We start from the raw sequence: 144,179 nt of genomic DNA, 5'->3' as shown, positions 1-144,179 counted from the left end.
TTTGAACTTTCTCTCGCATATTCATGCCTCTTTCTATCTTTTCTAATTCTTCTTTCCAATCCTCTGCATGTGGTTATCATTCCACTGGTTTTCTAGTATCAAATGTCGGCTATCTTTCTTCTCATTCGGTCTCACAATTTTTAATATTTTCTTCTTTACATGGCGACTTCCCTTTCTTTTTTACATTCATCTACTTTTTATTTTCAATATATCGCCATGTGTGATCTTTCGAAAACATCTTTTCCTCTTCTTCCGCCCCTTTTCTTCTCCACTTTCGGCACTTCGCCCACCTCGGCGCGCAGTGTAAGTGCTCTCGTAAGCGAATAAGTGAAATTTAGTTTAGTATTTGTTTGTTTGTTGGTTGCTTACGAGTTTCTAAAGTTGCAATGTTTAAGTGGCATGTGGCTACTGACATTTGCTGCGGCCGGCAATTCTTGACGCATGTGCCCACACACACCCACACACACCCACACGCATAGATTACATATAAATAAATATGTTTGCAGATACGGTCCTGCATTGCATTTGTGACTGGTCATCAATGCCGTCAATGCCACACATTTGTTGCAAATTATGGCAGATGTTACCATTCAAGTTCTTGTTGTTGCTATTGTTCACTCTTCTTCATCTTCTGGTTTGTCTGCTCTTGACAGTTCTTGTGAGTAGCCAACTTTGTTGGTTTTTATTATTACTATTTGCGTACTTTACGTTGACGAGTTTGCCAGTGAAGAGCTGCTTTGGTTTTAGCTTTGGACTTTCTTGTTTTCCTAGGCCTCGAGTGTTGTTGTATGGGCTTGTAAGATGGTAGTTGGGAGAACATCTTTTGCTATTTACTTTGTTGTCAGAAAAGTTCGTCGTCGATTTGGTGTTTGCTCTTATTTTTTTAATTTGCGACAGATATCAAGCATCAAAAAGTTTGTTCGAAAGCCATTGGCGCTTTTGATATTCGTACAGGAAGATTTCGTTATTTAAGAAATATATTTATGAAAAAGAAATTTTTCGGTAGATAATATTTTGTTTGATAAAACTGGTCAATGGGATTTTCGAAAAAGAATAGTAGGCATATAATCTTCAAAGGTCATCACAAGGCAGCCCTCTTTTGCAGAGCAAGTCCAATTTTTTCCTTTACAGAGGTCGAAGTTGCCTTGTGTTTGCCATATAGATCTTTCTCGTGCGTGAAACAAGTGGCTCAAGTTGATTTCAGAAGAACCAAAAGCACAAACGCCGTCAATGCAAGTATTTACTTGCAGTTGACAGAAGTACTAAAAATAGGTCTTTGAAGAAAAAGGTTTTTTAGCTTTTTTTCAGAAGTAGACTAATTAATTATGTATACTAGGGCGGGTCGATTTAAAAATCGCTAATTGCTCTGTAAAAATCGTATTCTAGGGATCAAAATAAGAAACTTTGCCGAAGGAACCATACCTCTAAAAGGAATTCTGATGTCCCCCAATTTGGGTCGAACGAAAAATCCCACTTTGACCCATTTAGAGTGCTCCAATCGAGCCCAAATGTATGACCGGCCCCCACTAACTTTGGATGGCCGATCCACACATGCCAGTGGCACACCCCCTGGAACTCCCCTGGGGGCTTCCCCATACAATCATTTCAAAATATCACCATTTTTGGCCTTTGCATGAGAAAAGAAACTAAAAAGTTCGACCCAAATTGGGGGACATCAGAATTCGTTTTAGAGGTATGGTTCCTTCGGCAAAGTTTCTTATTTTGATCACTAGAATATGATTTTCTCAGAGCAATGGGCGGTTTTTTTGCCTCCCCACAAATCGGCCTGGCCTAATGTATACTTTAGGGAAACTGTATGAAGACAGACATTTTATAGATCACAGAATTGTATGATGGATCACAAACATAAAGAGAATTTTGCTTTCCAATTTTCAAAAATACAACTTTAAAGTTATTATATCAGCAGTTAATAAGAAGAAAAGTGTGATGAAGAAGAAGCGCTTAGAGTTCTTCGGAGTTTTAAAAGCTCTCAAAGACACACAGATAGTTTTGAGATGGCCGAGGGAGATGTGAAGACCGTACAAGTTTGCGATCATAAAAACTGAGATTTTAAGGGGGAACGTCTCTGCGGTGGGTAAAAAAATAGTCGATTTTTGGGAAATTTTTGTTTGTAATATAAGTAGGAATGATTATTCGAGAATCGGCAAGAAGCAGTTTATTATATATGCATTGAACTATGTTGGTGTAAAGTTTTATTAAAAAATATTGAAAATTGACAAATTTATGTAAATAAACGTAACGAGTTAAAAAAAACAAATTACGTCATCTGGTGGCAGCGATACAGCAATGAATAATCATCTGTAATCGAAATACCAAAAATTTTATTAATCTGCACAATAGTGGCTAACGTTGTAGCCGTTTTTGTTTTTTTTTTTTGTTTTGTTTGAGAAAATGGTGGTGATTTGAATTTCACCATTTTTTTTATTTCCAACTGACCCAAAAAAATTGTTATTTTCAAAATTTTGAAAATCGGCTACGTACAACGATAGCCAATGTGATAACAAAACATTTGAAAAAAAGAAAATTAAAATCGGTTCATTAGTCTTCGAGAAATCGTTGCGACCATATCAAAGAAAATCGTTTCGAGAAAAACGCGTTTGAAATAAAGCATCGTATCGTAAGCGCTACGGGGCCGAACCGATGGGCGCTCAAGTAAGTGCACATAGAATCGATAATAAACACACATTACCACATTTTCTTGAATAGTTATACTACCAATTTATGCAACAAAGGAAATTCATTTGTTTTAATTTTCACAGTGGCGTTCCCCCTTAACCGAATACTGCTTCGAGTGGCATTCGTGCGCTAGTCTTATAACATAACTTCGAGTTCTCTCTGCGACGGCTCTCTGAAGAAGTATGAAGTGGAATTATCTCAGCTTCAACGCTCTGACTTTTCGTGGAATCAGCTCAGCATATATTCACCACTGCAATTGCCTGTCATTTATGCCACTTTGGCTCTTCCGAAATTTCTAATTGGCATTTAGAGAGTATCTACTTTGCCCTTTTGCGCTTTTGTCCCTTCTGTCTTCGCTTTTAATTATATTTGCATTAGTGAGCTCCCATACTTCGAGGCAACCATCTAACTTTACCGAGCCTCTTTGGTACAGACCAAGTAGAGTTATTTTTATTTTATAAATTCACTTCTACTTCTACCATAAACCCATTTAACCGCTTCTGCTTGCTTTCCTGCTTTCTCTCTCTATCTTCAATTTTTTTTTTTTCATTACTATTTGTTAAGCATTTTGCAGTTAAGCTAATTTTCGTCTGCTTATTCGCTGCTATCGTCCTTTAACCTTAACAACTTCATTTATGCGATCTGTTGCCTAGAAAGAAACATATAATAATAAAATCAATTGAATAATCGAGTGAGTAAAGGTTGTCGATAAACAAATTACTGGCTACCTTTTCCTAAGTCCCCTCAAACAATTCCATTCAAACGTTTTCCGACCTTGATAAGAATGACATAATTCAGCTCGCAAATACACGCATAAATCGTAATGTCTAATCAACTACATCTTGCAATAGCTAAAGTTCACTAATGATAAACAAACTTCGCTTATCATACGCTTCCTTGCACGCTAAATCTACGAGCATCTCTGCCCTGTCTGCCCTGTCCAAAACTTGGCATTGTTTCTTAATCAAATATTTGTTATTGCTACTACATACAATATCTACTTAGTATAAAGGGATCAATTCAGAAAAAGTAAAGTAATAATCAAAGTGAAGAAAAAACTATTGCGGCGGAAAATAATTGCGCAAAGTAAGAAAACAATTTCCATAAGAACTTCAGACGCCTTCAGACATACGCACACACATGTCTCATATGTTCTCGCATATGTGCGCCGTTTATTGGCAAACATTATCAAAGTTGGCTGCCCAGTAATCTGTATATAAGCACTGCCGCACGTTCAACTATTGACTTACATATATGTATGTGTGTATGAATTCTCTGCCTTTAGCATATACCCCAAAGGTAAGTTGTATGCATATATGTACTATATATATAAGTATTTGCTACATACTGAGCCTTGGTGCGTATGAAAATCTATCTACGAAAGTACATGCGCTCGTATGGCTGGCCATATAAGTGGAATTCTATGTCAATGCATTAAGTGGGCGCCACAAATTGACATTTCGTTAAATTAATAAATGAACAACGTAACATATTGTGTGGCGTTCATACATGTACAGACACACACACACGCAGTTACTTCGCGAAAGGCAGAGTCCAGTCTTGTGCAAACGAAGCTTACGAGTCGCCAGTAAATATATAATAAGTAGTAAACTTTTATAGTTATTCCCAATCGTGCAGTGAAGTGCTTATTACAAGTACTCGTATTAGTATTTGCTACCGTGCATTGTAAGTTTGTGCGATTACTTACTTGGCTATCAGGCAGATGAATTGGCTTTTTAAGGCGCCTACGGAATTAACTAGCCCCACAAAGTTTGGATTTTTGTGTCAAATGTGTTTTCATACCTTGATTTTTAGAGTAAACTGTGGCTATATATTATAATTATAGGAGTCCTTTTTTAATAGTTTGGAAATTGTCTAGATGCACTGTACTTGGATTTTTTTGTGGAATGTATTAATGAAATCTCTAGCTTTAGGTCGCGTGACACTTGAGTTATTTAGCGAATTTTTTGGTCCAAGTAGGAACGAAACAAATGTGGAACCTATTATATAATAAGAGGGAATTGTGTGTAACAAAGAAAACAGTGTGGAACGTGTTAGATAATAGCATCCACATTTTTTTCGCATAAAGAAGGAATTGCTTGTCACAATTGGGAAAGAAAACAGTGTGGAACGTATTACATAATAGCATTCACATTTTTTCGCATAAACAAGGAATTGCTTGTCACAATTGGGAAAGAAAACAGTGTGGAACGTATTACATAATAGCATCCACATCTTTTTCGTATAAAGAACAAATTGCTTGTCACAATTGGGAAAGAAAACAGTGTGGAACGTATTACATAATAGGATCCACAACGTGTTTTTTTATTTAATAATGCTAGTTTTATTGTCACATTTTTAGAATGCATTTATTTTTGTTTTAATTGTTATTAGATGTGTATTGGTGCAAAAAATTTGTGCTTTTTTATTTATTTGAGTAAAATTTAAATGCAAATAACTATAACAAGTAACTAATAACTTACATCAACGGCCTAATTTCCAATTTATAAGACTTTTTAATACACGCAGCACCTTTGCACTGGTGGAACGTAAGTAAGCTGGTACGCGGCTGAACACTTCTCTAAGCTTATTAATTTTGGCACGCTGATTGTGTAAAGTTGACAATTCATTACCTTTATAGCTGCCCCAAATAAACTTGCGGAATTCATTCAAAGACGGATATGTGCGCATTTCTGCTACTTAAAATGCCTTCGTATATTTTCTTTACTTGGCGAGAGAATTATAACAGCCAAGGCAAAGTTTCCAATAAAACTTTAAATGGCAAATGCTTGGGAAATGTTAGAGTATCACACCAATGAAAAATAATGAAATAAAAAATGTAAATGAAGAGAAACGACAATAATGACACTCCAGCAAACATTATTACAAAAGTTCTGCATGTAAGTGCGTTACGGAATGCAATTTTTACGGATTTTTCAACGTTTTTTTTTCGATAATTTCCTAGCAGTTCGTAAGTTGCGGCGGACAGCGCTGTTTGCAACTTTAAGAAGCGAATTGGTGGGCGATGTCTTTGTAAAGAAAAATGATCATACGCAATGCGCATATTCGCCAAAAGTTTCTTACTTCACTTTTCCTCTTTACTGTAGACCTTTTTTCCGACTCCACCACTGCCATTTGCGCTACTATTGCGCTTGAGGGTATGCAATTTGTGCGCTTTTTTATTTGCCTTCTCCAAAGCAATTCTTTTTTCTTACATTCGCTTTTGCTTTAAGTACCGCTACTTGTGAGAATTGCCGTATGCAAGATGCTAGATGAGGGCGAAAGTTACAAGAAATCAGCAATTTTCAAAGTCGTAGGAGCACAAAATGACAGTGAAAAAATTTGAATGCATTGAACGCAATTGAATGGGTCTCCATTCTCAGCCCTACCATTTCTTATGCAAATGCGAAAAGTTTGACGACAGTAAAGGAAAGAAAAGAGAGAAAATTATAGTAAAAATACATAGTTCCCGGTTGGTGAGGAAAATATAAAAAAGAAAATGTGATGCGGTACGTGTGTTGGCATTTTTTATGAACAAATTCCACTTCAATGCAACCATGCGCAGACATGAACTGAACATTCAATATTTTCACTGATAATTTTTACCATTAATGCAAATATTTGCTAAAGCATTTAATGCACAACGAGATAGACAAAAACCAAAAAAAAAGTGAAGTTGTTCAGCATTCCACCCTTGCGTTCCACACTAAACGATCTTGTGCTTTCACTGCACTGTGCTGTTGCTGCTAGGCAGAGAGATGGGTTGGGTGCATTGCATTGTGGCATATTAGAAAATATAAACTCACTGAAATTTTGCGTTCAGTAAAGTTTCAAAAGAAAAAGCAAAAAATGCTGGCAATCATCGAAGGAGTAGTTCTGTTGGAAGGAAGAGGCGAAAAAAATTCTTAAAAGTTCGCGGCGCACATTTGCTGGGGTTAATGGTCATGTTTTTGGGGTTATAGGAAAACATGCAAAATTACGAATAGTTGTAAAAAAATACAACAAATACTTGTAAATAGCCGCAGTAGTTGTGAAGAAAGTGCTCGCGTGTGGAAAGAAGGGTGAAAGGCAGCTTTCAAGTCGTCATCTCTGCAGGCGGACAAAGTTTTTGGCACTTTTTTTGCGGCAAGTTTCCTAATTTTTCATACTTTTAGTCCAGCAGTGCTGCATATTTGCGTGCTTCTAGCCGTTTTCTCTTTCACATTTTTCGCATTTCCACTCTCCCACTGCCACATTTTCTCCTCAAATTCGTATACGCATTCTATGTGTTATCAGAAGTTTGTTAATTTAAAAATATAAAGTTGATTTATTGAAATTACTATTGAAGTAAAAAATCGTCGTATGGCCACTTTTGAAGATGCAAAAAAAAAAAATTGCAGAAAGAAGGAAAGAAAAACATCTCGCTGGAAATGTGTAAGGGTAGAGCGCAGTAATTGCAATAAAGTGCGGTCAAAGTGTCGAAAATGACAAGTGATGCAAGTTGGTGCAGCGGTGGTTTCTTGAGACCACAGAAAGGAAAGAAATAATGTGCACGGCATTGTAAGCTGAAACTATTTGTAATGAAAGTAAAAAATGTTGCTGGCAGTTTTTAAAAGTTGTTGACAAAAATTAAGCGCATCAATAGAATGCTTTAAAGTATTCCAAAAATTTACGAAACAGCAGAGACTCAATGAAAGTAATTGCAAGAAGTTTATCGGAGTACGCAGTATAATGGAATGCTAATGCAATATGCGTGCAGCTTGATGAAATTGAACACTAAGATAATAAGGATTTGAAAAATTGTGTGGAAAGCATACATTAAAGAGATAACGACATAAATAACAGCCTTAATAACTGAGGTGATAAGCAGGTTTTAAAATTATTTTATTGGACATGTGGAACGTATGTGGAATGCATGTGGAACATATTACTTTTAGCTAAAATGTGTGTTCCATGTTGAGATGGAGCTAAAAATAAATATCTTATTACAACAAGATTGTGGAACCTATGTGGAACGTAAAGGTAGTTTTATCTAAAAGAGTGAAACAAATTTTAATTAAGCTTGGATGACCTAAAAGTGCATGTGCACCGGTATGTGTAGTGCAAATTCAATTTAGTAACTTACCCATGCTTAAGCTCTGTTCACAGCAAACTATACACTTTCTATGGTAAACTTCAAGGTATTTGCAAAACGCTTTATTTCATTAATATCGTAAGAAAAAAAGAGTTTATACGACCGCCACCACACAAAGACCTCAACGTAGCCGGTTGTAGCCCCAAAACCACATTTACGCATACAAATGAAAATGGATGCCATGCAAACGTAATGGGGAGTGAGGAAAAAAATGGCAGGAAATTTACCGCACTTGACTACTTCATTACCATGTTTAATCAGATCACAGCTACAAATATGTAGTTAGGAGGTAGGGGAAAGTTTTTGGGTTCGCCAGTAGAGGGGCTGAATTCTGGCAAACAGAGCGTGGCGTGCAGGGGAATGTATGCTAATTTCAATTGACGCGCATGCAGCATTTTGCCGCACAGCAACGACTTGGCAATATGCAAACATAGCCATATGGCTTTGCAAACCTCATATGTACGTCCCTATGTATCTGCTGGTACATATCCATGCACGTGTAAGTATGTACAAGTAAGCCTAAATATCGTGGCATGTGCAAATGTATAGTTAACCAATTGACCGGAGCCTCTGCAGCAAGCCCCGCCACACAAATGCAAAACCGCCAATATGCTGCACTGCAATATGTGTGCGCAAACACAAATACACACACTCGCAAGTATTTGGTTGATTTCAAGCTTGCCGCTAGCTTTTCAGAGTCATAGTCTCGTTGTTGGTTTGGTTAACTGGACTTGGGTTTTTATTGTCTCTCTCTGCAGATTGGCCAGGAATCGATGTGAATATGTATTTTATACTTATATAGGCACATATGTCCGTACGTATAGCTGATATTTATATACTTTGTGGTTGTGCGCGTAATACTCGTAGTATTTGTGTTTGTGCGTGTCCGCATTATTGGCTATCATTGTTGCAACATTGAGCTTTGATGTTGCATGCCACTGACCACTGTGACCACATTACGTACGATTTTATTTACGAATACGTTTGAATGTGCGTATCTGTGAATGTATTACTCGCTGCTGTAACGATTGGTGGAAATAATAAAATAAATATATAAATGCAAGTTGAAAATTTGATGCAATCAACTTTGTGTGGCCGGTGTTTTTCACAAACAAATGTGTTTTTTGTTTAGTGCAGATTCATAAAAGAACAAACAAATTAGGAAACAAAATTGGAATAGGCGCAATGAAATGGTTCTCAAAGTTGTAGTTCAAAGAATTTTGTATTTGGCAGGTTTGCATTTAATATAAAAAGTATACTTTGCCCTTGAGACGAACATCTATAGAAGTAAATTCGAGTGTTTGCTAAAACACACTAAAAGATTTTATCCATTAAATACAGGAAGCTTCGGAAGATATTTTACTGGTGTGGAACGTATGTGGAATGTGTGGAACATATTTCAAAATTTGCTTGTCGGGCTAAAATGTTACTCCCTTTCACCCGAGAACGCGCAATTCTGCTGGTTTTAGTGTGGAACGTAAGTGTTGTTAATGGAACGTAAACAATGATACCAAAGTTTGAGAATAATACGATTTTTTATTTCCTTGGTGGAGCCAGTTGAATTATTTTCTATGTGGAACCTATACACAATTTGTGGAACGTATTTTTTTAATGATAATTATGCAGCTAATACATTTTCACCAGCCCTTGACATTATATTATTTACAAAATTTTACAGCATTTTGACTTCATCTGCAATAAATAGGGTCAAATCGTGCTTTTCCTGAGTTATAGATTGTTTTGTAATACATTTCATTTAATATGTGTGAGCTGAAATATTTTTGAGCTAGAGAATTTGTTGGTTTTTTAATCTTGCTGCCCATTTTTATATGACAATTAGTTTTCTGGAACTTTTGTTAAATGAAACTGCTTGCTTTTGCGTTACCTGTTTTTCCATTAGTATGACTTTGCTTGGAAAATAGTGGTATATATTAAGATGAACTTAACTTTCCACAATCAATATTTTCTGCACACAATTTTATATTGCATATTTGTGTTTTTTCGACAAGCATTCATTGGACGTAAACACTGCTGATATGAATACAATAAAATAAACATAAAAATGTAAATTTTTCGTTTCGAATTTAGTTATATATTCGTACTCTGTACCATGAAGACCCTAAAAACCATATACCACGACTTTAAATCGCATAAAAGCCCATGAAAAGAATTGAACTTAATTAATATCCGCGAAAATAATTTGTGGATCCTATGTGGAACTTATCTCAAATTTACCAAAACGTGCACAGTTTTATATTTAACATGCTATGATACGTAAAAAATTGCATGCATTGCATGTTGTAAGTGAAATTTGTGGAACATATCTGACATTTTCACTTCATTTTAATACAAAAATATTTGTTTGCAATGCCACCCAGCCATATATCGCTTACGTAGAAAACATATAAGCTTCTTTGCATAAATTTTATCGATTTTACCGCAACCGCAGCAAATCTACGATTATTCTGCAAACGTAACTGGTTATTAATTAAGTGATTTAATCCGACACCAGTGCCAACGACGAACAAAACTGACTGACCTACGCTCCATTTACCCAGCACACTCACATATGTTGGCGACAACAAAAGCAATCAAGCAACCAACTACACATGCATGAATATACGCATTGTTGTGTATTTGTGCCTGGTTGAACCGGATGCTTGACCACAACTCATTGGTGACTTATTGACACTAGAACAATTGCATTCAGCATCCAATAAATATTCGTACACTCAAATTGGAGTATGCATATGTAGGCATATGTGGAGTGTATCGTTGTGTGTGTGTGTGTGCAAATTACACACACTTGTGCGCTTTCAATCCTCTTTGGAAAATTCTGAAACTTTTATTAGTGTTGGTTATGAATTTTATATTATCCAGTGCTAGTTCTAAGCAAAAGCTGTGTACGAGGACATGCACCTATATGCATGTTACATATTTTAAGTGCAAAATTGTTTTAGTAGTTAAATTGCATTGGCTTATGTTAATTTGTGTGCGGGCAGCTGTAAGAAAGGTTGTAGCAACTGTTGAGCAAAATGAATATTTGGTAAATTCGAAACATAGACAGTTGCAATGGATATGTGCGGTTGAACAAATGGCAGGCGAGTCATTTGTGGAAGGCTTACAGATGAAATTGCGTATGCCTAGGTATGCATATATGCAAACATATGTATTTTATATTACTTCACATGAGTGGTTGCCATCAGAAGCGAAACTGACAGCTGTTTTGCGTTGCACTAAATTGTATTAGCTTTCCCTAGCCATATAATTTGCTATATCTTGACTCAAATATCATCGCACGAGTATTTGGAAATACCAAGATTTTAAGCCATCTTAATTATGCCCTATGAAATATTCACTTAATTTTGAGGGTATCGGCTGATTGACAGTTTTGTAATTAGTCGATTGGTTTGTGTAGTTAGTGGTTGGAAAATTGGTATTCTACGCAAAGAAATGATGAATAATGTTGAGAAATTCACAAACTGAATGGCTACAATTGACAGTTAAAATTATTCAGAATGTACAAGGTTTTTGGGTATATATTGAGGCTCTTGATCTAGTTCGAGTCAATTTGGTGCAAAAATAAGCAAGGATTGTTTTGTGATTGAGCCTGCACCTGTTTTGAGGCAAAGCGCTTGAGTAAATTCTGTTTAAAATTGTATCAAACACTTTGAGCTCACATTTTGAGCTTAGATTTTGATCAACTTTTTTCACAAATAGTTCTGAAGATCCGGGAACCGGGAATTTTTAGCTACATATAGCCAGGAATATATGAAACTTTCAACAGTTTACTTGCTGCATAATTTACGAACCAGTTGAAAGCCTTCAATAGCATTTTGAGCTGTTTTGAGCCATTTTGAGCTACTAGCACAGATTTTGCAAAATACTTTGCCTCCATAAAATTGTGTATAATGAGAAAAGTCATACCTTCAACTGAGATACATAAGAGCGAGTTTGCTTGCTATAGACGGCAAGCAGACCTAAGCAATCTTAAAGTGCATTATAAACTATTTTGGGTCAGCTACAAATGCACCCGTAATTTTGTTTTTTCGATTGTTCGACCGGGCTGGCAGTTCACTGACATTGGAAAACTAGCTGTGCATGCGCTGCTCTAGCTACGAGTTAGTCTGAAGCTCTTTGAGCCATTTTGAGCCACTTTGTGCCATTGGCAACAGTTTGGGGAGTTTCTGACTTTCATAAAACTTCTTATAGCCATTTCTATTTTTTATTTTGTATTAGGAAGTCTGTATTTTATACATTGCAAACCTATAAGTGGATTGTGAGCCACTTTGAGGCATTTGGACCTTGAATTTCTCATTTCAATAAACTCATAAAAATGTTTACCACTCATAAATTTGTATTTATTTGGCACAGAAAGATCACGCGCTTCCCTGTTGTGGGCAGCAGATAGACCGGGGAAGCCTTTAAGTAGATTTTGAGGCATTTTGAGCTAGCTTTTTATTTTCCATTCAATTTCTGTAACTAACAAAAATTATAACATATTTGCAGTGCTCCCAAACTCCATTTATTTGACATGAAGAAAGAAGAGGCTTATTTGTTGTGGACGTCAAATAGACCTAGGAAGCTTTTCAGCGGATTTTGAGCCTTTTTGAGCTATGTGGATCTTGAATTTCTAATTTTAATTGAATCATAAAAATGTTTACCACTCGTAAATTTGTATTTATTATCTACAAGGAAATCAGGCACTTCCTCGTTGTTGGCAGCAGATAGACCTTGAAAGCCTTTAAGTGGATTTTGAGCCATTTTGAGCTAAGTCTCTATGCATTCCATTCAATTTCTGTTACTGATAAAAACTATAAAATATTTGCAGTGCTATTAAATTCCATTTATTTTACACAAAGAAAAAAGAGGCTTACTTGTTGTGGACAACAGATAAACCGTGGAAGCCTCTAAGTGGATTTTGAGCCATATTCCATTAAATTTTCTAATTATATTATATTAAACTCTAGATTTTGCATTCGCAAGTGCATTACTGTTTATGTCAAAGCTATAAAGAGCCGCTTAAAAATCACTGAGTATACTCTCAGTCTAATTGCAATTCAAATTGCGTTTTGAGCCAGCTTTGTTTTCCTATTCCCTCCAACTCACCACCCGCAGTGATCTTCATGAACAATAAACGCGAATTTAGCACTCACAAAAAATTATAATTCACTTGTGAGCCATTTGCAATTGGCTTAGAAATGCGTAAATATATTTTAAACCGCACTGAGTCACTTTGGGCTGATTTAACATATTTTACTGATTTCAGAGCGTACAGCAATTTGAAAATCTAATTAAATAAGGGAAAATAGCAAATATTTCCTGCTACTACATATTTGAGTGTTTGAGTGCACAAACTAAGCTGCAAATATTTATTGTGGTTTCTATACAGCTGCATAAATTCCCATAACACATTACAGTTAGCTGGCATATTGAGCCACTACCGACCATTATCACTTAACCAAAATTGCAGCGCCGCATTAAAATACGAATAAATAAATAGTTCATTCATGGAGTGAACTAAAATTTAAAGTACTCCAACGGCAAAACTACAGCCAGCGGAGGGAAGTGTTGCAATTGTGGCAAAAGTGCGCTTAAAATGCAATTAAATGCATAAAATGAGGCAATCAGTAATGTGGAGCAAAAGTTGTGGTGCAAATGTGTCGAGTATAAAGATGTGCATATGTATGTGCGCAGGGTGATAGTGAGTGAGTGTGCGTATTTGCTTAAGCGCACGTAAATTGACTTGTACGTTTAATTTATTGTTATTTACCGAACATACAAAAAAGAGGGATATAACTCTGTGATACATGCGGCCAGGCAGTGTGAAAGCGAGAGCGAGAGAGAGCGCGAAAAAGAGAGATAAAGGTAGATAGAATAAGATGGCGAGAGCAGGCAAAGAAGAGTGCACATTAAATGCCATTAATACCACATGCATTGAGTGTCACAATTTAAATTCAGTTGCCACAAATTATTTTGCTGCAAAGGCAAGAGTAAATACAATCGCAGCAACGGAGTGGAGGAACAAGTGAGTTGAGCAAAGTAATACATGCATGCGATTAAAAGCAAGTGTGCGCCATTCTTAGCACATTACAAACAAGTGGATGGTAAAATGTTAGAAATTTGGTGGCTAAGTTAGCGCACGTGCAGGCAGGGAACGGCACAATGAGGCTTTGTTCTATCTTTCATTATCGCGCCACAGCTAGGGGACTCAAGCTTGGCGGCTGAACAAAAACTGAAAGAGCGTTTGCAAATGAAAGCAATGAAAATTACAACACACACGCACATGCACACTCACAAGAGCCATGCATATGCCATGCCAGCATAACTCATACGCCCAGCCCTTGGATGCGCCATTACTCATACGCCCTGTATGCACAGTGCTGTGTATATTTGCGTGTACAGTGGAGAGCCAATAAATTATTAAGTACAAGCAATAAATTTCAAATTAATCGTTGATATTTTATCTGAAATTGTGCGAGTGCATTACGACATAATTATTGTTGCCATTTCGGTGTGAACGTACACAAATTTAAACTGCATTTTTTGCAAGCGCACATACAATGCCACCGTGCATGCAAAGGGACAACTGTATAGTAAGTGCATGCACTGTTCTCGACTGCAACCGCTCATTATTTGCTTCTCAGCAATTTATTTTGTTTTTGTGTTGTAGTAAATGGTTATTTTAAATAAATTATTTGAGCATCATGTGCGTGTGTGTCGGCATAAGTATATGTGAAGGTGTTGTAGCGTAGTGACAATAATAGCAATAATAACGATAACAACAACAAAAACCATGTCAAAGATACAACCAAAAAATACATATAAGCAAAAACAATGACATTACAAAATGATGATGGCAGAAAGCACAAATTTCGCCTGTGGCTAGCAATTATAATGACATCAAGAATGTGTGAACAAACTAAAAAAAAAAAAAAAAATTAAATTAAATTCACTAAAAATTGCTTAGTGAAAAAGTAGTTGTATAAATAGCAAGTGTGAAACCTAAAACGTATTTTGGGAAAACTGAAGCAGAAGTACTTTGAAACAAAAGTGCACCCAGTCTCTAAAAACATTTTTTTTGTTTTGCTGTTTTGCGTTTTCAGTTTAATTTCCAAATCATTAATTTTAAATTGCAATGACAAGGCAATTTTTTTTTAATTTTTTTTTTAATTTTTTTTTAATTTTTTTTTTTTTCAAATATCAAAACAAGTATTTATTCATTAAAAAGTACAAAACGCATAAAATTCAAAAAAACAAAAACATTGACATCACCGCTACTCAACGCCAATTATGCCACCGCAATAATTTTCGTGCGTCTTTAAATTTAATTGTTAATTTATTGCACGCAAACAGCAGCAACACAAATGCCAAAGAGCAACAGCAGCAAACTTGCCATTCACAATGTAGCATCACGTAGCATCTGCATGTACTTTTTTGCGAGTAAGTATCATTTTGCCAGCGTAATTTATGTAATTGCCTACTTAGATGGAAATTAATATCAGCGGAACGTGTGTTGAGGTTTTTTCTACTTTGCTTAAAGGTAACAAAAAATATGTATTGTAATTTATTTTATTTCTGGTTTCGACAGGAAGGTATATAATGGAGAGATTTACTCAATTATGTTATTTATAAAATTCAAAACAAAAAAAAAGAACAAAAATACCGACATTTTTTATACTTTGCACGAAGTGGCTCAATATTATTAAAGTTTAGGCGTATAAGTGGCACGAAAAAATCGAATACTACAGAAATAATATTTTTAGTATGAAATTTTTTTTAGCTAAGGTATAAAACTTAACAAAAAATAAAATAAAATAAAATAAAATAAAATAAAATAAAATAAAATAAAATAAAATAAAATAAAATAAAATAAAATAAAATAAAATAAAATAAAATAAAATAAAATAAAATAAAATAAAATAAAATAAAATAAAATAAAATAAAATAAAAATATATTGGTAAAAAAATAAAAAAAAGTCTTTGTAAAAAAAATAAAATAAAAATATGTTTTGTCTTTTAAGCCGATGTCTTTTGAGCCTACTAAAAGTGGCTCATTATGAGTAAAATGTTTAGCATATTCAACTTATTCGCAGATAATTTTCAATATTTTATAAAAAAAATCAAGAAAGAAAAGTTGCTTTAAATAAAGAAGTCGAGGTGTCCCCTCATCAGAGGCAGTTCACTGTAGGAGCCTTCCTCGACATTGAGGGGGCTTTTAGTAATGTCCTCCCGGAGGCAATCACCAGGTCTCTGGTTAAACTAGGAGTCGGAACCGAACTTATAAGGCTTATCCATATGATGCTTAGCGATAGAAGGGTCGTGGCAGAATGGGGCGACACCTCTCTCCGCCGGCAAGTGAATAGAGGCACCCCGCAAGGCGGTGTTCTCTCACTACTACTCTGGAGTGCCGTACTTAACGATCTGCTGGAGGAGCTGGAGAGGAGGGGCTGCACTTATTGTCAGAGGCAAGTTTCTAGATACTCTGATGGAATTGATGCAGGGTTATCTGAATCCTCTGAAGACGGAGCTCGTCTTATTTACGAGGAAATATAAAATAGCTAGAGTGTTTCTCTAGCTCAAAGTGGCTCAATGTGGGTTTAGTTGTAAGTTTGTAGCAAAAAAGTTCTAGAAAACTTAAGTTACTATATTAAAATATATCTGTAATAGATTCATTGTACTTTATAGAATCAATGTTACTTTCGGACGATCCACACTATGGCACAAGTTTGTTCAAAGTGACTCAATATGAGTTTTATTATAAGTGTATAGGAGGGCACTTTAACAAGATATATTAAACTGTATGTTCCAACAGATGTTTAATATGAAAGTTGCGAAGCTAACTAGTGATCGCTGCCAGAGTCCAAATTTCCTTAAATTGGTTCAACGTGGTTCAATATGAGCAAACCGAAGGATAAGTAGTAAAAAATCTATAGTAAATTAAAACAGATACATTAATTATATGTTGTGATGGATGCATTGTCGAATACACATCTAGAACAACATTTTCTTCTTAACAATGGAAACATACACATTTATAGAAATTTCTGCGTTCTGTACTCCAACGATTAGGTAGGGTTACTTAATATAAAAGAGTCACAATATTTTCCTCAAATACACGAATGGAGAATAAATTATAAAAAAAACGTAGATAGTGGCAAAAAATATTTCATTACTTTTAATTTGATTAGGCCCCAGGATACTATGGCATCTTGGCTAGTTCTCTAAAGTATATTTTTGATTATTATTCAGCGAGAAAGTGGTGCAACACGAAACAAGACCTAGTAGTTTCGTGTTATTTGCTTTATAAAATATTTAGTTATTTGAGAACGAAAAATCTTAACTAATCGCCTTCCCGTCTCGCTGTTGCTCAAAACGGCTCAATACGTATAAAAATGTGTAGCTAAGCCAGAAAAAACACATTTTCTCAATTTCTGCAAAATTTCCGAACACAAAAATCTATTCAAAACCTATCTAATTTTGCGTTTTTTGTTTTCTTCATACTTCCCACCTGCTTGTAGCTTCAGCGCTCAAAATGGCTCAATATGCTTGTCGCCAAGTTTCGCCCCCTTCAAAACCACATTGTCAAGTTTGATATAATTTGATTTTTAGTACTAAGATACTTTCTAACACTTGGAATTTTCGCTTCATTGATTTTGTGGGTTGAATTTCTCAGTTCAATGTTGACATTTTTAGAATTTAGTTATACACAGAAACAGGTATTTCGCCTGTGTATGTGTGCACGCTTTTGCCATTCGACACCAATTAAGTTGCACTAATTAACTGTCAAAGTGTCACAGTTTCAGCATCAACAAAACTCACGCCAAAAATAAACCCAACACTTAAGTTGCCTGGTCGACAGGACACCCCGCCCTTACCTATAAACGTAGTCAACTCTACACTCCACTTTATATGCATAGATGTGTGTGTGTGTGTTGGTGTGTATGAGTGAGTATGCGACACCATTTATTATTGGCATAAATAAAGCTGGTACATTTATTTATTTTCGTTAACACACTCACCACACCTGCACCAAACACACACTCCTCGTACACCCATACGCGTGAAACATCAGCACCTGACTACGAAGCGACCCATTCAGAGATTACTAAGGACGGACAACGTCAATGTCGAAACGATGCAGCGACGAATAACCATCACTCTTAATCATTCGCAGGCGTTGTTGGGTTGGAGACAAGTGAACATATATGTACATATATAATTACATACATACATATATAAGCGCAAGTCTTTTTATATGGATGTAGTCGCTCATGCTGAAGGAGATGAGTGATTCGCATGCATAATGGATAAAGCCAAAAAGGTTTGCTGTTCATTTTCGCTAGCTGAATTTGTTGTAAATATTGTTCGAATAGTTTTTTTTGTTGTGTCGCTTTTTTTGTTGTTCTTTTTTTTTACCAAGGACTGCCGTCAGTTATGGTAGGTATGTATGTGCGCTTGAGGCTGGTTATGTGTGCGTTCGTATTAGCCCATTGTCGGTCGCAGGACGCAGTGAATAATCGAGCGGATACAATCATTTTAATAGACACCCCACTGTGTGTGCGCTTCTGAAAGCATACACTAGACGTAATTTATGCCAGCGCACAGCCGTACAGCAACACAAGCACCGCCACAAAGTTCAAGCACACATGCAAATGTAGCTGTGTAGTGCCGCTAGCGGTCAAATGGTCATGTTTTGTCACGTTGCACAGCCAGACAACCTTTTGTCACAGCATATGAGTGTATCAAGTTGGGGCCCCTGAAAGTATGCGTCCATTTTGCATACAAACCTGCATACTCAGGTGAGTGGTGTGCGTGATAAAAGTGGCAACAATTTTTAAAGGTTATAATTCAAACGCAATAGCGAAGTGGCAAAAACAAAAGATTTTTTTTTTAATTTTAATTTTTATTTTTCTTATTTTTTGAATAAAATAAAGGTAAAATATGGTGAAATAAAAGGCGCTTAAGCTAAAGGATCAGTTGGCGGGAGTGTCATAGATGCCGTGACATAAGTTTGCGCCCGTGACAGCCTCGACATTTAATCCCTGCTGCTTTTGCCTTTTGCGAGCGCACGCACACATACATATATATTTGGGATATACACACATACATACATACGCATTGTGGTCATTGTCATGTTGCCCGCGCATTACATCACACATTTGTTGTAATAGTAGTACAACCAATTGCGCAGCTTGTATAGTGAGCCCTAAAGGCGGTAAATAAGTAAAACAAAATGCAAATAAATTTTACGATAAAAAAATATAAATATAAAAGCGCTAGTCCTCAAAAAAAAAAAAATAGAGATGTATGATTTCATCACATTTTACTCTTTTTTTAACTTTGCGTTCACGGTAGAAAAAGGGCCTTTTATGGCTTACAGTAAATTAGTAGCATAATTTGTCACCGTTTTGTGTTAAGGTAAAAATAAAAAAAATATATAAAAAAATATATAAAAAAACAATAAAAAAAAATTAAAAAAAAAATAAATATAAAAAAAAAACAAAAACAAATATGAAAAACAAACTGAAATGCTATAAAATGAATTCAAAGGTCTATGTACCGCGATGCTTTTGTTGCAAATTTCTATGAAAGAATTTTTATATAGTCGGCGTCAATATGACACACTATGGGTTAAAGGTGAACAAAGCGCTGAACAATTTTAGCTTCTAGAAATAAATTTTCAGAAAAACTTTAGGCAGAAATTTGGCGCAAGTGTAATTACATAAATTTATTTTTAACCGAAAATAAATGGTTTTTCTATTGGCGCGGGTCGATTTTGGCGCCCTGTGGCAGCCATTTTGTTTTGGTGACATCTGTTAAGTCTTTTGTTTATTATTCAGTTGTTTATGCCAAATCATCATGGCAAGTTATACGATTGAACAGCACGTTCAAATGATAAAACTTTATTATCAAAATGAGTGTTCATTAACGCAAACGTTGCGCGCATTGCGCCCATTTTTCGGTAGACGTGGTGGTCCTTCAAAGTCGACTCGTCAACGTTTGGTGGCCAAATTTGAGACGACCGGGTCAGTAAACAATCAGCCAACACCCGTACGTTCAAAGAGCGCAAGATCAGCCGAGAACATTGCCGCGGTCCGTGAAAGTGTACAGCAGAACCCGAGGCAGTCTATTCCTCGCCGTGCACAAGAGCTTGGCCTTTCGCAGACTTCAACTTGGCGAATTTTGCGTCGGGACTTGGGCCTACACCTGTACAAGATCCAACTGACCCAGGAGCTCAAAGTTGATGACCATAGACAACGCCGTTTGTTCGCTGACTGGGTTTCGAATCGTTTGGAAGAGAACCCCAGTTTTTGGCGAAAAATCATCTTTAGTGACGAGGCGCATTTTTGGATGAATGGCTGTGTTAACAAACAAAATTGCCGTATATGGGATGACACTAATCCACACGAGGTTCACCAGGTGATAATGCATCCTCAAAAAGTTACCGTTTGGTGTAGATTTTGGGCCGGCGGCGTCATTGGTCCGTACTTTTTTGAAAACGACGTTGGTGAGGCGGTCACCGTCAACAGCGAGCGCTACACAACGATGATAACCAATTTCTTATGGCCCATATTGAACCATATGGACCTAGATGGCATGTGGTTCCAGCAGGACGGCGCTACGTGCCACACAGCAAACGCCACGATTGACATTCTGCATGAACGATTTGAGGGTAAGGTTATCTCTCGCAGGGGTGATGTGAATTGGCCACCAAGGTCATGCGATTTGAGCCGGCTAGACTTTTTCCTGTGGGGTTTCTTGAAGTCTCAGGTCTATGCAAATAAACCACAACCGATCGATGCTCTAAAGGTGAACATAACACAGGCCGTCGCTCAAATTCAGCCGGATCTATGCGGAAGAGTCATTGAAAATCGGACCACTCGGATCCATTCCACCGTAAGAAGCCGAGGCGGGCATTTGAATGATGTCATATTCCACACTTAATGGCATATATGCGCCTTTCAAACAAAAAAATAATTTTGTCAATAACTCACACACAGCTTGTTTTACTCCATTTCAACGTCTACCCGCCCTTATTGAAAAACCCTTTAGAATACTGAAAATTTGAGTTCCTGCACTTTTACACAAGCCGTGCTCAAAGTGGCTCAAAATGGGTTAAACAGCTAAAATTCTGCACTACTTTGTAAGAAAGTTAATAGGGAAAACTTATTATAGCAGATTCGTACTAAAACGGTTTTATATATTTTTAGCTCCAGGATATTTTAAAATACAAGATTTGAACAACTTCAAAATAGGCCCGATAAATTTTGGGTACCAGGTTTATATTAAAAAAATAGAGCTCATAATTTTTCAACTATAGGTTTAAAATGAACAAATTTTTTTTATACTTTTTCTACAAGTACTTTCGGTTACATTAGCGCTGTTTTTCAGAGAATATCTTTTGCAGCGCAGTTTGTATAATAACTTTCTTTAGTGTCCTTTAATTATTAGTGAAAACTAAAAGCTCAAATTCTAGATGTGCAGTTTTCAGGAACAAGAATTGTTGATAGTCCTAAAAATTTCTAGGTTCATCGGTCATTAGAAATTAGTATATAAAAAGATCTTTTATAATAAACATCCTAAAATAGCAAACTAAATTTTTACAGCTCAAAGTGGCGCATAAAGGGTTAAAACTATGGGTACAGACGAAGCGTTTTAGTCGAAAGTAGTTTGCCGCTTTAAGTGTGAAGGCTCAAAGTGGATCAAAACTGCTTAGGTGTCAAATTAGTGGAAATCAATTCTGCGTGCTCATTGCAGAAATGAACAGCCAGTTGCATAGCTCAAAGTGGCTCAACGTGGCTTGAATATGAAGTTGCTGCTAAGAAACCTACGCTGTGCTATTTTTAAGATATCGTGTCAGTGACACAAATAATTTTAGCGAGGCTCCATATTATTTTCGAGATATTTTTATGCTCGAAATTGCATAACTTTTTATTCTGAGCTACTTACTGTAGCTCAATGTGGTTCATAAAGGGTTAAAACACTTTCAACAAAAGCAGTTTATCGTCTAAAAATGCAAAAACTCATTGGTGCTTAGTATTGATCAGATGCGAAAGGAGTGCATGCCATTTTTGGTCCCTCCTTGAAGAGTGACAACTGACAGTGATAGCTCAAAGTGGCTCAACATGGCTTAAATATGTAACAGTTGCTAAGAATCCCACGCAGTTGTGTTAGTAATACATAATGCTGGTAACTTAAATAGTTTTAGCGAGGTTCCATATAATTTTTAAAATATTTTTACGCTTTTAATTGCATAACTTGTTATTCTGAGCTGTTTATCATAGCTCAAAGTGGCTCAACATGGCTTTAATATGTAACAGGTGCTACAAATCCAACGCTGTTTTATTCCTTATAAATCAAGCTAATTGCATAAATATTTTTAAAAAGTTTGCGCATTGTTGATCAGAGCTTTTTGAGCTCCAAACTGCTCAAAAATAACAAAATGCAAATTAGAATTTAAGTGTACGTTTTTGTAATAAAAACCGTATTAAGGATGCAGAATGAAGGATGCATGCAGTTTTAAATTGTCGAGGCTACACGCATTACTTTGCTTTTATTGAGGTATCAACTGCATTCTTTTTAAAGCTACTCACCACAGCTCAAAGTGGCTCAATATGAGTTAGTGCTAAAGTAGGTGCGCCAAATTCTTCCATGATTTATTGCTAGCATATTTTACTAATGCTTAAACTATTTTTAACTAGCTTACACATTCTTAGTGAGCAGTTTGTGCGCTCTGTATTATAGAGCTGTTTTGGTGTAATAAATGAAGCATGAAAATGGATTGATCTGGACTGTATACTGCGCTTCTCATTAAAGTCATATTTTCTATATTTCTATTTAGTAGTAAAAATATATTTCCTGCAACTCTTTTATTTTTTAACTCTCGCACTTTTTATTAAAAAAATACAAGGCGACTCACTTTTCTCGCACTCAGCTCAAAGTGGCTCAATACGCTTTTGCCCTTTATTCTATTGACAGCAGTTTTAATGAACCAATAGCTAATAAATGTCAAAAAATAAATGGTTGAGTACTCTCGGTATTTACCTTTTAAACTAAATAAAATAGAACCATTTTGTTTTGTGATCAAATTGGAAATTCCTAAAATTTTAATTTACTCAGCAGCTGTCATCGGCAGTTGGGCAAAATATTTAAGTGAAATGCAACAAATTTCTTAGCAGCATACGCACATAGACACAAACATATATTTTAAAGCGAAACATTGTTCAAGTTCTCACATTATTGTCGTACCTTTTACATTAGCTAACATCTCAGCTAAGCAAATATTTTGAGTGGTGAGCCAACCGAGAAGGTGTGAGATGAGACGTGAAAATAGAAGTGGAATGATGTGATTCGGTTACTACTGAAATCCATTAGTATCATTTTGACTGGCCATTCAAGCAGAACAAACTTCGACTGAGGATGAAATGAAGTAAAAGGAGACGGAATAGCTAAAGTAATAACAGCAACAATAAAGACATTGTCTATAAGGACAATACAGACGACGTCAATAAGCTAATATTGCGTCAGCTACAGACAGGCTGGCACTCAGACATAGCGAGCAGGGTTGCCTACTTGAGTTGGCTAAAGATGCAGATACTAAACTGTATGGAGCAGTTGATGAACAGGTAAGTAAACAAGCAAGCAGATTTCCCAAAGTGTCTATGGCATCTCAGGTAACTGAGTAGATATAATGACAAACAAAAACTGAACCAATAATAACAACAATAACAGTTTAGCCGACACTCAGCCATTTCACTGACACAACAGCAACAAATTGTTTTTATAGACCATTTATTTTCTAAATAAACATGACGGCTCTTAAAACCGCACACAACTACAAACATGCAACCCACACCTATGCAACTATAACTTCTTTATTTATATATAGATTTGTTGTGTTGTATTGCATGCGCATAGTAAATGCACACTAATGCAAGCATATGCGCACACTCATACACAAAACAGACATAACTTCAGCCAGGTGACCCGTTACGCGTGTCTGTTGCATTGTGCAACTGCTTTATGTGTCGGCTGCCAAGCAAACGAGGTATATCTACAGGCGGCGCGCTAGCTGCACTTGGGTGGGTGGCGTTGGCATTGTAATGTGTATTGCTGTGCGGCCATAAACAGATGCCGTTGCGCACATTAATCTGCTATAAATGGCTTATATTACGGCCATTGAACGCATTCCACTGGAAAGCTATCATACTGCATACTTTTAGCCGAGCAACACAGGTACGCAAGATATAGCCAACACGTGTGCGTGTACAACGATTGTGTGCATGCAGTTTGTACAGACGTGTTACCCGAGTGTTTTGGTATGCGTGCCTTGTACGGCTATGCGTTGTAAATCCTGCAGTATGCTATCATATATCAGTTACGTAAGTATGTCTATGAATTTTAGCTGCTTAGTTGCATATTTATATGCGCTAGGAAATTCTCAATGGACACCTGTAATGCATTGCGAAACAAATTTCTGTATGTACGTGTGTGTATGTACTGTTATATGCATTTTTAATATTTCATGCATACGTAATTTCTCTTCTTAGAACTGTATACATTGGCATTTAGCTTTATAAATATTTGGTTTGAAGTTATTGTGTATTTCTAACTTTTGTTGCATATTTGCAGGCCGATCTTTTAAATATTAGTAGCATATTCACAGGCTGATGCTGAATTTATTGCGTATTTTATATTTTTGTTGCATATTAACAGGCCGATATTGAAGTTATTGTGTATTTTATATTTTTGTTGCATATTAACAGGCTGATATTGAAGTTATTGTGTGTTTTATGTTTTTGTTAGAAGGTTTAAAGTTACTACCTATTTTTAATTTTCGTTGCATATTTACAGGCTAGAAGGATTGAAGTTTTTGCCATTTTTTTTGTTGCATATTTTCAGGCTAGAAGGATTGAAGTTAGTGCCAATCCCTTATTTTTGTTGCATATCTACAGGCTGATATTAAAGTTACTACCTATTTTTAATTTTTGTTGCATATTTACAGGCTAGAAGGATTGAAGTTTTTGCCATTTTTTTTGTTGCATATTTCCAGGCTAGAAGGATTGAAGTTAGTGCCAATCTCTTATTTTTGTTGCATATCTACAGGCTGATATTAAAGTTACTGCTTATTTTAAATTTTCGTTGCATATTCACAGGCTGATATTGAAGTTATAGCTTCTTTTATATTTTTGTTGTTTATTTACAGGCTGATATTAAGCCGTGAAGTGTGAACGGCTCCTTGTTGCTTGCTGCTCAGTAAAATAGGCTATAAAAAAATTGTTTATATTTTAAAAGTGTCTTTTTAGTTACGAGTAGAAAAATAATCGACGAATTTAATTGCTTCCTTAGGCCTAATAAAAAATTAAAAATCTATTCGTTTAAATGCTAATTTTCTAAGTACTGAAAGGGAGGTGTAAAATTATTCCACTAATTTTGTTACAGACTTGAAAATATAACAACAACGTGAAAGCTACAACGAACAAAGTGAAAGCTGCCTTCGCTCAAAAAATAGCAGAATTTTATTGCAGAAATTATAATTTTATAAATCCAAAATGGCACGAAAAAATGTTCAAAGCTATAGCTTCATCCGTTTGGAAAACAAATTAACTACCCGGAAGTATAGATTTAAGTTTTATAGGAAGTACCTCGCAAATGATTCTACTACTCAATTGATTCAACTACTCAGTTTGACTGAGCGCCATCTCCAAATGTTACACGTCGTCTACTTCTTCCTAGAGGGCATACGAGCGCAGAAGATGTCACTTAGGCTCAACATAGATGTGGACTGATTAGTGTTAGCGGGCGCGAACTCAAAGTTCCTCAGTATTTTGAAAAGCCTTTAATATAAATCGAATCCATAAAACCTGATTACAGAAAAAAGGGCGTGTAGCGCAGTACACATAACAGAAGTGAAACTTTCAAGGCAGGCAAACAAAGAGGAATATATATCTAAATAAATTCACAACATTTGCAGAGAATACAAATAGACAAAATTTACAAAAAACGGAGAAGTGTCGATCGGTGTAGGTAAACGCCGGACACAAACCGTGGCAACAACGCGCACTACTCCGAGCGTTTATCAAACGCAGCGATTCCAAGACCGCAGCAACGGCACAAATTACCGCAAGGCAATAAACAATAAATCCGACGCCGGAATGGATAGCATTTTATAATACGCATAAGCACTAGTCAGGAAACGGAAATAAGCGCCAAAAACTAGGCACCAAAAAACGCCAGAAAAATTGGGACCAAAAAACCCTCCAAACAGTAGGTACCAAGGAAATATAACGCCAAAAAGTAGGCAGCAAAAATATATTTCCTACAAGTTTGCACCAACAAACAAGCGCCAAAAAGTAGGCAGTGTTATTTCTCACTAGAAATTAGCAACCACAAGGAAAAACTCGGGGAAAATAGCCAAAAGTATATATAAGGTATAGCTCTCCCTCTCTCCTTTTCCTCTACGTTATATCGTTTTTCTCTCTTGTGGAACGAAAATGCCCAAAACGTTGCATGGCCTTGAAATTTTCCTCCCCATTCTCGCTCGTCCATCGACGTCTAAGAAATTTCACTTCAAAAATTCTTAAGCTTTGGTATACAAATTTACACTTTCCAGTTAAGATAACTCAATTGCAATTTTTGAAAATTTTTCTTTTACCACACAAACATTTTTTAATTATTTCCATGAAATTTCAATCGCATGCACTTTACAATTGTCTGGCAATTAAGCAAAAATAGTGCCGAAAAGAGCAGGAATCGTTGAAAAAATTTAATTACCCAAGAATTACGCACAAATCCATCAAAATTAACCGCAATTAAGTAAGTTTGGCACTCCGCAGCCAATTTGGCCACAACTGCAAATAACTGCGGCACGGCGCACAACAACTCATGCAAAGGCATTGACACACACAAACACACACACACAGGAGTTGCTAATGAAGAAATGAAGAAGTAAGCTGCAAGGCGGTAGTCGTCACTGTAAAGTTTTTTTTTGCATTTAAATTATACCATTTTACACCTTGTAGCATTTCATTGCCTGGTGTGTGAAGGCAGCATAGCGCGACATAGCATAGCATAGCAGAAGAAAGGCATGGTACAGCACAGCATAGCAGTGGCTTTGCGTAACTGGAAGCGACGCAAGGAAATGGCGTAGACGTAGCGCTTGATGGCAAATAAGCCGAAAAAGTAGGCGAATAGAAAGAGCGCCCGACAGACAGCCAGCAAATAAAATTTCAGAACTTTCCTTTTGTTTGCCGAGTTTTTTCGATTTTTTTTTATTCAAACAATTATTACTTTTTTTTATTTTTTTTTGTCTGTTCTCCACCAACGCCATTTGTGTCGGTTCATTCCTGCGGCTTATGCTTCACTCACACTCGACCGCCTTCCAGAGTGCTTGGCTGAGAGTAAGTGGTAACGACTGTGAGCGGTCGGAGTGGTGGCGCTGGTAGACCGTAGAAAAGCTACTGAGGTTGGTTGGTACACGAACAAAAAAACAAAAAACACAAAGCACCAAAATAAGAAGAATGAAAAGTGCAAAAAATAAAAGTAAAAAATTAAAAAGTGTAATAAAGTAAGGCGTGTCAGAAAAAAAAAACAATATAACTAAAAGAAAAAATGTACAATTCCGAAAGTAACCAAATTAAGTAACAACAATGCAAGTGTAGCAGGAAAAGTTGCTCATTTACGTTTTTAATTTTATTTTCAATTTTTTTTTTGTTCCTGTAAATTGCTCCGACTATGCTTGCTTTTTTTTGTTTTTTGTTGCCCTGCATTTACTTTGCTGTTTACAATTGCCATGCTCAGTTATTTTCATTGTTAGTAGATATGTGGCATGCAACACTTTGCGGCGCCACAACCGAAATCAAAAGTAATTCGCTTAATTCGAATTGTTTTCCAACGTAATTTTCCAATGTGCGGGCGTTTTTCTTGGTGTTTGTTGTTGTTGTCGCTATTACGTTTTCTATACTCACACTGGGTGGTAAATAGAGCAAGCACAACAACAACAACAGCAGACACTACAGAAGCATTTTTCCAAAGGCAGCAAACAAAAAAATGGAGAACTCATAGAATTTTTCTCAGCATTTGCACGCCCAGCAATGTAGTGCGGTCGAGTGTACAGTGGGTCAGGAGTGAGAAAAATTTTATAAAAATTATTATTGCTAATTTTTTTTGGTCAAATTCAAAAATGGAAGAGACTTACACAAGTAAATTTATTTAATTTAAATTAAAAAAAATTTAATTAAATTAAAAACATATTTTTATAAAATTTTTGTAAAAATTTTTTTTATATTATTTTTTTTAATTTTAAACATTTTTTTTTTATAATTCCTCAGTTGTGAAAATTCTTTTAACTGGTTTGAAACCTTTCACACAATTTTGTTTGTTAAATTTCTTAAAAAAATTTAAATCGCCATTTGAAATTTACTTTTGTTAATTTCTTCCATTTTTTAATTTGAACAAAAATTAGCAATAATAATTTTATAAAATTTTCCTCACTCCGGACCCACTGACAATTAAATAAATTGAAATTGAAAAAAAAAATTAATTATAAAAAAAATTTTTTTAACTTTTTAATATTTTTATAATTTTTTTTTTCATTTAAATTAATGTTAATTTTAAGTATTTGTCTTCTAATAAATTTTTTGATTTTTCAATATTAAATTACATAATTTTTTTAATTTTAAATTCTTAAAGTTATTTTTCGTGCTCGTGAGAAACCCATAGTATAAAGTTTTGTTAATAACAATTGACGAATTCGAGTATTTTAAGTTGTTTAATGGATTACGGAAAGTGTTTTATTTGAAATTTATAAAAAATATTTGCAGAGTTAGAAATAAAAATAATAAATATTAAAACTTTCCTAATTAATTTTGAATTAAAAATTTAGGGAAGAAACCTGTGGAAAAAAATTACAGCTGACGTCTCCGGATTTATTCATTTTTTTAACGAAATTAAGAAAAATATTATTTTTTTTAATAAAAAAATGAGTTAAAAACAACAAGATTTAATACAATTTAACACACAAAAAAAGAAATAAAATTTTTTGTGAAAAACACAATTTAACACACAAAAAAATGTATACAAAATTGTTTAAAAACTTTTGTCAAAAAAAAGTTTTATTTAAAATTAAAAAAAAAATTTGTTTGAGGTTTTATTTTTAAATTTCAGGCACGAAACCAAAAAGATGAAATTTTAGTACAGCAAATTACGAGTTTTGGATTCTTTAAATTGTTCTATAAATAAAAATAAAATAAAATCAAACAAAACCCAAAAAAAGAAGAAGTTTATAAAATTTGGAATTTTTTTTTTATATTTCTAAATTTTTAATTCGAGCTAACGAAATTTCGATCCAAATTACTACCTACTGGCTTATCATCAAATTCATTCATTTAATACACAACAGAAAAAAAAACAGATAAAAGGAAAATCCCAATTGGTTGAACAAATTTTGTATCAGGCTGTGGCGGAAATTTTCTGCATTATTAAAAAATGAAGTCCACGTCATTTTTTTTAGCCGTTTTATCCGCTATTTTGTCGGAAAATATTTCATAACTCGAGGAGACGAAAGGAAAATTTTACAAATTCTTTGGAGTTATCGATATGTAATTTTATTCTTAGCGCATAAAATTTTTTTGCGGAAATTTCACCCTGTGCAGAAAAGTTTGTTTGCCAATTTTTTTTTATTTTTTAATTTCATTATCTCGAAAACTAAATGGGATCTCGCATTTTTTTTAATTTTTTCATTTTATACCTTCATTTTATGACACCAGAGACATCAGTATGAAGAAATTAAAAAAGTTAAGATTTTCATATCTCGATTTGTTGTTATTCTCTTTGGTAGTTCCTAGGCTCGGAAAGACTAGTGCCATTATAGTTTAAAAAAATGTATAAACATTTGTATTTTTATATCACAAAAATTAAGTGAAATATAGTTTTGCAATTTTCTGCATACTTGCGTTCATTGTGAAACCAAACTCCCAGAGAGAGAGAGAGAGATAGAGAGAGAGAGAGAGGGAGCGGCATACCTTAAATTAGGATTTTTTAAATCAAACTTGTAGAAAATTTTTTGTAAATTTCGGTATTTTGATTTCGCTGCTGTTTTGTTTTCATGCAGTTATTTGCGTGTTTCCTTTGTACTCAAATAAAGTAAATTCACAAAACAAAAAGCAATATGAATATATTTTGCGCCACTGTTCTCAGCGTCACGCAGTATGCAATGCCATTGGACTCGACGCGAATTGGTTGCATGCCATGAATGCGCGCGAGCACATTTTGCAAAACTTTTTAATTAAAAACTTTTTAAGCAACTTTTTTCTCCGTGCGAAAATGGATGTACATGTGCAGATGTGCGTGCTGCGCTGCTGCCACCAACAACTCACGAAAAAAAAACGATCACGGAAGTAACGCAACTACCCAGCGCGGCTGCAGGCTGCAGTAGTACACAGATGATGAATGGACGTGGTGGCCAATTTCGTTTCGCATTCGCATTCCCATTTCACGCTTTCAAGTTCAACTTCAATTGAAATGAAGCTTTCGCCTTTTCCCGCAAGCAGGCGTGGAGCCAGGCGGGTAGGCTTATGCGGCTGATGCCACGTCGAACAAGAAATAAGTGCAAGAAAATAAAAATAAATATCCAACTTGGTTTGCTGCTCGAGAGATGGGCATGGCTGAAAAGTGGTAGAGAAAAATATGCGTCGTTGGCAAAACATTTAATGTGCCACAGGCAAAAAAAAAAAAAACAATAAAAGCCAAAGCACGGCAAAGCAGCGCCAGCAATTATAGCAACAGCCATGCAGACACCAGTCGGGCGCCTGGGCAGGAATGAACAGGATGTGAAAAGTATACACTACAAATGCCATACCTCAACTTCTGTAAGCGGGGGCAGGTATGCACGTTAAGCTCCTTGATGAAATTGCTGCACGAGGTGGAGGGCCGCAGGCGTTTGCTGTCATTTTTGACAGGACTTTTGCCGCGCATTTTTCGCACCAACTTTTGATTTTCCGTAACATTCATCTTAAGCGTAAGATGCTTTGTTCTTTGTTGCTGTTGTTGGCTTTGCACGCAAATTGTTGTGGCTAATAAAGAAAATATGTTGCATACTTTGAAGCTGGACAACACAGGGCGGCACACGGGAAGATATGCTGCTATTTTGTATTCTTTTCACGTCACTTTCTGCTTTATCTCCTGTAATTATGCAGCAAATGTGCGTGGTAATTGCTGGTGTAGCAAATTTATTACATACTTTGTGGCGCAAACATAAAATTGTAATTAAATACGCTTAGTGAGCACATAAATGCGGTGATTTCTAGATTTTTGTTTTGAATAGTGAGTGGGAAGATTTTGCAATTGAAGGCAATTAAGCACTAAGTTATTTACATTCCAGTAACGCCATACTTAGGGATACAAAGAAGATTATTTAAAATTATGGCAGAAGAGAAATGATTAAGAGCATTTTTGATGAGTTGAAGTCTAAACAAATTAGAGAAAATATTCAGCTAAGCTTGTAAATAGCTTGAATTTGAAAGAGTGTAGCCAAAATATTGCATAAATTTAGGCGGTCGAGCTAAAAAACATAAGAAAAACCATAAAACTTGTACAGCGATTACTACCCAGGTATTTAACGGTTTTATGTAAAAATAAAAAATACTGCAGGAAAAAAGTGCTATGCCACATCACTGCGCTCTCTCTCTCTCTCTTTGTGGAAATGTGCTGAATTGTCATTGTTTGCTTTGAAAAAAGGTAATTGGGGCAGCGTAACCTACTTTTTATTATAATAAAGTATTTTAAAAACTTTTGCACCTAAATGTATGCACCATCATTTTACTAACATACTTTAAGGCGCCAGCACACATTTTGGAATAATTTCTTTTACAATTTTTAATCAAACTTATACAGTTAACTTATGCCATTAACGGCAATTGAGATGCTAAGTAGAAAAAAGTGTGAAAAAATTGCAAACTTAAGAGCGCAAACCAGTTTATTAGTGTTATTGGTACCTGAGCCCCGATGAAAATATAAATATTAGCTAATAAAATATGCGTGATTTGCTGCACTTCATAAAATCTTAAGGCTTTGTTAGGTTTTCAGGTTATAAAAAAATTTAAGCTTGAATGACCAATAATTTTAGGCGCTTTTATAATGCAAATTCTTTCAGACAAATTTCGAATACAATATTAGGTTATGAAGCACTGCTCACAAATCAACGCTTACAACAATAAAAAAATATATATAAAAGTGAAAGTAACAAATTTTGAAGCATACTTTTGGGCGCATTACACAATTTTTTAGTGACTTTAATAACGACACTTAAATAAGAAACAGAAATAGCGCAGCTGGTTCGTTCAACTCTGTGAAACATCCGGCACAGCAAATTCTTCGTGCATACTTCTAGGCGCTAAAGATAGCTTGTAACTACTCTCCACTTATTGGCCACTTATACAAAAATGGCCTGCAACCAATTTTACTCATATGAAATTAAATGGGTAAATTCAATTTTGCTGCTACGCCTAAAAGCAGACTGCAATGAATTTAAACTAATTACACACATGCACGATGCGCACGCCAGCTACAAATACGCAATTGTGTACGCATTACTCGCTGCTTGTCGGACTTTAATTTCCTTTAATGCCGGCCGTATTGCCGCGCTTTTTGTGCTCTTCTCAAATTAACGCGCCCATGTGTGTGTGTATATCTGTATATGTGTGGATGTACATGTAGTTGTGCGTATGCGCCTTCTGTGGCGCTGTGTATTACAAATTGATTTCATTGTACATTGGGTTGGCTCGCTGCTGCAGTTGTCGTTACAATTGTAATTGCAGTTGGGTTGCGGTAAAAATATAGCAACTACGCAAAGCAGATTGCGCAATTATCACCAATTCAATGTAGCAAAAACGAGTGTTACAACAGACATACATACAATCAGCTAAGATTGTGGACAGGGTTGCTCAAATGTAAACATCTTTTTGAATTTTATGCCCTTATGGACCTGAAAGCTTTTCCTCATACTGGCATTCAGTGTCAGATTTCTGGAAATGGGAAGAGTTGCTTTGCCGGCTATGGTGAGGAACAAAATTTTGGCATATTGGGATCAAGAAATCCATACGCGCTGTTCTGGTAGACAAAACATTCACAGAGAGTGTCAGTTTGGGGAGAATTTTGGCGTGTTGGTTATGTAGGTTCATTTTTTTTTTGTGAGTAAAATGCTGCTGGAGATGTCATCTCGGTCAACGGTAAGCTCTACCGAGCCATGACTGCAGACTTTTTATCGAGAATTATTGAGTATATAACATTGGACGATATTTGCTTTCAGCAAAATGACTCATCATGCCACCCAACGTAACAAAAATTTGCAAATTTTGGCATACTAAGTTGAACAATCAGGTATTTAGTTCTCTTAACAATGTCCTGAGGCGACCAGACTAGAGATTTAAACCCTTTAAATTTTTTTTCTGCGGTATTATTACATATTCGCCCTACGCAAGTAATGCAGAAGCGGTCCCGATGCTTAAGGGGGGAGCCTGCTTTAGAGGCTTCAAAAAATCGATTTTTTTTTGCATAAATGCCTTCCCAAACTATCCAAGAATGGGTCCTCAAAATTTCAGAAGCTAATTCTAAATATTTTCGGAGTTACAGAAGAAATTGTGTGCAAGCGTCGAGCAGGTATACGAGCGGATTTTTTATATACAAAAACTTTGACTTGTGATTCCTCGGTTTTTTATTTTTACGATTTTTCCTAATTGGCGGGAAAGATAGGGAAAAAAGTTGAACGTCCTATCGAAACGAGATAACATTGATTGTACTGGAAATTAAATTCTCTTTTAGTTGAACCTAAAAAACCTTAAGAAAGTTATGATTAACCCACTTTTTAAACAATCTAAAGTGAATTTGTTTTTCCAAAAAAAAGATTTTTTTTTAATTAGCGAAAAATTGTTGAATTTCTCACTTTTTGTTTAATTTTCTTGGTTTAACTAGAAGCTATACTATACTAAAACAAAATTTTTTTGGGTTTTTGGCTTCAGATGAAAATTACGGCCTGCATCTTTCCCGCCGCATGACACATGCATATTCTAGGCGCCTCGGCAAAATGCTTGCATCAGGTATAATATGACATATATTTTAATGAAAAAATTTGAGAAGACTGTTGAAATATATAACAATAAAACCTAAAAGTTTCGTTTCAATCGAATATTTCCTTCCTTCCCAAAAAAATTCACGAAAAAGTCAATTTTTTGAAGCCTCTAAAGCAGGCTCCCCCCATAAATGCATATTGTCTGAACAGTTCGTGAGCCAGTAGCAGAAACTTTCAATGGGTTGGCAGGATACGAAACGGCGAGGTCAGGTCAGGCTGAATGAAATCAAATGCAACCTTATTATAAAGGCATTACATACTGACACGTCTCGACTATTTACTTATTTCTTCTTTAATTGCAATTATTTTTTTATAAAAACTTAGTTGTCTTCCATTCGTTGTATGGAAAAAATTAGCAACAACTTCAGCAGAAAAAATTATCAAAAATCAACAAAAATTTGGAGCGACTTCAAACTTTCACTTTGTTAGACTAAAATTTATTTAGCTAAAAAACTGTGCACGTAAAAAAAAAAAATAAAAAAAAATGTTGATTATAAATTTTCAAAATTTTGAAAATTTGTCAAGTTTTTATAAATCGTGTGGCAAGTGTGAAGCTGAGAATATTACAGGTTTTGTTATGGAATGAACTATATTTTCATTAAAAATAATTTAAATCAAAAACTAAACAATTAAATAGTGGAAACCTACCAAAATGTGGTGCCTTTATAATAAATTTGGATGGGTTCATATAAAAAAATTGAGTTTTCCCCATTTTAATTATTTAAAAAAATATACTTGTATATGTACTACCCTGTATATGCATGTTTTTATATATTTATGCAAAAATGCTCACAGCTACAACACTAAAAATCTCAAAGCATTGATGAATGGGGAATGAGTGGATCACAGTGTGATGTGACCAGGCTTTATGGTGAATAGGAATATCTTTACGTTCCAGCAGGTCTTGCCATGCGCCTTTGGTTTATTCGATTCAAATACTAAACGAAATTTAAAGCACTGGAAAAATTTATAGTTTTATCATTCTAGCAGGGTGCTTTTTCTCGCACGAACCACTAAATGCATTGCAGGTAAAACAGTGCCCGAAATCAAAGTGACCGATAATCTAACTTTCTGCATCCCTTGTTGGAAGCGTCGTAGTTTAGAAAATTCGCCATTGAGATCAGTGATGACCATATAACGAATGATGTGTTGTTTATCAAGTCATCTCCTGCAGAGAAAAAAAGCAGTCGATTTGAACGCATGGAACTGCACAGCCTTTGGTTGTAGAAAGATGGCTCGCGTTAATCAGGTTTTCTACTAAGAGAACTACCCGGATGTACGGCTGGCCATTCCAACGAGTCACACTGGCAGCATGCACTAAAAATTTAATTTACTTTTTAATGTTTTGTGCTGTTATCTACGATCAAAAAATCGACTAAAAATTAGTTTCTCGGCAGATATGATTTGATGCCGCTAGACAATTGCCGTGCTGTAGTGGCGCGGTTGGACATGAAACAACGGATGACAGAACAAATACTTTAGCAACGGTTAATATAAAATTTAAAAAAATATTTATTTCAGCTAAGCATATTTATTTAAACATATTTTGAAAAAAAAAAAAAAGTTTTTTTCAATTCGACAAAAAATTGCGCCTTTACCTTCTGTACGCCTCATCTCTCGAACTGCTGTTCATATGAAAATGAATATGACAAAAGAGCTATACTCAATTCACAATGCAATAAACAGTTATTTCGGCGTATTCACTGCGCTGCATAATGGCAAGTTTGTGTGTGACTTATGGAATGTTACGTATACGCACTGGCGGCTCATCTGCGCTGGATAGATGAAGTGAGATAGATAGATGGGCGAATGCGATTGTGTGGCTGAATTGCATAATTAAAATATCGAAATGAATTAATTCTTAGGACAAGCAAACACACACGCACACACACACACCTCTTCACACACACATGTACGAGCGCAGTGCTCGCAGCGAATACAAAGTGCGTTACTATAATCCCCCATTCCCTTTCCCTATGAAATTTGCCCACAAAATGTTATAGTTCCATGCCGTTTATGCCGTAATTGCCGCTAGCGTAGTTGTTGCTTTCGTTGTCGTATAATTTATTTGCAATTATTATGTTAATTTGCGTAAATGAAATTGTAACTTTGGTTTTACAGGCAAGCAGACAATCATTTGTGCACTTTTTTATGCTTTTTTTGTTTTTGCTTTGGGGTTTTTTTTTTTGGTTTTCGCAGAATATCTACTACCGTGCAACCCACATACTCCCCGTCGGCAATTTGTTTTCTATTTCCCTGGTGCTTGAACCTTTCCCTTCATATACACAAAATTTCTGTATTTGTATGCGTTTGTAATTAAATTGAAAGCTCTTGCCTGTTGACCACTCGCTAGCATAGCTCCCTACATCCCCGCTTGACATTCAAAACCTCTACCTCTACGCTCACACAGCTTGGTAATCTCTAGTGTGTATTCGCTGCGGTTGACCAGCGTAATACTAGAACTGTGTACACGCAAATGTTGTTGTTGTTGCTGTTGCTGTTGTTGCTTGTGGAACAGTAGTAGCCAAATTTCAATTAACTAAAAACTTTTATGCGTTTGCATTGATTTTGTGGTCTGATACAATCAATCATATTATTGCAAATGGGAATGTATGTGTGTGCTTGAGCAGATATTTGGCATACTTTTGGGAGCGGCTTAAATAAATTTCAATATTACGTGGAATTGCAGGCGCACAAAGCATCAAATGGGATGTGTTTATAGGGATTTTTATTTTTATTTTTTTATTTAATGTTTTGTGCTTTAAATAAAATGCAATAAAATGGAGATTTTTGTGTGTATTGCAAAGCGAATTGGAGGGAAATTAAATTAATTAATTTTAACTAATGGCTATACTGTGTGCGAATTTGTTGTGAATGAAATAGAGCTACAAAAACATGAATTAATATAATATTGAGACGATTTGGTACACTCCGAGACACACTCAGTCGCGTTGAGCCACATGGAGCAATAATGAGTAAAGGTGTTTTAGGGGGCATCTAATTAGAGGTTAAAAATATTTCAAGCGAGTTTGAGTAATTTCGAATCACTTTGAGTCACAATAATCAGCTGGCGTATTTGAAAGACACATTGAAATAAAGCTAAACATATTTTAAACAACTAAGATCCAGGTTGAGTTGCCTTGACTCACTTTGAGCCACACTGAGCCGCATTGAGGCACATGAATAATATTCAGCTAAAATGTTCTAAAGGGACATTCAAATAAAGCTTAAGTGAGCAGTTTGAGTCGCTCTGAGATATGAACCACTGAGATGTTCTAAGAGTCTTAGAGCCACTGTAAGCCACTGTGAGCCGCATGGAGTAATGTCTATGTGTTTTTTTGAATTCTATTTAAGACACTTAGAGCCACACTAAGCCTACGCGCAAATAATCAGCCAAGGTGTTCTAAAGGGACATTCAATTAGAGCTGAAGTGATCTCAAGCGGTTTCGAATAATTTTGAGTGCATTTGAGGCACTTCAAGTTACAATGAATAATTATGAGATAAATGGTACTGAGCTTAAATGAAGATGGGCGTGATTTTTTAAATTTTATTCTCGTTTTCTATATTTTATTAGATTTATTAGAGATTCAACAAGTTTTGAGTGAATTAACCTAGCTTAGATCTCCGGTCGGTGAAGTAGGCTCAAAACGTCCGAAACAATTTTTAAATGTATCTAAAACCTTCCCTTATAGTAGCATGTTAGCAACAGAGAGGAGCTTCAATAAAATTCGTATCAGTATTTAAATCAGAAAATGCTTTGTTTTGAAACCTTCGAAGTATTTTATTTTGAAGCTCTTTCAGCTATTTTTTATGAAGCTTGAGCGATATTTTTTGCTCAAAAATCAGATATTTGAGCGATATTTTTTGCTTAAAAATCAGATATTTTTAACTTGGAAAGTTCAACGCTTCATATAGAAATAAGTCGTTAGGGTCTTGAAGACCCAAATTGCAAATATTCTACTATTTAGCTGAAGTTTTAGAACAATGAGTTCTTTTCAGCTGCAATGAGCCGCTTAAAAGTGCAATGAGCTGATTTTAGAGTCATTTAGAAATAAGTTATTAGGGTCTTGAAGACCCAATTTGCAAATATTTTACTATTTAGCTGCAATTTTAGAAGCAATTAGTCCTTTTCAGCTGCAATTAGCCGCTTAGAAGTGCAATGAGCTGAGTTTAGAGTTATTTTGAAATAAGTTAATAAGGTCTTGAAGACCCAATTTTCAAATATTTTACTACTTAGCTGCAATTTTAGAAGCAATGAGTCATTTTCAACTGCATAAGTCACTTAGAGCTACAATTAACTATTTTATTCTCATTTAGAAATAAGTTATTAGGGTCTTGAAGACCCAATTTTCAAATATTTTACTATTTAGCTGCAATTTTCGAAGTAGAAGAGTCCTTTTCAGCTGCAATGAGCCACTGAAATTAGCTGATTTTACTCCCATTTTGAAATAAGCTATTAGGGTCTTGAAGACCCAACTGGCAAATATTTTACTATTTAGCTGCAATTTTCGAAGTAGAAGAGTCCTTTTCAGCTGCAATGAGCCTATTAGAGCTACAATTAACTATTTTATTCTCATTTTGAAACAAGTCATTAGGGCCTTGAAGACCCAACTTGCAAATATTTTACTATTTAGCTGCAATTTTCGAAGAAGAAGAGTTCTTTTCAGCTGAAATGAGCCGCTTAAAGGTGCGATGAGCTGATTCGACTCTCATTTAAAAATAAGTTATTAGGGTCTTGAAGACCCAATTTGCACATATTTTACTATTTAGCAATTTGAGAAGCAATTAGTCCTTTTCGGCTGCAATGAGCCACTTAGAGATGCAATGAGCTGCTTTTAATCTCAGTAAAAAATAAGCTATTAGGGTCTTGAAGACCCAATTTGCAAATATTTTTTTATTTGCTTGCAATTTTAGTAGCAATGAGTCATGTTTAACTGCAGTAAGTCACTTAGAGCTACCATGAGCTATTTTATTCTCATTTATTTCATCAATTAGTCTTTTAAAGTTTAATGCAGTTTATTGCTACTTAAACATAATATTGTTTTTTTTTTTTTAAACTATGGAGATGAAGATCACAAAGGATACCAGTGAGCGTTTTAAGCCCCATATATAAACGGGGTAAGCGTGGCTTACCCATTACTTATAGGCACTATTTGAGTGACTCACAGGACACTCCTATCAGAGTCAAGGGAATTTGTGCTACACAAATTGAGCAATCCTACTGCACCCGGACTCTCTTTGAGCACTACTATAAAAATTAAATAATCGTACTTTATAAGTCCATTGAAACACTTTCAGCTACAGCAAACTGATCTCACTCTCACTCCAACTAGGCGCTCTAGGAACTGATGTTGATGAAGCTGAACTCAGTTGTTTGTTTTTTTGCTTTCTTTCCCCTCAATAGCCTATCTTTTTTTTTTTTTTTTTGGGGGGGGGGGGTTTAATTTGCATCTACTGCCCTCATAAACATGCCATAATTAGCAACAACAACGACAACATCGACTACAATGCCAGAATAATCTAATTTGCATGCAAAATGAAATAATTCACGCCTCTCAGTCAACCATACAGCCATAAGATATGCATATTAATACACACACACACACACACACACACGCACACATGCATGTCAGCAAGTTTATTATGACAAACAGTTGAGCGCACTTGTGACAGGCAGCTGACAACTGAAAAGCTGTCTACCTTGAGCTAGAAAGAAAAAAGTGTAAAAATTTGCGCCTTTTAACTCATTAGACTTAGGCAAATAAACACCTACAGAAAGGTGGACGTACACGTGTGCATATGCGCTGGTGTGTATGTATATAAGCTGCCACATGCGACACTTGAGTATCGCACAAGTTGCCACAAATTTAAATTTGCCCCCTTTTTCTTGTGGGTGGCAAACAAACAAAAAAAAAACACAAATTAAATAAAAAACAGAAAAAAAATCGAGGCAGTCTTTCTTGAGCACTGCCACTTGGGTGTTAATGCATGTATGGGTGTGTGCATGTATGCATTCACACACTTGCGGCAATTCCTACGCTGCTTTCTTCTGCCATTTCTGCTACCTTTTCCCCGCTGCCTCACTCACCCATTTGCTGCAGCCGCGTTTACGTTGCTACTTTTATTGCTTCTTATTATCTGTTTGCTTGTCTGCCTCTTGTTGTTGTCTCCTGTCTGTTGGCAACACAAATGCGCACATCCTCACATATGTGTGAGCATTTAATCCTTTAATCCAAACATTCAAGTTGTTTACTTTATTTTTTCCTCTTTGTACTTTTACTTCGTTTTTTTTTTTCTTTTTTTATCTTTGCGCGCAGGTTTTACTCACTCAAGTGTTCGTGCAACATTTCAAGTTTGGTGCCGCAGTCACATTCGCAAATGTCTTTGTCGTTGTTTTTCTTGTTGTTGCATGTGGTTTTTTGCATAATTAATGTGGCTGTTGACTTGAAGAGAAGTGGAAAATTCTTATCCCTTCGTTAACATTTTTTTTTTTTTTCAATTATCTTTTGCTCCTATGAAAACGGGATCAGCAGGAAATTTAGAAGGTGTCAGAGCGTAGGATTTAATAGTAAAAAACTCCAGGCTTGATTTGTAGTCCATGAAATTAGTTTTTGCTTTTTTTAAGCCACGTTGAGTATTTCGATATGAGTCGTGAGGTTTAGCTGCTTAAATCTACGCTGCATTAAAAAACTGGCACTTGCACTTAGTGACCATTTTTGGCCATTTATTTGCTTCTTATTTAATTTTAATAATTTTTAATAAAAAATTATTTTATTTTCCTATAAAATCCATTTCAATCCAAGTTTCAATCTTAGCACAAATTAAAACAAAACAAAACAAAAATTAAATAAGTACAATAAAAATTTCAAAATTTTTAGAAACATTTGTTTCTTTTTTAATTTTAATAATTTTTAGTAAAAGTTTATTTTATGTTCCTATAAAATCTAAATTGATAGAAAAATTTTACATCTTAGCGCAAATAAAAAAAAATTAGAAAAGTTCCATAAAATTTCCAAAATTTTTATTTAAAATTTCTAGCAAAATTTCAAATATGCAGTTTTGTGATCCATTAAATTTTAGACCAATGAAAGCAAATTTCAAGTGTTGATTTTTAACAATTTTTTTTGTTGACGATGTTCTGCATTTTCTCTTTCAATAAATACTCGACAATACTTGGCCGATTGAGCTATCTTTAATCAGGATGCGAGGCTGTGGTCATAAAATCACTCCATCTAGACAGCAACAGTAACTTTCATAGCTTTGAGTCATCAGGAATTATTAGTTTTTTATTTACGATTGAGTAAACTTATATCACCAGGCAGAACTTTAAATGCAACGTAATAACTTTTGAGACACTTCCAGCCGCTAGATGGTAACTTCAAAAGCTAAAAAATCATCAAATAAGAAATTATGTTAGTTCTGCAAAGCTTAAATATGTTTATCTCACTAGGCAGCGCTCTAAGATGGTTTTTGAGCCAACCCAAGCATCTGAGTACTATAAAGACTACTGTGTTGACATTGGGATACTTGGAAAATAAGAAAAAAAACAATTCAATCTAAAGACTAATTTCGAATTTATTATTACAACAAATTTGTTGTAGAGATTTTAAAAGACTTGAAATAGCTTTGAGCCAAGGCCATAGTTATTGGAGGCCGCTATTTTTATTATCAAAAACATCTAAGTACGACGGAAGCAATTCTGAGACTCCTCTTATTGAAGGTCAACTTCATGGAATTCTTTCTTAAAGACACATTGTTGGAAAATGCATACGTTCAAAAGTCAATTATGATGCCAAGCCATATTGAGTGCGATTGAAACTCTCTGATCTAATTTGAGTTATTTTAAGTGAGTTAAGGAAGCCGCGTTGAGCCTCACTTAGCCATATTGAGCTCGTTTGAGTTACCAAAGAGCGATGAAAATCATATTGAAACGCGTTGAGCCACTTTGAGTTGTTTTGAGTCACTCAAAAGCAGACTAAAATCCTGTTGAGCCACATTGACCCCCATTAAGCCAAAATAAGCGCATGTTAGTTATCAAAGAACGACTGAAGTCATGTTGAGCCGCGTTAAGTCAAATTGAGCTGTTTTGAGTCACTGAAGGTGGACTAAAATCGTGTTGAGCCGCACTGAGCCAATTTCAGCTTTTTTGAGCCACTCAAAAGCAGACTAGAATCATGTTGAGCCACATTGACCCCCATCAAGCCAAAATAAGCTCGTTTTAGTTATCAAAGAACGACTGACGTTTTGTTGAGCCGCGTTGAGCCAATTTGAGCTGTTTCGAGCCACTGAAGGTAGACTAAAATCATGTTGAGCCACATTGACTCTCATCAAGCAAAATAAGCTCGTTTGAGTTACCAGAGAACGACTGACGTTATGCTGAGCCGCTTTGAGCCAACTTGAGCTGTTTTGAGCCACTGAAGGTAAACTGAAACCATGTTGAGGTGCGTTAAGCCAATTTGAGCTGTTTCGAGCCACTTATGGTTGACTAAAAACCATGTTGAGCCGCGTTGAGTCAACTTGAGCTGTTTTGAGCCACTTAAGGTTGACTAAAATCATGTTGTGGCGCGTTAAGTTAATTTGAGCTGCTTTGAGTCACTAAAGGTAGACTAAAAACCATGTTGAGCCGCATTGAGCTACATTGAGCCTCGCTGAGACATATCAAGCTGATTTGAGTCCCCAAATGGCGCATAAAACTACCGCAATATATACATATACCTTTAACCGGTCTGAGTCATTCTAAGTTATTTTGTTATCTACATAATACAAAAATTTTATTTAGGAAGACTTCAAAGTCAGCAAAAGCATCTTTGAGCTACTTGATCTGCTTAGAAATCCTCCAACATCAACTGAACCAGTCTTAAGTCGTTTCACACCAGCAAACAGCGTAAACAAATTAGTCTCTTTTAAATTTTTGTAGAACCTTCAAAAAAGGTTGTATTTATCCACACAATCCTTTAATGTTGGCCCCGTAATAGACTTTGCATCGTTTTGAGTATATTTGAGTCACAAAAACCCGGCGATTGCAGTAATGAGTAAATGAAAAGACTTACGGTAGATTTTGTAAATTCAAAAGTTAGGCAGTTTGAAAACAAACAAAAAAAAAAAAAAAAAGGGAAGGCAAATAAGACCTTTAACCGCAAGCGAAACAATGTGGTAAGATAAAAAATACAAAAATCAGCTCTCTAAAAAATGCCATAAGGTATTGCTACAAACTTCAGTTTATCTACTCATTCCCATGCCGCATAAAGTTTGCTATTCTGCCATAAAATTGTGTCATTATTTTGCCAGGTGAATGCGTTTTGTTGACAAATTCGTTGTGACACATCAATGTGGCAAATGGCGACGCTGAAGCGAGGTCAGAGGCAGAAACCAGGTGAAAATGTTTTGCCAACGCAACTAAAAGAATTTCCTTTTTTGCACTGCACTCATTCACTCAAGGGTTACACAACAATTTGTGAGCTTGTATGTGTGAAAAACTTTTTTGTAAAATTTTCAGCTTGCCAAGAAAGGGTATTAAACAATAACAAAAATAACAATGAAAGTGGTGAAAATTGTGGAAAAGGTATAAATGAAAGGAAAATTCTACGTTGTTCTACTACTACGAGTACTACTACGAATGGAGAGAGTGTAAGGGGGTGTGTGGGCGAGATTGTGTGTAGGCAAATAAATGAGTGTTACAAAATTAAGCCTACCCAGCTGTCCAACTCCCCTTTGAATTTCTTCATTTTGTAGGCATGCATTGCCCCTCGCGCATAGCAGTGAGAGTGCGAGTGCGAGTGAGAGTGAGAGTGAGAGTCTGGTAGTGAAATGGCGGTTGAAAGACAACAATTATGTGACAAAGCAAGGAGCCGTCGACATTGTTTGTAACAGCAAAACTTTTTCAGCTCTTCGCTTGCCAACAAAGACAATTAAGCGACATTTGTTGTCGCATTAGCGGCATGAAAAACAAAAGCAACAAAGAACAATAAAAAAAGAAAAAAACACCAATGAATGTGGCAACCAAAATGACAGCAAAAGCGGCAAAAGGTGTGACAGTTAATTTTTTTCCTCTCTCCTCCTTGTTTCTATTATGTAACAACAATAACAATAATATATGTGCACAAATACTCGAATGCAATGCAAGCGAAAATGAAATGAGCATTTGAGCAGCTGAGAAGAGCACTACTGTCATGATTTTTTGTTGCTTCTCACAGCATTGTTGGCAAGTCCCGCTTGTGCCTTGGGAGTGTAAATAGGCAATTCGGCGAGTTCGTATGAATATACGGGGAAAGGCGGCAAGTGTTATTGACATGATGCTGTAAAGCAATTAATTTTTGTGGCTTATCACTTTGGCTGATTGCGCTCTTCCAAGTGTAATTTATTCTTATTACTTTATAATTTTTACTCGCATTACAATTTAAATATACAGATGTAATTTTATTTTAGAAAAAATGGCGTGAGTTTAGCGCATGCCGAGCCTTTATGAGTCATACAGGTTCACTGGGACTGGTTTTTTTAGGTCAACTGTCTACAAGTGCAGCTAAAAACGATTTTAGTATAACATAAATTCTTTAAATGCTGAACATTTTATTAATTTTGAGCTTTGTGAGCCATCAGATGTCATTAACATAGAGACAAAAAACTTTCAGTGCTGCTTTTATGATATCACATATCTACAGTCAATTCCTAATAAGTAGTTTTAATTCGCCAAAAAATATTTCAAGATTTGTTAACTTGACTTTGAGCCATTTTGCGGATCTTTGAACGTTTATTTTTGGGTAGCTCCAGAACAACCGTTTGAGGATGAGCTAATGTGAGAGGGGGAGGCAAGCCAGGATATTTCGTTGTGTGCTGGATTTCGGACTCGCCTCGTAAAAATCCCCCCCAATGAAAAATAAAGCAAAGCCTCAGTTGGAACGAACTAGGGATTGTAATTTGAGGGCACGCACCTGGAATGTTCGGTAAGAGCAAAGGCTGGCATCACTGCCATTCAAGAGATGCAATAAACGGGGCAGGGCAAGAAGAGCATTGAACTCGCACTCGTCTACAACAACCGCCATGTAAAGGAGCGCGAATTCGGTGTTGGATTTATAGTGGGAGAGAGACTTCGGCGCCAAGTACTTTCGTTCACTACGGTGGACGAGCGACTCGAAATAATCTGCATCAAAGCCAGATTGTACAACATCTCGCTCATTTGCGCCCACGCCCCGATGAAAGAGAAGGACGATGCGGCCAAAGATTGCTTTTATGAGTGCTTGGAATGCTCCTATGAGCGCTGCCCACATCACGACATACAAATTATGCTTGATGACTTCAATGTCAGGGTTGGCAAGAAGGGAATTTTTGGTGCTACAGTCGGAAAATTAAGGAACAGAGGCTGATCGACTTCGCCGATGCTTGAAACATTGTAGTCTGCGGCACCAGATTCCAGCATAAAAAATACACCAAGCTACGTAGCTGTCTCCTGATCGAAAAACGCGAAACCAGATCGATCGTGTTGCGATGGATAGAAGACACGCTTCTAGTGTTTTAGATGTACGTACAAACAGAGGACGCAACAACGACGCGGTGCAGCAAAAACACGTACATCTAACTACGCAAAGAATGTACCAGATCGGAAGGCTGCAATTGCAACAGACGGCCAAAAGACTTGCCACCCGACTCCCTTGCTCTCTGAAACTACTGCCCACTGCAATGGAGCAACATTTATCGAAGAAGAAATTGGGCTTCGGCGAGTTCGAACATTGCGATCTGGCATAACGCGAGCCGTGGGATTGCTGCCGGAAGCTGAAAAAGGAAGAGAGACGTATTATCCGAAAGAAGAAACGAGAGGCCGAAATACGTGAGTGCGAGGAGCTTGCGATGCTGGCCAACAAGAACAACGCCCGAAAAGTCTACCAGAAAAATCGACGGTTTCCAGAAAATTCAAGACCGACACGTTTTCTTGTCAGAACAAAGACGCCGATCTGATGACTCACATCCAGAGCGTACTTAAATTATGGAAGGAACACTTTTTGTGCTTGTTAAATAGTGGCAGCTGCGCATGTCGCAGAGAATGTGAAGATCCCGATACCCCAATCGTTAACGACGGAACTGGCGTTCTGCTACCCGACCATGACAAGGTGAGAATAGCGATAACGCGGCTAAAGAACAACAAAGCCGCGTGCGCCGACGGGCTGCCGACTGAGCTATTCAAACAGGGCGGCGAGGAGGTGGTAAGGTACATGCATCAGGTTCTGTGCAAAATATGGTCGGAAAGAATTCCTGTCGATTGGAATTTAAGTGAGCTCTGCCCAATCCATAAGAAGGGTGACTCCGAAAATTACTCAAATCTTTTTGAAAATTACCCAAATCACACTTTGCATCAAATGGAGATCATCTCAGCATGCTTTGAGCAATTTTGAGCTACGCCAAGGGCAAATATGTAATCTTTGAACACTTGAAGCAATTTAATATATTTTGAAACATCGCAATTTTAGAAATCAAGAAGTACACCGTGGTTTTAAGGACTACTTGAGCGACTTTGAGTCACACTAAGCGCAAGCTCCAGTGCTTTGAGAAATTCTATGGAGCCTTAAAAAACTTTGAAGTATATTTTTAAGCATCTTCCATACCCATTGAGTTCCTTTTCCGCAATAAATAAAACAAAAATTCAGAAATCTCAATTTTCACCTAAGTAAAGTCTGCCTCAAAGACGCAGGCAATTCTAAAGGCTTGGATTCAACCCGCACCGTCACGCCAAACAATGATGATGATGATGAATGAAGGCGCTATCTCTCACCCAATAATAACTTTGTGTGCTTTGAAAATTAGTTAATTGATTTTTCTTCAATTTTTCGACCTAATCGATGACCGTTTCTTCACCTTTGTGCTCATTTTCATAGGCATAAAATTCATACAATTGTGTGTGTAGGTATGTGCTAGACCTAAAACGGCATCTGCCTCATTATTAATGAACATGTAGACTGTTCTATGAAATGTTCGCACTTGAGCAATTTTGCTCGCCGTCAATTGGCTCATGGCCAGAGAAATGAATTTTTCAAAACTATAATTGCGAGAATGTTTGTATATTAATTTTTTGGCTTCAATAAGTGTCGGCCTCCGCACACACGCGCCATACTTACAGGCCCCAGCAATGTATGGGAACGCACTAACACTCATGCATACGAGTACATGCATACATACATAAATTTACATAGTGCCAGATTTTTTGAGAAACTTTGCTATTTCCCCACTCGTAGTAGCCAAAAGCTTATTTTGTAGCACAATTTTGCGTATTTTTAGCAAAAATTGCATAAACAATTTTTCATAGTTGTGAATTTCGCATTCTATTTACTGTTAATTTTGTATGTGAGTGCACACACACACGCACACACACACACAGATATTTCATCATATGCACGACGACGAAAAATATTATTATGAAACGCAATAAATTATGAAAATTCTATAGAGGCGTAAATTTTAAGTTGAATAAGAAAAAAATTGAATTTTCAGTATTTCAGTATTTCCGTTCTACCCGTTTCATTCTCGCCCGATTTGAGTTTAACGGATTTGTGTCTTAAAAATAAACTTACGTATGGTTTTTTTTCTTTGAAAATTTGTTTTTGCTTCTGTTATTTGTCCAATTTATTTACGAACACATACCTGCAATGAGAGGATAAATAGTAGAATTTTCAATTAGTGAGATATATTTGAAAGATAAAAAGCAAATTTTTCAATTAAAAAGATTTGCTTAAATTAATTACGTTGCAATAAAATTTAAATGTTGCATGCTGCGTACGAGCCGTTGGCTATGGCATTCATATAAATTAAGAAAATTTGTACCTAATTGGCACTTGAGTGCATATTGAGCCACTTTGAGCGGCATTGAGCCAAAAGCAGATTAATTGTGTAATCAATTAATTCCAAGGAATTAAATTTTTTGTTTATTTTATGAGCACTCAAAATAATTAGTTTACCCAGAAGTTACTGATTTCCAAACGGATTTAGCACAAAGGCTTAATTTTTGACACAGTGGCAGCCATTGAGAAATAAGAGTAGAAGAAGCGCAAACGTCTGTTAGTGAGTCTCTACTTTGGATATGCTGGTGATGAAATTCCGCTAAACTAAAGGGTGAATGATGGATGGATGAAAAATGTATATTGGAACATCTTCTTCAAGCTAATATGCCTGAGGAAAGCTCACCAGCTTCCCATCTTCATCCAGCAACGCTTTTTATATGGCACTCACAAACTTTATAGATCATTTGAAGATGCGTTCCAGACCAAAATCAAGGCATATAACATGGCTGTGAAGCTGAATCTTTAGAATTGTACTTTAGAAAGCATCAAATTCGTTTCAGAATAGTCAATTGTGTTTGAGAATACCGCAAACTGAATTTTAGAGTAGTCAAATGTTCTTCTGGAACTGTAAAATGTCCTTCAAAATATCGTGAAATGTGTTTCAGAATAGTAAACTCCACTTCAAAATAGTTAATTGCATTTAAGAAAACCGTAAACTGTATTTCAGAGTAGTCAAACGTTTTTCAGAAACTGTAAAATGTACTTCAGAATACTGTAAAATATGTTTCAGAATAATCAATTCCACTTCTGAAACTGTAGAATATACCTCAAAATAGTTAAATGTATTTCAGAACCCGTAAACTGTATTTCAGAGTAAGCAAACGTTTTTTCAGAAACTGTGAAATGTTCTTAAAAATACGAAAAATGTATTACAGAATAGTCAATTGTTCTTCTGAAACTGTAAAATGTACTTCAAGGTAGTAAATTGAATTTCAGAAACCGCAAACTGTATTTCAGAGTAGTCAAATATTCTTCAGAAACTGTAAAATACACTTAGAAATACGAAAAATGCATTACAGAATAGTCAATTGTACTTCTGAAACTGTAAAATGTACTTCAAGGTAGTAAATTGAGTTTCAGAAACAGTAAACTGTATTTCAGAAACTGTAAACTGTATTTCAGAGTATTCAGTTGTTCTTCATAAACTGTAAAATGTACTTAAAAATACGAAAAATGTATTACAGAATAGTCAATTGTTCTTCTGAAACTGTAAAATGTACTTCAAGGTAGTAAATTGAATTTCAGAAACAGTAAACTGTATTTCAGAAACTGTAAACTGTATTTCAGAGTATTCAGTTGTTCCTCATAAACTGTAAAATGTACTTAAAAATACGAAATATGTGTTTCAGAATAATCAATTGTTCTTCTGAAACTGTAAAATGTGCTTCAAGGTAGTAAATTCAATTTCAGAAACCGTAAACTGTATTTCAGTGTAAACAAACGTTTTTTCAGAAACTGTAAAATGTACTTAAAAATACGAAAAATGTATTACAGAATAGTCAGCTGTACTTCTGAAACTATAAAATGTACTTCAAAGTAGTAAATTGAATTTCAGAAACCGTAAACTGTATTTCAAAGTAGTCAAACTTTCTTCAGAAACTGCAAAATGTACTTCAGGATACTGTAAAATGTGTTTCAGAGTAATCAATTAGACATCGTTCATGTTGAAAAGCCTGGAACGAGTGGTGGAGAAACATATTCGAGTGGGGGTATTGCCGAGAAGTCCACTTAGTAGAAATCAACACGCTTACCAGAGTGGAAAATCATGTGAAACAGCCTTACACGATCTTGTTAGCAAGATTGAAGCCGGGCTGGAAGCTGACGAATACACAATGGGGGTGTTCGTGGACATTGAGGGGGCTTTTGATAATGCCACTTTCGGCTTGATATGTTATTCTGCCGAACGACATGGAGTTAATCAAACCATTGTAAAATGGATATATTCCTTGCTTTCTGAGAGGCTGTTAGGAGCAGTGACGAACATATCACAGTCAGGGCCAAGCAAGGATGTCCCCAAGGGGGTGTTCTTTCTCCCCGGCTGTGGTGCTTCATCGTAGACTCTCTATTAGTGGAGATGCAGGAACTCGGTTTTCATGTCCAAGCATATGCGGACGACGTCTGTGCGCTAACATCGGATAAATCCTTAAGGAGGCTTTGCACGAAAGTGCAGAGGATTCTTGACAAAATCGATGACTAATGGATGCATGAGACAAGATCTTTCCGTTAATTCGAACAAAACAACCATAGTCTTGTGTACGAGTAAACGGAAATTGGATGGACTCAGTCTTCCAACACTGAAAGGTGTGACACTTGGTCTTTCCAACGAAGTTAAATATCTAGGAGTAATCTTGGATAAGAAGCTGACTTGGGAGACACACGTTTCACTGAAGGTGAATCGTGCATTGAAGATTTTTCAGCAATTCCGTAGAGCCTTTGGCAAAACTTGGGGTCTGAAACTTGCTGTGGTCCTATGGATATACACGGCACTTATCAGACCAATCATCACTTACGCTTCTGTGGTCTGGTGGCGACGGAGCATGGTTAAGTCCACAATCCGGGAACTATACAGGCTGCAAAGAAGTGTATGCTTATGCATCACGGGTGCCATGAGTACAACCTCTGGCGATGCCCTAAATGCTATACTTGATTTGCTCCCCCTGGATCTTAAGATACAACAGGAAGCAATAAAAGCAATGTGTAGACTCCATAAATATGGTTTCTGGCTCGAAAACGCAACTTCGGAACTTTAAATTTGCTATCTGAGCAGTATCCACTGTTTTTGGCACCAAAAAACGACCTGATACCCATAGTTTCATTTGTAAGGAAATTTCATGTCAGATTTGCGTGAGCAATAGAGCAATCCAGAATGCATTCAGAGAGGTTGGACGGATATTTTCTTTACCGATGGGTTCAAGAATGAAATAGGGTCTGGGGCCGGATCGTACTTAAACGATAGTAATAATTATCACCATGCTATGGGGGGAATGGCAACTGTTTTCCAAACAGAAGTTTTTACCATCCTTAAAGTAGCCGAATGGATAATCGAGAGGAGATGGAGCGGGAAACAGATTGCAGTTTTCAGTGGCAGTCAGGCTGCATTGAAGGCCCTGGAGAACTCGAAGCAAACCTCAAAGATTGTTCAAGAATGTAAGAAGAAGCTTAATTTTGTCGCAAGACAAAATAGGCTTGTACTTATATGGGTTCTGGGACACTCCGGTGTTCAAGGAAACGAAATTGCCGACGAATTGACCAACCGTGGATCAGCGGTGCCCCCACAGGGGCCAGAGCCAATAATCGGAATCAGTTCCGCAGGAATCAAGAATTGGATCAGCGATTATGTAGGCAATCTACATAAAGAGCGATGGTCCAGACTAGAACGCTGCAGAACTGCAAAGTGTTTTGTGACAAGTCGGAACAAAAAACTGTCAAACTTTCTACTAAAACTTGAAGGAAAGACACTCGGTTGATGGTCGGCATCATTACAGGACACAACCCATGGGGTCAGCATATGACCACCATTGGAATCATTGGGGACCCGATTTGCCCGATTGTCTTGCTTAGAGGAGGCAGATAGCACTGTGAACTTTCGCTGTGAGTGTCCTGCCTTTGCTAGAGCAAGCCTACGAGTTTTGGGTTCCGATGTCATGAGAATGAGTAATATTCGTTCTCTAAAACTGGAGGATATTTACAGATTTGCCAAAGAATCTGGAAAATTCTCACAGGACTAACTATCTCTATCTCTGTCTCTATTCTTTCCTATCTCTTTCTCTGATACTTTTCTCCTTCCCTCCTTGACTATCTACCCCCTTTCCAGAGCTTTAAATACAATGTGCTCTTTAGCCTGAGTGTTTAGGAGCCACCAAATCTCCTGATGCTCCTTGGCTCGACCTTTTCAAATTTCAAATTTGAATCAATTAGACTTCAAAGTAGTTAATTGCATTTCAGAAACCGTAAACTGTATTTCAGAAATAATTGATTATTTTTTTTTAATTATTATATATGTATTACTAAAATTTAATTAATTAATTTAAATTATGTTGCAACAGTCGCATCTAATAACAGCTGGATGAATGGCTCTATTTCAGTTTACAGTTTCTAAAGTACATTTTACGCTTTCTAAAGAAAGAAGTGCAGAGAGTGAGCCTAACCACAAAGTTCCTGGATTTCAAAGAAAAATAGAAAAGGTTCTTTTCAGAGCGCAAATTCCCTTCTAAACTCGTCTTTAACATTGAATCATTATTCACCAAATTTAATTAACCATATCTTTTTAATAAATATTAGAAAATTCTTGCCAACTAGCATACTTACATAAGTGTGTATGTAGTAATACAAAAAATTAAAAAAAAAAACAGGAGAAGAGAATCACTCACCCACACACATACATATGTGTACATAAATTGCTTCTTCAAACGTTCGGCTCAAAAAGTTCATTGCTCAGAACACAGAGCTAAATGAAAGTCATGGCATGTGTAGGGGAATATGTACAGTACAAACTTAAGACCTTCCTGCATGAGGCCAAGTGGAGCTCTAAGGTGAAGAGCAGTATTTGAATAGGGAGGTGAGGCGGCACATGCATTGCTGCTCCTTTCAGAAGATATCATGTTGTGTGCGTAATTGATGAAACGACGGCAGTGAAGTGATGTTATGTGCGTTGAAAAATGTTAACATGGTTTTTAATTAAATTCTTCGAAGTGCGCATTATTCTAAGCGTTTCACTAGCATCTGCAGCAGGAGCAATGGCAGAAGGTAGTCAGTGTTTTTCAAGTTATTAGGATACACTTGCATGTGCTTGTTTTACAAATCGACATACACATTTGTTGATGCAAGTCTGTAGCTTCACGTATTAGTTGAAAATACAATTTTAAAGGCCTTGAATTAAAAAAAAAAAAATACTATATTAAAAACTAATGATTTCTTAAGCCATTTTGTTCCATTTTTTCTCCTATTGCTCAGTGCAGCTGCCTCTTTGCTCTGTGTGTTTGCTTTGTTCAGTATTTGAAGTATTAGGTTTTCTCTTATTTTGAGCCATTTTGAGCTGAAGCTTAAAATGGAGTTATTTTTTCGGACGTCTTTTTGTGATATTTTTCAAATGTGATACTGCTCTTTGAGTTTATTTAGCTGATATTTGATTAATTTTTGTGTCTTCAAACTTGGTTTTCTCTTATTTTGAGCCATTTTGAGTGGAAGTTTAATATGGAATTATTTTTTTGAACAACTTCTCACACAATTATTGAAATGTGACGTGCCTCAATGGCTTTATCTTGTTTAGTTCTTGAAGTTTTGAACTTTTTTTATTTTGCTTTGTAGCTATCTCGAGGCATTTTGAGCTGAAGCTCAATAAATAATTATTTTTTCGCAAAACTTTTGCTCCAATTTTTGCAAATTCAACCATTGAATGTTGCTGCATGAGTTTACTTTCTTCAATTTTTACTATTTTGCGTCCCTAAGCTAGATTTTATATATTTTGAGCCATTTTGAGCGGAAGCTCAACAATAAATTATTTTTTAGGAAAGCTTTTTCTTACAATTTTTTCAAAGGCCAAACGCGGTGGCGTAGCTGTGTGAGTTCACTTTGCTTAGTGCTTAGGGCTTTGGGAATTAAAACTAGGTTCTTAATTATTTTGAGCCATTTTGAGCCAAATAGCAATTGTTTTGCAGATTTTGTTCAATTTCCTAGTGATTTTAGAGTCCAATTAAAAATCGATAGAAGTTCTGAATTAGTGGAATTTAATTGCCTAAATTTTAGTATTTTTGCACTTAAATTGAATTTATGCACGTCGAGCTTAATATTTTGAGCCGATAGAGTAGTTCGAGCTTCTGCATATGTAGATAGCTTTATAGTGCTACAGTAGGCATTCTCGTAGTTTTGTTTTTACTGCAGTCGCTTCCCCTGAATGTAGCGTCGCAATTGCTTGAAATTTTTAGCTTTTTATTTGACTTTCGAGTTCTGCTGAGCCATTTTGAGCGATTTTGAGCCAATAGTAAAAACTAATTATAAATCTGATATTATATCGGACAACTTATCGGCTATCCTATCAGCTTAAAATCTTACTTGAGCAATCATTTCTTGCGATGTGCGGTTGCTACTTGCACCTACAAAATAAATTGAGGCATTTTGAGCAATTTTGAGCTATTAGCAATGTAAATAATCAACCTGCTGGTAAAGCATTCCAAAGTAATTTAAGTTACAATTACTGCCACAAATTAAATCAAAAAAATATTGTTAATCGGCTTAGGCTGTTCTGAGTAATTAACAAAAACAAAAAAAAGGAAGAAATTTGGCATTAAGTTTTAAGGCAATATTGCGTCGTTTTGCGCCATTTTAAGAACTTTGAAGGAAATTTCAGCCAACGCAGGAATAACTCTTATATGCAGAAGTGCCAAAAGGTTGCCAAGTCTACAAATTTAGAACAAAATACAATACTGAATCATTTAGAGCGCGCCGATGTTGCTATCGATACTTTGTCAAAACTTTTAAAAATGGGTTCCGAGTCATTTTGAAAAATTTACTTCGCACCTTTTTACAAACATTTCTTCTTCTTACCTCTTGCTTCTTACCTCTAGTAGCTTTAGCCACTACCCTTACCCAAAACCTTATTTTGAGCCACTTTGAGCTCAGCCTAAGGGCTCCGCAAATATTTAAAAGTAAAAGTTTGAAATGTTGCCCTACTTGGTACCTTGTTTTATAAAAATGTCTTCTTCTTACCCCCGGCTGCTATTTTTATGAAACTTTTTTACCACTACTTTTACGTAAAACCATATTTTGAGCCACTTTGAGCTCAGCCTAAGGATTCTGCAGTGAAGGCAAGTATTCAAAAGCTTGTATAAAAGCACAAGTTACAAATTCCCCCTCTGTAAAGTCTCTCGATTTCAGAAATGTATCTGTTTTACTCGTAACTCGGCACTAATTTTCCGGTCAAGAAGCCAAAATCTGATATCAGTGCCTTGGTTGGCAGTCAATCAAACGCCGTTTATGCCCTACTCAATTTTCATTCAAGTATTTGTTTACGCTTTGTGGCACGCATTCATATGTATGTATGTTTGTTCCTATACACAAAAGTATGCCTACATACATACATATGCTGCCACTATCTTCTTTATCGCCTTATTTGCTTGAAATTTGAGCCACTTAATTTAATAATTTTCACATTCTATAAAGCAACAACCCTGAACAACTCGTGCATACACTTTTGAATACACAAACAAAGCAAACAAGCGTTTATTTACAAAACATAAATGTATTTGTGAGGGATGCTAGGCGTCCATGCACGACCCTTATGTGGGTGTGCATGGAAGGGCCTCTGTGTCGACTTTATTTGCATGTCGCTTTGCAGCAGCTGTTGCCTCCTACATTCCTTTCGAATTCTCAACTCCTGTTTGTCCTTTAGCTTAGATGTCATCTACTATCATTTCATTTTATTTTTTTTTCATGGTCTCTTTAGATTTATTTTTTATGTATGCAAACATGAGTGAGTATGTGTGTGTGTGTGTGTGTGAATGCATGGAAGGCAAACACTTTAAAAACTCAAATATTTGCTTTATCAAGCATTTGTGTTTGCGATGCAAAGAATGAAATGCACAACGGCAATATAAAGGAAAAATGCAAACAATACAAAAGAAAGGGATTCCTTGGAGATATTAAAATTTGCACAAAACGTGCGAAATATGCGGAGAATGAGTGAGAAAGCGAATGAATGGTGAGCGAGATGAATGGTGAATGGTGAAAATTCCAATGAAAATACGTTAAGTAAATGTATTGCCTATTGTTTACTATATATTAAATATATGGTACATTCTATCTTTTCCAGACTGATTCGTAGAATTCCAAGTTGGAGCATAGGCCCAGAATGGATTTCTTTCATTTGGGTATATTTTGCGCCCAGCTATTAATTCTATTCCAACTAAGGCGCATGGCAGGGGTTTCTGCCTGCAGTAGTCACTTCTAGTTGTTCACTGATTTTCCTCGCCTAGGCTTGCTCGGGTGTTCCAGCCAATCGCAGCCCTTCTTATATCATTCCTTTCCGTGCGCTGCCTTATTTATTCAACTACTATCTATTACCTGTTATCTGTTATCTGTTATCTGTCATCTGTCATCTGTCATCTGTCATTTATTATCTATTATTTATTATCTATTATTATTACCTGTTATCTGCCATCTGTTATTTATAATCTATTATCTATTACCTGTTATCTGTCATCTGCCATCTGTCATCGATTATCTATTATCTATTAGCTGTTATCTGCCATCTGCCATCTGTCATCTATAATCTATTACCTGTTATCTGCCATCTATTATCTATTATCTATTACCTGTTATCTGTCATCTGTCATCTGTCATCTGTTATTTATTATCTATTATCTATTACCTGTTATCTCTCATCTATCATCTATTATCTATTACCTGTTATCTGTTATCTGTCATTTGCTATCTGCCATCTGTCATCTATTATCTGTTATCTGTCATCTGTCATCTATTATCTATTACGTGTAATCTGTCATCTGCCATCTGTCATCTATCATCTGTCATCTATTATCTGTCATCTATTATCTATTGTCTATTATCTCTCATATATCATCTCATACCTGCTATCTATTGCTTTTTACCCATCAGTTTTCCCTGCAAATATCCCTCAACCCATTATTTAACTCAGTTGTGCCTAAATATAGATTTTTTGTTACCTTGCAGCACCATTTTTCCATACTTCTTCCAAATCTTACTAAATATGACCGCAATAAGTAAACGCTGAATAGCGGGCAAATTCATTTGGCTTATTTTTTATATTTATTCGAAATAATCTAACTCACACACACACACACACACACAATACCCAGACGTATTTTATGTGGCTCATTTGCGGTGGGTTATCTAAGTAGGTTACAGACACATCTGCCTTAATGACCACATCCAAATGGCTTTTATCGGGAGCAGCTTTAACAAACCACCAAAAACAGCGCATGAAACGCAAGGAATGCTAGTCATTTTATAGACGAAGTGGTTCAGGCGGACTTCAAAACATTCGAGCTTTATTATCCTTACAAAAATAGAAAATATTCCAATTCATATTTGAAAAATTATTGCAGGCAATTTCATTTCCTTTTGCTCCTCTCGTAAAATCTGAAAAAAGCAGTAATAGAATAACAGCGAGATAGGCAATGGGCGGATTTGGTGGTCAAGAGCTGCTTGCACTCCAGCTGTGTAATTATGAAGCAAACAATATTTCGGCATTATGAGTTAAATGCCATGATATTCACTACGCATATAATGGGCTGGATGAGAATGAGGATCAAGTTTGCGGCGTTGTGTTTGCCGCGCGCTGTTGGTTGCACTCTGGTGGAAAGCTTAAAACTAATTACAGACTCATAAAACGCCAGGCGGGCCAAGCCATTGAAGTAGTGAGAGGAGAGATGAACCGAAGTGGCGGAGTTTGGAATTGAAATGTATGGATGTGGCTATGATGGAAAAAGTGGGATGAGTGAAAATTTTGAATTGTCGAAATAGGCAGGATGAAGGATGCTGGGAGTCTAAAATGATGAGCGCAGAAATATAGAACAATTTTGTGAAAAAAATATTGAGAATGGCTGGCGCATAGGCTTTGGCAACTTGAGGACCATAAACAAGGATTATAATTAAAAACAGCATAATTTCATGCATCAGCAAAAATACTTTGCAGCGTCCAAATTTTACGAAACGAAGGTTAAAGTGAGCTACATTTGTGGCCATTGATTCGCTGATGTGGCGAGGCATTTTGGAGAAACATCAACCTCATTTTAAGTGAATTGTGCGTTTCGTACAGTTTCGAGTACTAAGCAAAGATTCCCCTCGAGCCGTCAGCTTCGATGCCAAGAAATAAGTAATCTTCAAAAAAAAAGTTATACGCAGAAATTTTATTTGTAACTGCCCGCATACAGGATAAAATTTACAAGTCTCATACACACACAAACATATACATAGATATTTTCTAATACATACAGCCATTTAACATAACAATTTATTATATTTAACAATGCCATATAAATTTACACGGGAATCAAGTTTGGATAAATTTATATACAACAAACGAAAAAAATAAAACAGCTATAACGACGTAATTCTCCATGCGACTGCTCTTTCCACACAAATACACTTCAAATTTTTACTAGTAGATAGAGAAAAACTACATAAAAAAAGCTGAATCCACACACATGCACACATGCGCCAACAATTCTCAATCGCGTCGTATCGCCGACGACTTTTGCATTTGGCTTGACGCTGATGTCGGCGCTGGCGTCGTTGCACCAGCCGCTAGGCTGCCCCATCTTTACTCGAACGTCGCCAAGAAACCCAGAAGAAGTTCATGACAAAGAATACAACGGCCGCAAATACCATTACGGGGCTATATACAGTGGGTGGGTTCAACGTGGACGCACCGCCGGGCTTTGGTGTTGCGCCTGCATCATCTCCCATCTTTTTTTGTTGTTGCTGCGACTAAACGGCTAAAATTTGCTACTAGAAATTAAAGCTGCTGATTGGGTGTGTCGATCCTCTTCAATAGTTCACAAGCGCGCACACACACTATTTGGTATATTTATTTTTTTTCGTTAAGCAACGCGTATAAGAAATTATACAATTAAATAATTATTAAATTGAAAATGTTGGCGTCTGTGAAAAAACCGAACGAATGTAAAACTTTTACGTCAATAATATCATAGGTTGTGCTGATGAAATGAATTTTTCGTTACACAATTTTTATTGTCTTTTCGCACAGGTGTAAAATGTTGGCACAGTGGATTTACTGTGCCGAGACGGCAAGTGTGCAATTCGACAAAAAAATGTAGTGGAATAAAAACGTAGCGGGGCAGGAGAAGCTTCATGCAGGATATAAGTCCGATTGTTTGGTATTTAAAAGGAATTGGGCACTGCACAGCACTCAGCTGGGTATTGCACTAAGCAGATTTTTTTAAGGATTGGGGGATAAGTAAAAAAGTGACTTCTCCCGCCTTCGAAGCGAGCTTAAGAAATCGAATTATGGGCCTTCGAAGTTCGAAAAAGGGGTTTTAGTAAAAAATGAGTTAAAATTAATGTGTGTAAATAAATAAATAAAAATATCGTCGTATCCGCTTATTCCATGGATTTAAATAGCATGGCATTTTTTTCGTAAAAAAAAATTATTACAGCTGCTTTCGGGAACAGTTCTACGAAATTTTAAAAAGGAATTGGTATTGTTGTAAAGGTGATTAAACGCTCTTTTGTTTTATGTGCATTATTATATAATATACTTTGTATATGACCAAAAAAAAACAACAAATGTAATGCAAAAAAAAAATTCTTTAATAAAAAAATGTATAATTTTTATAAAAAACACAAAAGAAGAAAAAAAAATCGTTATGCAACAAATTTTTTTTTTTTAATTTTATTAAAAATATATTTAATCAAAAAACAAAAAAAATTTATAAAAATTGTAATGCAAAAAAAAAAAAATTTTTAATAAAAAAATGTATAATTTTTGTAAAAAATATGTTTAACCAAAAAACCGAAAAAATATTAAAATCGTAATGCTAAAAAACAAATTTTTTTTATAAAAAACATAAATATATAACTTTTATTAAAAATAAATTTAATCAGAAAACAAAACACAATTTTAAAAAATTATACTGCAAAAAAAAATTTTTTTAATAAAAAAACGTGTATATACTACTGTGGGCACAAAATAAGGTGAATTTATTTGTCAAAGTTCGCGGGATTAAAATTTCGCTCTATTTATTTTTTTCATGAGTTGGCAGCACTGTTTCATATGAATCTCATTATCAGTAATATATTTACGCTTGTGTTTACCAAACGACCAAGAGTGCATTTTTCGATTTTTACAATGTCTGACTTGATTGAGCAGAGAAGTGCCATCAAATTTTGTTTACGGAATGAAATTTCGGCTGGGGAAACGTTTAGCATGTTGCAGAAGCCATTTGGTGATTCGACCATGTCGCAGAAAAATGTTTATAAGTGGTACAAAGACTTCAAAGAGGGTCGAGAACGTGTTGATGTCTTGGAGCGCTCCGGACGACCATCGACGTCAACAGATGACCAACACGTCAATAAAGTGAAGGAGTTAGTGCTCAAAAATCGTCGGTTGGCTGTAAAAGACCTTACTGATATGATCTGAATATCAGAAGGATCTGTGGAAACCATTTTGAAAGACCATTTGGGCCTATGAAAAGTCAAATCTCGTTTGGTACCGAAAACTCTCAATTTCTTGGAAAAAAGTCGTCGCGTTGATGTGTGTGACACAATGCAAAAATTGGAATGCCAAAAAAACATGTTTGTTTAATAAAAAAACAATGAAAAACCCATATATAATTTTTGCTAAATATGTAAATTTAACAAAAAAATGACAAAATCGTTATTTTGCATGTTCATTAAGCCTCTGTTAATTCCTTTGATCCAAACTATTATACTAAAACAAACTATAAAAACTATTAAAGTAAATTTTAATGCAAAAAAAAAAAAAAAATTCATAAAACTTTTACAAAAAATATAGTTAACGAAAAAAAAAATTAAAAAAAAATTTTATGCAAAAAAAAATGTTCATGCAAAAAAAAATTTTATGCAAAAAGCAAATTTAATGCAAAAAAATTTTTTTTTTTTAATAAAAATATATTGTATATAAATTTTATAAAAACTATATTTAACACAAAATAAATAAAAAATAAAATTTTAATGCAAACAATTTTTTTTTTTTTTTTTTTTTAAATACGTATAGTTTGTATAAAAGATATATTTAACGAGAAAAAAATATTAAAAAAAATGTTTAATGCAAACACAAAACTGTTTTTGTTTTAAAGAAAAAAATATATTGTATATAATTTTTATAAAAACTATATTTAACAAAAACCAAATAATAAATACAATTTTAAGGCAAAAAAAATTTTTTTTATTAAAAAAACTACGCATCATTTGTACAAAATATATATTTAGCAGAACAAAAATTGTACTTCAGACAAAAGAAAAATTGTTATGCAAAAAAATTTTTTTTAATAAAAAATACAATAATATATGTAAAATTTATAAGAAATATATTTAAAAAAAAAAAAGTATAAAACCGTTATTTTACATGTTCATAAAACTTTTGTTGCTTCCTTTGATCCAAATATTATACTAAGACGAACTACTAAACTAAAATTGTATAGAAAAAAAAAACATTGTTTTTTAAACGAAAAAAAGTGCATATAATTTTTATAAAAATTATTTAACAAAAGAAAATGAAGAAAAAAATTGTAAAGCAAAAAAAAAAATCTTTTTTCTTAATAAAAAAAAAACTATAATTTTTGTAAAAACTACAGCGCACGCTCGATAACGTGAACGATCTGAGGCGTGAACACCCCAAAACGTGAACAGACATTTTTGGGCATTGACTACTCTAAAACGTGAACAAACCCAAAAAGCTCTATAACATGAACAATAAACGTTACAATTATTTGAATGTAGTTTACATTGATCTCAAGTAATTCTGAAATTGGGGAATCCCCTAATTATAAAATAGGCATTTTATTCGTAATTGCATGTATGGAGTAAAGTATTTCAGTCGCGGTTTTGGTTTTGCAAAGAGTGTTTCGTCTTATGTTTTCTGGTGAAAATGAGTTCTAAAAAACCCGTGTGCTTGACATTAAAACAAAAGGCTAAAATTCTCGGCTTTTTAAAAAGAGGCTCATCTATCACGATTTTGGCAAAGAAATATAATGTTGCTAAATCAACAATTTGTAACATTAAAGCGAAAAAGCAAGTGATTTTAAAATGCATGAACAACACGTATTGTGGACCTGGAAATAAAAAAACACTGCGTGCTTCAGAGTTGCCCAAAATGGAGAGAGCTCTTTATCGTTGGTTTATCCGAACGCGAGATAAAAACTGGCCAGTAAGTGCTCTAATGTTGAAAGAAAAGGCAAAAACACTGCATGCAAAATTTAAAGAAAATGAAGCAAACTTCTTCGCTAGTGATGGATTGCTCCAAGGATTCAAGAAGAGGTACGGTATTCGTTTTCTTAAAATATCGGGCGAAAAACTGTCTTCGTAACCTCAGCTAGTGGATCTGTTTAAAGAAAAACTTAAAGCTAAAACGGCTGAATTAGAGTTGTGCAACAATCAGTTATATCATGCTGATGAGTCGGGGCTATTCTGGAGACTTTTCCAGAGAAAACGTACGCGTCAAGTTTGGAGAAGAGAACCACAGGGGTAAAGTCCGAGAAGCAGCGAATGACCTTTTTATGCTGTTCAAACGCCACTGGATTCCACAAGCTTAAGCTTTTGGTAATTGGAAAGGCGAAGAATCCACGCTGCTTTAAAAACTTTCAGTGCCCCACCGACTATAAGAGCTCGAAATCCGCCTGGATGACGTCGGCTATTTTCATGCAATGGTTTCATGAGTCATTTGTTCCACAGGTGAAGAATATTCCTTTCAAGTTTTGTCCGATTTTTTAGGTTAACTGGCTGCTTTTTAAGGTTACATCATTCTTAAAGGAGAAAGCCTTACCAGATCTCCTCCTAATCGACAACGCTGCTTCTCACCCAAATGAAGCTAAACTAGAGAAGCGGAACGGAGAATGGGCAAATTTCGGCAATGTTTATGCCACCAAACGTTACTCCCCTCATTCAACCGATGGATCAGAATGCAATAAAAATCACTAAGTTGCATTACAAAAACAGCCTTCTAGCTTGAATGGCAGCGACAAAGCCTGATTTGCTCGAGTCGTTGAAAAAAATTTACTTAAAAACAGCTATAAATCTTTTGGATCCGGCTTGGTTTCGTGTTGGATGGAGAATGCGCGCTGGTCATCCTGAAGTCTTTAACTCCGACGCCTTGCTCGAACTTGTGGAAGCTGATACAAATTTAACAGTCGATATGATAGCTCAGAGGTTCAATTCATCGCGGGGAACTGTTCACAGACACCTGGCTCTGTTGGAAAAGGTTTCAAAGCTGGGAAAATGGGTCTCGCATAGACTTTCCATCGCCAACCTTCAGCAGAGAGTGAATGTGTGTTCTCAGCTGCTGCAACGGCTTGAAAATGAAATTTTTTTGAACCGTATCGTTACTGGTGATGAAAAATGGGTCCTTTACAATAATCCTGTTCGCAAACGCTAATGGTTAGATAAAGATGAAACACCCGAACCGACTCCTAGAGATGGCCTTCACCCCAAGAAGATTCTCCTGTCTATTTGGTGGGATATGGCCGGTATTGTTTATTATGAACTCCTGGAACCAAACCAGACGATAACTGCTGATATTATTCCCATCAGTTATCAAATCTGAATGAGGCACTTAACAAAAATCGACCGTCTTTAGTGAATAGACGCAACGTTTTGTTTCACCACGACAACGCAAGGCCTCATACCGCAAGGCAAACAGTAGGCAAGCTGAACGAGCTCGGATGGGACGCCCATAAAAACATAAAAAATATAAGAAAGGCCTCTAAATTGTCCCTTTAATGATGTACTAGGTTTTGTAAACAGCTCAGCAGTTTTGGAGCTATTCACGTTTTTAAAAAGCGGAAAATTGACTTTCGACCCTTCATTACTCCTCCATTTTTAATTCTCGGGAAATAAATTTTAGTGCCGCAAGTTTTAGTAATAAGAATAAAATTAGTTATCGAATCACGTTTTAAATTTTTTACTAGCGAAATTCTACATATTCTTCACATGCTCCTGCATTTGTATATGCAAAGCAATGGAAATTCAGGTACTTTGAGGCATTTGTAGAAATCTTTTGAGTCACTTTAAGAGGCAGTGAGGCACTTAGAATGATATTGATTTACATTGAACTCTCTTGAGATTTCAGGTGACCATTTTTCTCCATGAGGAAATACATCTAAAGAATGGCTCCGCTTTGCCTTATAACTTTTTAAACTTCCATAGCCGAGGAGCTTCATGTTGAGCCACTAAAAGCATTTTAATTTGCTCTCAATGATTAATAGAGATAATAGAAATTCGCTTGATAAGTGAAGCCTATTTTCGAGAGTCAGTGAATATACACATATATAAATGTACAAATACATATGCAAAAGTGTGCATGTATGTACGTCAACAGCGTCTGCTGGTGAAAAGTAGAACACTTTAAAAATAATATTTTCACAAACATTGCGACGAAGAGTTAGCCTGCAGAGCAAACTACAATTACAAAGGAATCGGCTCACACACATACACACATACATACATGCAAACTTTATAAATGCTCGTAAGTAAATTTAAGGAAGGCCGAAAAATCGTGCGAAAAATGCAGTATCACTGGGAATTAATGCGACCTTGTCGCACTTGCGGGTATGCGGTCTGTACACTGAGAAAAACTGAGCAAATATGACACCAACTGGCGTTATGGTCACTATGGAACAAGGCAGAACAGCAAGACAGGGTGAATTTGATTTTGATACTATGAGCATTCAGCTAAAAGCAAAATAACTGGCGAATTGTCAGAGAATTGAACGAAAGTGAAGTCTCAATGGCGTTTCAAAAAATTTGGAAATGTTAAAGCTGCAAAATTGAGTTTTCTTTATTTTATTATCTATTTAATGCTTAGAAATCCAACACCAAAGCATTTGCAATGAAATGAAATTGAGTTTATTGCACTCACTAAAATTTCTGTACATTTTGAGCAACTTTGAGCCATTTCAGTAATTTAGAATCAATTTCTAAGTATGAGCTAAAAAATTATATTAAAGATGGAAATGCAGTTTTTTTTAGTACAATTGGTGTCTCACTGAGTGCCTCTCGGAAGTATATTATTAAGAAATTTACCACAATTCCGTCATTAGAAAAAAAGGTGTGAATATTGTTTTACAGGTAACCAAAATCCGAGAAACTCGCACTTGAAAACTTACGGAAATTTTTTTTCTGGTTCAATTTCAGTAGATTTTGAGCCACCAGAACCATACGAAGGCTAGATATGCAGTTACCTTTAAAAAGCATAATTTAATTTTTATTAAAAAATGTTTCAAATAAAAAGAAAGAAATCTGCAGCTTGCAAATGTGCGAAATTTTGTTCGAATCAGTTCATGGTAAATAAGTTTTGTGCCACATTGAGCTACTTAACTTAGCTACATGAACCATTTCCTAGCAGCAAACATGTCACTCCACATTTAATAGCTACTTTTCTTTATTTTTATTTGGGTTTTTGTTTTATTGGAAACTCTAAAGCGCCAACTAACAGCAGTACTAAATTTAGTTTAAAGTTCTTGTGGCACAGTTTTCGCCACCTTGAGCACTTTGAGCCATGGCGTCTATTTAAATGGCTGTTAGAAAATTTCAGCTGAACCTTTTAGGGTTCTTGCTTTTCTTTTTTTAATTAAATAACTTGCATGGCTTCAGACGCACTGTATTCACTTTCTAACTGAAGCACTTTCGTTTGCTTGACTTGCTTCTGAGTACATTTTGAGCCGTTTTGAGCCGCTTTATCTATTAAAATTGCAGACAGACAAGTTCAGTTCAACATTTTTGAGTCCTTGCCTTACTTTTTGATTAAAAAATTTGTATTGCTTCAGGTACACTGAATTCACTTACAAATGGAACCACTTTAATTTGACTGTCCTGCCTCTGAGTGCATTTTGAGCCGTTTTGAGCCATGTTACCTAGTTTAAATTGAAGGCAGACAAGTTCAGTTCAGCATTTTTGAGGCTTAATTTCACTTCTTGAGTAAAAAATTTGCAACGAATTTGAAGTATTTTTTGATATAGAAGCATTTTCGTTTGCCTGAGTTTTTTGTGAGTACATTTTGAGCCACTTTGAGGTACACCATCGCAAAACCATGTCAATGATTTTGTAATAGAAAAAATTATATATATATTAATATTTGAAAATCTTAAAATTTTCGCTGGAAGTCAAAGGACTACTAAAATGGGCATGCGTTCAAGTGCATTTTTGACCTTTTTAAACCATGGATAGTCAAATTTGGTTCAACTTTTTGTAATCTATATTTTATTTTTTGTTTAAATAACTTTCATGGCTTCCGGCACATTGTATTAGCTTTCAAATGTAACCAATTTCATTTTACTGAGTTATCTTGGAGTACATTTTGAGCCACTTTGAGCTATATGATCTCTTTAAAACCAGAGATACACAAATTTGGTTCAACTTTTTATAATCTATATTGCATTTTGAGATTAAATAGCATTCATGGCTGCAGGCATATTGTATTCGCTTTCAAATGTAATCACTTTCATTTGACTGAGCGATCACTGAATACATTTTGAGCCACCTTGAGCACGATTATCTAAAAACAGTAGCCATGACTTTGTACTAAAAAAAAATTGCTCAAATATTCAGAAATCAGAATCAAAGTAATTTTAAAGTGAGTCTATAACTGAATCTATTTAATTGGATCTTTTTCCTGTTTTAGATTATTTTTAGCGCTCATTAAGCCACTTTGAGCAACACTCATACATAATTAATTCCGAATGAACACTTGATAAGAAATACAAATTTAGCTGCATTGTTTTCGCAAGTTTCGCCTTGTTCTAGTAAATTCAGCTAATTTTTTCAGTATCACTCGTATTTACATGCCGCAATAGGCAACTCAGCCCACTAAATTTCAACCCACAAAACAGTTCTAAATTAAGAAAATGGGATTAAAAAATGCAAACAAATGCTCATTTGCACACACACACATACAAACATTGCATTTTTTCACTGGCACACATACATAATTTCCTACCTATTTAGGTACATAGCATACATATGCACACACATATACATATACATATTTAGGAGTGCATTATTGCAGACAGCACATACGCCTAGTAGACCACTCGGCCAGCCACTTTGGGGCCACTTACGGTGCAAATAAAGCTGATGAAAGTAAGTAAATGAAAAGTGTAATGGAGGGATAAGTATTCAGGGGGATTGCATAATGACACAAAAGCGAAGCTTAAAAGAGAAACAGAGCAAGAAGTACCATGAACGAGGGTAGAAGGGCAAACAAAGAAAGAGAACGCATACGAGTGTACACAAATGCCAAGTGCACCTACCTACATTCGGTATTTACACACCTGTCCAAGTGAGCTAGTGAGCCACCATAGCCGGTGTGTGAATGTGTAAGTGAATGTGCAACTGATGTTTACACAAAAAGAACGAATTGTATGAAAACGCTTACTGAATAGTTAATTAATAGGATAATACAATTAATTTGTGGGCAATGAATGTCTGCGTTTATTTGAGCGTACAATGAAAAGGGCGAGTATGGGTTTTGTGCGGAATAGTATGCAGGTGGATGTGTATGGGTGTACGGCTTAAAGAGAGACCTAGTGAAATGGCAAAAACGGCTAGAGAAATAGCATTCATTACTCTACCACAGGACACTGAAAGGGAATGATTGGCTGTATATGAGCAACTACTTAAGAGGAGGAGAAAGCTAGTTTTTCCTAAGCTTTTTTTACTTATTTCATTATATTGGCCATAATCGGCTTCCACTTTCAATGGGCAAAGTATTGATTATGCACTTTTTGGATAGCTTCAATTCTATTTCGTTTCAAACGAAAAGCGCGCAGCTTTCCAAATAATTAATTTGCAATTAATTGAATCAATGCCAATACTTATTGAGCCATTTTGAGCACCACCATCATCGAAATATTGACATAACCACAATTGGAGTTTAGCTGACATATTCTCTGCTTAAATTTTAATATAATTTATAGGCAATAAATCAAAATCTGCATCTTTGGCTTTCAATTGTAGTCCATTAAAGGCAATTTGGTCTAACATAAATTCATATTGAGCCACTTTGAGCCACAGTACCCGGTAGCTTTAAAGATAAAAAAATTGCGATATATTTCAAAATTTCTGTTTACCTATAGCAAGCCAATTTTGAGCTTTAAAAAATACTGCAAGTCTATATTGAGCCACTTTGAGCTAAATAATACAATTTGGAGCTTGTTGAACATTTTATTCATAGTGATAAAAAAAGAAATATCAGCTAAAAGTGAAGCTGATGTTTTCAAGAGTACTCCACGTCGATATGGAGTCACTTTAAGCCAAGTCATTGAATTTACGCTGCATCAGGATTTTATATTTATTGAAAAAAAATGTAAGAAAAATTGAATCTCAGGTTGTTTTTAATAATCAACTGGCCAAAGTGAATTTTAAGCTTTCAAAAGCACTTCAAGTCCATAGTGAATCATGTTGAGCCAAACCATCACTTTTCTACTATACAAGGAAATTCGTTTAAATTCATAGCGAATATAATTTAAAAACAAACATTTATGCACACAGCACCGTAATAATCCTCTTTATATAACATTCATCGGCTGAGCAAATCCAATTTCAAGCTGTCCAGAGCACTCCAAATGCATATTGAGCCACTTTGAGCCAAGTCATTAAAACAACTATTCTTGGCTATTCCCTTATAATTTATTGTAACTATAACACTTTAACCACAACCATTTATTTGTACGCCTATTTCAATGCCTCATTTCAAAGTTTAAATGCCTTGCCCCACTTTGAGCCATTCGCAGCCTACAAACCCCGCGTTACTTACATTACAATACCTCCTTACATTCAATACCGAAAAAAGCTTGGCCGCTAATTTTTCCCATTCAAACGCAGAAAAGCGATTTATCAACAATTGCAATTACGCCAAATAAAGACCATAAAAGTCTGCAACCACAAAAAGGTGATCGAACAAAGCTTTTTAACTTGTTGAAAGCGTTTTGAGCCACTTTGTGCCATTCGAGCCGTTATCGAGAATATTCGTCAAGAGGAAGGTATGAAAAAAATTTGCAAAAAATGCTGAAGCAAATAAGTATAGAAATCTGTACTTTTGACACATTCACCAAAAATTAAAATAGCCATTCTGTGGCGTCTCTGTTATGTAGACGTCTGTTAGCACGACCGAAGGAGCAGGCAAAATAAACAATAAAAAAGTACGGAATTGCTACACCAGGTGCGGCAGTGCCACACAAAATGCCGCCATTTAAGTAGCTCAATTAAGTGAGTTTTACTTGACTGTGGTCATAATTTTTAAGTACTAAAGGGGAAAGAAGAAACGTTCAAAAACCCTTTACGAGCAACTGCATGAAGGTGTATCCGTGTAAGGCAGGGTATCGTTGCGGGGCAAACTAAAGCTGGTGTTTTTCTTTAGCCGGTTAGAGAGTTGGTAGAGTTGTTAAATTAACGCTACGAAGGCGCAAACAAAAGCCTACTCAGCAAATACAATGGGCCATACAAGTACGACTGCAAGGCGCGATGGATGCCCTTGCGCCTTGTGGTAGGCAAAAAAATTTGCAAGGGATGTTTGCAAGTGACAGTGGAAATAAGGCAAACACGACCATTGCATGGAAATGCAAAAAAAGTGAGAAACTTAAATAGGCATCTTTTGTTTTCGACTTGAGGGGAAAATGAATTCAAATTCATAACTACGACATAGTTTATTTAAACATTGAATCCTTTGTATTGTATTTATAAGTATTTATTTTGGGAATGAGCAGATCGGAAAAATGCCGTTATTCTGCAATTATATTAAAAAAGTGTTTCTCTGTTACTGTGGTAGTTTATTTTCGAACAAAGACAAAAAAATTAATTAAATTTAAAAAAAATATATATATTTAATAAAGAATTGGGATTAAATTGTTTTCCACTAGTTTTTAAGTTTATCATATGTTTAAATAAAATTGGCAACAAGTTATGAAAATATGTGTTTAAAAGGAAAATGGAAAATTTATTTTGAAATAAGTGTCGTTTCTAATTAGCTGTCAACAGCTGTATATACATATATATACTACACCCTTTTTAGCTGTTTGGCCGAGCTCCTCCTCCTATTTGTGCTGTGCGTCTTGATGTTGTTCCACAAATAGAGGGACCTACAGTTTCAAACCGACTCCGAACGGTAGATATTTTTATGAGGAATAAAAAATATATTTTTTTCAAAAAGGTTATTCAAAGATATTCGCTAAATGACTTTGACAAAGTATAATTGTTTAAAAATATTTCGGAGAAACCTCCGAAAATTTTCGGAGTTATTTAAAATGTTTGCGTTTTAAGGTAACTTAAAAATTCGTGTTTGATAATTTTTAAATATTAAAATGGCTTAAAAATATTTCGGAGAAAATTTCGAAAATTTTCGGAGTTATTTAAACAATTTTTGAAAAAGTTTAGTTAGAAATACATGTCTGATGATTTTGAAGCACTATAATTTTTTACTTATACTTCGGGGACAATTCCAAAAATTTTCGGAGTTATCTAAACAATATTTTTGAAAAAAAATTTGGCTAGAAATACATGACTGATGCTTTTGAAACATTATGAATATTTACGAATATTTCGGTGACAATTCCGAAAATTTTCGGAGTTATTTAAACATCTTTTTGAGAAAAAGTTTAGTAACAAATATTAAAACATTATAATTCTTTAAAAATATTTCGGAGATAACTCCGAAAATTATCGGAGTCATTTAATACATTTTTTTAATTAAGTAGATATACGTTTGATGGTTTTGACAAATTTAAGTTTTGCAAATATTGCGAAGAAAACTACAAACATTTTCGGGTGGAACATTGAAGTGTTGAAGTTATGAAAATAATGTATACATGCTGATTTTCATTTACATATATGTAAATATAGGAATATAGAATATAGAGAATTCGAACATCTCAGTTTCTTATCAGTGTTGCTAATAAGTGTTTACCCAAATATTTTAGAACCCAGTAAATTTTTCGGAGTAACTTTGTTTACTGATTTTACTCATTTAAAAGATTTTTAAGTCTTAAAATACGTAGTCGGCATGTGATTTTTGGAAAAAAACAAGTTTTAAACTGTTTCAAACGATCGAAAATATTTCTAAAAATATTCGAATTTTGATTTTAAAATCAAACAGAAAATTTGCATCTTACGTCACAATTTATAAATTTAATATTGTACATTAAAGTTGAAAAAAAAACAAGTGTAATCAGTATATGATCCATATCTTTCAAGTTGATTATGCCTGCCCACTCGTATTTCAACGCTCTACCTCTTCAAATAAATGTTGTCCTTTCAACGGCTAATTTATTAACGCTTTTTATTTTGCATTTTTCGCTAGTTTACTTGCTTTTTTTACTTTGAAATGAGCGTATTGGAGTACATCACCCTTCCTCCAGCCACTTAAACTGGTATTTCTTCTATTTTACTTTTTTCTGTATTTTCTTTCTTCTATTTTTAATTTTTGCTGTGGACAGCCGCCCTGTCGTCACTTTGTAGCATGAAAACCATCACTTTGTTGACTTTTTTACAAGCTTTTACTACATTTCCGGCTCGTAAAAGGCAGCCAAGCTGTTTAGGACAAGTTTCAGTTTACACAAAGGAAAGGCGTTGATATGGAAAATTGCTGGATTGCAGCAAGCTATTTTGTTTCGTAATAAAAAGGAAGAAGAAGATGATGCAAAGATTTTTCCTTTTTGCTCTGTAAATTCCGATATAATTTACTTAACAAAGGTATGGGATTTTTTGGAATTGAATGGTTTTATAAAGCGCTGAGTAAGTTTTTTTTTATTTCACTTATCGGAATATGAGAGCTTTAAAGCACATTTGGCTAGGATTATAGCACAAACCTACAGACTTGAGCTCATTTAATATTTTCAATTGTGGAATTATGGGCGAAAAAAGGTTCTTATAAAGTTTAACTGAGCAATCAATGAATTTAAAAATAGTTCGTTCGAATTTTGCTCTAAAGCTGAGCCAAAGCTTACAAGTTTTAAAAATTAAACTTAGCTTCGCACTTCAAAAATTATGTGAGAAAAAGTTTCAGTTGTTGGTCAAAAGCCCAAGCTTTCGTAAAGTATGAATTAAAAGGCAGCTTCAAAGACAACGAGTTCTAAACGAAAAGAAAGAGAAACTTTAAATTCTAGCTAAGCAATATTTCTAGTTCTCTGTTGAAAGATACTTTAAAAGTTTGATCCGCACAAGCTCAGGCTTAAGCGTATATTAAGCTTTTCTGCATTTTGTGTGTGTGTATTTTTAACCAAGAATCCTGTAAGAATCAAATTTTTGCCTTCTAAAGGCGATCTCAGAACATAAACCGACAAAATAATAATTGTTGAAGGTTCTAATATCACGGATAACTTTTCAAACGAAGAAACACGTCATAGAAATTTCCATTTCATTAAGTTTTTAAAGCTCATGATGCAACTAAGAAATTCTGACAGCTTTCCGTTTAGATCATAGCGTCTGAATCACTTTGCCCTTGTGAGCGAAACATTCTGTTTTATGCAATAAACTACATAGAAATTTCCATTTCATTGAGCTTTAAAGCTCAGGGTGCAACTAAGAAATTCCTAAAGCATTCCGCTTAGATCACAGCGCCCGAATCACTTTGTCCTTGTAGGCGAAACATTCAGATTTATGCAATAAACAACATAGAAATTTCCATTTCATTGAGCTTTAAAGCTCATGGCGCAACTAAGGAATTCTGAAAGCTTTCCGTTTAGATCATAGTGCTTGAATCACTTTGGCCTTGTAAGCGAAACATTCTGTTTTATGCAATAAACGACATAGAAACTCCCATTTCATTGAGCTTTTAAAGCTCAGGGTGCAACTAAGAAATTCTGAAAGCTTTCCGTTTAGATCGTAGCGCTTAAATAACTTTGCCCTTGTATGCGCAATGTTCTCTCTTATAGAATTAGGGCCATTGCTCACGCCATTCGAGCTTTATAACGGGTAAGGTACATAGTAGGCCATGTCGATTTGTGGGGAGGCAAAAAAATCGCTCATTGCTCTGTGAAAATCATATTCTAGGGATCATAATAAGAGACTTTGCCGAAGGAACCATACCTCTAAAACGAATTCTGATGTCCTCATGTCTCATATAAAGGCCAAAAATGGTAATATTTTGAAATGATTGTATGGGTAACCCCCCAGGGGAGTTCCAGGGGGTGTGCCACTGGCATAGGTGGATCGGCCGTCCAAAGTGAGTGGGGGTCGGTTATACATTTGGACTCGATTGGAGCACTCTAAATGGGTCAAAGTGGGATTTATCGTTCGATGCAAATTGTGGGACATCAGAATTCGTTTTAGAGGTATAGTTCCTTCGGCAAAGTTTCTTATTTTGATCCCTAGAATACGATTTTCACTGAGCAATGAGCGATTTTTAAATCGACCCGCCCTAGTACATAGGCTTGTTTTGATTTTTGTATATCCTAATCCTTCTTTAGTAGCTTAGTCTTTAAAAAATGGCTTCGAAATTCACAAAGCCTACCACAGCTGCAAAATATGAAATGCCATACAAAAAAATTTCGTAAAAATTATAACAAATATTTGTATGTATGTGAGCAGAACCCTCGAAGCTTTTAAAAGCAAATGAGGCTGCGCACGAGTAAGCGTCGCGTATTCACACGTGAATCCTTTCAGCTTCAGCTTACACAGCGCTTGAGAGCTGTTTGCGTATTGTATGAAGAGTTTAAAACAAAGCGTCTAAAAAGCTCTCTTCAGAGATAATAACTAGACACTAAAAATATAGCATAAAGCATACATAAAATGGCTCAAAATGAAAAGCGAGATCTATAAGTAGCAGCAGAAGTGCCCACGGACGATAAACATATGGAATTGGTAAAAAAAAAGCAAAAGCTCTAAAAGCTTAGAAGCAAAAATGAGCTTACAAGCTAAAATAGGATTATCTTCGATCAGTACGCCTCCGCAGAGCTTAAAAGCTGTAAAGGAAAAAGTTACAAGTAAAGCTAAAGCACACGCGTACGCCTACATGGCTCTTACGGCAGAGTATAAGAGAGATACAGAGAGAGAGAGAGAGACAGAGAGCGCGAGATATGTAGTAGCACGCATTAATATACAATGTTTCGGAAAGTAAGCATTATTCTAAGCTTATGTAAATAAAAAATTATAATATCAAAAAAAAAAAACACGAACACCAACAAATGCTACTAACCTTAATGCTGTCATAGCAAGCGGTCACCTTTCCATTCTGCACCTCCACATTGGCGGGCGGATGAGCGAATTTGCATTCGGTATCTTGGCGGGAGCATTTATTCCTCTGAAATTCGCGACACACCTCCAATTGGAGCCAACGTGAATCCTTGCCATTCAACAGGCTATTCACATGGACGACAGCTGCCATTTTTGTAGTTGTTGTTTTGTAAGTGAGTGTCTTGTGTGGTTACTTGGAACGGGATATTATTATTGGTAATAAATTTGATTTGAATCTCAATAAATTTTCTTTTAATTAACTTTTCTATTTATATTTGCAGTTTGTTGATTCGGCTTGAGAGGGGTCACACGCGGGATGGGGAGAAAGTATTTGCTATCACAAATTAATATTTTTGCCGCTGGCACTTTTGCAGTTGTAGTTAGCAGGCTTTGCAGCTTAAAGTGCTTGACTTGTTTGCCTCTTTCACCCTCTCGTCTTCTTCTTTCCTTAGCTCTTTGACGCACACGGATTGCGTAGCTGGCTTATAACTGTCACTTGCGCGCTTTGTTGCACTGGCGAGCTTGCACCTCGAACGTTATTTTTCACTCAACGGCAGGTTGGTTGAATCGTTGTTGGCTTTGTTGTTTTCCTCACTTGCTTGTTTCGTTTGAAGAAAGAAAAGCCTTTGTTCCACGCTACTTGTCAAAAATTTTCGTTTGTTTTGAAATTATTATTGTTTTTGAAAATTCAAAAATTTTATTCGTATGCAAACAAAGCGCACTACGTTTGACGTTTGACGTTGACACTTGCGGCGCGGTTAACTGGCTGACGTAGCTTTTTGCTATTAGCGTTTGGTGCTCGCTCGTTTGCCTCGGCGCTATGACAATGCGAAATAGTCAATGACTAGAATTTAAAAACGCTTTCAACTGATTTCCGCTTGTCAGCTGGCTGCTCTCCGTTGCGCTTGCAAGTAGAGTGTTCGCGTTTGTCCGAGCGCTTTGCTGGAGTAATTGATCTCGTTTTGGCCTGCTTTTTGCAAGAGTTTCGCAACTTTTGGCGGCGGCTTTCAATTTTAGCAACAAAATGGCAAGCTTTACAATACTAGCGCGCAATAATGCTACTGGCTACTACACATATGTACGTATGCATGTATGCGTGGTCTACTATGAGGCGTCAAGGTATCGTTTTGCACAAAATTTGCCAGCGAATTCACCCTAACTGCTGCACGTTATATCCTATATATACTTAAACATATGTGTGTATATGTGTTTGTTTATTGCAGCGGCTATTTGAAGGCGCACAACAATAAATTATCAAAACAATTTTTAAAGAATTTCACACTTTTTGCAGTAAATTATAGCAGCGGGAGCTTTGGGGTTTTAATGATTTCAACTTTTTCGTTACGTTTTGTTTTTTTTTTTTTGTTTTTAATTTTATTTTCTTGTGTATGTGCTACGTACGCAAATAGTCTGTAGGTAAATATGCGGATACAAGCCGAGGGTTATAATTTATGTGGATAGGGGAGCGTGCGGCGAACCGGTATGAAGCTGAAAAGCGCGCGTTTATTTGAGCTTTTTATACAATTCCGTTAAATGGCTTACAGTTTTCTGCAGTCCACTGTTGCCGCGCTTTATTTTCACTTTTGTTTTGCTATATGGCGCTTTCGTCGCTGAGCTTTCACGCACAATTCACAAGCTTTTACACTTTCAACAAATTTTGCTGAAAGTAATTTAATGAAATGTACTGGTTATTTGCGGGTGGTTTGGGGATGTTGTTGCGGGTATAATTATAGAGCGAGAGAGCACTTTTTTTCAAGTTTTGGTTTTGTGAGTGGATTTTGTGTTTATTTGTTTGGTTTTTTGTTTTTGCGCTAAAATTTAATATGCAAATGTTTGTGAGCGAGATAAAGCAAGTTTGAGCATACACGCGCTGTTTTTACATTATCTGAAATGAAATAAAAGAATAGAAATATAAAATTACACACGTGATCGGTAGCCATACAAATGTAGCAGTTAAATACAAAAAAATTTCATAAAGTAGTCAAGTATGTGCGCTGTAGGCTGTAGTTTTAGGAATTTGTGTTAGGATTTTTGTATGCACATATATGGTGTGTATGTATGTAAATTAAGGCTAGAGGATAGAGCACAACTTAGAGGGGATATTTTTATACCAAAATATATCTATGTAGTATAAGAGTATTAAATATGTAGCTGAGCAGCGAGATATATCCTCTAAGATGCTCAATTCAAATAAAAAACAAATGCTACACCGCGAGGCAAATATTAAATATAAACTTTTTAGAGTCGACTCCGAAAATTGTTAAGTGAAATTAGTGTACACAATTCGCAGTCGACTCCGAAAGCTGTTAAGTGAAATTAGTATACACAATTCGGAGTCGACTCCGAAAGCTGTTAAGAGAAATTCGTGTACACAATAATTTTGTGGGAATACTTTGTTTTTGGTAATTAAAAAAATTCGGAGTCTTTCCGAAAATTTTCGGAGCTGCAAATATAACGCCGAACGTGGTTTTTTATTCGGCATAGCAAAAAGTGAAAGCAACTATGAAAAATAATATTTTGTTTTTATTTTATTGCATTATTTCAGTTTTTCCGAAAATTTTCCGACATCAATGAAAACGTAATTAAGCGCAATATGGAGTACGGAATTACGTTTTCAATAAAAGAACACTAAAAAAATTCGGAGTTTTTCCGAAAATTTTTGGAACTACAAATGTAAAGACGACCGCGGTTTTGTATACGGCATAGCAAAAATTTGAAGCAACTATAAGAAATAATACTTTTTTTTACTTTTACTTTTACTTTATTTACTTTACTTTATTTGCTTTTACTTTATTGAATTATTCGAAGTCTTTCGGAAAAGTTCCGGATATCAATGAAAACGTAATTAAGCGCAATATGGAGTACGGAATTACGTTTTCAATAAAATAACACTAAAAAAAATTCAGGGTCTTTCCCAAAATTTTCGGACATCAATGAAAACGTAATTAAGCGCAATATGGAGTGCGGAATTAATTTTTTAATAAAATAACACTAAAAAATATTCGGAGTCTTTCCGAAAAGTTTCGGACATCAACGAAAACGTAATTAAGCGCAATATGGAGTACGGAATATTCGGAGTCTTTCCGAAAAGTTTCGATAATTTTGTGTGAATACTTTGTTTTTGATCATAAAAAAAAATCGGAGTCTTTCCGGAAATTTTCAGAACTACAAATGTAACGCCGAACGTTGTTTTATATGCGGCATAGCAAAATTTGAAAGCAACTATAAAAAATAATATTTTTCTTTACTTTGTTGATTGTTCGGAGTTTTTCCGAAAATTTTCGGATATCAATGAAAACGTAATTAAGCGTAATATGGAGTACGCAAATTAGTTTTTTAATAAAATAACTCTAAAAAAATTCGGAGTCTTTCCGAAAAGTTTCGGATACCAATGAAAGATTAATTTAGCGTAAAATAGAAAACGGAATTATTTTTTTATAAAATAACACTTAAAAAATTCGGAGTCGACTCCGAATATTTTAGGCCAGTAAAAAAGTATTGACTAACGTCAAAATTAATTTCGTTTTATAGTTGCTTTCACTTTTGGCTATTTGGCATACAATAATACATTGTTTGAAATTATTTTTTCACCTTATTGGATTATCCGAAGCATTTCCGAAAATTTTCGGATATCAGTGAATACCCAATTATACTTAGTATAAACTGTGAAAATTATTTTCTTATAATACATACAAAAAAATTTTTCGGAGTCGACTCCGCATTTTTAATTTCAATTTTGACACAGCTTAGAGATTTATTTGAGTGGTTTTGACCTTTCTTCGACAAAACGTATTCGAAGTTGCCGAATGCATTAGAATATCAAAATAATTTTGTAGAACATCGCTACCTGTAGGGCGAAACTATTCCAGTATAAAAAACGCAAGTTTACTCAGAAAAATTTGGAGTTAGTTCTTAAGATTGTTTTGGCTCTTAAACAGTGCGAAATTATTAATTGTAGACAACTCTAATTCTAATCTTTTCGGAGTAAGTTGCTACACTTTTGAAGAGATATGTGAATTATTCAATGAATTATCTGAAAAGAATTTTAATTTGGTTATAGTGTCAACCCTATTTGTATAGTGAAACTTTTTGTTATTTATATTCTGTGGAATTTTGACATAACCACTTATTAGAGGTTGGCAGGTAATTATTTTGGCACCAAAAATCATAATTTTGTACATTTTAATTAACTTCTACTAAGACGGATTGGAGGCTACAGTAATGAGTGATAGTTTAGCGTTTAATATTTTGCCAAAAGTCCACAGATATGCGCACAGTGTGTTAAATTCGAAGAATGAAAAGCCGAGCAACAAAAAAATTATTTTATACTTCATAAAATTAAAATTTATTTAACCCTTGTGTGAGTTCGGCAGTCAGTAGTTAGGTAATCATATATGAACTGCAGTGAGTTGAGAAACCGCTCTGCAGACATTCATGTTCATCAGAATTGGACCAGATATTCCTGTACATCACTAGAAAAAACTGAACTACTAGTACGATACGGACTAGAATTGGACCACAAATTCTTGTTCGTCTCTGGAAAAAACTAAAAAAATCATACTACTACGATGCAGACTAGAATTGGACCAGACATTCTTGTACATCACTGGAAAAAACTGAAAAACATCATACTAGTACGATACGGACTAGAATTGGACCAGTTGCAATATGACCAATTAGAGTTTTATGCATACGGACTAGAATTGGACCAAACATTCTTTTTCATCACTAAACAAAAAACTGAAAAAATCATACTAGTACGATACGGACTAGAATTGGACCAGTTGCAATATCACCAAATAGAGTTTTATACAAAACAAATAGGACTACTACTAATAAGACTACTTCAGCTGTCAAGCAAACTGGTGCTAGGGTAGTTCAGAAAATTTTGCTGGTGGGGACCACACAAGGAAATTCATTTAATGTAAGTATTCTGTGGAGCTATCATGTCAATCAGAGCACGTGTTACGCCGGCTACCTCATCAAAGAGTTTTCGTTTTATGGCCACAAGCAAAAAATAAAATTTCCTTCCATTTCATCGAGGAAGCTGCTAAACATATTAAAGTTTTGATTCCTCCAAATGCCTCTTACATACGTCTTAATCTATTTAAAACCAAAATACATATTTTTATCACAGCACAAGCGCCAACAAATACATAAAAAGCACACAAAATTACATATTTATATAAGTATTGGAAATAATTCATTTCGGAAAAGATTCTCTTCTTCCGCCTTAAGCCCTTCAACCTTAAGCAAAATACGTATTTTATATATTTAAAACAATTTTTTGCATTACATAGCAACCCAAACCACTTGCAAATGGTCTACATGGATAGCGTTATGAAGCGGTACAAGAAGCACTTTCGAATCCATAAAATGGGCGGGGCGGTAGATATTTACGCATATGCACAAAATTTTTAGCATTTCAAAGCAAATATAATTTGTTCTTTTTGATGGGGGTGGGGGGAGGGCGAGGGTAGTAAAAATTCTTTGCAAAAATAACTTACCGCAAAGGTTTCTCGAGAATTTGTCGGCAAGTTGTTGAGATCAGTGCGGGAAATTGAAAACATTCCCACACACACGCACGCATGCGTGAATGTAAGACTGAAAATCGATAAATATGCATGTGAGTTGTATTAAAATTAAAAAAAAAACTTTTGAATGAAAATTGATTTATTAAACACAATAAATAATTTAGTATTACTTTTTGGAATGTAAGCAAATTTTCCTGCATTTTATTTTTTTTTTTGCTGAATTTTGTGAATGAATGAATTTAATGAAAAAAAAAATCCTTTATTTCAAAAATCTTTTAATAACTTTGGGGATTTTTATACTTTTGCCTGAATTTTTTGGTAAATTTTATGCATTCGATTTTTTAGATTTCTTGGTAAATTTTATGCTTTAAAAACTACTGTAAGAAAATTAGTTATTTCCAAAATTTATTAATAATTTTGGGGATTTTTATATTTTTGTTTTTCTGCATTTTCCTTTTTTTGTTAACTTTAATGCATTAAAAAATATTATTAAAAAAATATTTATTTTGAAATTTATTAATAGCTTTGGGGATTTTTATATTTTGTCTGCATTTTTAATTTTTTTTTAAATAAAATAAAAAAATGAATATCCAAAATTAAAAAATTTAGAGTTAATTTTGGGAATTTTTAAATTTTTGATTGAGGTATTTGAGAGAATTAAAAAATATTATAAAAAACATTATTTATTTCCAAAATTTATTAATAATTCATATTTTTGCCTGCATTTCTATTTTTTGTTAATTTGAGGGAATTAAAAAATAGTATAAAACAAATATTTATTTCAAAAATTTACTAATAATTTTGGGGATTTTTATATTTCTGCTTGCATTTTTAGTTTTTGCTAATTTGAGGCAATTAAAAAATATTATAAAAAAAATATTTATTTCAAAAATTTAATAATAGTTTTGGGATTTTTTTTTACTTTTGTCTGCATTTTTAATTTTTCAATTAAATAGAATGAATAAAAAAAATTATATCCAAAATTAAGAAATTTAGAATTAATTTTCAGAAGTTTTATAATTTTGCCTGGATTTTCTAGTTTTTGTTAAATTTAGTGACTTAAAAGAGATTATAAAAAATATTACTCATTTCCAATATTGATTAATAATTGTAGGAATTTTTTTATTTTTGTCTGCATTTTTTTTTTTTTGTTTTGCTAATTTTATGAATTCAAAAATTTTTAAAATATGAAAAAAAATGTTTTTACAAAAGTAAAAAAAATTGAGTAATAATTTTTAGAGCACTCATTATTAGAATTTTTTTTATTTCTGTCTGTATTTTCGTTTTTTGAAAAAGCTTCTCAACTGTAGGTCCCTCCATTTGTGGAACAAAATCAAGACGCACACCACAAATAGGATGAAGAGCTCGGCCAAACACCTAACAGAAGTGTACGCGCCAATTATTTATTTATTTTTTTTTTTCGTTTTTTTTTGCTAACTTTATAAATTCAAAAATTTGTAAAATATTTAAAAAGATATGCATTTACAAAGTAAAAAATTTATGAATTCATATATTTCTGTTCATATCCTTAACGGCGTTCAAATTCCAGTACAATCTACTACCTGAAGTTATGGAAGCGTAAGCTTCATACCATTAAAAAATGTTGACTTAAAGTAGTTAAATTATAAACTATTCTTGATCTTGGCGCATTTGACACTAGACCCTCTCGCTCAGGATCAACTGTCTACAAGAGTGATACCATTTGAAGTAACTTTCCCAGAGCTTTAATTAGATGTTTCCTCATTGCTGGAAGCGCTAAATTGATTTGAGTTTTTTTTGAAATATCTGAAAATATTTTTTTTTTGTTTTTGCAATTTTTATATTTTCATAATCCTTTTTATATTATAATATTTTTACTTTATTGCTTTCAAGCAAAACTAACGCCATTCCCCGCTTATCGCCAGTAATCTCCCTTTTATGCACACCTCAATTCAACCATCCATCACTCATTGAGTCCAAATGATTATCGTTACTATTTACCTCTTTTATCTTGCATATACCTGCATATCCACATATACATATATACATATAAGTGTAGGTACACATTTGCACAAAACGCACCCACAAATTGCGGTGTTTACATTATAAGGGAAGGCAAATTTTGAACTGTTCCTCTATGCAGCTGTTACAGTTTTATCTTATCAGCTTCATCTTATCGATCACCAAATATACAAAATATATTTACAAATATAAAATTCCACATGTGTGAGTTCTAAGTAAGCTAATAAAGTAGAAACACCTCGTATGGCAAATAATTATTTTATTTCACACATTTTGAGATGTCGTATTTTCCAGAGGCAGTAGTCTCCCTAGTCTATCGGCTGCATAGTTTCCGCTAATGCTTTTCTGACGCCTGGAACGCATAGAAGTGGGATACAAGTAATATAGAAAATCACATTTTTCACGAACTTTATAAAAAGCGATTTTAGTTGATTAAACATTAGGTGTAATCAAAAAATTTCCCCTGTAGTTAGGCTATGCTTTTTAGTTTCCCCTCTCGAAGCGGAGCACCTACGTATAGCGAGTAATAATTTTTAATAATTTTTTATTGTTTTTGCTTTTGCCATACCCATAATTTGTCGCCCTCTATTGTTAGTTTTTTCAGACTTCATTTTATTTATTACTTTTTTGTTAATTTTTTTTTAACACTTGCTCAATAATTTGATTAGCCAAAACATGGCAACTGCAAGCAAACCTGTATTTGAGGCAAAGAAATTTGCACAAGGAAAAAAAGTTAGTGATTAGCATTTCGATAAAACCTGTTTTATGAAGGCCAGATAATAAAAATACAAAAATGAAATTAAGAGAATTTAGTGAAAGAAACAACTTTGCAAAAAATTAGCAAAATTACGTAATTTTGCAACTTTCCTGTTAGGTAAAAGTGCATAAATAAAATTCAATTTAGATTTGTCTTAAAATAAAAGAAATGCATAAATTGATGAGAGTTGAAGAGATGTCGAAAAAACTTGATTTTAGTTCATTAATGCAATATTTGATTAAAACTTAGTTTTGGAAATTTGATAGTAATTGAACACTTTCAATTTTTTAATTGATGAGTTTAATACTGCTTCAATAAGGTAAAAAAATTTATAAATTTTGCTGCACCATTCTTAGATGAAGAATTAAATTTGCTAAAAATTAAAAATAAATTTTGAAAATTCAAAAAACCGAAACGAAATTTATGAGACATTACTCAAAAACTAAGCGACTTAAGAAAAAAAGTGGTATTACAAAAACAAACAACAACAAAAAAAAATAAACGAGTTGGACGTATTGGAAATTTGGAATTTTGTAATTGGAAAAATTAGAATTTTAAAGAAAATCTTTTATCTTAAACCTTGGCTTCAACTTTTTTTATTCTTTTCTAATTATTGTGAAGCCCCAAAGATGTTAAGAAAACTACAAGAGAATCGCAATAAAACTTCTGTATATAAAACCGAAAAGTTGGTATAAAAATCAAAAAATTTAAAAATAGTGACGAGATTCAGTTAAAAAAAAATTATAAAAATTAAACAAAAAAAAAAAAATTCGTATAAAAATAAAAAAATTAAAAAATAATAAAGAGATTGGTACAAAACAAAAATTATTAAAATAAAAAAACCAAATACTTCGTACAAAACTCAAAAATATGGAAAAATATTAACGGGATTCAATAAAAACAAAAATTAAAAAAAACCAAAAAATTCGTATAAAAATCAAAAAACTCGAATATAATAAAGATATTTGGTACAGAATAAAAATAATTAAAATAAAAAAAAACTTACTATAAAATCAAAAAATTGCAAAATAGTGACGGGATTCAGTAAAAACAAAAAACTAAAAAATTCGCATAAAAGTAGAAAAATTGAAAAATGTTAACGAGATTCAATACAAAAAAAATTATAAAAATTACAAAAAAAAAAAACCAAAAAATTCGTATAATTTAATAATAAAGATTTGGTGCAAAACAAAAATGATTAAAATAAAAAAAAATTATTATAAAAATCAAAAAATTCAAAAATAGTGAAGAGATTCAGTACAAAAAAAATATAAAACCTACAAAAAAACAAAAACTTCGTATAAAAATCAAAAAATTTAAAAATAGTGACGAGATGCAGTTAAAAAAAGTTTTAAAAACTCAACAAAAAAAGTTCGTAGAAAAGTCAAAAAATTGAAAAAATATTAAGGGTAGAAAATGATCAAAAAGAAAAAGAAAACAAAAAAAACGGAAATAAAAATCAAACAATTCACAAATATTAAGGAGATTTTGTGTAAAAAAACATTAAAAAAAAAACTAAAAATTCGTATAAAAAAAAAATCCAAAAATAATAAAGATATTTGGTACAAAACGAAAATTATTAAAATAAAAAAAACCAAATACTTCGTATAAAAATCAAAAAAATGGAAAATTATTAACGGGGTTCAATAAAAAAAAATTATAAAAATTAAAAAAAAAAAAAACCAAAAAATTCGTATAACTCTTTATTATTGAGTGAGTTAGATTTGGTGCAAAACAAAAATGATTAAAATAAAAAAAAAAACTTAGCATAAAACCAAAACATTGCAAAATAGTGACGAGATTCAGTATACAAAAAAAAAATATAAAAATTAAACAAAAAAAAACAAAAAATTCTTGAAAATTCAAAAAATTGAAAAATATTAATGAGGTTGAATACAAAACAAAAATTATAAAAATTAAAAAAAAAAAAGAATAAAAATCAAACAATTCAAAAATATTAAAGAGATTTCGTGTACAAAAAAATATAATAAAAATTAAAAAAAAGAAAAAAAAATCGTATAAAACGCAAAGAATTCAAAATTATTAACAAAAAAAAATTTGAATAACATAATAAACAAAAAGCGTTTAAAAATCAAGAAAAATATAAACTAAATTCAATACAAAAAAATATATATAAAAATTAAAAAAAAAGAAAAATTGCTAAAAAAGTAAAAAAATTAAAAATATTAACGGGATTCAATACAAAAGAAGTTTATAAAAATTGAAAATATTTACGAGAAGCAGTACAAAAAATATATATTATAAAAATTTAAGAAAAACCAAAAACTGATAAATATTAACGGGATTGAGTACAAAAAAATTATAAAAATTAAAAGCCAATCAAAAAATTTAAAATATTATTAAAGAAATTCAGTGAAAAAAAAAATTTAAAAACTAAATAGTGCACAAAAGTTTATGGAAACATTTTTGTGTTGTTTATTTTTTTTATTTTATTTTTTTAATTGGGCCCATTTTTTAATTTTATTTAACTTTTTAATTTAACAATATTTTTTTGTTTTTAAGTAGATATTTATTATTTAAAATATATCCATTTTCACTCTCCTCATTTTCAGAATGCAAAAGACCAAAAGTGGCCGCTGAGAACCACAAGTTCCATATATAATATTTATTGCTGCACGGTTGAACAGCTGCGCGCTCATAAATTATTGCTGTATTTTGTATTGTACAGGGTTGGCCATATTAAACTGACCCATTGAGTAACCCTATAACTTTTTACTGTAATTTGAAATCTAAGGTTTACGTCAACAAGCCAAAGACACTAGGCGCACTTAAGGCCAATATCCGACGGGAAATAGCCGCCATATCGGCCGAGACGCTGGCCAAAACTATGGAAAACGCCGAAAAACGGGCACATTACGCTAAACGAGCTAAGGGCGACCACTTGCGCGATATCATATTCAAAAAGTGATGTAAACGAATCTCCTTGAACTAAATTAAATATTTTTCACAATGAAACACAAAAAAATGTTTCTTTTTCAATATTTTTTTAATAATCACATGGGTCAGTTTAATATGGCCAACCCTGTATTTGTATTTTCCAAACATATTGAGCTTGTGGCGAAAATTCTTTAGCAGATCGGCTATTAAAATTTTTTCTGACTTAAATTCCTTTATTGTCGGTTTTTGTTTTTAGTGAAGAAAGCAAAAATTAGTTGTTTGAAGTTTAGTTAAAAAACCAAAACCAGCAAGCTTCCTCTGCTTTTGAGCCAAATAGTAAATTTCAAAAACAACAATTAAGTTTGAAGCTCCGAGGATGGAAAAGCGGCCCCCTAGATCTTGGTATATTTTAAGAAATGTTACCCACAAGCGAAGATACGGGATGCGCGAACGACATGACAACCAAAATAATGGGTGTTATAAGAAGAACCTGGGATAGCGAGAGTATTCATTCTTTCAGGATAGAATGAATTAAGGCTAGAAAAAGTTTCCAACGAGCAAGAGGTAGACATAACTTCCTAGAAGCCAGAGAAACATACAAAACTGCGCGACATCAACTCAAGACAGCAGTAAAGGAAAGCAAGCGTAAAAGCGGCTAAAAGCTTTGCGATGATGCTGAAAACAATCCTTGGGGGACAGCATACAAGATGGTGACCAAGAAGCCGAAGTCCGCTAAGGAATTCATACCAACATGCCCGAAGTTCTTGAATGAAGTGGTAAACACACTTTTTCCCAAGCAAAGGAAGTTAGTTTCTTTAACCTCGAAGCCAATCGCACATCAGTTTCCAAGAATCTCAGCAAACGAGGTCCTTCAAGCAGTGAATAGAATCGAAAACAATAAGTCTCCTGGCCCAGACGGGGTGCCTAACCAAGTACTTAAGCTGGCCTTTACCCAGGCCACATCGAATTTCGTACGCCTATTTAATACATGACTCGCGGAGGGAACGTTCCCAACGATATGGAAGCGACAAAGGCTGGTTTTACCGCCCAAACCCGGCAAGCCTCGCATGGAACCGTCTAGCTTCAGACCGATTTGCCTACTCGACTCGGCAGGTCAAGTACTGAAGAGAATAATCTACAACCACCTCGAGAACGAGATCGATTGAACCAGGGGGATATCTGACAACCAGCTGGGTTTTTAGGAAAGGAATGACCATCGTTGACGCTGTGAATACCGCCAAAAAAATTACATAGCAGGCGATAAGTGGTACCCGATGGCTCGAAGGTGCCAAAAAAGAGTACTGCTTAGTAGTAACTTTGGATGTAAAAAATGCATTCAACACCGCAAATTGGGCCAAAATCTTGCATGCACTCGACAAGATTAGAGTATGCCCTTACCTGCGAGCAATGACACGAAGTTACTTCGAAGAACGCGTACTGGATTACGACACAGCAGTAGGCAGAAAGAGTTACACGGTTTCAGGCGGGGTCCCTCAAAGTTCTGTGCTTGGTGGACCACTGCTCTGGAACATCAAGCACAACATTATCGGGTTTGCCGTAGCTACTCCACAGCAAAGCTGTTGAAAGGGACTCACTGCCCAGTTAATCCCCAGCGAAATGTGAACGAAATCGTAGGTGAAGGTTTCTTCAATTGAAAAAGAAAGTAATCTGGCACGACTAAGATTTGCATTAGTACGCGTGCGTGATATGCACTTGCCAATAGACAACAACAACAACAACAACAACATGAGGAGCCATACAATTTTAACACAAAAAATATTGCCTCAGCTCGAATTGCGTCACTCTGACTTGGAAATTTATTGTCTCATTAGTATTGTTGGTATTGTTGTTATTAATGGCTTTTTTTCCTGCTTTTTTAATAATCTAAAAGACAACACTGTTAGCGTGTGTGTGTGTGTGTGGGTGTAGGAAACTTAGTATTTGTTCAAAGAAATGATAAAATATAATAAACGAGTCAATTCAACTGAACTAAGCGAAAAAAAACCTAGCAAACTGTAAAAGTTTATGATGAAGAAGAAACCCTGAAGTGGAGACGTGCGGGCGGCAACAATACTTAAAAGCTGGGAAAAAGAAGAAGCAGCAGCAATAATACTAAACTGAAACCCACACACTCACGAACATTTCCAAGCTGATGGCTGGTGGAATGACGACGATGGCATGACGACATATTGGCGACTGCGCTTCGAGATTTTTGTGATCTTTCTGAGCGACAGTGCACGACGTACGCCATAATTAGTGCGGTTTCGGGTTGCTGATGATAGTCAGTGCGAAAGTCGAAGACTTATGGAATCCGAATCGCATTCCAATACAAATATTGGCATATTAAAGGGTTTAATAGGGTTTAAGTTTGGGGAAGGACTGCAATCAAGTCTGTGGTCAAGTGTAGATGGGGTTAGCTTAAAAAAATCGCACGAATGAAGGGAAACTGCGATCTAAAAGGCCTTCTGTATACTAAGAAAATGCCATAGACACACATTAATATTCTCTTTAATTACCAGTGAATTAAAATTTAAAGTAAAACTAAAACAAATTACAACTGTTTCAAGTTCAAAAGCCTCCAACTGAACTTGAAAAGCTGAAGGACATATGTGTGCATGTATGTGCATATATACGTATAGCATAAGACAACAGGTGTAGGCGCGTATTGTCACGAGCCGCTATAATAGCTAAAAAATATATTTTAGCACTGAAAGTAGCCAGTTAATAGTTTTAAATGTGACATTAAACTGAGTCATGCCAAATATAATTTTTATTTTTTGCTCTCATACCAAAGTTGGCTTTTACAAACAACTTGAAGAGTTGGCGGACAAGTCCAGTAACTAAAATTAACTAACTTAGCAGAATAATTAATGAAGAAGAATTGGAATGAAAAAGGAGAGCCCACATGCGAAATGCGTGAAAGGTTTGCTTGTAACATATGTTTTTTTTGTTTTTGTTTTTTTTTTTTTTTTGTTTGTTTTTTTTTTTTTGTAAAAGAGGTGCCTTTTGGCTTTATTGTACCTAATACCTATTTGGAATGACAAGTGAAAAAACTTCAATATGTACAATAAGTAAAGATCGTGATTTGGAGATAAATACAAAGAGCCAAAAAACAAAAAAACAAAAAAAAAATTAAAATAAAAATAAAAATTACAACTTAAATCATTAATCAAGATTTGAGCGCTAGCAGCTGAGCAGGCAAACAATTGTAGGCTGTAGAGCCAATTATTCATAGGTATGTATGTATGTATGTATGTACATATTCTATGTATGTATGTCTGTACGCATGTAAATAGAGAACGATGCCGTCATTGGCGCTGCAGAGCATACGAAACAAAGTGAGTAAGTTGAGTACTCTAAAATAAAACCGCTAGCTAACTGTAAGAATGAAATCATGCAGTCAAAGGCATGTGCGTGAAAACGAGAGGGAGAGAGAAGGAGAGTTGAGTGTGCGATAGGCACTGTTATGAGCCGCTCAAATGATATTCGATAGTCAGACATCGATAGTAAGAGTGAGAGTGAGAGTGAGCGTGCCTGTGAGAATAAGCACTTAAGTAAATAAACGTTTTTTGTTCTTTTTTTGTTTTTGTTTTTTTTTTTTAATTTTATTTCAAGCTGTAGTAAAGTTTTTCGTTTTTAGTTTTCTTCTTACTGTATTTGGTGGTAAATGACATAACGTCAAATGAAATCACAACTAAAAACTGGTACCAATCGCAATGGGCAAAACAAAGCCATGCCATAAAAATGTCACATAAAATGATGCTTAGAAGTGGTGACCATAGATGATGAGAAGCAATCGTTGTAGCGGAAGACTGTTGTTGGCAAAAAGCTGTGCATGACAAACATGCAGCTAAAGTTGTCGAGCACACGAAACCAAAAATGGAACTGTCAAAGATGGTAACAGACAGCAATGGAAGATGTTGTCAGTCAGCATGTGAAGTACCTGAGAAGAAGATGATTGTAAATGAAATGAAAAAAAGGATAATAATAAAAAAATAAGAATAAAGTTATGTAAGACTCAAAGCTAGTAATTGAAATGAAATCCCAACGGCTCGAGGCAAAAGTACAGGGTGGGCCAAATAAGACCTACTAATGTTAAGTACAAATAACTTTTTTATTTTTTGACATATTTATTTTTCTCTTTTTGTAGGTTATAATTGAATTGTTGGAAATTTATTATGGAACCCTACCGCAAGACCACCAACAACGACTACAATACGCGCTTTTCGTTTCACACAATTAGCCACACAAATTGATTTTTTAAATAATGTTTTGATGTCGGATGAAGCGCATGTACATTTAAATGGTTATGCCAACAAACAAAACTTTAGATTGTGGGGCTCTGAAAATCCAAGGGCAATACACCAACATCAGTTGCACCCATCTAAATGTACTGTTTGGTGCGGTGTTATGGCCACTAAAGTTAACGGTCCATATTTCTTCGAAAATGAGGATGAAACGTCGGAATCGATTTCAGGAGCTTCTTACAGAACATTGATTGGCGGCCAATGGCGGAGCAGTATCCTAATTTGTCGTTTCAACAAGATGGAGCAACTGCGCATACTGCTAGGCAAACTATGGACCTGGATCTATGGATTAGTAGGTCGTATTTGTCAACACCAGCAGCGCCGTCAGAATTGGGAAGGACCTCTCCGAGCCGTTTGATACCAAACGAGGTTTCAGACAGGGTGACTCGCTGTCGTGTGACTTCTTTAACCTGATGTTGGAGAGCATCGTACGAGCCGCAGAACTTAATCGCTCAGGCACAATTTTTTATAAGAGCGTACAATTGCTGGCGTATGCCGATGATATTGACATCATCGGCCTCAACAACCGCGCTGTTAGTTCTGCCTTCTCCAAACTGGATAAAGAGGCAAAGCGAATGGGTTTGGTGGTGAACGAGGACAAAACGAAGTACCTCCTGTCTTCAAACAAACAGTCGGCGCACTCGCGTATCGGCACCCACGTCACTGTTGACAGTTATAATTTTGAGGTTGTAAAAGACTTCGTTTATTTCGGAACCAGCATTAACACCGATAACAATGTCAGCCTTGAAATCCAACGTAGAATCTCTCTTGCCAACAAGTGCTACTTTGGACTAAGTAGGCAACTGAGCAGTAAAGTCCTCTCTCGACGAACAAAATTAACACTCTACAAGACTCTCATCATGCCCGTCCTAACGTATGGCGCAGAAGCTTGGACGATGACAACATCCGATGAAGCGACGCTTGGAGTGTTCGAGAGAAAGATTCTGCGTAAGCTTTTTGGAGCTTTGCACGTTGGCAACGGCGAATATCGCAGACGATGGAACGATGAGCTGTATGAGCTTTACGACGACATAGGCATAGCGCAGCGAATAAAGATCCAGCGGCTTCGTTGGCTGGGTCATGTCGTCTGAATGGATACAAACGCTCCGGCCTTGAAAGTATTCGATGCGGTACCAGCTGGTGGTAGCAGAGGAAGAGGAAGGCCTCCTCTGCGTTGGAAAGATCAGGTGGAGAAGGACTTGGCTTCACTTGGTGTGTCCAATTGGCGCCGGTTAGCACGAGAAAGAAACGACTGGCGCGCTTTGTTAAGCTCGGCCAAAATCGCGTAAGCGGTTATCGCGCCAATTAAGAAGAAGAAGAATGGCGCATAACATAGAACCACAAACCGTACCAACTAATAAAAGGCAAGAATGCTGTGCGCTTCAACAAAGCCCAAGCATCAGATGGTTTGGTCATATCACGAGAATAAAATCTGCGAGAGCTCAACAAAGAATAATTAACGGCGACAGCAAAAGGTAGATCAAGTTCAAGATGAAGATGGAATGACGAACTGGATGAGAACATGAGGAAACTCAAAGTGCACAACTGGAAGGAATCAATCAAACATCGGGTCAAATGCAGATATTTTTGCAGCAGGCCCAAGCTCACACAGAGCTGCAGGGCCAAAAGATGATGATGATTTTATACGCTGATTGATACAACGTAAAGCGTGGAAATGGGCAATAATTTTCTCGTCGCACCTTCCTCTGGTAGCTGCCTTCCTTTTCTGCCGGGAAACGCTAGAACACCTTCTATGTTCTTGCCTTGTGTTAGTTAGAACCAGATTAAAATGCTTGGGAGCTTTACAATATGAGAAGTTAGAATGCCTCTGGGGGATAGAGCTTCAGAGTTTACTTAGATTCGCAAAAGACGCAGACGTATTACAAGATGTCTACTACAAATAAGCGTAAAGGGTTAGCTCCATCTGGTAATATTCAACGACCAATAGGTCTATGTGATGGCTTTCACCCACCCAGGTCAACTTAACCTAACATAATGGAAAAACATGAAAAAATAGTATACTCATCTTTGAGATATTTGGAAGCATTTAGGTTAGGTTAGGTTGAAGCGGTTGCCCTGTAGCACACACAGGCCCATAGCCTACTCTGATGCCGCATCGGGAACTTGTCCCTACCTCTCATACAGCCGGTGTGTACTTTTCAAAAATTTTAGAAGTTCCGAGATTTCCGCAGAACTGAGATCTTCCAATTCATTAAAAAAAATGTGTACCTAAAATAGTAAACCTAAGTCTGGATAGAGCAGGACAATGGGGCAGGAGGTGTTAGATCGTTTTTTCCTCTTCCTCATCTAGATTGCTTCTGCAGCAGCCATGCGTTTGCACTCCCGTCCTATTCGGCCGTGCCCCGTTATAACTGAGATCACTGTGCTTATTTAGTCTTAGCAAAGATTCTGTGCGTTTAGCATTGAGAATCGGCCACAGTCGCCGGGCGATTCTGAGTGGTTTTATTGAGCCATCTTTCATGCGCTGATCTTACGATTTCCTGAAAGACAAGAAGCTTACATGTTTGTTCTCCTATTTGTCGTTCCTGCTTGAACTTTTAAAACACCTCAAGTGCAAGGTGGTTCAATTCTCATGAAATACTTTTATTAAATAAATCCTCAGAATATTTATGTGCGCTAATAACTAAGCACAGAGTGAACCGATTTTCACAGGGTTTTTGCATTTTGAAGCTAGGCTCTCCCGAAAGGTTCTTTTTAATACAAATTGCATAAACTTTTAAAGGAGGCGTGTCTGTATGCAAAATGTGTCAAAAAATCACAAAATTAATTTTCCAACTACCACAAATCAAATATGGTTCAACTGTTTAGAATACTGTTTTTTGCAAAATAACTTTGAAATCTGATTATTAATAAAATTTTGAAAAAAAAACAATTTTTGAAAAAAAAATTTTGAAAAACAATTGTTGAAAAAAAAATTAAAAAAAAAAAAATGTTTGAAAAAATCATTTTGAAAAAAAAAATGTTGAAAAACAAATGTTTGAAAAAAAAATTTTTGGAAAAAAAAATGTTGAAAAACAAATGTTTGAAAAAAAATTGTTGAAAAAAAAATATTAAAAAAAAAAAAAATGTTTGAAAAAAAAATGTTGAAAACAAAATTTAAAAAAAGAAATGTATATATGTTTGTGTGTATTTTCACTCAAGCATCATCAAATCACATAATCTTGTCAGTAAATTCATTTAAAATAATATTCGTAGATTACCACTAAGGACCAATAGGTTTATGTGATGGGTAAACCTAATATCTTTATATAGTTCCTTATAAAATTTGAACATTTCCAAGTTCTGCTCATTGATGTAACTTTTCGCAGTGCTGTGGCATCGGTGATTGAATTATAAGCAACAGATTTAACAGACGCCACCAAAATAATAAAGCCACCTCTACCTGTTGGCGTTCTGCCTGCCAACATCGATCCGTACCTCACAAATCCGTACCTAATTAATCCGCACCTATAAGAAGCCTCTCTAGCTTTAATACAATTTTCGGCACCTTGCTTTGGCGCCTTTTTTTAATTGAAATTATCGCAATAAAACCAGTAACAATAAAGACAAAAACATGTCATGTTTTAATTATCATTAAAGTCAAATAAAAACCAATCGACTGTGCATACAAAGCATGGGCGACAAACACCCCCGCGTCGAGACATTGAACAGATAGGGGTATTCACGCTTTTGAAGCATTTCAATTGACTTTAAATAGCCGCCATATGATTTTGACGTGTCTCATGCATACCTACCATATATATGGGTGTATGTGTGTATGTTTGTTTGTACGCATGTCAGCCTGTATAGGAGTATTTCTGAATATATCAAACAATGCGATTGCCATGTGCCAGGGGCATTTACCTAATCAGCGTGCTTGGCGTTTTTTGTGTTTTTTCTTTTTTTTTGGTTTTTTTTCTGTTTTTTCTTCTTTTTTTGTTTTAGTTATCTACAGTAGGTTTTTAATAATTTTTTTTATAGCACATTTCTGTACTCTTGCGCCTTACGTTCCACAGTTTCTATTTGATTGAAGAATTTTTTTTTTTTGTTTTTATTTTCATGAACCTTTTCCAATTATTTTTCGCAGTCATATTTTTTATCTAATCAATGGCGGACGCCTTATTACCTGCATGCGCGCATTGCCATCTCCTCTTTCCCCCTCATAGTTCATCAACTACTAATATACTCTTTAAACGCTTAACTCCCACTCTCTTCGGCTGCGCTGGCTCCTCTCCACTCACTTAAAGTAGAAAAAAAAAAAAATCCGATTACTGTGAGTGATTTGTTGGTTTCACCTTTCACAGCTGAAAGCTTTTTAATCACTCAATTCCCTATCAACCTATAATTGCGCCTATACAACACTCATCTCCACCTCTACACACCTGAGCTACTTAACTCTCTTATTAGCTGCTCCAATTATGCCAAGTTTCTTTGCTATAAAATGAACAAAAAGCATAAAGTACTCAATTATTTTTTGTGTTTTTCCTCATTTCATTATCGTTTAGGTAACAACAAAATAAATATGCCATTTGGTAGTGCCAAATAACAGTTTATCAGTTTTATTATGTTTTTACCAGTATACATAATTTTTTGAGGGTTTTGGGCATTCCAGATGGTATCAGCGTTTATATGGCTATGCCGGTCTTTAAAATTGCAAAGTAATTATTGATTCCTAAAGGCAGTAATTCCTCGTAAACACCACGAAATGGTGTGAGTGTTCATGAGTGATTGCTCAGCGACACAGAAGCTTTGGTATGCATAGAACTCGATCAAGGTCTTGGGTATGGCGGCGGGTAATCGAATTTAGATAAGAAAACGTAATCACTTTCTTCAGATTTGTATCAAAATTTGTGCGAGCAAAGTAAATTTTTTATACGAAAAGTCAAAATAGTGAAAAATTTTATCAGTAGCAGAATCGAAGCGCATTTCCGCAGGCGAAACTTTTAAAGTGGTTTCAAGTATAAAAAAAACACCAAAGTATTTATGTTTACCTATGGGCAAAAAGTAAGGTGAATTAGATTGTAAAATGAAAAATCTTTATTTATTCTTGCAAATCAATTTCATCCCCTTCAAAATAATCCCCTCTCGATAAAATACACTTATGCCAACGATTTTTCCAATCCCCGAAACATGCCAAATAGTCCATTTCCGGTATAGCCATCAGCACCTTCTTCGATTCAGCTTTTATCTCTTCAATCGACTCGAAACGCGTTCACCGGAGTGGTCTCTTGACTTTTGGGAATAGCCAGAAGTCACACGGAACCAAATCAGGCGAATACGGTGGTTGCGGAACGATATGCGTGGAATTTTTGGCCAAATGGTCACGAAGAACGAGTGCAGTGTGAGACGGTGCATTATCGTGATGCAAAAACCAAGAGTTGTTGGCCCATAATTCTGGTCTTTTTAGACGAATTGCTTCACGTAAACGACGCATAACTCTCAAATAATATTCCTTATTAACAGTTTGGTCAGGTGGAAGGAATTCATAGTGCACCACACCATGAAAATCGAAAAAAACTGTCATTATGACCTTTATTTTTGAACGACTTTGACGTGCTCTTTTAGGTCTGGCCTCGCTTTTAGCACGATATTCGCTTGATTGGTCGGTTATTTCAGGGTCGTAAGCATAAATCCAAATCTCATCTCCCGTAATGATGCATTTGAGCTTGTCCTGATAGTCTGAAAGCATTGATTCAAACACATCAACGCGACAACTTTTTTCCAAAAAATTGAGAGTTTTCGGTACCAAACGAGATTTGACTTTTCGTAGGCCCAAATGGTCTTTCAAAATGGTTTTCACAGATCCTTCTGATATTCCGATCATATCAGTAAGGTCTTTAACAAACAACCGACGATTTTTGAGCACTAACTCCTTCACTTTATTGACGTGTTGGTCATCTGTTGACGTCGATGGTCGTCCGGAGCGCTCCAAGTCATCAACACGTTCTCGACCCTCTTTGAAGTCTTTGTACCACTTATAAACATCATGGTCGAATCACCAAATGCCTTCTACAACATGCTAAACATTTCCGCAGCCGAAATTTCATTCCGCAAACAAAATTTGATGGCACTTCTCTGCTCAATCAAATCAGACATTGTAAAAGTCGAAAAATGCACTCTTGGTCGTTTGGTAAACACAACGTAAATATATTACTGATAATGACATTCACATGAAAGTTGGCCCAGTTGTTATTAACAGTGCTGCCAACTCATGAAAAAAATAACTAGAGCGAATTTTTTAATCCCGCGAAGTTTGACAAATAAATTCACCTTACTTTTTGCCCACAGTAGTATTTGCGATGTACTAAATGAGGAATAATACCTCTAATTCTTTCGGAATTTCACGTGATTCGAGACCACTGGATTTCTTTCATTGCGATTTTTCGCCGATAACCAAACAAACAATTGCTGGATTGAAAAACAACACTTAAAGCACTTAATGCGATTTCCCCAAAATAACGATAAAGAAATTTTCTCAGCACTCTTCTGGCAGAGCCACGGATTCTATGGATTCGCAGTACTCTTTCCAGTAGTTGCGCTTCGCATTTCTAATGGCTTTCTTATATTCTTTAAAAATGACCCGGTGAGCTTGAAAGTCTCTAATTTGATAGCTGTCATCAGGGTCTTGCTTCATCAGAGAGGAGAGTATTTTTTGAAAAAAGTATATTGGCTACTTTAATGGCAATCTGATAGGACCTTTCTAAGTGTTCACCTTGCATGTCCAGTCGCTTGGAAGTGAAATTGAACGACTCAATAGAATTCTCTTAAAAATCCTCTAGAAGGAACATTTAAGGCGCTTCGACTATAAGTCTCGACCTCTGGCAGAGTGCTGAAGGAAATGAATTCAAGCCGGTATTGTGCCAAAACGTTATTGAAAAATTCATCAAATGCATCAGCATCGCGAGGTGGCTATTATCGAATATTGTTTTCTATACATAACTCGGGACCCCCTCCCCTTTTATTATCATAGAGATGTCAGTAATTTCTGCATAAATATTCTATGTTATCAAGTTTCAGAAAAAGAGTCATTAAATGTACACCCAGAATTTTTTTCGTAATATTGCGGAAGTCTTTTCAAGATAACTGATCAAGGAATTGCCTGCAGATTCGGCTAAACCTCTTCAACTGTAAATCCTCTGAAGAAGTTCTAATGGAAGCCAGGAAGCAATCAAAGTCCTAGTTTCACTGATGGTCCTCTAAATTAGTTCACAAATACCTGACTTCAATTTTAATTAGTCTGCGAGTGTCTAACTTCAGTTCGATCGAAATGACTTCAATTTGATCGATTTGAATATTCCACTATCAACCTTTCACGAGTACGAGGTCGCAGGGTTATTGTTAAGAATTTAAAGATAGTGGTAAACATTTTTTTTTTTGTATTTTCTGGATAGATTATCTACACTTAGACAGATCATCCTTCAGCTGGTTGCTCAATGCAAAAAGTGTGAGGGGTATGTACCTGCGGCTTTCTGTTGACCAAGCAGGGCGTCCTTGAGCTAATTTCTGAGTGTAATAGAACTACATAGAGAGAGGATTCCATTAGACTACTGGTTTAGTCTTGGGACACGAATTAAAGCTGCGCGCACCATCGTGATTGGTTCACAATGCGCATTGGGCCATAGCTGAATCGGTAGTGGTCAATGGAGTTTCTGAACCAACAAAGCCGCTATTCTCGTTGGTGATGTGGTATTTAATCGCATACTGAAAAATAACAATGTACAGCGATGAGCCGCAACATAAATTCCCATCCAACCCCTTTGAGAAATGGAAATTTTTGAAAGTAACAAAGAGGTCTACTCAATGCAGCTTATTTCGAATCTGCTGTAAGAGCCGTGGAAGCCTCTTCATTATAATCGTCTATGACACTTCTACAAGTATCGAAAACCACTTAGTCTGTGAACCTTCTGAATGAGTCAAATATGATATCTGGTGGCTCGTCTAACAAAATAAGTCTCGTCAAAACAAGTCTAAGAAGACTCCTTATGATGATTATGGGAGAGATAAAACCCAGCTGTCAGTGGGTATGGAGATGCAAACATGATTTGACTCTGGTTCAAAGTCTCCTTATTTTCAAGAATTTTCAAGCAGTTGAGTATTTATTTCCAGGAAACCGGCCGCTTCATACTAAGACCCCACCCAAGTAAGAGCATTTCTTATGTCCCTCTTATTGCCATTTTCAATCAACTCTAAGCTTAGTATTCACACCTAATTCTTTTAACATTTTTCCATAATTTCTGTTGCACACTTTTGACTTCAGCAGTTCAACTCAACCATTTTCTATGTACCGACTGAAAACAGGTCAGAACAAAAAAAGTAGACAGACAATCAATTAATATATAACAACGCCAATTGTTATCTATGTCGGAAGGTCGAAACTTTTAGTGTTGCAACGCTAATTAGTTTGAAAAGACAACAAAAAAAAAAGCTTATAAAAAATACAACGTACGAAAACATTTGCAAAAAGCGGCCAACAGTGATTGAAAAGTCGTAGTGAAGTGGGGAGTATCTATGGCAAAAAAAGTTGCAACCGTTGCGCTTCACAGTAAAGTATGCTGCTTATATGCGAAAATTTCTAGAATGAATAATTTGTAAGGGTGATCAAAAATATTATAAAAAATAAACGAAAATTTAACTTGAAAGCCACATTGGGTACATGTTTTATAAAGTGTGTAAAATCAATTTAAAAATGTTTCTTTGGATCATGAAATGTAATAAGTACAATTTTTAACAAGCATGACATTGCGCGGACATGTCTTGCAAGATGCCACCATACGAAAAAACATTTTTTTTTTACGAATTCGAGAAAATAACACACTTTTCAACATACATGACAATATGAGGGCATGTCTTGCAAGATGTCACCTTATGAAAAAAACATTTTTTTTTATTAATTGAAGCACATAACCAAATATTCAGGGTGCATGACATTGCGCGGACATGTCTTGCAAGATGTCAGCGCACAAAAAAACTTTTTTTTATGAATTGAAGCACATAAAAAATATTTCGACTTGCAAGACAATGTGAGGACATGTCTTGTAACATGTCAGTAAACAAAAAATTTACTTTATTTGCACCGCCAATGCTGTCAAAGTAATTTCTGTAATGCTTGATATTTGCGGGCATGGTATTAAAATGAATATAACAAATGCTTATGGATTTACCAAAACCTATTTTACTGGTTTGCCTTTTAAAATATCAACGCTTCTTTGTACGTTTTAAAGTTTCAAAATTTATTCGTTGTTTTATTTAACGCTATTTTTAGCGCCAATAAAATATTTATTAATATCGAATTAAAATAAACTTTCACTAACTATGTAATCATTTCAATTTATACTCAATACAAGTTAAGCGCGGATATTCATTCAGCTCAAATTTTGTCACATAAGCGCTTTAAACCAGTCACAAAAGCAGCAACAACAACTTAACCGCATACAAATTTATACAAATGGTAAAATGCTAGTAAAACAGCCGTAAAAATGTGTAAATTATTAGCGACCCTCAAAACAAGCGCACACTGGACGTTGGGAGAGCGGGCAAGTGCACGAGTATGTGCGTGCGTGTGTGTACGGGTGGGTGGATGTCGAAAGTCGCCAGATACGCAAGAGCGCTCGAGGTGATTTTCTAAAGTCAGCAAAGCCGAATCGGGAAAACGAGAGTGGTTTTTTACGAACTTGAATTGTTAAAAGTTTTTTTTTTAGTTTTAATTTTTTCATAATTTCCAATTAGCTTCATGCTTTTGCTTTCATTAATTGCCATTCTCTGCACCAAACGCGTTGTGACTTTGTTTATCTCACTTTTTCTCAGCACGCCGGTATTTGTTTTTGCCATAAAATGTAACAGTCGCTTAATAAAGTAATCTCTTCTTGAGCAAATGCTTTAATTTCTCTCCGCAGTCACGTTTCATGTGTGTGTGTGTACTTGTTGTTGTTTTTTTTTTTTTTTATTATTATCTTACAACTAATTAACTACGTTGTAGAGCGTCGCTGATATCACTACTTAGTCATGTACTCAGATACGTCATCATCTGCTTGGATGTGTTTCTGTGGCGTATCTGTATGTTTGTGTGTGCACACCATTTAACGGTCATAAATAATAACGCTTCGGTGTGGTTACTGTTTGTATTTAAATGAATGTGACAACGCATTCAATAACAGTTAAGTGGCATTTTCAATAAATTTTCAAAACAAGTACCTAGGTATGAATAAATTATAGCACATAATTAAAATTTTCATTGCGAAACTGTCTTCCAAGTTGTGAAGAAAGCAAAAATAGTTTATTTTTAACAGGAATGCACAATTTCAATTGCAATTCCAGCTTGCATGACATATGACGGGCAAGTATTCGGACATGTCATAATTACAAATATAGCTGGTTTTTCATTGGAAAATGTAAGACAGATAAATTCAAAGCGTGTGTGACCCATCGGTGATCTGTCTTGCATGATGCCATCAAAACTAAAATGTCTCAAATTTGATAGAAACATGTGAAAACTTGCTTTCCGACGTGCAGGACACATTGATGACATGTCTTGCAAGGTGTCTTCTATGCGTAAATAGCTTAATTGTTATTAAGAAAATGCAAAAATATGAATATTAGTAATATGCGGCACTTTTCGAATATGCCTTAGCTACACATTGAACTGCGCTAGAACTAAAATTTTGTTTATACATGCACATTTTTATATGTGCATATGCGTTTGCGGTTAACATACATACATGCATATATGAAAAGAAAATTACTATGTATGTGCAACTTTTTGCAGATCGGACTGAGATTCTTAAAAGGTGAAAACTGATTTGAAATTGTTACACCATAAAAACAGACATGCTATTATTACAAAAATAGCTGGTTTTTCATTGGAAAATGTGAGACAAATAAATTCAAAGCGCATATGACCCATCGAAGATGTGTCTTGCATGATGTCATCAAAACGAAAATGGCTCAAATTTGATAGAAACATGTAAAAACATGACTTTCAGACATGCAAGACACATTGATGACATGTCTTGCAAGGTGTCTTGTATGCGTAAATAGCTTAATTTTTGCTAGGGAAATATAAAAAATGAATATTAGTAATATGCGACACTTTTCAACATGCCTTAAATGCCTTGAGCTGCTCTAGAACTACAGTTCTTTGATACATAGAATGAGTTTGTCTTTATATGAACAGAAATACACTATTTACAATATAAGCACTTTTTTTTGTAGTTTGGACTGAGGTTCTTAAGCGTGAAAAACTGTGTTTAATTTGCTAAGCATAATTTAGAACACTGCCCATGAAAAATTGTATGTAAAAATAAAATATTTACACTAAAAAAAAAAAAATTCTCAAATTACATGCCTACGTGTACAACTACATTTTTATTAATAATATTATTTGTGGTTAGAATGATTTTTGGGGTTTTTCGCGTAACATTCCCAATATATGTGTGTATGTATGTAGGTAGACGGGAACCACAGCATTAATCACTTACGTATGCTTTCATATTCATGCACGCATACATGCACATGTATCGAAGCAGTATACAGCGCTGAACAAAGAAATACCGTTCGATTGGTTACCAAGCGAAAAATCTGACATTCTAAAATTTTCAAAAATAGATTACACTCAAAATTTTCGGAAAATTGTGAAATGTGGTGGGAAAAGTTAACTAAGAGAAGCTGTAATTTCGGTGTAAGATCCTTTCGGTGAAGCTCTGGAGCAAATGGCTATTAATTTTTATGCAAAGTGCTTGATGAGTGAAATTAGAAATGCACTCGAAGATCTGCTATCATCTGCTGGGACTTGATTGTTTTTCGAAAACGAAAAGGAATCTTTGACGTTTTCTGATCGCAGTCGTGATCGCACAGGAAAGTCACTGTTGGTATGTTACCAATAAAGCATAGCGGCTTTTGTGATTGCCGTAAATAGCTGATTAAGGCAGCGAAATTTCCACAAGTTCTGTCACTGGAATGTTTTGGAATACCAGGAGCTTGGGTGAACGGCTCGCCCGAAAATTTATTTTGCTAAACGAGACTCAAAGTTGAATCAATGTAGCAGGCATTTCAAGCTAGGAAACTCCATTTGTGGCACATTTATGAAAATACCGGCATTTTTTAGTAGAGATATTGGGAAATGAAATAAAAATGTACATTTAGGAGAGCCACTCAAACAATATGTATGCAATTTTTTTAAAGTCAAATTGCTGCTAAATAATGAATAACTAAATCCCGGAGAGAACACCGGGATCATTCGATATAGTAGTGTCATAATAAATCGAAAAAAGTGCATCCCTAATGCAGATATTAGCTCGACATGTTCAACTTTCCAATGCCAATGTAAAAGCTTAAACTAAAAACTCTTTCAAGATCGATTTCAGTTAACAAATAACAACTAAAGCTGCACACAAAGATATTAAGAAATTATAAATTACTATAATATTTGACAAAAGGAAATCGCCTTTCGCTGGCTTCTCTTAAAAATAACACCAACTCTACTGCAAATGATCACAAACACACTGACACCTAAATGGGCTGCAATCCATCATTCAGCAGCATTAATTCATAAAGAAAAACAAAAAAAACAAGAGTATCGAGAAACGCACATTGCCCATTGCGTCAACCAAAATCCCAAAATACAATCAATAAACCGTTCGTTAGAGAACTTTAGTGCGCTGAGCTGCTTCTTCGAATTTCTTAGTTGCTCGCAAGCCATCAACGAACGAGAGACATATGGAGAGCATTGAATTGGTAAAGATCTCTATGCCTACCGAACGTTCACACATTTGAGAGCCATGCTAACGACAGCAGCATTGTGGGGGCGATCGTAGGTGCACTGGTGAGATGAAGCGCAGACGCTGCGCGGCGACTTACTGCCGGCACTCCTTTGGTTATTATATTCTTTTGCAGCAACAACAATATATGTATGTGCTCATATCTTTTGTTTTTGTTCTTACTGCTGCTGCTGCTTCTGCTCATGCGTTGTCCTTTTCTGGATGCTGTGCGTGCTCTTTGACGCTTCGCTCAAAACATGAAATGTTTCTATGCTTTTATGTGTACGTGTGTGTGCAGCATCAGCCCAAGTAATGTTCAAAGAGTGCTAATGAAAAGAAATAACTAAATGATGCAGCTAGTAAGTAACCAACAGCTTTTCTTAAGAAATAAAAAAAAAAAAACTAGTATTCGATTTTGGCTTTTCTGCTTCGCTAGCGTCTCCAACAACTCAACCTCCAGCCTAGCAACTAACTCTACACGTGTTTTGTTTTTTCTTTTTTTCGTTTGGTTAACATTCTTGTTGTTTTGTGGTTGATTGTTAATTCGTGAGTTGCTGTTTTTTGCTCTTTTTTTAATCAATGCAATATATTTTGTGTTCTTCTTTGAAATTTTTTGGCTGCTCTCTGTATGCCGCTGAGTTTGTGTTTCTGTGTTTGCCTTTGACCCCCTCTGTCTTCACTTCGTATTCTGCGCGATCTTAAATAATCTTAATAACTGGGGCTGTTCGCCTTATCTATCACGAAAAAAGCTTATTTTTGGCCTCTACTTGTTGTTGCTTGTTTTCTATTATTATAATTTGAAGTTTACTTTTTGTTGATTACTAAACGCTTTAACGCTTTGAGTTGATTATTTTTTGAGGTTTTATGTTCTTTACCACACAATTGTTGCTTTTAGTTTTTTTAATTATTATTTTTACTTCTTGTTTTTTGCTATTAAAGTCTCTTGCGTATATTTGTATGGATTTGGCCTCATCAATGAATTCATTTACACTAATGCAGAATAAAATGGATGTACGCCATTTTGAACAATTTTGGCTGATTCGCTTTAGCTTATTTAGAGTTGACTACTTTTTTTATAAAAGTTAAACTCATTGTGCGATAAAAATCATATAAATCGTTTTTTCAAACATTGTTTAAAAATTACGAAAATTATGCAAATTTTCACAAAAATTTCAAACTTCAAATTGCAGCATTTTTGAATAATTTTTGTTATGCAGCTTTATAGCCCATTTATTATTGCTCAAGTGTCAAGTGGCTACAAAATACCGTTGCTTTTTTAACATTTTTTTAAGGGGGGGGCTAGCCATTTTTTCATACAAAAAATAGTTGAACGTGGAAGAAAATGCGTGACACTGTCAGCAAAAAAATTCTCAAAAATCAACGGTATTTTTTACCCACTTGTCACTTGACCTTTATTACAATAGCACAAAATTTAATGAGCTATAACACTGCATACCGGAAATTGTTCTAGAAATTCTGATTAAATTTTTAAAATTTTTTCGAAAATTCACAAAATTTTTTCAATTTTTACACAGAGTTTGAGAAAGCAATTTTTATGTTTTTTATCGCATAAAAAATTTAACTTTAATAAAAAAAGTTAAACACTAAATAAAAATTAAGGTTATCCACGGCTCAAGCCGTTTTTTGTTGTCTTCATATGAATGGAACTGCTGGTCAGCTAGACCATGCGGCATGGATCGGATCAGGTGCTAATCGGACAGCGCAATATCTGAAGAATATGGCGGGTGGGGTAGGATTTCCCATTTCAGTGTTTCCAGGTAGGTTTTAACGGGTTTGGCAACATGAGGCCAAGCGTTGTCATGGTTTAGAATCACTTTTTCCGCCTATTGCGGCTGCTTCTCACGCAGTGCTCGGCTCAATCGCACCAATTCAAGTCGATACCGATCCCAAAGTGATGGTTTCGCTTGGTTTTAACAGTTCATAGTATATAACACCCAGTTGGTCCCACCAAATACATAGCATAACCTTCGCAGCGTGAATATTCGGCCGAGGCGCCTACGTAGAAGCATGACCGGGCCGTCGCCATGGCGTTCTTTTCTTTGGATTGCTGTAATGAATCCATTTTTTATCAACCGTCACGATGCGATGAAGAAAACCCTTCCTTTTTTGCACCGCTAGAGTAGTTACTCACAGGCGAAAAAACGAAAAAACGACATTCAACATCCCTTGGTTTTAACTCATAAGAAACCCAAGTCCCCTGTTTCTGAATCATTCCCAATGCTTGCAATCGCTTGGAAATGGATTGGCGGGTAACTCCTAATATTGAAGCAAGCTCTTCTTGCATTTGACTCGGATCCTCATTGAGCAATGCCTCCAATTCAGCGTCTTCGAAAGTTTTTGGCCTTCCTTCACGCGGACGGTCGTCAACATTAAAATCACCGTCTTTGAAGCGACGGCACTAATCTCGGGTCATTGTTTCACTTAAAGCAGCATCTCCATAAACTTTTTGTAACTCTCGATGCGCTTCAGCCGCCGGTTTTTGTTTTTTTCGAATGAAAGAGGAAAATCAACACTTCCCGCAAATGAGGATTATTCGGTACAAAATCAGACATTTTCACAAAACCAAAAGTATATGACACCAAAACAAAATCACTAAGCTGTCGCAGCAGTTTGTCCACCAAATGTCTAAGCGTGGTTTATGACGTTTAGGTTATCTTAGAATTGACTAGCACACACTGCTGGCGGCATCCATTGACGAACAGGGGGAACTTAATTGCGCACCTAATAATAGACATTAAGTAAAGTAAACTAAATTAAAATAGCCAGAAAAGGTCAAAATGTCGTACACCTATTCTATTGCCCGTGAGTGTACATACATACATATAAAAAAATCAAAAATATTAAAAAAAATTCAGAATTGTTATTATTTGTTTCAGTCACTTCGTCTTCTTCGCGCGTTTTTGGCTTTCAAGGTGCACTTTTAATTATATTTTTGCCAATTTTATACAAAATTGTGAGTATTTTTTTCAAATTCGCATTGTTTTAACTTCTCTGACTGCAAACCCGCCTTGCCGCCAGCATTGTTTTTGTTACTTTGCACTTTTGAGCGTCGCGTCATTACTTGCGCTAATTGTTCTTTGGCATTGTTGTTTTTGTTGTTTATTTATGAAGTATTTTCATTGATGTTGCTTGTGCTTTATCACAGTTAGCGCATGTTGCTGCTATTGTTAATTATGTTTTCTTTTGTTTTCTGTTTTTCTGTTTTAAATGGCTTTTTGAAGAAACGATTGCTTTGTTCTAGGACCCGCCGTACCCCTTTCCGTACTTTCTTTCAGATACTCAATGCATACTAAATTATTATCTAGTTTTAGTAACAAGCTTTCTTAGAATTTTCAAGTTATTTTATTTTTAAATAAATGCGACCAAAGTAGTGCCACACTTTTTGAAACCCGCAAAAAATTATCAGCTTAGTTCCTGAGCCATTCAGTACTCCAAAATTTGACGGATATTTTCTTTACCGATGGGTTCAAGAATGAAATAGGGTCTGAAGCCGGGTGGTACTTAAGTGATAGTAATAAATAATAAAAATGGCAACTGTTTTCCAAACAGAAATTTTTGCCATCCTGAAATAGCCGAATGGATAATCGAGAGGAGATGGAGCGGGAAACAAATTGGAGTTTTCAGTGACAGTCAGGCTGCACAGAAGGCCCTGGAGAACGCAAAGCAAACCTCAAAGATTGTTCAAGAATGTAAGAAGAGGCTTAATTCTGACGCAAGACAAACCAGGCTTGTGCTTATATGGGTTCCAGGACACTCTGGTGTTTGACGAAACGAAATTGCCGCTGAATTGGCCAACCGTGAATCAGCGGTGCCTCCACAAGGGCCAGAGCCAATAATCGGAATCAATTCCGTGAGAATCATGCATTGGATCAGCGATTATGTAGGCAATCTACATAAAGAGCGATGGTCCGGTCTAGAACGCTGCAAAACTGCAAAGTGTTTTGTGACAAGCGCAAACAGAAAACTGTCAAACTTTCTACTAAAACTTAGAAGGAAAGACGTTCGGTTGATGGTCGGTATTATTACAAAACACAACCCATGGTTTTCGGTTTATTCCGGTAACTTAGAACCGACTAATATTGCCGGCTTTAATGTTAGTATTCACCAGCTGATTAAGGCCAACTAAAGAGTTTCTAACTAATCTGTAAGCTGCTTTTTAAGACATCGGAACAGAAACAGGAGTAGTTCTTGCTTTTTTCTTCTTCTTCCTCATACTTAAAAAAATCTGTATTAGTTGAGAAAATATCCGAAATGTTGATCTTTAGGAAATTCGCAAAATTCGGGATTATTTTGGTGGAAATAATCACCTGAATGAGTTGACAATTCAAAGGCTTCAGGACCTGTCGAGGATAGAAATTGGACTGGTAGACCAAAAATTGAACGTTCAAAGTGTTGCTGAATAAAGTTCATCATTGATATCTCTACGTTCTGAGCAATAAGGAGATGCATGCATCGACTGTGTCGCAACAAATTTTGTTCATGGCGGGCATTTTAATTATGCAAATTTTCACTTGAATTGTTAAGAGTTGTCTGTATTTTGAATAAAAATAGTGGAACCTAAAATAATCCAGGCAGGCAATGACAAACCTCCGAGTGTATTTCTACCATGGAAAAGCTCCTCATAAAAAAATATCTGCCGTTCGGAGTCGGCTTGAAACTGTAGGTCCCTCTATTTGTGGAACAACATCAAGACGTACACCACAAATAGGAGGAGGAGCTCGGCCAAACACACAAAAAGGGTGTACGCGCCAATTATATCTATATATATAAAAATGAAATGATGTTCGTTTGTCCGCATTTTTTTGGGCCGATACGAGGCCAATTTTATTCGTTCTTTTTTCATATTATAGGGATCCACTAGGGGAAGGTTTTTAGCAAAAAAAAAATTCTTTTAAATATTTTCTTCATATAAAAAAAAGAAAAAATCAAAATATTGTCCAAAACAAAACTTGCTCGATTGTTAGATTAAAGTAAGTTTCGAATCGACATTCATTTTATGTGTAATTTTATGTGTACAACTTTTTTTGAATTTTTTGTATTTGTATTGTGATACAGAAATGTATTGTATATAGAAATTTCAAATGATTCGAATGAAAATTTTTTTTTTTTTTTTCTTCCATAAAATATTACACCTGTCGTTAGACAATAAGTAATTTGATTTACAAAAAGATGGAATGAGAGTGATATTGAAGGGCCAATGCCCCCAAGCTCATTTAGAAGAAATATATACATATTATTTAAAAACAAGTGGTTAACAAACAATGACATATACGATTAGTTGACAATTGATTACAAGGATTTTGCAAGATCTGTTGGTGTTTGACGGTTAAGCCGACTTTGGGTAGATTTTTCTTTATTTGGTAGTCTTCTCATCATAGGATTTGTATGCGTTAATAGTCTATTTATGTGTCTTCTGCTAGCGCTTTGTATTGTTTCATCAATAGTATCGATGTCAAGGTCGCGATGAATATCTGCATTAGGTATGTACCAAGGTGCATTAGTTAAGGTCCTAAGTATTTATGAAAATAATGTTTCAATTCAATTGAGCAATGCTTTCTTTGACCAATTCTATATGGAAATGAATGCGTTTGCAAACGATGTTTTCGGCTATGAACGAATGTTGGAATCGAATGAAAAAGGAAAGGTAATAAGAACATACACAAGATAAAGTTAGAATTCGCATTTTTAGACTTATTTTGTTTATTTCTCATTTTTTCAGAAGTACACCACACAACAACTCATTCCAACTCTGATTTTGAAATCCTGTTGGAATTGGTGATCGATAATTTTGTCACTATAATGGTCAATGGAAATTTGCGTGTATCAGACCCTGCATATTATTTACCATATCAACTTTTTATGGAACATATGGACCAAATGAACACAAAAAAATAATTTAGTTTTGTTTTGATTTTTTGCAACATTTTGGTTTTCAGTTAATACAATAAAAACAATACTGTTTTTTCGTGAACACAAAATTCTAAATTTATTACGTTGTTTGTTTAGAATTTTTTTAGAAAAAAAGTAAATTTTTTGGTTTTGAGGAAATTTGTTTATTGTTGCTATTTGTGAAAGCGTAGATATTTGTAAGTATTTGACTATAATCCTAAAAGTTAATGGAATACCATAGAAAACATTTTTTCAAAGGGGTGTTTTTCGAAAATTATAAAAAAAATTGTTTTCAAAAATTTTGAAGAAATAAAGTAAAATAAAAAAATTTCGAAAGCATGAAATTTTTTCAAAACCAAATTTTCCTCAAAAAGATAAAAGAAATTTCTTCGAAGAGGTGTTTTTCCAAAATTAAAAAAAAAAAATAAATTTCAAAAATTTTAAACAAATAAAATAAAATAAAACTTTTTCAAGGTATGAAATTTTTTCAAAACAAAATTTTCTGAAAACCAAACAAAATTTAAAAAAAAATGGTGTTTTCAAAGCATTTCATATTCCACTATTAATAGAGAATACATTTTTTCGAGGGGGTGTTTTTCAAAGCGGAAAAAAATCTTTTTTAACAAATCAATTTAAACTTTTACAAAAGTATGAAATTTTTTCAAGAACAAAATTTTCTCAAAAACGTTAAATTAAAAAAAAATAGTTTTTTCAAAATATTTAATTTTCAGCAATTAACTGAGAAGAAATTTGTTAGAGCGAAGTGTTTTTCAAAACTTCAAAAAACACTTTTTAACCAAAAAAAATAAACCTTTTTTCAAAAACAACAGGAATGATAACATTGCCTAACAATTTCTGCACTTTTGCACAGTCTAAAGAGGCATTGATACAGAGTGTATTTCCAAACATAGTTCAACATTACAAAAACCATGATTGACTCAGCGAAAGAGCAATTTTAGCTGGGAAAAATAAGGACGTCAATGATATAAATTCAGCTATTTTAGATCAAATACCTGGTGACATAGTTGTTATGTTGCGTATAAGTCAATGGACACTATTACTGATCAAGATGAGGTCGTAAATTATCCAACGGAATTCTTTAACTCACTCGATTTGCCAGGCTTACCACCTCATAATTTACGATTAAAAATTGGAGCACCGATTATTATGCTGCGCAATAGTAATGCGCCCCGACTTTGCAACGGTAACGTTATCGAAGCAACAATTTTGAAAGGGAAGTACAAAGGAGAAGACATTTTGATACCCTGAATTCCACTGATTCCGGCGGATTTACCATTCGGTTTAAAACGTTTGCAGTTCCGTATTCACCTTGCCTTCGCTATGACAACTAATAAGGCGCAAGGACAGTCTCTACAAATGTGCGGTATTAATTTAGAATACCCAATTTTATATCCCATGGACAATTGTATGTAGCTTGCTCACGAGTTGGCAAACCATCGTCATTATTCACGCGAAAGATGAAAAAACCAAAAACGTTGTCTACCAAAAAGTGTTACAGTAAAGTTCGAATGAAATTGTATCAAAGAATTTGCTTTGTTTCGTATTAATTTTATTCTCTTTCAGCAAATCATTGAATTTATCGTCTAGCGAAGCGGGCGAGGATACGCTAGTATATATATAAAATAATCCACATTTTTTCTTGTTTTATTTCACGCGTCTTTTGAAAAACCCTTTACGTATCTACTCAAACTCGCATCCTAGTAAATTCCATGAGCTTTCTCTTGCACGGGAAGTATTGGCACCTAATCTTTTACGCGTTCATTGGATTCAACCTTTTCGGCATGTTTCTGTGGTTCAGTACCAAATGAATGCTGGCGCTTTGTGGAGTTCTCAAGTAGTTTCGTTTTTTGGTTGAAGCATAAAAATTCTTTGAGTTCATCAGCTTCAGTTCGATTGAGGTAAACATAAATCGATGATTTTCTAGCGTTCATCCCGAATACACCAGACTCACTTAAACTAATCTTAGTTAGGTTCCATTACCACATCTCCGATGCAGGTTCGGAATATTAATATTTGAGCAAATAAAAAATTTACTCAACTTTAGCAATTATGCAGCGCAAAGATGTGTATCATCAAAAAGGGTGTATCAAGAACACTTTTGTGTTGCAGATGGCAATTATGAACCCTCTCTGAGTACTCCACTCGCCATTACTGCCTCTGATGTTATGCTGGGTTGGATTTTTCGCATATTTCGCGCTACAATTTATGAGGCAATTTTCGAACATTTTCCATTTAGGCTTAAACCTTTTCTCCTTTTATTTTTTTTTTAAATATTATATGAGGTGCGAAATTTTTGTCATGCAAATTTTGTAATTTTTCGCATTACTTCAAAATATGTGTTAAATGAAAAACAACAACGATTGCTGAAAAACAACAACGATTACTGCCGCTGGGCAACGCTCATTAGCACCCATTTTTCTGAAGTTTATGTAGCTACTCGAATGCTGCACTACCTCGTAGGAAAATCTACGACAAACAGGCAAATTAGGTTGGAGCTTCTAAGAGGCGAAAAAGCATTTCGAAATTTTTTTTTTTCAATTTGAAAAATAAGAAATGGTAAAGCCTTATTATTATTAGGCTACTGCGCACGGCAACCAAACGAGATCTATTGAGCAAAGCCGTTTGAGGTATCCTATATTGTAAGGCTTTTTAAACATTTTAGGCGCTCATTGTTCTGTAATTTATATGGAGTCGCGGCAATACCACTAAGGTGGTGTAGCCGTTTTCTGCCTAGTGCAGGAATTTTCAGTGCCCATTTCACAGAAACGGCAGCTGATGGTCTCAGAAATGCCAATTTGGTTTAAATGATATTCCAGGCTACAGTGGCCTGTAGCGTAACCCGTTAAAAGTCTTAGTCTACTCTGCTGAGTGAAAGTAGCAAAGTATTCGGGTCCCTGTTTCAAATCTCGCTGTGGTTTTAATACAGTAGAAAAGCAGCTGTATAAAGGATGTATTCAAATAAGAAAGGAAGGGATAAACTTCACTGGATAAGTCACTAGACCCCGTCATTTAATAGTTTACTGCGAGCAAAGCTCCCTTTCGCATGTAATAGATGTAAATATCAAATAGTTTAGGCAATTTAATGTCACTGCCTTGATTATTTTTTCGATTTCCATCATTGGGAGGCTGTAGACTCTATTATCAATATGAGACCTTGAAACACATTGAGTAACCAACATTTTTTGACGTATATAATCGCCTCTGAATCACCAGCTAGCTCACTCCATACGCAATGAAATCCGCCGAATGCGTTGTTGCCAATTTTCTTACACTTATCACGGTAATATATTTTCCTACTGGGTATAAATAGCAATCAGTGAACACGCATGATGGCCGACAATGGTTGGCGAAAAAATGTTTCAAATTTATTTAGAGCAGTTTTGGGCGGTTATTGGTGGTTATAATTAGACATAATTATACAAAGCGGTTCATTATATATTTTTTGTGTAAGGGAACTCATTTATATGCCATTGAGTGAATCTGGTAGGGTAATAAGAAATGTGAAAGGCTAATAAGAAATAGGCTGTATTGGGAAATAAATGAGTGAGGAAGACATTTTCTCTACTTTTAATTGAATGAGATTTTCATATCTAATATTAATATTTATATTTAATACAGACAGGTTATAATCTATTTGAAAAACTAATTTTTGTAATGATTTTTATATATTACTTGCAGTTTTTGTAATACTTGAGTGTGTTTTGATATAACTAACGAACATTTCAGCTATGTAAATCTCACTTTTCTTAAAAACAGCAAATAATAAAAAATAAAAAAATATGTAAAACAAACTTAATACAGACTTTTGGCGGAGAACCTCTTTAGTTTGGTCAAATTAATCAGAACTGTTTGCTGAAATTTATTTTTTTTTCTTTTTACCTCAGTTCTGCCTGCATATGCATTTACATATTTTTCTTCTACCTTTATTTTTACTTTTATTTATAATCATACTATTGTTGTCATATCAATTATTGCCGCTTTGTGCTTCTACTTGTAGTTTCCTCCTGAACTGGCAGCTGCCAACATTTTATTTTCTTTTAACTCAATTAGTTTAGCTAACGAATCGTGGTGAATGAGTTAATAAAACTGGGGCAAAAGTATGCAGCGAAGAAATAACGAAGTGCTTAGGGGAAAAAATTGGGGCAAATATTAATGGTTAAAGGTGAAAGGAGTATTGACTTAATGCATACGGCAGTAGGTAAGTGGGGTCAAACACAAACAAGAAGAAAAAAAAAGTTAATGACACACAAATATGTAGCGAAACGGAGAACGTGAAAGGGGGAAAAGAGCATGGACACTGGAGGCAATTGATTGATGTTAGAAAAACGGAAATTTTATAAAAAATATTGAAGAACACTGGTCACATAGGGGAGAATATAAAAACCATTAAAATTTTTCATTAAAAAACATTTTTCATTAAAACACATTTTTTAATAAAATATATATTTTTTTAATAAAGTTTTTATTAAAATAAATGCCTTCTATAAAATATTTTTTTTTAATAAAATACAAAAAATTGTTTTACTATAATACATTTTTTACTCAAATAAATTTTTTATTAAAATAATTTTTTTATTAAAAGAAATTTTTATTAAAATAAATTTTTTTATCAAAATAAGTTTTTTATTAAAATCAACTTCCAATTTAAAAAAAAATTTTATTAAAATAAATTGTTTATTAAAATAAATTATTTATTAAAATAAATTTAAAAAAAATATATTGTCTACTGAAATAATTTTTTTATTATTATAAAATATATTTTTTATTAACATACATTTTTTATTAATATAAAGTTTTTATTAAAATAAATAGTTTATTGAAATAAATGTTTATTACAATAAAATAAACTGTTTAGTGAAATAAATTTTTTATTAAAATAAACTTTTTATTAAAAAAATTTTTTACTTAATTAATTGTTGTATGTATTAAAATAAATTTTTTACTAAAAAAATTTTTTATTAAAATAATTTTTTATCAAAATAATTTTTTATATTAAAATCAACTTCTAATTAAAAAAGCTTTTATTAAAAGCAACTTCTAATTAAAAAAGTTTTTATTAAAATAATTTTTTTTTTATGAAAATAAATTGTTTATTAAAATAAATTGTTTATTGAAATTAATTTTTTATTAAAATACATTTTTATTAAAACAAATTTTTACTAAAATAAATTGTGTATTAAAAAATGTTTTTATTATATTAATATAAAGTTTTTATTAAAATAAATTTTTTATCAAAATAAATTGTTTATTAAAATCCATTTCTAAATGAAAAAGTTTTTTATTAAATTAAATTTTTTTATTAAAATATTTTTTTTTATTAACATAAATTTTTTATGAAAATAATTGTTTTATTAAAATAATTTTTTTATTAAAATAAATTTTTTATTGAAATAAATCTTTTATTTAAATAAATTTTTTACTCAAATAAATTTTTAAAATTTCATGAGCAACAATCTGAATTTTGCACTGCAGCTGTGAGAAATCACAGCAACTACAAATATAGCCGAAAGTGCTTTTCGCTTTACTCCACTTAGTCGCCATTTTCTCTTAACAAGAGGCGCTGAAAACTCGCTGAAAAATTTCGAATTTTGAGAAATAGCTTAGAGAAGATTTTCACGCCTTGGCACAGGTAAGCTGAACTTGAAGTTTAAGGCACTCAATACGTTGCTAATGTTTTATCATTAAAATGTGACCGATTTTTCACCCAACGCAGAAACGTTAAAAAAACCAGCTATTTATGTCGACTTCTCTCCTATTCTCAGTGTTCAATTTATTCATTTGAACAAAATTTCTATAACTGGCGATTAACAGAGTCGCAAAGGTATGAAGAATGCGACAGTAGATAGAAGTCTAAGGCAACTAGTTGTAAAGCGACTACTTCTGAACTAATTGAAAAGCAATCAACTCACTTGGCTCTTCAGAAATGTTTCGAGAGCTGAATGAAACGCTGGCTTAAGTGCGTTGTAGGAATAAACTTTTGAGGAATAAACTTTCTGAATATGATCCGGGAATTTTTTTAACTAAGGTTCCAAGGTGAGCAAGGTTGATTTTTCATGTCAAGTTTTTTTCGTTAATTTTTTATAAAAATATATTACAAAAAACCTTATTTTTCCAAGTGCCAAGCTTTGTGTAAAATTACCATAAATCCAACAAATTTCAAGAAATTATCCAGAAAACTGTCAACTTTTTAAACAGACTTTTCAGACTTTCGAGCATTTGCTTTATATGGAACAAAATTTTCAACTTAGTACTTGAAGAGTTATTAAGCCGCTAACACCTACTCAGCAGAAGAAGAAATCGCTGCCCTCTCTCCACTCCCTCAATCCAAAGAACTTTTTGACCTAGCCTCCAAATTTCAATCGATCACTTAGCGAAAACTGCGTGCATTCCCAGCAAAACAAAGAAAAATATATCCATCCATCCATTTGTATGTATGTACGCGCCTTAAATAAACAACAAAATCTAGCACGAAATACAAAAAGATTCGCTGCCATATGCACCATGCAATAAATTCCTGAAAAAAATGAACGAAAAAATTGAATTCGCTCAAAAAATACCAAAAATAAAATTCCGAAAAATTACGGAAAAGAAAAGCAAGAATAATTTGAAAACGCGAGGAAAAATTGGAAAATGAAAACTTTTTGAAATGTTCAGACATGTGCGTTTGGGAAGCTGCTAGCTTTGTGTATAGCTGCTTGCCGCTTTTGGGGTGAGCTATAAATAAAAACAGGCGGCTGCCTTGAGTAGCCACAACAACTGCGTTAGGGGCAATGGAGGAGGTGAGAGGGGACGGAAAGACACTGAAGGTGAAGTGGGCTATACAAATTGTTGTTGGTATAATGAAAATCATATACGCAAACCATAAACATAAGTGTAAAGAAGGATGACTTAAGAAGTGGAGAAAGTTGCACAGATGAGGCTGAAGGTGATCTAGAAAAGTGGAAGATGGGAGAAAATCAGAGACAGAAAAGAAATAGCGACTGAAAAAAGAGTTAGTGTGGTGATGAGATATGTGGAAAGGGGGACTAATGGTAAATAAAAGGCTGCCAGAAGAGATGTAGGCAGGGAAGGAAGACGAATTCAAGCATTTTGAAGAAGATGTGAATGGAAAAATTTGGTATAGGTGTGAATGAAATAACGCATGAGGGAAGTTAGGTATGTAGGTAGGTAGGTAGATTAGGCAGCCGCATCGCACATAGGAATAGCGATGCCACTTAAACCACGAAATGGATCCGTTGTGCCCGCAGGGGCTGGGCTACATTTCCCCTTTCAGACTGAACCATTCTGAGCTTTAGACAAAGCATAAAAGGTTGTTGATCACTTGAGGGAGAAAGAGGTAAATTTAGAAAATGGGAACAGGAATATTGCATTAAGAAAAGAATGCTGAGAAAAAGCGGAAGACTAAAGATGTAAAAATGAGCTACAAGTGGAAGTACTTCCAGGCTATAACACAGGATATACGGAATGCACACATCAGGCGGTTAACCCGCTCTCAACGATTTTAAAGGAATCAGCTGGTTTGCTTACGTCATAGGGATTGTGACGGCGGTTTGTTTAAAAAAAAAAAACTGGGATTGTATTGGCGATACATGAAAAAAGTCAACATAGGCTCCGGTTATGTTACTTCATTGCTGCCTGAACAACGACTGATTGGACGATTGGTATGTGAATACGTGGGAAATGAGCGGACAGACTTCTGCTGCCGAGTTCACGCTTACGTAGTAGCCCAAGTTACTTTCACAATTTTGCTTCGGATGACCAAACCTGGTAATCTGTCATCCTAAACTAAAGGGTGGTTAAATTTCAAGGGCCGATGTTGAATGTGAACCACACCCAAACGTCAACGACGCCGTTGGACTTCTTTCTTTGGGATTATTTGAAAGAAAAGGTGTACGTCGATAAGCCAACAACACTTCAAAAGCTAAAAGATGAGATAATTCGGCACATTAACGATATAGAACCTCAATTATGCCTCAGCGTCATCGAAAATTTGGATCATCGGATGGAGGTGTGCCGCCGAGGCCGCGGCAACTATTTTTCCGATATTTTATTCCATACGTAATTAAGCTATACCAATATTATCATAATAAAGAAAAATGACAATAATTTCTTAAAAAAATTGTATTTTATTCAAAATCAACACCGGCCCTTGAAACATAACCACCCTTAATAAGAGGGGCTCTTCGCTTTGGAACTGAAAAATAGAAAGTGGAGACGTAAAGAGAAGAGCCGAGAAGCAATTAAAGAAGAAGAAGCTGCGGAATTTGAGCCAAATTAGAATTGAGAATGTGATAAAAAATATTTTCTTATAGAGCAGGAAGAAATTGAAGAAGATTTGGTACAGGTTAAAGAAAAATACCAAAAGGCTGAAAATCTATTCTTTGAAAGAGACGAAGGTACTGAAGTTTTGGGAGCTTTGTAAGGTAGAGAAGTACAAGAAGTATGTGTGGATTTTTAATGAAAAATAAAAATAAAGATTTCGAAGTGCAAGAGTATTTATTGTAGGAAAGAAAGCACAGATAGGGTAGAATGGAAATGAGAAAAGCTGGACAGAGTTGCGCATGAAAAGCAGGCGGACTCGTTTTCCACGAAAGTTCGATAACTTTTATAAAAAAATTTTTTTTAAATAATAACATAAAAAAACACAAAGAAATGCACATACAAATAAATTATTTTTTCATTGAAAGGAGTTGGACAACTGATATATTGGAACATTTAAAGAATCAGAACAAAAGACTGGAAGTGAAGGAATTTGTAGAGGGTAGGATTCAACATAAGAAAGCTGAAAATGCATGAGAAGCAGAGCCAGAACTCAATAAATTATATCTGTGGACTTTTGCCGAAGCAATTTAAGTGACGTTAATTGCATTTGCGTTGAAGTCTATTAGAACTGGTTTATTGAAGAAATGTTTTTAATTTTTTTATTAAATTTTTATTAAGATGATTGCTCAAGTCTTGGCTCTGAATGCTTAGTTGATCAAAGAGTTGATTCAAAAAGCAAGCAGATTAGTGCCTTACAGCGGAAAAGTGCTAAGTTGACTTAAGTTTTTCTATCAAAAGCGCACAGATATATGTACCAGAGCCCATTCCAACTATGAGCTTCTGACAAATACAGCTGCCGCAAAAATATTCCACACTAAATTAGAAAACATCGCTTAATTTTGAAATTTTTTATTTAAATATATTTTCTCCAATACATATACAATTTACATACATACAGCTGTTGACTAGAAAAACAATAAATATTTTCACAATAATCAAAATCAAGTACTTTACATGAAGAAACAGACGTATACGTATACATATACATATTTCTACACACACATATAGATACATTTCCTCATACGCACAGACACACGCATCCGCCGCCAAGTATGTACGTGCATTTTTGGAACGAGCTGCCAACAACGTCGATGCCGCCATTTTACTCCTAAAATTTTCGTAAAATTTTATTTTTAAATTTGCCTGAAGCAAAAGAACAAAAATACGCATATACAAACACATACATAGTATATCGTTTTCGAAAATGCACAAATAGTATTTGCTTAGGCAGCAGGAAAAGTCTGAAGCGTAAAAATTGAAATGACTTATAGTGTAGGCGGCAGAGGTACCGATTTATGAGGAGATCGCTCTTATTGGCCGCCATGCGGTTCTCGACACTTGCAAATATGCTTTATGGAGCATTCCAAGGTAAATGCAATAAGGGAATGTTCGTGAAAGCGAAATTAAAAACTTTGAAAATAAAAATCTTGACAGGAAAAATGAGAATATTGATAAGTCATGCCTCTGAATGATTAGTGGATCAAATATTTCATAAAAAGCATGCAAATTAGTGCTCGATAGAGGAAAACGTTGTGAGTAAGATAATTTAAATTTGAGAAGTGCATACAGAAAACAAAAACTTGAGTGAATAGAAATTGCTCTGGCATTGCTTAGCACTAATTATTGACTGAGTTTTTTTTTTTAATACAAACAAAAAAAATTAGGTACCCTCTATAAGAGACAGCGAATGAAGCTAAAGTTCTCTATTTTTTTTTTTTGTTTTTTTTGTGACAGCGTAAAACAGTGCTCAAACATTTTTGTGGTTGCTATTGCATCGACAAAATTTGGTCCGGGGTAAATCCCAGTCATTGAGGTAACGTAGGTCCGTTCGGTCATGGAAAGAACAGACAGTTTTCGCTAACTCCAGGCAAATTTTAAGAAGCCGGTTAGGAAAAAAGTACAAGCAATAATGAAAAAAAAAAAAAATTTTTTAAATTGAATTTTTATAAAATTTAAACTATAAAAATAATTTTAATTATAAAAAAGTTTTAATTCTGAAAAAAAATTTACTCACAAAGAAAAAAATTTTTTCATTATTAAAAATTATAATTCTGAAAAAAACTTTATTCATAAAAAAATTTCAATTCTGAAAACAATTTTCATTATAAAAATTTTTATTCGGAAAAAATTTAATTTTGAAAAAAATTTTATTATAAACATTTTTATTCGGAAAAAATTTTAATTCTGAAAAACAAATTTAATGCTAAAACAATTTTAATCCTGAAAAAAATTGTATTCATTAAAAAAATGAAAAAAATATAATTATAAAACAATTTTATTCTGCAAAAATTTAATTTTGAAAAAAATTTTAATTATAAAAGAAATTTTAATTAGAAAAAATTTTAGTTCTGAAAAAAAATTGAATGGTAAAACAACTGTAATTCTGAAAAAACAATTTTGTTATATAGAAATTTTAATTCTGAAAAAATTGCATTCATAAGAAAATTTCAATTCTGAAAAAAATATAATTATAAAAAAGTTTTATTCTGAAAAAACTTAATTTTGAAAAAAATTTTAATTATAAAAAATTTAGTTCTGAAAAATTATAAAATTAAATAATTATAAAAAAAATTTAATGGAAAAAAATTTTTATTCTGAAAAAATTTAATTTTGAAAAAAATTTTAATTACAAAAAACTTAGTTCTGAAAAAATTTTTAGTTATAAAAAATTTTAATTCTGAAAAAAAATTTAATGGTAATAAAATTATAATTCTGAAAAAAAATTTTATTATGAAGACACTTTAATACTGAAACAAATTGTATTCATAAAAACATTTCAATTCTAAAAAAAAAGAATTATAAAAAAATTTTATACTAAAAAAATTCCATTTTGAAAGAAATTTTAATTAAAAAAAAATTTAGTTCGGAGAAGCAATTTAATTATAAGAAAAATTTAATGGCAAAAAAATTTAATTCTGAAAAAAATTTAATTCTAAAAAAATTTTAATTCTGAATAAAATTTTATGTTGAAAAAAGTTTAATTCTGAAACAATTTAATTAAAAAAAAAATTTTAATTATAAAAAATTTTAATTCTGAAAATAAAATTTGTTGTAAAAAATTTTTATTTCCGAAAAAAAATAGTTATAAAATAATTTTAATTCTAAAAAAGCAAAAATAATTAAATTTAAAAAAATATAAAATTTGGGTTGTTATCTTTACTGTTTTATTTAATTTGAATTTTTAGGTTAAATTATTTTTTTTTCTAATATTAAACTTGACTGGAATTTGAAGGAACTATAAGCAGCCTAAGCGTGCGCCTGAGATGACAAGTAAAGTGTTTTTTAAACACATTTTATTCTCAAAAAAATTTCTTTTCCAGTTTAAGTTTAAAAGTTTATTATTTTCGTTTTATAATACCTTTTTTATGTTTTTATCCTCTCGGATTTTCTTTCACGTGGTTTGGTTTAAAATTTAAAACTTTTTATAAATTATAATATTTTAATTTTTTTATAAATTTTTTTATAAACATTTTTTTATATTTTTCGCATTTCTTTAAAGTTAAAATTTAATGTATATTTTTTCTTTATTAAGAATTTTTTTTATAAACACTTTTTTTATATTTTTTGGATTTTTTTAAATTTAAAGCTTTATGTATTGTATATTTTTTTTTTTACTAAGAATTTTTTTTTATAAACATTTATTTTATATTTTTTCGCATTTCTTTTAATTTAAAATTTTAGGTAAATATTTTCTTTATTATAAGTAAGAACATTTTTTCTTTATTTAATTTGATTGATCTGAGTTTCTTCATGTCCAACTTTAAAATTTAATGATTTTTTTTTCAATGTCATTTTCACGTCCAAACACTCGTTAAGGCGATTATTTTCACCTTCTTACGTTTTTTTTAATATTTTTTGCTTTTTTTCTTTTAATTCTCAAAGTTTTATTTAATATATTTTAATTTTAATTCTTTCATTTTTTTAAATTCCAGTGTTTTAAGTTCTTATTCTTTATTTTTTTGTTTTTGTTATTTTTGATTTAATTTAGTGAATGTCTTTCCAATTAAACTTATTTGATATTAGTTTAGTTAGTTTCATCTTATATTTATTATTTTTAAATTTAATATTTTTTTTTCATTTCAATATGTTTTGAAATTCTCCCTTCAATATCCGATTTTCAATTTTTATTTGAGGTTTAGTTAATTTGATTTTATATTTCTTTTTTTTTTACATTTTATAATTTTTAATATTTTTCTTCCTTCTATATCCGCAGCTTTTAACAGCCAAATAATTTGGAGAGAAATTTCAAATATAATTTTAATTAATTTTAATTTCCCAAAGAAAGTCATTTTGACATGGATTACCCCATGCAATTGTTTTGATTTATTTATAACCAAATACATCAATAAATTTGCATATACATATGCATATATACATGTACACATGTGTATGTATAAGTAGTTAAGGTGTGTGGTTCACCACAATGCCACACAAAAATTTCTAATATACGTGCATTTCCGCACGCAGATATTTTCCGATCTATTCCAGCCTCTCAAGGAGCGAATGCATTCAACAAAAAAGCTCAATGTTTTCCAAATAACAAATATTTTTTAATATTATATTTTCAGATTTCATAAGCAGGAGTATGGACTTTAAAATTTCTGAAAAGAAAATATTTTTGTGGCTATAAAAATACCTAGGCGAAAATCCATTCATGCATCTGTATGTGTGCATGTAAATATACCGCAACAGCTCATTTTTGTTTCTATTTGTGTTAACAATGCCCAACGCTACACACTTCACAGTGAAAAGGTCAAAAATTTTAACCTCACGAGTAACCCTGTGCACAGTTGTTGTTGTTTTCCTGCATCCCATCGAGCAATTAACTTCAATAAATTGGTTAAACATTCCACTGAGAGGCAAAAATAGTAAAATAAGTAATCAGAGAGCAGTGACAATAAAATGGGAGGAGAGGGAAGAAGAGTAGGAAAAAGAAGAAGCAGCAGCAGCTATGATTCGGATGCCAAATGCTTTCAGTGAAGAATTTCTCTAGTTAGTATTTGAGTAAGTAATAGTTTTTACAGATTTAGTTATTTATTACAACATTTTTAATTTATTTTCAATTTCTCTTTCAATTTTTTTTTAATTTTATTGTATTCCAATACTTTTTTTGGGCTTTTATCATAATTTTAATCAACTATTTTTGGTATTGAATTTTTATTCTATAGTTTTGCAGCTTCATTTATGGTTTTTTCTACTTGCTAAATTTGGAAATTGGAAAAATTCATTTAAAAAAAATATTCCTTCATCTATTTTTCCAGCACTCGAGAAAAGAGGTGCAAACCCTATACAAACACATTGGATAAGCCAAATGCTTAATCAGAGGATTATTAAAGCCTCGTTGGACCAAGCTGAACTTAATGTAACAACAGTAAAGGGATGTCCGGAAGGAGGAGTTCTTTCTCCACTGCTATGGTCCCTACTACTTGATGACTTGGTGCAGCACCTAAACAATAAGGGATTTATAACCACTGGTTATGCAGATGACATATCTGTTATAATAAAAGGCAATCATGAAAGTACACAAACAGACTTAATGCAAAATGCCTTGAACGCAACATGGGAATGGTGTAAAAAGGAGGGGCTGTCGATCAACCCTAACAAAACCACAATTATCCCCTTTACAAGGAAAAGAAAGTTGGAATTTCCTATATTGAAAATAAATGAAACAGTGATAGAACTAAAGGAAGAGGTCAAGTATCTATGTTTAACCTTAGATAAAAAACTCACTTGGGAGTCACATATAAATAATATAACAAAAAAAGCCACGAAATCTTTGTGGACAACCAAACAATTACTAGGGAGATCCTGGGGCCTCAGCCCTAGTATGGCCCTCTGGATATACAACCAAATTTTTAGACCAATCATATTGTATGGGGCACTAGTATGGTGGAGCAAATCTATTCGAAAAACAGCGCTAACCAAACTGGGAGCAAAGGTGAGTACAAAGGCTTGCTTGCCTATGAATCACAGGGGCTATAAGAACTGCCCCAACAGCTGGCATGGAAGCACTCCTTAATCTCCCACCACTTCATATAGCAATCCAAGAGGAAGCAGCTACGCAAGCACTCATGCTACACATGAAAGAAAATTTCAAATTAGGCAACCTCACCGATCACCTAAGTATCCTAAATAAAGTTAAAAACACCATAAGCATGGCTCAAGTTTCCGACCACATTGACCCAACCCTCTGTTTCACAAAAGGATGCACAGTTACCTTTCCTGAGAGGAACGAGTGGAAAACAAACCCAAAATGGATGAATGATGATTCACAAAAATGGTACACTGATGGATCAGAAACACCTTATGGTGTAGGAACAGGAGTAGTGGGGCCCAGAATCCACAAATCATTCACTCTCACCAGGGACGCCACCATCCTCCAAGCGGAATTATACATAATAATGGAAGCAGCAAACATCATGCAACGTAGAAGCCACAAGAGAGAGTAAGATTAGAATACTCTCGGACAGCCAATCAGTTCTAAAAGCTTTAGATAGCTATACCTACAACTCAAAAACTCTCTTAGAATGCCACAAGGCACTCAATAACCTGGCATCCAAAAACAATGTCTCATTAATTTGGGTACGAGGACATGAGGGATATGACGGCAACAAAAAGGCAGACTTTCAAGCCAAAAAAGGGGCAGATGTAAATTTCATCGGATCTAGTCCCATGTTCGGATTCAACAAAAACAGCCTAAAACAAAAAGTGAAATCCTGGGCCAAGACGCTAATAAATCAGTATTGGAACAACGTAGAGGGTCTTAGACACTCCTAAAAGTTCTTAAGTTTCAATGCTAAAAGAACTAACATGGCCCTCACGTTAAACGAAAAGAGCATTCGCACTCTCACAGGCTCCTTCAGGGGTCACTTTACCTGCAACAAACACTTAAATAAATTAGGCATAACTAACACCAGCACCTGCAGAATTTGCTGCGAAGATGAGGAGTCTATAGAACAGCTCATCATCGAAATGTCCGCATAGAAGGAAAAGAAGTTTTTAAACAAGTTCATGCTTATAGATGAAGACCTTCAATCACTCAGCATACTTAACAGTCAATAGACAGCATAGGATGCACAATAGATCAATATGGTCGCAGTGCTAAAGGCCCATACCTTAACCCTTTACTACCATTAACCATTATTAACCATTTTTCCAAAGTCTTAAAATTTAACTAATCAGCTTTTTAAAATTGTTTGCGTAGTCTTTATATGGACAGTTTTTTTATTTAAAATTTTATAAATATTTTGTTTTGAATTTATTTATTTTTTCCTAAGAGATTTGTTTCATATTTTTTGGTCATTGGCTTAAATTTTATAAATATTTTTTTATAAAAAATGTTTGTTTAAATATGAACGTTTTTCCTTTAAAATTTTCATTTTATTCATTTCATGTCTTTTCATACCAGACGTAATTCAAAAAACGTATCTCTATTTGCCACTGGCGTTTTTTAAATTATGCAACAAAAATCACAGAAGCCAGCTCTACCTACACCACAGACATTTAAAAAAAGCAATTAAAACAAAAAAAACCAGCAACACAACTCCCTTTTTCATTGGCGACTGGCGACTGCCAAATGACCAATTTACATCATAATCCCAGAGTTTCATTTCATTTTTCAACTTCCACGAATAAAAACCAACCGGCTGAATATTCAATTATTTCGCCAAACAGAAAAAAGCGAAATAAATAACATAAAAAGTAGAAATAAATAACAAAAATAACAGCAAGTCAAAGAAAAAACTACTATTCAATAAGAGAAACCCTCACACACACACACACACACACACATATGCGAATATAATCGATGCTTTGTTGCCCAAACATTTTAAAACTACATTTTATTGAGTATTCCTGCACATGACCAGCGAAAAAAAAGTATGACTTCAAAATGAGATACTAAAAAAAAGTTAATTAAAGTCAAAAAAGCCCAAAAAAAAGTCATAAATTAAGGAAAACTGGTTTCAACTGACACACTTTGGTGCTCTTACTTTTTTCACTTTTCATTGCTTAAATACTTCATTTTTATACCTTTGGGCAACTTAGGCTTCATCTTCTTCGATTTTGAGCAGCAACTAAGTATTGAAGTTCATGGAAAAAGAAAAGCAAAAGCTTAGTGAATTGAAATTAAAAGAAATACCTGAAAGAAGCAAAGAAAGGGCAAGAAAGTGTTGCAAATTGTGGCGTTGCATGTGCCAAGGAAAAATTGTACCAAATCGAATTGACAGCTGCACGAATAAAGTCTAGCGACAAACATTGGGTTATTAAATGAAGTGAGAAAAAATCAAAAAATTAAATTTGTATCGCAGCTGATTGTGAGACAAAAAATGATTATATAATATGGAGAGCACTTGACAAATGCAGGCTGACTCAATTATTGCCATGCACTCGTACTAGAAGTGATTGATGGCACTGGATGTTGGAGTTATAGCTCAATTGAATGCATTGGTAATGCCGGGGTAATCACCTACCCGGTCAGAAAGCAAAATAGATTAACGAAACCAACGCCAGACTAAGTCTTGTCGAGGCCCTATGCTACCGAGTGGAGTGAACAAGAGGGGGGAAAAATGGCTGTTTAGTCATATTGGCGCTGGCTGGTGACGTCTTGTAGGACTGATGACGGGCCACTTTCTGTGACCGAAGCACATGGAAAGGGTGGGCATCTCAGACAGTGTACTCTGCCCAGCTTGTGAAGAGAAGGATGAGACGGCGGACCACTTCCTGTGCGTCTGCCCCGCCTTCGCTCGAATCAGGTTTGAGGTCTTTGGCACTGATGTGTTAAGAAGCGACCATCTTGGCTTCTTGGCTCCTTGGCATCACAAGATCTACTCAGACTTCTTCGGAGATCCGGTAGATTTAAAAAGATTTAAAGGAATTCAAGTGTGGTACAATGGACTTAATTAATGTCTGAGTACTGCACTTGCTAATTGTCCCGACAAAAAAAAAAAAAGAAAAAAAAACGTCTTGGAGCTGGGATTTTTGGCAATTGATGCGGGCATAGGTTGTCCCTAATACCGATTTCATGCGAACAATCTAAAAGCTACTAGAACTACGAGCCACTTCTGAAGGCAGAGTACTGAGAATTTTCTTTTTGACTGGATGTGCTGTCGTAAAGCCAAGGGAGGTAAAATAAATGAAAATGAAGTTTCAGAAAAATTTAACTTTTTTAACTGCCCTCGATTTCAGCTGTCATCAGGTATTTCGGTACTAGCAAATAATGAGGATGTCACTGCTATAGAATAAATGCACGTGCCAACTGAAGCTTTGGCGTCTGGAGCCTTCTCTTTCGCAGGCAGCACCACTCGATTCTATCAGTAAGGTAAAAAATGACGAGGCCTCTTTAAAATAGTATCACCGTGGGTCAGACGGCGGCCACCGCGGACGTTTTGCCGCTTCGGCAGTTATTTCTGCACTTACCCCAAAAATTGTCTTCAGAATTTCGCACTTTTGCTGGTGACCAAAAAAATGCTTGCTTGCAAGTATGGACGTGTGTATGTATGTGTGTATGTATGTTTGTATGTATGTTTAAACACATGTAAGTAAGCATAAAGTCAGCACAAAACAAAGAAGAAAAAAAAATAAAAGAACGCTAAAAAATAATATTGTAAAACAAGCTAATAAAACGCGTGTAACTGTATATAAAAAAAAAAAATTAAAATTGTGAAGCATTACTATAAACAAGCATAAAAGGGAAAGCAAAAGCAAAAAGCCGCAAGTAATCACTTAACGCAAAAGTTTAATAGCTAGACTAAGTGACTGGGCAAATCAGTGGGTTAGTGAGTGAACGCCAGTGCCGAGCCGTTTATTTGTACAATACAAGCAAACGTAGTGACTCAGTCATTTGCGACGCAATCGAAATTAAATAAAAAAAAAATATTTAGTTTTACGATAAACCAATTTATTTTTTAATAAAGCATATTTCAATTACTTTAGTAGGGTACACAAAAAACTCAGTAGCTGAAATTTAAAGAGACGCGGTGGTCTAGAAATTTCAAATAATCGATTTTTTGTTTTTTCGATATTTCGGAAGTATAGGACTTTAAGAATATACTATGAAACTTTCATGCAGAAATTCTTAATATTGTAGCTTCTACAGCCGATTAACTAGGTAAAGACCGGTCCGCGCGCTCCTGTACTTCAACTTTTAAACTCATTTATCTCGAAACGACTTTTTTCGGGTTGGGGTTGTCAACAACAAAAAAAAAAAAAACTATTCAACCGAATCGTCTGAAATTTTAATATGTAGCGGGACATACATAGCTACAGTCATGTTGATGAATATTTTTTTTTTGTTTTTGTGTTTCAGACAAATCGAAGAACCAAATGGGCAACACCGTCCAGGTTCAATTTTTCGAGAGGGTCAACCTCAGCACTATTTTTTAAATTATTAAAATATTAAAAAAAAAACACTTTCATTATTGAAAAAAATTTACTTTTTAAAAATTTATCTTGAAATATATGAATTAAAACAAAATATTTAAAAAAAAAATTTGTTGGAAAAAATTTTAAACAAAAAATTTGTAAAAAATATAAATGAAATATATGTATTAAAACAAAATTAAAAAAAAAAAAAAGAATTTGAAAAAATTAAAAAAAAAAATTAAAAAAAAAGTTGTAAAAAAAATTTTTTTTAATTAAAAAAAGAATTTTAAACAAATTTGTAAAAAAAAAATTAAAAAAAAATGGTTTGGAAAAAATTTAAAAAAAAGTTGTAAAAAAATTTTTTTTAAAATTAAAAAAAAAGCGTAAAAAATTTAAATATCGTTTTCATTTTTTTTTTATTAAAAAAAAAAAAATCCTGAAAATACCTTAACATTTTCGAGCTCTAGACCACCGGGACCCCTTCAGTAAAGTCCCCTTAAGCAAAGTTTCTTGGCATTAATTTTTTAGCATAAGAATTTTAACATGGATCTTTTTTTAAATAAGTAAAAAATTTCCCGAATAGCTAAACATTTTTTAGCGCCAATCTATTTGCTGTTAATTATTTATCGAAATTGAAGTAAAAGTCAACGATAAAAAGTAGAAGCAAAAACAAAAACGCGTGCGTGCGTCAATCTGCCTAAAAAGATAGTGGTTAATTATCATATTATATTTTTATTATTACTCTTTTGCTAGTCCTACAAGCTGTTGCCAGCTCATTTAGCACAAAGAGAATTTACATATTTGAAGCTGGCATTTGATTATATGCAGAAAATTTATGAAGGTTGCTGCCGTCACTCGCTTCGGTTTAGCCAAAATATTATTAACTTTGTGCGAGATATACGGACGCATATGTATGTATGTACATATGTATGTATTGCATGTATGTGTGTTTGTATTGTATTTATACAGACATACTAATTCGTTCATACAAGTAAATATCGCACATATTAATCTTTTGTCAGTAAAATTAGCGGCATGAATTATTTCTTCTTGGCAGGCTATAATTTGCTGTAATATTAACTTAAAATGCTTATTGCCTTTTTAATAGGCATGTTGCTATAAAAATTTCATTTATATTATATAAATGAATGCAAAGGGCTTCTCATAATCACACAAAAACTGTTGTTTACTGCAAAATAAGCAGAAATAAAGTGTCTATAAAAATTATAGCAAGTCTGAATGCTATTATTTGCAGCTATAAATGTATAAGGCAATGCCTGAGTTCAAAAAGAACTAAATTTTAGCTTGCTATAATTTTTATAGCACATGACAATTCTACGAATTTTGCTATAAAACGGCAGGGAGAGAGATTTAATGAAAAATCTGCTATTATTTGTAGTTATAAATGCATAAGCCAATATCTGAGTTTAAAAATAATTTAATTCTAGCTTGCTATAATTTTTATAGCACATGCCAATTCTAAGGTTTTTGGCAGGGAGAGAGATTTGCTGAAAAATGTTACTTTCCTTAGTGCTATAAATCAACTATAACTCTAAAACTGACTAGAAAACTTTCAATTTGTCCCTCAACTACATGAAATAACTTGCTATAAAATGCCATAAGGTAAGCAAAAGCAGCTTAATGAGCAAAGATTATAAACTCGCTGCACGAAAGTAAACTGAGAGGCTATAAACTTAAACAGGATGCAAATATTTTGTTTGCCATAAAGATTATAGCAATACTAAATACAAATAAAAGTAATTATTTGAAAAGATTATAAATTCGATTAAAGCGACGCTGATGTTGTTATAAAGATTAACTAATATGTAGCCACTAATTTGAGCAAATGAAATTTATGGGAAAAGTAAAATACAAATATTTCATGTTGCAGTAAAAGTTATAGGAGAGAAATTAATTATGTCTGCTTTATCGCGTATTGCCTATTTATAGTAACTATAAAATTATGGCAGACTGAGGAAGTGGCCTAGAAGGTCTATAGTAAGAATTTGTAGCAGAATCTGTAAATAAAAGAAAATTACAGTGTGCAAAATTCCCTTTTTCAAGTAGCTTCAAAAATTATGGCAAAAAAAAATTTACGAAAAATACTCAAAACTGCTTTAAGAGTCATGCATTTAAGAAATAAATGCATAATTGGGCCTGCCATAAAATTATAGCAACATATTGAGATGCTATAAAAATTATAGCACATGCGAAAATTGGAGATATAAAAAAAAAATTAATAATTTCTAGTTTTAAAGAGCATAAGCAAGCTAAAATTGGGAAGCTGTACTTCAAAGTAGAGGAAGACAAAGTGCAGAAATGTTTAGATATTTATTAAAGATAGATGGGTATAGTTCTTCCATTTCCTATGAAAACCTCAATATTTTTGACAACTTAAATTTAAAGTTCATACACACACACGAACTAGAGTAGTGTAAAAACATACATGAACTAGAGTAGTGTAAAACGGGCCCACTTGAGGCAATTCGCGCTTGATTTGAGTCCCTTCCTATTTGAGTCAGTTTTTGGAAAGTCACGAGTTGCCTAGCGCGAACTATTCAATTCTCTAGATTTTCACTGCTTTTATATATGTAGAGCAGGTATCAAATATGTAATATATATTTATGTATGTATGCATGTGTGCATGTATTTGTGCGTCTAATATTACTTTCATTTGTTTTTTGTTTATAAAAAAATTGTCTGACTTCATTTTTCTGCTGTCGGCCTCATGCATGTGAATTAGCTGCTGTTTATAAATATAATATGTGTAAGTATGTGTGTATATACATAATTATCCGCATATGTGTGAGAATTTTCTACATCACCCATTTGTTTACACAATAATTTCGCTCGCTCATACCCGCATCCAACCTGAAGGGAAACGAATTTTCGAGCACAGGAACGCAACGAACTCGATCACTTCATATGTATGTAGGTACTCGTTGTACATTCATATGTATGTGTGTACTTAAAAGACCAAATATTTACAAATCGAATGTAAACGTAGAGGAAAATGTAAATTCAATACTTTTCATAATTGCTAAACGTCACAGAAATTGCCTAATAATTACGGTCACAAATGGATTGCAGGCAGTGTTCGTAGGCCTACCGATGTTTTTGATTTTTTCTGCTTCAATGCTTCAAATATTTGTCTTATCGTTTGCTCCGAAGAAAGAGAAAAAAAAACAACAAAACAAAAACAAGAAAGAAAGAACGCAGTGCAAAACCACAAAAGCAGAAAACTTCAAAACAAAAAAAAAAATAACACACGAAACATTTTTCGGTCTGCCTCAATGTAAGCAAAGCAAGGCAGCAAAAAACTCATATGCGTGTTAGCTCACATGTCGATATGTGTACCTACTTATGCACACACACACACACACACACACATGTACATATGTAGGTATTTGCTTGCTAGCTCCAGTTCGGCTGAGGCAAAAGCAAAGCTCTGCAAAAACCAAAAAAAAAGCTAAAGAAAAATACTAAAACCAACGAGAAAAAATATGATACTTATAAAGTAAGGCAAAGGCCCGCATATCTCTGTCAGATACGCGTCGCGTCGGTACACGTTGTATGCTAAACAGGCGGGCGCACAACCAGTCAGTCAGCCAGTGAGGCTGTCTGTCTGCCGCCGTTCATTTCTTGCTCCGTTTTTTATCGTTGCGTGCTACAGCGTCAACGTGTTACGGATTGAGTTTTTGCACGCTTTTTTCGCTCCTCCTGCTTCGCTGCCTCTTTCACAGTCTTGCCTGCATTGGCTTCTTCGAATTTGCCCTATTTGTTTTGCGTGCTGCTCCAAGCCACATTTTATGAGATATTTGCATTTGCTAGAAATTCGTAGCACATTTGTGAAAAGAGTTGCAAAGGCTATGAGAAAATAGTTCTGGTATTCGGCAGCCAGACGTTTTCAACTTAGTTTGTATACTAAATATGAAGGTGCTGATCGATTGCTGATCGCTTGCTGATGTTTCTCGTAAAATTACAAAAAATAGCTAGATTTTATGAAAATTGGAAATATTCAAAACCTCTATACTTGCATTTAAGGAAATTCTGCAAGGTATTGGAATTGCTAGTTTCACAAAATGTTGCTACGAAAACAAATGCCTCCGCATCATTATCATCAGCATCTGTAGAATATTCTGGCCGAACACCAGCAGCAACGATGCGCTGTGGAGATCAAGGAATGCGGAGCCCATCCTATGGCAAATCAAACTCAGAAAGTGGCGATGGATAGGCCACACGCTTAAAAAACCATTAAATAATATCACGAGCATGACACTGGATTGGTAGCCGCAAGTGCGCAGAGGTCGCGATCGGCCAAAGATCACTTGGCGAAGATCGATGTTGCGCGAACTAGCAGATGGCGATATTACAAGTAGTACTAGGAACTTTTTCAAGAGAACAATTAATTAGTAGGAGAATATTTTAAGATATTTATCAACTGGCCTATGCGAAATTTTTTTTCTATGAAGAAAAAAACAAAAAAAAAATACACGAAACGTTTTTCGGTCTGATTTGTAGTTCAAGAACTACATCTAAGCAATCCATAACTTATCTATAAAAGCTAGTTCAGAGATCTTTCCGTTTATTCAATGAGAATAGTGCACTGAAAGGGGGTACTCTAGTGCAGAATTTTGAAAAAATCGAAATTTTTTTTTTCATGTTTTCAAAGTTTAGACATTTAAAAATATCTCATTAAGAGAATTTTTTTAAAATTCCTATTGTTTCACAAGTTATAGTCTTTTTGGTGACATGACATCGGTTCCGATGCGACCGTTTCTGAAAACTTTGAATGCGTTTTTCTCAAAATTACTTTTTTCGAGCTGGCGGTAAGGATATCTCGAGTTCTAATGAACCGATTTACTTCAAATTTGGGGAGGACGTTCTTTATACAATCCTTCACCGGATGACTCTAGTTTGAAACTATGATATAACTTTTCATTTAGTATTTAAAAGAAGAAATGGGAATTGTTAAAAAAATATGTAAAAAAAAATTTTTTTTCAAACAGCCGCCATATTGTGAAAAAACATTTTTTGTTTCAACTTTTCCGAGGCTGATTCGATAGTGGATCTATGTATAATAATTAAGAATCCGTTCGGTTTTTTTTTCAGATCACCAGAAGGGTTGAAATCATGCACGCCAGGACAACCTCTGTTTTTTGGACCCTACTTTGACTGCGCATAATTTTGGCAATTTTAATTTTTTTTTTGGGTTAGTTTGCAATGTAAAAATTAGTAAGCAATAAACAAACGTTAAAAAAATGGATGATAAAAATTTTTTTTTGCGCTACCAAAACTGGGCAAAATTCATGCCTCTACACTAGAATGCCTCCTTAAGCCAATGCAGATCTAATAAATAATTAATTTGAAATATTTTCATTTATTTTGGATCCACATGGGCTCTTAATCCCATGGAGGTTAGTCTGAAAATATGTATATTTTGTGAATTTGAGTGGCTATTAGGGCGTTTATTGGACTTAAAACGAAAAACGAGCTGTGCTGAAAATTTCACACGCCACGCGAGCGCTCCCGAATTGTTGAAATTTACATTCAAAAAAAGAAGTCAATTGTGGAAACTCAACGAACGTATAAAAAATTAAATAATGTGAAAAGTGCGCCTTCTAAGAACACCATTAAACGTTTGTACGAAAGGTTTTCGACTGGTGATGCTCTTTCTAATCCAAAGAGGCCAAATCAAAACCGACCAAGGCATCGCCAAGGACATCCCAAAATCACCGTTCTCAGTATTTGGGCATTGCTCGGACCACTTTACAACGGATTATCCGCATTGATTTGCATTTATTCCCGTATAAGATTCAATTGTCGCAAAGATTATTGCCTGCGGACAAGCCTCGTCGATCGGAATGGGCCCAAAGAGTCATCGAAATACGTCGGGTCCGTCGAATATGGGCAACCCTGTATTGTAAAATCTATGCCAAACAGACAGTAATGCAAACTATTACCTCATTTAGGATTATAGGCATTTAGGATTATAGGAAATTCAATTCTAATTTTAGAATATAAAAAGAGTTTTCGCTATTCAAGGTGCTTGAAAACTACTTTTCGAGGCACGAAAATGGTGTGGAGGCGCTAGTTGGATTCTGGATAAATCAAAACTTCAACCAAGTAACCTTTAGATGATGACTGGCTTTGCTGGCTCTGTCAAATCTGCACTTTATTGCCCAATCAATTTTGGATGGAGCTCAGTTGTAAGATGTGTGTGTGCACATTAGACAGATCTGGCCTAGAGCGCATGAGAACAGAACCACGCCCCTTATCAATCTCTTCACACCTTCAATGAGGACAGCGGCTGATAGCACTGCGCAGTGGGAATGCAGCTTATGGACAGACATAATAAACTACATTCATTGGGAGACTCTTACCAACCTCCCAAGCCCCCAACTCTTAAATGCCGTAGTCAGAGTCCAACCAGCAGGTTGCAGACGAAGAGCTTCAGCTGCTTTGTAAGACCCGCGTAACTTTGACTCAATTACGAGCTGAATATTGTAGCAGGTAAAACTTCTACTTATCCAGAATCGAGCACGGCATGTGACGGTACATCGCGAGGTACTAACTACCTATTCAAATGCCCTTTTAAACCCACTCACCTAACACCTCGCTCGCTCTGGACGGAACCTGACGAAGCAGCAGGTTTCCTGGGCCCCTACCGTTAGATGAGTTAGACGAGGACTTTCGGTGACTACACCGCACTGACAATAACAACAACAACATATAGAAAGCTTGACTTCTGTTACGATTGCAGGAATGAAGAGGAAATGGAGAGTTATGCAAAATTTCTCCGTCACTATTCCGCTTCCGCCAGAATGCGACAACCCAACAAAAACTCTCACTTCTTTGGATGTTTTACACACTAAGGAACCGCAGCCATCCACAATTGTGCATTCCTTATTACAGACGCGAAGTGCTTTCACTGCATTGACAATTAGCGAGAGGAAACTTGAGCCCAGATAAGTGCTATCACAATGGCCCTCTAGGTCCAAGTGAGCGACTCTAAAACTTCATGGAGAGTGGCAACCGCCGTAACCTTTTTTAACTGACTCAGTCACTGAGATCAAACCACTATGAGCAAATCTATGCAGCAGAGGCAGTGAAAATTGGACTTCTCGGATTTGTGTCACCGTGCAAGGCAGCGATAGATATTTGTGCGATGTTATGTCCGGTACATAAAGTCTTACATGAGATTTAAAAAAAAATGTTATAATTTCTTTAATACTTTACCCACAGCTTCTTTTGCCCCAACGAAAACGTTTGCCGGCCAGCATCATGAAATAATGTCTTAATATTTCTGAGGCGCAGTTCTCCCAGCGATGAATGAGTTTCAAGTGGAATATTCATGAAGAAAGTGAAAGGGTGAAAGAATAGTAGGTAAAAGTATGGAACACCTGGTGCAATTGACTGGTTGCATTTCGTATTCAATCATCTGCGGGCGAAAATTAGCACATTTACAACCAGCCAAGTAAGTTGACGCAAGGCATACAGAATCTAATCAGGTCTGACTTATTTGGAAAACTAGTCATGCGGAACGACCGATGAACTAGGAACCTGTTTTTAATAAAAGTAGTAATATTTTAAGTTAATCTGTAATCTCCATCGCGACGAACGCCAGCAAACTTTCGTCTATTTTTAACGATTATCGTTAAAAAGTTCGTCAGGCATTCGTGTTAAAAAACGCCAATCTAGACGATAACTACGTAACGATCAGCTGTTGTCGTAGTGCCAGACGTTATCGAATTGCACACTATTATCGATTCGGCTGGCAGAAGAAACGAATGATCGCTTTGAGATATCTGATTAAGGCTGATGGAGGAAGGCGAATGCTGGCTGAATTACTTAATTATTTTTATTACTGAATTAACTAATTATTTGCGACACTCGCTTCAAGCAACCAATGAAATTTAACAGGCGTCTAAGACTTCGATGCATACCTGCTATATCGGCAGGTGTGGCAAAGTAGTGAGAGTCCAGATACTTAAATCTCTCCGCGAGTGCAGGACAGCTATAGAATTGGTGCTGAAATGATTCCACTTCATTATTCAGGCTGCTGGCGCGTAAACGATGCAAAGCAATGCCAAGTCTCAGAGCACGCCTACCTGGCGGACACTACGCGTTAAGAGAACGCAGAGAGTTCGACGGCTGACGACTGAATTCTAAGCTGAGAAGCTCACGCGCGCGCCTTTGATCCACGCCACGTTGGCAGCAGGAACGCACGACTTTAAAAGTTTTACTCTGTACTTTTCCAGTGTTCGCTGAGTTAACGCAAAGCTCACATTTCCATTGACAGGTCTCGCGTATGCGTTCAAATGAATCCTACTGTACTGATAGGGCATTTACCTGTATACAGAACAGAGAGTTCGGGCAGATCTTCAAGAGAAATGAAGAAAGATGCGCAAGTGAAATACAGAGAAAGATGTGCCAGCCGAAATGAAGAGAGAGGCGCACGCTTTCCACAATAAGTAACAGTTAATCACACCAAATTATTTCTCAGAAAAGCGCAGAAAAGATGGAGCTGCATTTCTTCATGTGCTATTACGAAAACTCTTTGACCCCAGTACAATATACGAAGGACTCAGAAAGTCCTTTGGACTCCTCGTCATGCAATTTCCAAGCTTGTAGCTTTGTTTACCGGTCACACTGGACGATCGGCATTACCCGGAAAAGCTAGAGTTACCATTTAACCACCATTGCAGAAGCTGTGGGGACCTTTCAGAGAAGGCGGCGAATGAGCACTTTCTCTATATAAATGTCCGGGTTCGGCAGCTAGACGATTGAGGTCACTGGGTGCTCCTTTCGCGAACAGCCTGGGGCAGCGCGCCAACCTATGTACATCCAATCAATCTTCTCCATTATATCAGCAGCTCTGGTTGGCTGTAGATATCTGCCTGGTGGAGGTCTCATAGGGGTATCACAACGACGCTTTAGTGCTGCTTGAGGTGTGCCAGACCGGCACTTCAATCATTTCACCTACGTACCTTTACCTACCTACACCAAATCACTGCTCACTTGCTTCTTTCTCCCGCCATTCGTATGCGTAGGTTACACTCAAAAAAGCACTCAAATAATTTTCAAGTTACTGAACGTCGTCAACGTCAAAAACTGACCCACCCAACTAATTGGCCTATAGAGGCAAGAACTTCATAAGTAACTGTTTATAAATAATAATAATGAAAATTATGTAAATGCAAAAATGTCACTGTTGCTGTTGCTATGACAACCACTCGTCGAGTGCGCTTTTTCGCCGGCTACTAAAACAAATTCCACACCTCAAACACTCAAACCAAACAACAAATGCACAAATGCAGAAAGGCAAGCGCACACTCGAGTAACGGTTAATTTCACTAAGGCACTTAAGTGCATGCATTGTATTTTAATATGTACGTATGTATGTGTGTATGTATGTATGTATGTATGTATCGTTAGCGCTACTTATTGCATATTTTCATACATTTTTAATTATTCAGTAATTCTAAATATAATTTTTACCTTATTTTCAATGAAAATCAAATGCAAATTTTTCGCAGTTATTTTCAGTGGCTGTCGCTTGCTTGTTGCTTGAATTTATTTTTTGTTTTGTTTTTATTTATATTCACTTTTTTCTTCTACTTTTGCTGGTTGTTGTCGCACGAGAAAAATGAGATCGTCATATGCGCGCACAGGGCAAAAGTTGTAGATGTTAAGTTGGTTGTTGCTGGTTGGTTGGTTGGTTGGTTGACTGGCTGACTGATTGCGTGTTGTTGTTGTTGTGGGATTTTAATTTCTGTTCTTCTTGCTTTTATTTTACTACGTTTTTTTATTGTATTTGTTGTTTCTCAGCGATGACGAACTTGTTCACTTTTCTTGCTTGTTCAGCGCGTTGTAATACGAAAAGGAATAACAACAAACTGCACTACACTATGTGTGTGTGTGTGTGTGGGTGTTTGCTTGCGAGTATATTTATTTACTCGCCGTTTTTTTCTTTGAAAACAGTAATAATAATAAATACTTTTGCCGCTTATTATTATTATTTTTGCTATTATTTTTATTCTTTGCTGACTTTTGTTTATTTTCCAAGCTTTTTGTTGTTTTGATTTTCTAGCGGGGATTTATTGTATAAATAATTTATTGCATACAAACACATGCACAAATACACATGCATACATATAGCTGTGTAATGCACTCACTTCATTTGCTTGCTGGAATTTCACTTCTTCTTCTTCTTTTTCTTCTTCTGGCGCTGTTTAATAAGTCGTTCTATTATTTGCTTCGTCGTTTCGCACTTTTACTTTTGTTTGCCGGATTGAATGCTGGTTTGAAAATATTTAACCTCGGCTTTATTTTTTTATTTCTATCAAAATTAGGTTTTCCAGATTGTTGTAATTTTTTTTTTGTTTTTGTATATTCACGAAATATATTTTCACTGCAGTTATCAAAGTTGGAACTGTAAAATGATGCGGATGGTGAATTAAAAATTTATATTTATTTTTTTAGAATTGATATTTATTTCTTTTTTTGTTTTATTATTGTGAAAATTATTATTAAACTACGGACTTGAGCTCAATTTTTCAAAATAATATTTTGTATATGGAAAAAAATATTTAAAAAATTATTGTCCCTTAATTTGAGTTTAAAGTTATACAGTTTAGAGCTAAAGACAGATTACACATACAGTGGCCAACAGTAGTCTATGTACATACTCCCCTCCCTTTCGTTGTTTACAAAGTACAAAAACTTTGCTTAAAAATGTGTTTATGCAATTTCATTTGAAATCTTTTTCTATTCGACTTAACTAAAACAAATCCATTCTTTAACATAAAACAACACAGTTATGCTAAAAAACGCAAAAACAGCGTTGACAAAAGTGTGCATACAGAACAGGTTTCCTAGCTTGTACTCTAATATCCCATGTTGCGATAACAGTAAAATACCGTTTGTCCTTTTCTTTTCTTTTCTTGTGTTTGTTTGCTCATATTGATTTTAGTTGCAATTTGAATACTAAAGCATCTACAATGGCTCCTCGAAAAGAAATATCAGTTGACGTTAGAAATTTAGTTATTCAGACACGAAAGAAAAAAAAAACATATGGCGAAATTTCAAAAATCTTAAACTTAAGTCGTGCAACAGTCCAAACCATTGTAAAAAAAAACTTTAAAAATAGTGATTCCACCGAAAATTAGCCACGCCCGAGCAAACTATCTCGCAGAGACGCCAGCTTGGTTCTAAAAGAAGTGCACAAAAATCCAAAAGTTTCTGCTCCGAAATTGGCCGAGGTTATAGCAAGCTCATCCAACAAGTGTATTTATCCAACATCAATTCAAAGAGCTGTGAACAAAAACGGCTTCCATAGTAGAACACCACGAAAAAAGCCTTTTATTTCTTGGTTCAGGTTGGGTCTTTCAACAGGATAACGATCCAAAGCACACAGCACACATTGTGAAGGATTGGCTGCTTTACCATGCTCCAAGGCAATTAAATGCACCACCTCAATCGAAGCTCAGATTTGAATATTATTGAACATGTCTGGGAAATTTTAGATCGAAAAATTAGAAGAAATCCGATTTGAAGCGTCTCAGTACTCAAAGAACGACTAATAGAAGCTTGGAACAAAATTAGTCTCTAACAAATTTAGTCACCTCGATGCCACGGCGGCTTCAAGCAGTAATTGATGCTAATGGTGGACCAACTAAATACTAAGAAGCAATATTACTTAGAGTTAAGTGAAGTTTTTCACACTGGAGTAAGATATTTGTGTACTGTATGTAGAGTTTTGTCAACGTTGGTATTCGTTTTTTTTTTTTGCCATAGCTTTGCTATTCTATGTTAATGCATGGATTTTTTAAAGTTTATAATGTTTAGAAAAAGCTTTCAAATAAAACTGTGTAAACACATTTTTCAGTAAAGTTTTTGAACTTTCAATCCAGTGGAATTGGGGGGTGTATGCAGACTTTTGTCGTTCACTGTACATTAACATAAAAATAGTAGCTCCGATTTACATGCGCTAAATATGGAGACCTGCATACATAAACATTTTTTTTTCTTGTTTACTCCCCTCAGCAGCATAGGGGGCCTCGGCAAGACTCAGTCTTGCGTTAGTTTCTTTAATCTGGATTTCTTTTTTTATATTTTGTTTTTTAATAAATATATGATTACATAATGCATGAAAACAATATGTATGTACAAATTTATTTATATGCAATATAAGCAAATGCTTTTTTAAAAATAAATTAATTAGAACTTCTCTTCAAAAAATAGTTGAAAAATAGCATGCAATTACAGTTCTGTCGATACTTTCTCCTCATTTCTTTAAAATTTATGGGCCAGCCAATCAAAGCAGTTCACTAAAGCTCATCTAAGCTCGAAGCGATTTTTCTATAAGCAGCACCAAATTATGGAAGTACATTCTGTCAAAAAAATATCGGGAATTGTGCATTTAAAAAGCGCGCGCGTTACCCATACAAGTATGGCTAAATTTTTTTGCTGGAATATTCGTACAACTGTCCTCTATAGTGTCGCAGAGTGGTAGCGAGATCTGTCAATTAACTTGTTTTTGGCATTTAAATATATCAGTCAACCGCAGGTGTGCTCTGCGATTTTCATTATGGATAAAAATAACGAACAAAGAATTTGTCTTAAATTTCGTGTGTTTGAAGGGAATGTCGTGTGCGGAATCGTTGAAAATGTTGCAGAAAGCCTACGGTGAGTGTGCTTGATCAACAACACGGGTTTACGAGTGATTGAGGGCTTCTGCAGAGCGCCGAGAAGTCGTGCAAGATTTGCCCCGATCTGGTCGCCCATCAACGTCTTCAACAGATGAAAACGTCGACAAAGTCAAGAAAATGGTGTGCGAAAACTATCATTTAAGTTTGATGAAGGTAACTCGCAACGCTCTAAGTCTCATGAATCAATCTGCAACATTCATTCATCATCAATTGGGCCAGAGACGCGTGGCGGCTCGACTCATTCCAAGAGAGTTGAATTTCTTTCAAAAAAATTCAACGGAAGTAAGTGAATTCGGAGCCAACGTTTATCCAGCGCATCATAACAGGTTGATGAGACGTGGGCATATGAGTACGATATGCAAACCAGTCAACAGGCGGCTGAATGACGCTATCCACATGAGACGAAACCCAGAAAACCACGCCATAGTCGTTCAAAAGTGAAAGTCATGCTACTCGTTTTCTTTGCTTATCAACAGTATTGTGCACTCGGAATTCATGCCAAATGATTCTACGGCAAAGAAATAATATTATTTTGAAGTTACGCGACGTTTGAGTGAGAATGTGCATAGGAAAAGGCTCGATTTGTGGAAGGAAAACTCATGAATTTTGCACCATGATAACGCACCGCCTCACAAGGCTCATATTGCGAACACTTTTTTGTCCAAAAACTCGACAAATATCATTGAACAACCACCGTATTCATCGGATTTAGCCCCTAGTGACTTTTGCCTTTTCCTAAAACTTAAGGCAGTCATTTTTGCTTGTCTTTAAATACTTTTAAGCCTTTTTGATATTTGATAATAATAAATGACAAAAAAAAATTTGAGTAATGAAAACAAAAACAAATAATAAAAATAGAAACAGAAATAATAATAATGAAAATAATAATAAGAATAATAGCAAAATTAATAAAAAAAAAATTATGAAAATAAAACAACTTTTGAATTGACAAAAAAAAAATAGTAAAAAAAATACATTGAATTGACAAAAAAAAATATTATCAAAATAAAACTAAAAAATTGAATTGAAAAAAAAATTATAAAAAAAAATATATTAAATTGATAAAAAAAAAAAATTATGAAAAAAAAAAAAATTTTAATGGAAAAAACATGTTAATAAAAAAAAATATTAAATTGGCAAACAAATATATTAAATCGACAAAAAACGATATGAAAAAAAAAAAGAAATTGAATTGAAAAAAAAATATTAAAACAAAATATATTAAATTGACAAAAACATAATCATCCAAATAAAAAAAAAATTTTAATTAAAAAAAAAATTGTGAACAAAAATATATTAAATCGACAAAAAACAATATGAAAAAAAAAAGAAATTGAATTGAAAAAAAAAAATATTAAAAGAAAGTATTATATAAGTATTAAATCGACAAAAAAAAGAATTATCAAAAAAAAAATTTTTTTTTATTGAAAAAAAAATATTAAGAAAAATATGTTAAATTGACAAAAAAATAATTATGAAAATAAAAAAAAATTTTTTAGTTGAATAAAGAAAAAATTATTAAACAAAATAGTAAACAAAAAATTTATGAAATTGACCAAAAATTATTGAATTGAAAAAAAAGTAAAGAGAACCCAGCTAAATATTATTTTTCAATTGAATTTGAAAAAAGATTTTAAAGAACATTTTTTTGCCTACAAAAAATACACTAGAATTTGTGCTTTTCAAATAATTTTTAGTTAATGAAATATATTTGAAACAAAAATTTTTAAATAAAACAAAAAAATGTATTTATTTTAGCTTGCAAAAGTGCTTTATAACTCCTAACCGCAGCACTAAACATTGAGACTAACTTCAGCCATAGACGTAGCTCCATGCATTTGCCATGCCAAGTGTGCTTATACTTAACTGTCAAACTCATATTACGCGAAAGTTTCCATTCAAAGTGCCGTACAAGCTGGATTTACGTAAATCTATCGTCAATCTGTTTGGACGACTCAGTACAAGTGAAATTCTAAAGGTGTTTGAAGATAAACCAATATCCCGTGCGATTATTTTTCCTGTTTTGGAAGATTGCCGGATTGGAAAAGAACCGGAAAATAAGGGTACACCGGGTCGCCCACCAAAAGTAAGTACCGCAACAACGAAAACACTGCTGTCAAGTGCCAATCAATACGCAAATTAGCACAAAAATTTGGCATTTCAAAGTCTGGGGTTCACAAGATTGAAGAAAAACAATGTAATTCATCGTAAACGTAAGCAAGCACCAAAATGTACAGCGAAACAACTCGAAATAATACCAATTTGCTGCCGTGCACTTCATCGTGAACACTTTGCGAATGAAAAATTCATAATTTTGGTTGATGAATCGTACTTCACATTTTCTCATCATGAATTGCGTGGCAACGACGGTTTTTACACTGACAACATCGAAACAACACCAAACGAGGTTAAATATGCCAGCAAAACAATATTTGAGCTGAAGGTGCTAGTGTGGGTGGCCCGTTCTTCGAAGGGTGTTTCGGAACCATTGATTCGCAAAAACAAAGCCAAAGCGATCAATGCTGACGTTTATATCGGTCAATGCTTGCCAAAACTGAAGAAATTCATCGCTAAATATCACAATAGCGACGTAATTATGTTTTGGGCAGACCTTGGAAACTCCAAAAAAAAAAACCATTGGATTGATTAACTGAGCAAAAAATACCATTTGTGCTAAAAAAGGGACAACCCTCCAAACGTGCCACAGACACGCCGAATACTAAATTTCTGGGCAGTTCTCAAGCGAATGATGTACGAAAAGGGCTACGAGGCACGAAACAACAGTTGATCAATCGAAGCAAGCGAAAGTTAAAAGAAATCGATATAAAGCAACGTCCAAAATTTAAATCGGGACATTCGCTCTACTCTACGAAAAATCGAGGGCAATGGTCCATCAAGTGTAATCTAAGTGTATTTTTGATATGTAACCAATCGACTGAAGTACCAAATAAAAATAAGTTTTAATTCAATTGTTTGTTTTCAAATGGCGTATGCCAGAAGTAAGTCTCAATGTTTAGTGGACATATGGTAATATTTTCAATTAAACAAAAAATATAAAAAAATTCTATACTTGGTATTCTTTAAATTCATCTATTTACTGCGCCACCAGTTAGAATTTTCATCATTTTCAGCTTTCAGTTTACTTAAATTTTTAAATTAGTCAAAAAAAAAGAAAACAAATCTAATCAAATATTTTATAAATTTATATACATTTAATTTTACTATTACTCGTATTTATCACACTATTTATATATATTTTTCTTAAAAATATCATTTATACATTTATAAATTTGAAATTTTTTTACTTTTATTTTTTTTTTCTACTTTTTATTTGGCTGCTAATTAAGTTTTCCTTTACAGCCATACCTTCAATTATTGTTTTACAATTGTAAGATTAGAATAGATTAGATTTGTGCGTGGTTGGACAAGTCCAAGCACTCAGTCAGTAAACCATTGTACTACACCCGGATAGATATCACTAGAAAGAATAGAGATAGGAAAGATAAAAGGTGAATGGTACAAACGGATAAATTAGTGTGAGTTTACTCTTCCACAAATCTCTTGGATTCATTGATGAATTTTAAGAGACCCGGAAGACGAAGAGCGTGAACTTTGTCCATACTCAGTGTATCGCAACCCAATATCCTAAGTCTGATTCTGACAAATGCAGGGCAGCTACAGAGAAAATGCTCTGCAGTGTCGTCATTCTCAAGACAGGATAGGCATATCGGGCTGTCTACGACCCCCATGGTAGCCATATGTTGACCACAGACCCTGCCCTGCCCTGTGATTACACCCACCAGTACTCTCAGGTCCTTCCTGCTGAATTTTGAGGGAAAGGTCGCTGTTTTCCTGTTTGGTTTTTTCACAAAGCACTTGGCAACTCTGCACAAGTTCAACTCAGACCAACGACCTCTGTGGGTAGACTTCATGAAGTCCTCAATCCGTAATTGAATCGATGCGGAATTGACACCTGAAAAGGGTTCAGGGCCTAGTGGCATACTTGCAGAGCCTTCATTTGGCAATTTATCAGCTAACTCGTTCCCTGCAATGCAACAATGTCCACGCACCCAGATAAGACTAACTTTGTTGTGTTTTGCAACACTGTTCAGTTTTTTTTTGCATTCATTGACTAACTTTGAAGAGCAGCGTGGGCGAGCAAGGGCTTTTAGTTTACAATTGTAAACTACAGTATTTTTCGTAGCTTTTTGCTTAATAATGCCAGTGCTAATTTTTCTTCAACTTTAATTTAATTTATTTGAAAGTGATTGTTCCGAAATTTTCATTTTTTTAATTCAGCTTTTTTTAATTAAAATTTTAAACTATTTGTTATTAAAATTTCCAAGCCTAAAATACAATTTTTTAACACATTTACATATCACAGCTGAGTTCAGTCGCTTTCTGATTTTTTTTGCTTTTTGAAGTTTCAAATAATTAATCAATTTATTTTTTCTATAGTCTATATATTTTATTTCACTCGTAATGGAAATTTTTCAATTAGCTAAGTTTTTTCATAATTTTTTTTTTTGATTTACACATAATTTTGTTTCGCAAGTAGTGAGCTTCTAAATATTTATGCAAATTCAAATTGACCTGAGGCTTTATAAAATAAGAAATAATTTTAGGTTTCTAAATATTTATTCAAATTGGACTGTTTGCATTGCTATTAGAAATTTAAAGCTTCCTAATTAATATACTTATTTTGTATAGTGTAGAATATTTTTAATAATGAAAGAAAAAAAAAATTTAAATTTCTAAAAATTTATGCTGGCCACCAGTACCCCTTTTGTTTACACGTAAGCATATTTGCATTATTATTTTACATTTGTAAACAAATAAATAAATGTTTATAAAAATTCTCTAGGAAAAATATAAAATTGTGTAGGCAGGCATTCATAATTTTTACAAAATTTTAAGAGTAACTGCATACGAATCACAGTTGAC

The sequence above is a fragment of the Anastrepha obliqua genome, chromosome 4, assembly GCF_027943255.1.
Source record: "Anastrepha obliqua isolate idAnaObli1 chromosome 4, idAnaObli1_1.0, whole genome shotgun sequence".
Taxonomy (NCBI): Eukaryota; Metazoa; Arthropoda; class Insecta; order Diptera; family Tephritidae; genus Anastrepha; species Anastrepha obliqua.
This window is presented reverse-complemented; position numbering follows the sequence as displayed.